The sequence below is a fragment of the Camellia sinensis genome, chromosome 9 (genome assembly GCF_055761805.1).
Source record: "Camellia sinensis isolate YWXY chromosome 9, ASM5576180v1, whole genome shotgun sequence".
NCBI lineage: Eukaryota > Viridiplantae > Streptophyta > Magnoliopsida > Ericales > Theaceae > Camellia > Camellia sinensis.
The window spans coordinates 163,057,759-163,201,937 of NC_138969.1; the positions used below are offsets into that span (position 1 = coordinate 163,057,759).

At 36.4% G+C, this 144,179-nt stretch overlaps 4 protein-coding genes, 1 long non-coding RNA gene and 1 pseudogene across 11 annotated transcripts; 2 read left to right on the plus strand and 4 right to left on the minus strand.

The window, feature by feature from the left end:
- Nucleotides 1–18,319: 18,319 nt before the first annotated feature.
- Nucleotides 18,320–19,793, plus strand: LOC145799869 (uncharacterized). Its single transcript, XM_082889506.1, has 4 exons — nt 18,320–18,608; nt 18,931–19,059; nt 19,153–19,329; nt 19,510–19,793. Exons 1-4 carry the CDS (start codon nt 18,320–18,322, stop codon nt 19,791–19,793), a joined length of 879 nt encoding a protein of 292 aa, XP_082745632.1.
- Nucleotides 19,794–24,017: 4,224 nt separating this feature from the next.
- Nucleotides 24,018–26,699, minus strand: LOC145799336 (uncharacterized). Its single transcript, XR_014341251.1, has 2 exons — nt 26,048–26,699; nt 24,018–25,132 (listed from the first exon to the last, which is right to left on the minus strand). It is a non-coding gene; the product is annotated as an uncharacterized LOC145799336 (long non-coding RNA).
- Nucleotides 26,700–52,235: 25,536 nt separating this feature from the next.
- On the minus strand, nt 52,236–93,217 carry LOC114279059 (putative disease resistance protein At4g19050). The gene is made up of 3 exons (XM_082887903.1): nt 93,105–93,217; nt 52,990–57,055; nt 52,236–52,803 (listed from the first exon to the last, which is right to left on the minus strand). The coding sequence occupies exon 2, from the start codon at nt 57,036–57,038 to the stop codon at nt 53,373–53,375; it is 3,666 nt and encodes a 1,221-aa protein (XP_082744029.1). The 5' UTR covers nt 57,039–57,055; nt 93,105–93,217; the 3' UTR covers nt 52,236–52,803; nt 52,990–53,372.
- On the minus strand, nt 88,025–88,908 carry LOC145799870 (cytochrome P450 78A5 pseudogene; annotated as a pseudogene).
- Nucleotides 93,218–103,052: 9,835 nt separating the features above from the next.
- Nucleotides 103,053–107,029, plus strand: LOC114258709 (cullin-1). 7 transcript variants are annotated; one of them, XR_014340528.1, is made up of 10 exons: nt 103,056–103,245; nt 103,332–103,375; nt 103,470–103,619; nt 103,708–103,763; nt 104,969–105,056; nt 105,358–105,989; nt 106,116–106,172; nt 106,295–106,366; nt 106,639–106,694; nt 106,783–107,029. XR_014340528.1 is itself a non-coding variant. In XM_082887904.1 (5 exons), the coding sequence occupies exons 1-5, from the start codon at nt 103,164–103,166 to the stop codon at nt 104,305–104,307; spliced, it is 366 nt and encodes a 121-aa protein (XP_082744030.1). In that variant the 5' UTR covers nt 103,053–103,163; the 3' UTR covers nt 104,308–104,429. The 7 variants fall into 7 exon arrangements, 1 of the variants encoding a protein (XP_082744030.1); XR_014340530.1 differs by having other exon boundaries at nt 105,358–105,450; XR_014340527.1 differs by having other exon boundaries at nt 103,057–103,245; nt 104,969–105,075; nt 105,395–105,989.
- Nucleotides 107,030–119,689: 12,660 nt separating this feature from the next.
- Nucleotides 119,690–120,953, minus strand: LOC145799871 (putative bifunctional methylthioribulose-1-phosphate dehydratase/enolase-phosphatase E1). The gene is made up of 4 exons (XM_082889507.1): nt 120,852–120,953; nt 120,625–120,720; nt 119,978–120,097; nt 119,690–119,710 (listed from the first exon to the last, which is right to left on the minus strand). The coding sequence occupies exons 1-4, from the start codon at nt 120,903–120,905 to the stop codon at nt 119,690–119,692; spliced, it is 291 nt and encodes a 96-aa protein (XP_082745633.1). The 5' UTR covers nt 120,906–120,953.
- Nucleotides 120,954–144,179: the final 23,226 nt, after the last annotated feature.

Below are 144,179 nucleotides of genomic sequence, written 5' to 3' on the forward strand. Positions count from 1 at the left end.
TGGGAAAATATTTTTCATAAAAAGCCTCTTTGAATTGAGCCCATGTCATGGAATTATTGCCCTCTCAAACTAGCATCCACCACTGCCTTGCTTCCTCTTAAAGAGTAAAGGTAGCTAATAAAACCTTTTGTACCACTAAATAAGGAAAACTTCAAACAACTTTTCTATTTCCAGAATCCAAGCCTTGGCTTTCAACGGATCAAGACCTCCTTGGAAAGTTGGCGGCTTCATTTTATTAAACTTCTGTGTTAGGGCTATAATATCATCATTTTTGATCGGTTCAGGTTGTGCTAGAGGTGAAGGAGGAGGTGGGACTTGCTCTCTTTGCCTTAGAGATTCAGTCAACAATTCTACTATTCTTTCCAGTCTGTCTATTCTAGCATCTGACGACTCCGATTCATCTACAGTTCTTGCATTCTCCATTTGTCTATATAAAACAGGAAATAATAAACACAGGGAAGATAGTTTTCACATTCATATCATTTAGGCATTATCAAGTCCACACACACACTCACACATGTAAGACAATGCCCTAATTTCTTATCTAGGACATCCTCTAGCTCATTTGGACACATGTGTGTGGTATAACTCATGCTCTGATACCACTCTGTCACGACCTAATCGCTGCCCCCACGAGATTAGCGATGTAACCGACCAGTAATTCGAGATTACCAAAGGCTTACTTAACAGTAAATAGTATTAGGGGTTGACAAAAGCCAATGATATTACATTACATCGTCCAATGAGCTGTGAAACTAAAATCAATAAACAAACTTTTACATGCATCACCGTATAATCACCCAATACTATATCATACACGTGTACCAAAATCATATACAACACCTAGAAAATTATTCCTTAATTAAAATTCATAAAACAAAAGATCTTAACTATAAGTCATTTGATCACTTTACAAAAAGGGTGAACTCATAAGCACCCAAAAGCCCTGGAGTTGGTTCAAAAGAAACCTCGAAGCAAGGTACAACAGTTGGCTTTACAAAACAGAAGGTAGGTTGATGCCCTTAAGTCCTTTCTTGAGCTTGATCACCTACATAATAAATATAAATTGTGAGCTAAAGCCCAGTGAATAACAAATGTGTAAAGAGGTTATGAATGATGTTCGTTTAGACATTAAGGTCAAGCAGTTACAATAACAAGTTCATTCACATAGCAATATCATGTTCATTAAATAAAAGCATAGCAATCATAAGGATCCACGTGCACATGTAGCGGTCTTTAAGATCATATAACTCAATAGCTTGTACACATTCGACCATGGTATTATTACCCTCAGGCGAGGGCCACATGAATATAGGCCAGGGTATTGTTACCCCCAGACGAGGGCCACATGAACATAACCATGGTATTGTTACCCCCGGGTAAGGGCCACGTGAACATATTACATGAGGTGGAATACTCATTCATTCAATAAATCATATCGCTTTAGAAACGGTTCTTACCATTAACAGTCAGAATTTACAACATTGTTACTCACAGTTAGTTCCATGGAGCACGTGGCTAGGATATGGCGTCTAATCTATATCAACACATACAAGCACAAGGGGTTAATATACGGTCTCACTGGTTCGATTACTCATTACTTAGTCGTTACGTCTCTTCTTTTCGTTCCTTAATTTCCTTCATATTTATAAGATGCGAATGCACATGAAAGCCATGTGAGAACCATCTAAACGGAGGCCCAAAAGTCAGAAACATAAATAGAAAAACAAACTGACCCTGCCTTGTTGGCCGCACGTGCGGTGGCCTGGCTGCTCGTGCAGTGGCCTTGGCCGCACGAGCGGTGGTTAAGCAGAATGCAATTTTGGGCAGAGGAGCCCGACCGCTCGTGCAGTGGCCCAAGCCACTTGAGCTGTCTGGGTGAAAAATAGTTCAAAAATTCTGCTGAAAAATGGAACTTTCCTTCTTTCAAAACCAAGTTCAATTTTATGTAAATCAAGGCCCAAAATGCAACAAAACAACTTGAACTCAGCATATCAAAGTTCAATATAAAACATAATCCAAATCAAACTTAAGTTGTCAAGGGAAAGATCAATTACAAAAATGAAAAACATGAAAATCATAGAACATGGGGGTTAGGTTTCAATCCATGGAGTTTTCTCCACATTTCTCATAAATCATGCAAAAAGTAAGTGATTAAACATTAAGAATGCCATGTGGATTCACATCTTGGGTTAGCTTCTATATTTTTCTCCTTTAAGGTTCTTACGAACAATTTACAGCACTTTTGTTCTTGATTGACCATAAATTCCCCTTTAAGATTCTTACCTTAAATTGTTGATTTGGTGAAGATTGCTCAATTCCCCTTATTTTCCTTCTTGCCCTAGAGTTCTCCTCCTTTCTCTTCCTTTTGTTCTAGACCTCTCTCTACAAATATCCATCTCTATCTACTACCTCTTATTTGATGAGTAAGGTTAGGCCTTGTTTGGTTCTTCTTAATTCTCTTCCTAATTCTAAGTTTAATTTTTTTTAATAACTCCATTCTCATCACAAACCACTTCACTTAACACTAACTTGAAACATACTACTATGAATCAAGTTCTATTTGCCTATTTTTAACTTTAATCCTATGGTTTACTGATTCAGACAGGCTTATTCCCAGTTACATCTATCTGGTCCCACTAATTCAATACAATGAACACATGACACATAGAACACATGACATATATAACACATGGCACATAATGTTGCATATAAACACATAATTAAGGCAAATCATATGATTAACAATTAATTAAGGAGATAGGTCTTACAGCTGGATTCTAATCAAGGAAATGAATCAACTCTTTTGATGTCTACAGAGGAAAGTGAATGCTATGAACCCATTGAGCCTAATGAGCCTATTGAGCAAAGGAAGAGTAAGAGGGCTAGGACTGAGAAGTCATTTGGCCTTGATTTCATTATTTACCTTGTAGAAGGAACTATGAAAGATTATTGTTAGCAAACAATAATATTTTTGAATATGGATTCAGATCCATTAATCTTTGAGGAGGCTATGAAGTCTCAAGATGTTGTTTTCTAGAAAGAAGAAATAAACGATGAGATGGATTCTATCATGGTAACAATACATGGATACTTGCTAATTTGTACATCCAAACCATTTGGTTGTAAATGGATTTTCAAAAGGAAAATGAAAGCTGATGGCACAATTGACAAGTTCAAAGCAAGATTAGTTGCTAAGGGTTTTACTCAAAAGGAGGGTATCGATTATTTTGATACATATGCTCCGGCGGCTAGAATCGCCACCATTCGAGTGTTGATTGCCTTAGCTTCAATCTACAAGCTTGAAATTCATCAAATGGATGTTAAGACTTGTTACAACCCAAATTCGCCCCTATAGGTTTAGTGTCGTAACCGCCAGTAATCCTTGGATTACCAAAGGCCTCTTAACAAAATGACATATAGTAAGGGGTTGCAGAAGCAAACATAGAAAATATACAATGTCCATAGAGCTGTAAAGACATACATGAAACAACCATCTTCAAAAGGAACTTATATATACACGTTTGACCCCATAAATACATTAGTCTTACGTCACCCATTACACAGATAAAGCCAAAAAAGGAACTTAGCCCAACGTACAGAAAAGCAAAACAAAACAAAAACATCTGTGGCAAGGATTACAAAACTAGACATCTCAAAAGGGAACCTCCCCGAAAGGACAGTGGCTGGCTAACCCAAAACTCCAGGAAGCAACATAGGCTTGGTCGCGCACCTGCTCACCTACATATATAATATAAATAGTGAGCGAAAGCCTAATGAACAATAATAGAGTAAAGGGTTTTGATGAATGATGATGTCCATAACATAATCAAAAATTAGAGTTCATATCAGAAACAGATTTATATTCATATTCTGGCTCAAGTCAATAACAGAAATCAGAATACATACTTAATCTTACATCCGTTAGCGCTAACAGATCACATATAGAGCATCGAAGATCATTCTTGTCAGTTCCATAAAGGAACCTCTGGCCAGGTACGGATAACTTGTCAGTTCCATAAAGGAACCTCCAGACCGGGTACGGATAACTTATTAGTTCCATAAAGGAACCTCTGGTTGGGTACAGATAACTTGTCAGTTTCATAAAGAAACCTCCGGACCAGGAACAGATAACTTATTTGAGCCTCAAATGTATATCAAAATTGGACAATCATTCATAGTACAAACATAACATTTCATAGAAGAGATATTATTCCATATGCAGAAAATAAGTGAAGTTGAACATAGCTTTACTAAGTTATTACTCACAGATGGCTCCACTTGCAGAACAGACAAATCAGATAACTTGTGGTGCGTGACCTAAGACCTTCAATTGAGCTCTAGGTTGTCCTATCTTTGAGACTTCAAGTCAATTTCCTCTAGATGGCTAGCAATTCCCTTGTTTGACTTCAATTCTCTTGGTCCTTCTCTCTCTCTCTCTCTCTCTCTCTCTCTCTCTCTCTCTCTCCATACGTTGGAGCCAAAAGATGAGGAATGAGAGTGTGTAAAAGGTTCCAAGGTTTATATTAGCCGTATATAGGCTCCACTAGTGGGCTTAATTAACCTTAATTAACTTAGACTAAGCAAGGGTATTAATTAATCTAAATCGATTCGTTCCAAATTGAACTTCAATTGAACCTACCATAATGTTCTAAAAATTTCAAATAACACATATACCAAGTCAATTTTGAATTCGGTTACTGATAAGGTCTTCAATTCGTAAATTGAAACAGAAACACAAACAGATATTTCTACATTAAACAGATATAAACACAAATAATGCAATGCATAATTAATTAACCTAGGATTTCATCTTAATTCCTTATTAGACGTATTAAATTATGGATTAACGTTAATCAGAGGTCAGGGTTATTACAGTCTTCCCCTCTTGAAGAGTTTGGTCCTCCAAACTCGAATTACCTTTATTTTGTAAGAATACCAAATCCAACGGAAACAAGTCAGGGTACCTTTTCATCATGTCTTCTTCTGTCTCCCAAGTTGCATAGGTTCCTCCATGATTCTGCCAATCAACCTTCACTAACGGAATTTCCTTGTTTCTCAATCTTTTGATTCGGTGATTCACAATTTGCATTGGCTTCTCCTCGTATGTATAATCATCTTTGAGAAGCACATGAGTCGATTTTATCACATGTAGTGGATCTCTCAAATAATCCCGAAGCACAGAGACATGAAAAACATTATACATATATTCCATGGCTAGTGGTAAGACTACCCAATATGTCACCGGGTTAATTTTCTCAAGGGTCTCATACGGTCCAACATATCTCGGTGCTAACTTTCCTTTCAGTCCAAACCGAGTTTGGCCCTTCATCGGAGTTACTTTGATAAACACGTTATCCCCGACTTCATATTCCCTGTCTGTTTTTTGGACATCAGCATAACTCTTTTGGCGGTTTTGTGCAGTTTTCAATCTTTGTTGAATCAATTTCACATTTTCAGTCGTTTCTTGCACCAATTCCGACCCCAACAAAGGTCTATCACCTACCTCAGCCCAACATATTGGAGATTAGCATTTTCTACCATACAAAGCTTCATAAGGAGCCATATCGATACTTGAATGGTAGCTGTTATTATACACAAACTCGGACAATGGTAACTAGGTTTCCCAATTCCCCTAGAAGTCCAATAGACACATTCGTAACATATCTTCCAAAGTTTGATTTGTTTGTTCAGTTTGGCCGTCTGTCTGCAGGTGATAGGCATTACTCAATCGCAATTCAATTCCCAAAGCTTGTTATAAACTCTGCCAGAATCTTAATGTAAACTTAGAATCTCTGTCAGATACTATAGATACCGGTACACTATGTAATCTCATAATTTCATTCACATACATGTTAGCTAACTTGTCCGCATTATAAATAGTTTTAACAAGTAGAAAATGGGCAAACTTAGTTAAACAGTCGACAATTACCCAAATAGAATCCATACCTCAAGAAGAGCGAGGCAGTCCAACAATGAAGTCCATCGTGTCATGTTCCCATTTCCATTCTGGTATTGGAAGTGGCTAAAGTAATCCAACGGGTCGTTGATGTTCAACTTTGACCTGTTGGCAATGCAAGCATCAGGCCACAAAATCAGTGATGCTTTTATTCATTCCAGGCCATCAGAAGTTTTGTTTCAAGTCATGGTACATCTTGATATTCCCCGGATGCATAGCAAACTTTGAATTGTGAGCTTTGGTCATAACTCACTTCCTCAAGTCCAGACAATCCAGCACATAACGTTGATTCTAAAACTTCAACACATTGCTCTCAAACACAAACCCTGGTCTCGGTTTTGAGTCAAGTTCATCTACAATCTTTTTCAAGAACTTATCTTCAAGTTGCTTCTCTTTGATTTCTTCAATGATTGCAGGTTGAGCATAAATGGCAGCTAAGATCCCGCCCTGTTCACGTATCACAATCTCAATCTCATTCTTCTCCAGGTCACATAACAATTCCTTCTGGCTAGTGAGCAAACATGACAAATTCCCAATGGATTTTCGACTTAATGCATCTACAACGGTATTTGCCTTCTCTGGATGATACAAAATTTGTAAATCATAGTCTTTGATCAATTCTAGCCATCTTCTCTGTCTCGTGTTCAGTTCTTTTTGGGTAAAGAAGTATTTTAAACTTTTGTGATCAGTATACACCTCACAAGTTACACCATACAAATAGTGTCGCCAAATTTTCATGGCAAACACCACAACTGCTAGTTCAAGGTCATGTGTCAGATAGTTCTTTTCATGTTGTCGGAGTTATCGAGAAGCATAAGCAATCACCTTACCATTTTGCATTAGTACACAACCCAAACCTTTGTAGGATGCATCACTATAAATCTAAAACCCATCAGTACCATTAAGTGGAGTCAAAATCGGTGTCGTTACTAATCTGGTCTTCAACTCTTTTAAGCAGACTCTCTTTGATCGTTCCAATCAAATGATACATTTTTTTTGGGTTAACTGGGTCCATGGCATAGCAAGTTTTGAAAAGTCTTTCACAAATCTTCTGTAATAACCTGCAAGTCCCAGAAAACTTCTGACTTCTGACACATTTGTCGGTTTAGGCCAATCCACAATACCTTCAATTTTTTGTGGATCCACCGATATGCCATCCCCGTTGATTACATGTCATAGAAATGCTACGCTGTCAAGCCAAAACTCACACTTAGAAAATTTTGCATATAATTTTTTTTCTCTCAGAATCATTAAAGTAGTTCTCAGATGATTCTCATGTTCTTCCTTGCTTTTAGAATAAATTAGTATGTCGTCAATGAATACAACAATAAACTCATCAAGAAATTGTTTGAACACCCTATTCATTAAGTCCATGAAAGCTGAAGGTGCATTTGTTACTCCAAATGGCATGACTAAAAATTCTTAATGCCCGTATCTAGTTCGAAAAGCGGTTTTCTCAATGTCTTCTGCTTTCACCTTTAACTGGTGGTATTCATATCTCAGGTCTATCTTAGAGAACACTTGTGCTCCCTGGAGTTGGTCAAACAGATCATCTATTCGGGGCAATGGATATTTGTTCTTCACAGTTATTTTGTTCAACTCACGGTAGTCAATACACAGCCTCAAAGACCCGTCTTTCTTTTTGACAAACAACACTGGAGCTCTCCAAGGTGAGGTACTCAGGCGGATGAATTTCTTGTCTAAGAGTTCTTGGAATTGGACTTTTAACTCTTTCAATTCAAAAGTCGACATTCTATAAGAAGTCTTGGAGATAGGTTGTGTTCCAGGTACTACATCAATAGTAAACTCAATTTCCCTATCAATTAAGTCCTCGGGTAGGTCATTAGGAAACACATCAGGAAATTCACAAACCACGGAAATAGTTTCCATACTTGCATTATCTAAAGACTCAGTCGTTACATAACATAAGTAGCCCCGACACCCTTTTCTTAACAATTTCTTGGCTTTCATAAATGAAATCAAGTATGGCGAAGGAACCACCCTATTTCCAGTAAAAACAAACGCAGGCAAACCAAGTGGTCTAAATATGATGGTTTTATTCACACAATCAATGGTAGCACAATATTTCATTAACTAATCCATACCAAGTATGTAGTCAAAATGATTAATACCCAATGGTAACAAGTCAACATACAATGTCACATCTCCAATCACAACATCACATGTCCGATAAACATAAGCACATATCATAGAACCTCCAAATGGTGTAGATGCAAACAGTAAACAGCTCATAGGTTCTAACGGGCTAGTTAATTTTTGAGAAAAAGCATGCAATACAAATGAATGTGTGGAACCAGAATTTATCAACACATAGGCATTCTGAGCACAAATAGAGATTATACCTGACACCACAGATTCGGTGTTTTGTACATCTCCAGGCACTAATTCAAACACTATCCCTTGTCTTAGCGTTTCAGTCTCGGTATTACCTCTGACATTAGTTCTTGCATTGGTCCTCATTGTAGAAGCAGATCCGACTGAACTTGTGGCAGGGCGGTTAGCATTCTTAATCCTGGATCATGTGGTCAGTCTTGCCACATTGAAAACACTCACTGGAGGCATGGTAACACGGGCCTTTATGCTTCCTTCCGCAATCGGGACAATTTGGAGTAGAGCCACTACTCTGGCTAAAGCTGCTAGAGGATCCTATATTCTGCCTTTTTGGAAATGATCGACCCTTCTTGAAATTGAATCTGGGCCGTTTACCCTTTCATTCAGCTGTTGGAGCTGGAGCTTGTTTCTTAGCTACCAAAATGGCCTTTGCTATCAATGCTCTATCAAGGACTGCTACATATATCGGCAATTTTAAGACGCCAACGCGATCAAACACTTCCAAGTCCAAACCGCCTTCGAATTTTTCTACCTTCTTGTAATCGGTGTCCACTATGTGTGGGGAAAAACGAGCTAATTCAGTAAACTTGGCCTCATATTCGGCCTCTGGGATTCTGTCTTGTTTGAGTTCTTGGAATTCTAACACTTTCCAATCTCTGAAGCATTGGGAAAAATACTTGTTATAGAAAATCTCATTAAACTGAGCCCACATCATGTTCCCATTGTTAGTTCGGATCAGTAACCATCATCTCTGGGCTTCATCTTTTGACGTGTAGGTGGCCAGAAGAACTTTCTGAATCTCAGAACAAGGAAATACTTCAAATAGTTTCTCCATTTTGAGTAACCATGTCTCTGCTTTCAATAGTTCAATACCACCCAAGAAAGTCGGCGGTTTCATCTTCATGAACTTTTGAGTTTAATTTATAAGATCATTGTTATCCGGCTCAACTTGGACCGACAGAGGCAAGGGAGGTAAAAGTTGTTGCCTCTGTTGTTGAGTCATTGCTTCAGTTAACGCTGCAAGCATTTGTTCCATGCGGCTCACTCGAGCCTCAGATGATTCAACTGTTCCATCACTTCTTGTGTTTTCCATTTGCTATAGGTAAACAAATCATTACAAACATAGGAAAATAGTCCTTTTCGCATCATTCAGATCATTTGTTTTAATGTCATGTGGTTATGGTCAGATTCAGTTTTCACTTTCAATGAACACACACTCACACATGTGGATGGAATGCCCATACTTCTTACTAGGACATCCTCAGCTCGTATGGACTCGTGTGTGCAGTAGAACACGTGCTCTGATACCACTTTGTCACGACCCAAACCCACCCCTATAGGTTTAGCGTCGTAACCAACTAGTAATCCTTGGATTACCAAAGGCCTCTTAACAGAATGACATATAGTAAGGGGCTATGAAAGCAAACATAGAAAATATACAATGTCTATAAAGCTGTAAAGACATACATGAAACAGATATCTTCAAAAGGAACTTATATATACACGTGTGACTCCATAAATACATTAGTCTTACATCATCCATTACACAGATAAAGCCAAAAAAGGACTTAGCCCAACGTACAGAAAAGAAAAACAAAACAAAAACATCTGTGGCAAGGATTACAAAACTAGACATCTCAAAAGAGAACCTCCCCGGGAGGCACAGTGGCTGGCTGACCCAAAACTCCAGGCAATAACTTAAGCCTGGTTACACGCCTGCTCACCTACATACATAATATAAATAGTGAGCAAAAGCCCAATGAATAATAACAGAGTAAAGGGTTTTGATGAATGATGATGTCCATAACATAATCAAAAATCAAAGTTCATATCAGAAACATATTTATATTTATATTCTTGTTCAAGTCAATAATAGAAATCAGAATACATACTAAATCTTACATCCGTTAGCGCTAACAGATCACATACGGAGCATTGAAGACCATACTTGTCAGTTCCATAAAGGAACCTCTGGTCGAGTATGGATAACTTGTCAATTCCATAAAGGAGCCTTCGACTAGGTACAAATAACTTGTTAGTTCCATAAAGGAACCTCCGGACCGGGAACAGATACCTTACTTGAGCCCCGAATACTTATCAAATTGGACAATTATTCATAGTACAAACATAACATTTCATAGAAGAGATCTTATTCCATATACAGAAAATAAGTAAAGTTAAACATAACTTTACTAAGTTATTACTCACATGTGGCTCCACTTGCAGAACAGACAAATCAGATAACTTGCGGCGCGTGACCTAAGACCTTCAATTGAGCTCTAGGTTGTTCTATCTTTGAGCCTTCAAGTTAATTTCCTCCAGATGGCTAGCAATTCCCTTGTTTGATTTCAATTCTCTTGGTCTCTCTCTCTCTCTATCTCTCTCTCTCTCCTTCTTCATATGTTGGAGCCAAAAGATGAGGAATGAGAGTGTGTAAAAGGTTCTAAGGTTTATATTAGCCTTATATAGGCTCCACTAGTGGGCATAATTGACCTTAATTAACTTAGGCTAGGCAAGGGTATTAATTAATCTAAATCGATTTGTTCCGAATCGAACTTCAATTGAACCTACCATAATATTCTAAAAATTCCAAATAACACATATACCAAGTCAATTTCACATTCGATTGCCGATAAAGCCTTTAATTCATAAATCGAAACAGAAACACAAACAAATATTTTTACACTAGACATATATAAACACAAATAATGCAATACACAATTAATTAACCCAGGATTTTATCTTAATTACTTATTAGGCATATTAAATTATGGATTAATGTTAATAAGAGGTCAGGGTTGTTACAAGACCGCTTTCCTGAACAGAGAGTTAGATGAAGAAATCTACATGCAACAACCGGGAGGATTTGTTGTACAGGGTCAAGAACACAAAATGTGTAAACTCGTGAAGTCTTTATATGGACTGAAACAAGCTCCAAAATAGTGGCATTAAAAATTTGACAAAGTAATACTGTCAAATGGGTTTAGGATACATGATTCTGATAAGTGTGTGGACAGTAAGTTTAGTGGCAATAGAGGTGTAATCATATGCCTATATGTAGATGACATGCTTATTTTGGGTACTGACAATGATGTCATTGAAACTACTAAAAGTTTCTTGTTGTCTAGCTTTAGTATGAAAGACCTGGGCTTGGCTAATGTAATTCTAGGTATTAAGATCAAACGAGAGGACAATAATTTGATTCTTACCCAGTCGAAGTATATTGAGAAAATTCTTAAGAAATTTAATCAATATAGTTGTACACCCATGTCTACACCTTTTGATTCAAATTTGAAATTATATCCTAATACTGGAAGAGCTATTGATCAGCTAAAATACTCAAGAGTGATAGGTAGCCTGATGTATGCATGACATGCACTAGACCTGATATTGCATTTGCAATGGAAAAACTTAGTAGATACACTAGTAAACTCAGTAGTGTACATTGGCATGCTGTTAATTGAGTACTTAGGTACTTGAGGAAAACGATAGACTATGGAATAGTCTATAATGGCTATCCAGCAGTGCTGGAAGGATTCACGAATGCTAGTTGGATAACTGACCCTGAAGATCACTCGTCCACGAGTGGTTGGATTTTTACTCTTGGAGGATGAGCTATCTCTTGGGATTCTAAGAAGCAAACATGCATAACAGACTGAACCATGGTGTCAGAGTTTGTAGCATTGGCTTCTTGTAACAAAGAAGCAGAGTGGCTAAGGAATCTCTTGTTAGAAATTAAGATATGGCCAAAACCTATGCCACCAATATCTTTGCATTGTGATAGTGAAGCAACTCTATCACGAGCCTATAGCCATGTCTATAATGGAAAGTCCAGGCATATAGAACTGAGACATAGCTGTGTCAGGCAATTAATCACAGAAGGTGTGATTACCATTAGTTATGTAAAGTCAAGTGAAAACTTGGCTGACCCCTTAACAAAAGGACTTGCAAGGGATTTGGTGTGGAAAACATCAAAGGGGATGGGTCTTAAGCCCACTTAACATAATCACTACTAATGGAAACTCGACTCAACACTTGAAGAAACATCAAGTCTTGAGTTCAATGAGCCCAAGTACACCATATGTCGTGATTGCAAGCACTTAGTTTTATTTCATTTTCATCCCAAGGTTGAAGTGCTTGGTACCTGTAATGTGAACAGAAGAGGATGAATTAGCAAACTCTTAATAAGCTTACAACTGGGTTGTTAGGGTACTATAAATTACAAGGGTACTCTTAGGAAACTTACCTATGTGAGTGTAGGAGGTGGTGCCGCTTCCTATGAGCCCAAGGGCTTGACTCTAGAGCACTCATGAAACATTATATAAACACAAGGCCAATCCACATGTTGGTTTGTTTGAATACTTAAGGTAACTTGTACTGTGCGTGAGACATGTCCGATTAGTCATATAAGATCACTAGTTCAAAGACAAGTCTACTATGCCATCTTGACTAACTTTGAGGTGTCTTTACTAAGTGAATTATTCAAATCGTAAGATATCTTCACCTATGCATAAGGCTGCCAAGTGAACCAAGAGTCATCATCTGGTATTTTGAAAATGGTGGGGGAATGTTAGGAAATTTTCAAAATGGGTTTTCAAAATTTATTGTTTAGTTTTTGGGTGATTTCAAAACCTTCCTTGTTTTTTTTTAAAAAAGCTTGAAATAAGCTTGGGGACTTTGTCCCACATCGGAAAAAGAGGAAAACATGGAGCACTTAATAAAGTGTTACATGGAATATTCCTTTGAATATGGAATTGTGAGATGGATGCTAATGTATATGCACTCACACCACAAGGATGGTGCTTTGCACCATCCGCAAACGCACATGCATGCGTGCGTAACGTGGGCAGTGGGCTGTGTGGCGTTTGATGGCGCACTTTGCACTTAGCACGGACGCAAGGCGCTATGAGGGCACTTTCCTATTTGCATCGGATAGGTTGAAGCAATGACGTGGATCCAACGTAGCATGGGTGACGTGGAATACTGTTAGCTCTGAGTGGCAATGATGTGGCGTCCATTGGCAATGAGTCAACCAACCTATCGAACAGTTGCGTATCCGATCTGGAGCGGTTTGATCATAGCCGTTGATTGGGGATGCGCGCAATCGTACGAATGAGATGGCATCCGATTGTGATCAGGTATGATCAGTCAAGGCGTCTATTCGGTGTGAGAATGATCTGCACCATAGATCGTCGATCCAATGATCAAATCTTATAGGATGTGATCAAGGGATATGACTATTCGATCAGCTGCATCAAGGCCTATAAATAGGTTATGAAATCAGCCATTTTAATCCATCCAAAAAAATCCAAAAAGCATTCCTGCAATTCTCTCTCTCTCTCTCTCTCTCTTGATTTAGAGCTTTCGATCAAGAGTTTTTGAAGTAAATTTCTGTTTTCCTTACTGGTAATCAAATTCTGCAGACTTGATTATCAGTATCTTGGTTTTCTTGATTATATCAAGAGTATTATGATTTACTGTCGTCAGTGCAGAAGCCAGTAGACTTGATCCTTAGATCATGCTTCATTGTATCTTACAGGCGAATTTGCTGTAACCCTTTGCATACCTTCTGGTGAGTGCAAATATTGTCTTTAGGAAAGCAACTTAGTAATGCGATTTGAAGCACCAAATTTATGTTCTATATAGACAAGATTATCACCAAGGTTTGAAGACTCGAAGACCACCAACTGAAGAATTCAAGACAAATTGTTCTAACAGGTTTTGCTCATCCACAACAGCTTTAGAGTAAATAATCAAAACTATGGATAATCTTCACCTAATAAAAGTGGCTGAATGAAATTATCTGCAATGGTAGGTTTTCTGATGATTTACTTACCCAAACATATAGGGAAATCCAATGGTGTGCGCTTTAGAGGTGCATGCCATAGCTATCCTATCAAAAAATTTAGAATTTTATCACAAAGTTTCGTAACAATAACTACAAAATGTGTAATCTCGTCATAAATTCGTATAACAAAATATCTAAAATTTTGTGGTTGATGTTACAAAAGTTTGTGGTTTGATTATGACTAATTTGTGGCGAGATTACGTATTTTGTAATTAATATTACAAAATTTTGTATTAAAATTACATATTTTGTAATAGGGTGCATTTGTAGTAGGGTGCACACTATAACATTTCCCAAACATATATTTAAAAAAGATAAGGTAAATTACACTAACCTCCCTTAAATTTGAATAAAATATAGCAAGTCTCATAGTTTTGATATAATTAAACTAATTCCTATTTAATAAGGTTAAATAGATCAAAACTAATACAAATAATGTGTAAACACTATGAAAAATGACAATATCATTTTTTTTTCCATTTATATGACTAATGAATTAAGTATTAACGAAAAATGAGTTAAATTCTATGTAAATTAAAACAATAAAGGATCCTAATATAATTATGCCAAAACTTTAGGGCTAGCTATATTTTCTTCAAACTCTAAAGGAAGTCAGTGTAATTTACCTAACAAAAAATAATTTATAGTGGAGATTCATTATACAAAAATTGAATCTAAATTTTATATCACATTTAAAGTATTAATTTATTTTCGTTAAGTAAAATCGACCAAAAAAAAAAAAAAAGAAGAAGATATTTTAGTCATTAAATTCAATATAAACGTATATAAATGTCTAATATATATATATATATATATATATTTTGTTGTTGATTTTTATAACTTAAATACTATTTTTTATATTAATTTTAGGAAGACTTATTTATAAGTTCTTTTTCAGACACTTATATTAGGCTAAGTCTTGTGTAATTTCTTATAGAGTCTCAAGTCCTATTTAGATAGGAATGTATTTCACAAAATCCTGCATAAACGTAACGGGACGTAACACTTACATAAACGTAATGTAACGTGACACCTACATAAACGTAACGTAACGTGACACCTATCTAAACGTAACGTGACACCTACATAAACGTAACGTAACGTGTCACGTTACGTTTCGAAAATTTAATGAGTTTTTATTTTTTTAAATTGAATGTGAAAATGTTGTTGGTTTATGTTGGTATCACGTTACGTTTCATATAAATATGATCTATGGTAACATTCAATTCGTTTATGTAGATATGATTTATGGTAACATTCGATTTCCTATATAGGAAATTGAATGTTGCCATAGATCATAGGTGTCATGTTATGTTTATGTAGATGTCACGTTATGTACAGGTGTCACGTTACGTTTATGTAGGTGTCACGTTACGTTATGTTTATATATATATGATTTATGGTAACATTCAATTTCCTATATATGATTTTACTATTATTTATGATATTAACAACTAATATTGAGGGTAAATGTGTCAACAAACTTCCCACAGGACTTATGGGAACATAAGTTTTTTAGTAGGACCATATGTAGCATAAACCTCCCTAATAGGACTTATAAATAATTTTCCCTTAATTTTACTTAATGAAAATAGAAAAATTGTTTAACTTGAAAACAAATTTAAAAAAAAATAAAAATAAAATTGAGGTTTGAATTAACAAAATTAAAATTTTAATATTTTTTGTAATTTTTCCAAAAATTTATACAAAATAGTCTCATTTATATTAATTAATTAGAAGCCAAAATTTTCATCATTATAACATAAACATGTTTTTTGGAAAAAATTACATAAAAAACCCCAAAGTTTAACCCTCATAGCAGATTAAACCCTACAATTTTAATTTTTTTTCATATCAAACCCTACATTTTTAAATTGATAACAATTCAAACAATCCATCCATACTCGGTTATCTTATTTAACAGAGAGAAATATCTGGTAATGCACGTGGCCCTATTTATATCACTCATTCAAGTTAATGGAAAATTTATCATTAAACTGGACCACACCAAATCAGAACTCTACTTTATTAAGCATCAACCCTACCAAAACCAAAAATCATTCATCTATAATGCAGCTTACCACACTTGATTAATTACACTCACCTCTCTCATCATCTTTTTCCATTCAACTATCAGCACCACTGTTAGACACCTGTTTGGATCCCTTCATCCAAAAAGTACTGCCGTCCTACAGTGTGTGAGATTTTGTGTGTATTGATTTGGGTATTTTGATGTTTGACTTTTTGATTGAACCCAGAGATAACTGGCTAGAGTTTAAAGAGTATTGTTGGCAGATGGGGTGTTTTGGAAAGATGGTTAAAAATTAATTTTTTGATTTTTTTAATGTATAAAAAAAAGGGTTTTTTACTGGCCGGTCTTACTTTTTATAGTTATTCCCTTCTTAGTCCTGAATATTGATGTTGTGCACCAATAGGTCCTGAAGTCTTTTTTTTGTACCTGTTTTACCCTTGTTTTGTTTCCCCCTATTTTGGCACGTTTCTATTTGATTTTTGCCATCAAAATACTATAATATGAGTTTGGGTTTGGTTTTGGGTTTGGGTTTGGGTTTGTGATTTGGATTTCTGTGGAACTTCGCGATTTGTTAATGCATTATTGTGAAGCTTCGTGATTTGTGAATTCGCGCTTGGTGTATATTTGGATTTTGCGATTTGTGATCTCATGGAGGAAGCTCGATTTGTGATTTGTTTTTTATAAATCTGTGAATCTTCGTGTTTTGTAATTTCGCGTTTGGTGTATAGTTAGATTTTGTGGTTTGCGATTTTGTGGATGGAGCTCAACTGGTATGTTTGATTTTGATTTCAATTTCGATGTTTTGGTGTTTTTTAGTTTGAGTTTGTGATTTTGATTTTGTTTATGATATTGTTGTTATTCTGTTGTTTCTGCGATTGAATTTGTATTTTTATCGTGATATTGAAAGCTTTGAGATATGTATATGTAACGAATATTAGATTTTTTTTTTTTTGGTTACGAAATTGTTTTGGTTGAACACAAGTGTTGGTTTGTGATTTTCTACAGTGATAATTTTATCACTGAGTAGTTTGGGGGTATCATTGGATTAACTTTTTCAACACTGATAAATTTATCAGTGAGTATAGGAATAGGAGATGAAAAAGTTGCATAATATAATGGTAAGATTCAAATCGAGCTACCATGCCCAATAAGTGTAAGTCTTATTCACTGTTCATGCTCTTGGTCTTAGGTAGTGTTAATTGTTAAATTTATAACTGTTGGTTTTTGGATGTGTTTGAGTTGGTTGATAATTCTATCACTGTATTAGATTTTGCTTTAGGTTGTTTGAGTTGTTTGTTAAAATATAATTGTTATTTGTTGCAAGATTTATAGTGATGAAAAATTCTTTGTTTCTTATGTGCAAATTTAGAGGTGTGACATTGGTTATTAAGTATAATGATGGATTTAAGTTCAAGGATTTAGTATACAAAATGTGTGCAAAGTGGAGTGAGTTAGTTGGTAGTTTTTTCGAATATATCGTATTCAATGCCCGTACATTCTTATTATGGTCTACAAAGTGAAGAGGATTTGGAGGTTATGGTTAGACTCGCACTTTCTTGTGATATTCATCGTATTGATGTTTTTGTTAAGTGTTGTTCTTTGGGTGAAGGTTATATGATTTTGTGATGGTGAAGCTGGTAGTAGTAGTAGTAGTAGTGTTGTTTGTAAAACTGATTTTTTGCCTTCATTTTATTTAAATCAACGGAAACTTTTGCTCTCCAATAGGTGGGTTAATTGTATAAAAGGAGTGGGTCAAAGGTTTGCTCAAGGAGATGTTGAATTTCGAGATGCGTTGTGAAAGTATTCTATTCATTTCGATTTTGATTTTGTTAAGAATGACAAGGATCGTGTCACTATTCATTGTAAGAGAAGGGCTGATTTGGGATGTTTATGGAGCGTGCATGCTAGAGTGGAAAATTCTAGTAAAGCTTTTGTTATTAAACAATTTGATGATGTTCATACGTGTAGATCTTCTTTTCGTACAATTAAACATACTAGGATGACTTCGAGTATGATTGGTGGGCTAATTTCAAGTGAGGTTCATAATAAGGCTTTGACATCGATTAGTGAGGTGGTTTGTGATTTCCAGGACTATTATTGAACAGAAGTTTCTTATCGGCGAGCTTGGATGAGTGTTGAAAAACCAAGGGATGTTATTTTTGTTGACTATTCATCTTCATTTGACGATCTTCGTTGGTATGTTGATACCGCTAATGATTGTAATCCGGGGAGTGTTTTTGATATGGAATTTGATATTAATAGTAAAGGAAGACATTTCAAATGCTTGTTTTTCGCTTTTGAGGCATGTATTCATGGTTTCAAGTATTGTCGGCCTGTGTTGATGCTTGATGAAACTTTCTTGAAAGGAAGACACAAAGGTTGTTTATTGGCTACTACGGAAAAAGACAGTAACCAAGGTATATTCTGTGTCTATTTGTTATTATTATAAAACAATGATAATTTTATCATTTTTGTTATTGGAGAGTGTTGATTATTGAGTATGGTCAATCAATTAGTGATAAATTTATGTTGTATACTTTTGTTAAATTTTTATATTTATACAGTGGTAAATTTATTATGCATTGATTCTATATGTTGTATGTTTTTATTGAATTGTTGTAGTAATACAGTGATAAAGTTATCTATGGTTGGTGCTATATGTTATATACTTTGCGTTTTGCTTTTGTTTTGTAATCTTTTTTATTTGTTACAAATAATGTGTATATATTTTGTTTGTAGGTTTATATCCATTATGTTTTGCCATTGTTGATAGTGAACGTTATGACAATTGGCATTGGTTATTGTCAAAGTTATTTGCTATTTTGACTCTGGGAAGGGATATTACGTTTGTTACTGATCAACATGCAGGTTTGCTGAAAGCTTTAGCTAAGGTCATTTCGTTTTCTTCTCATTCTTTTTGTCCAATGCATTTGAAAACAAACTTGAAGACTTATTTGTCAGTGAAGAGTCGCGAATCTAAAGAGTATTTGCTCACTCCTTTTAGTAGATGTGCAAATGCTCCTACTATTGAGTTGTTTAATGAGCTATTTGAAGAATTTAAGGGTCGTTGTGGTCGTAATGTTCAGAAGTTTCTTGAGAATTTGCCTAATGAGTGTTGGTGTAACGCTTATTTTCAAGGCAAGAGGTATGGTGAAATGTGCACATATGCTGCAGAATCTTTTAATTCATAGATTAGGGATAAGCATCATTTGTTTTCAACTAATCTTGTTGATGCTATACGGGTGAAACTAATGGGGCAATTTTCAAAAAGGTGAGAAATTGGAAATAAGTGGAATCGTATTGTTTGTCCTTTTGCAGAGAAAAAGTTGGAAGAAGCTTTTAATGATACAAAGGCATGGATAGTTAAGAAGTGTAGCGATGATATTCATGAAATCCAATTGGATCATTCAATTATGGTTGATATTGGGAAACAGTCTTGTTCTTGTCGATTGTTGGAAATTGATTCTTTTTCTTGCAAACATGGTTTTTATGCTATAAAGAGGAGTGAGAAGGATCTGAATTGTTTTCTTGATGATTACTACCATGTTCGTAGTTATTGTAATTCTTATTTACATTCTATCTATCTAGTTCCTAGTATGTGAAAGCCAAATGTAGTTCTTGATGATGACGTTGTTTTACCTCCTCTTTGTAAGAAACTAGTTGGATGTCCAAGAACATAGAGAATACCTTCGAAGGACGGATCAAGAGAATTAGGTGCAGTAGGTGTGGAAAGATGGGAACTCATAATCAAAAAACATGTAAAGAAGCTTGCTTTAGTGTATTGATTTTAATTGAATTACTTTTGTTGAGAGTTGAGAGGTGTTACTTGCATTGAATGTTTGAGTATTTTTTGAAAGATACATCATTTCGGTAGTTGCATTGGATGATTGAGGAATTTTTTGAACGGAAATTATATTTTTTGTTGATATTTTTACAAGATTAAGTTTCACAGATATATATGCTTTGATTTTGGTTAAATGTAGTTGATATTTTTGGTGTTTTATACAGTGGTAAATTTATCCTTGGTTGGTTTGAATGAGTTGGTGGATTATGTTTTTTTAAGAGTGATAAATTTACCATTGTCTGAAGGAAACAATCAAGCATTAATGGGGTTGCTGAATTTTGTTATTTTTAAGAATGATAAATTTATAACTGACTGTATGGAAAGAGTTGATGGTTTATTACATTTATGTCAATGGTTGATAAATTTATCACTGTCATATCCAACCAAATGTTCTTTTTTACAGTGATAAATTTATCAGTGGCTTAAACTCAAGAAAAATCAATGGTAGGTAGCTTGGGACTAAGTTTCCCAATCTGTGCTACATTACTGCCACTATGCAATTAACTATCAGTGGGATCCTTGAAGCAAAATATTTCGAGTTTGCAATTCATTTTCAGATTAAATTGTTCAAAATTTCAGTCTAAGAAATGCTTTAGATGCAACGGTTTATCATCAGGTCTTGAATAAGATCATTTTTCTTCATAAATAAGTGGTTCTTGGAGTCAAATGTTAAAATGTATGTACGGTTTATTTTTTTGGATTTACTGTTAGAACTTTATCTCCACTCCATATACCCAGAATGACATGTTCTTACATTCATTCCCAAACTTGAAAATATCTACAAATTGCAACAGTGTTTTAATTCTCAATTTGGACAATGTAATAGTGTTTGTGTTTTAATTTTCGATTTAGATAAATTATTTATTATTTTTTATATTGTTTTGTTTACTTGAATTAGGAAAAAAGAATGAGAGAGAGAGAGAGAGAGAGAGAGAGAGAGTTGCTGATTTTTGTTAGTTTGAACAGTGATAAATTTATCAGTGTAAAAAAAATGTCATGTTAGTAAATGAAGGGATCCAAACTTGTTATTAAGCATAAAGTAAGACTGATATCAAAGCCATATAGCTAAAAAAGACTGAATTTTCATTTAGTGTATTGTCTGTAATTTTAACATTGTAACAACCAAGCATTATAATATTCATTGAAGTAAAATACGAACCAAAATGATCAAAATATAGATAATACAGTAACAACCAAACAAGTCAAATGTATGAAGTATTCACATTCTAACAACTAAATGAATCAATGTTTCCTTTTTATTACACTGTAACAAACAAACAAGCAAAATGTTTTCTTTTCTTCCAGATCTGTTGATTAGTGTAACAAACAAACAAGCAAAATGTTTTCTTTTCTTTCAGATTTGTTGATTATTGCGGAGGCAAGTCATCAATGTTTTCATCAACTATTTATTATTGAGCAGTTTGTTGGTCAGTCAAGAAGATAGTTAATATATCGGCTCTCAATTGATTGCATTTTTCTTTGGAAAAAGTAGACATTATGTTGTTGCTGGAAACATATTGCCTCATGATATAGCAAATAATGATTCCACAATCAAGCCTGCAAACATATTTTGAAAACAAAATATTATAATTTGGTTTCGTTGCATTTTTTTTTTTTTTTTGTAGGAGTGTTTTGTTATTGATCAACTTACGAAGTGTCTTCTTATTGTGGGCTGTTGATAACTCTCTCTGAATTAGGAAAATTAAGCAAATCTATCATTGTTATAACAATTTTTATCACTGAATTAGGCAAAGTAAGGAAATTCGTCATTGTATAGCAAATGTTATCACTCAATTAAGAAAATTAAGCAAATCTATCATTCTTATTGCAAATTTTATCACTAAATTAGGCAAAGTAAGCAAATCTGTCATTGTATAGCAAATTTTATCACTGAATTAGCAAAAGTAAACAAATCCATCATTGTATGGCAAATGAACATGAAGATATGATTATTATGAAGTTGAATATCACTAATAAATTAATACTGTATGATACACATTGAAAATAGTTTCAAGTTGAATTTTATCACTTAATTATAGTTATGAAAGAAGAAGGGAATCAAATACATCATTATAACAAATTTTATCACTCAATTAAGAAAATTAAGCAAATCTATCATTCTTATAGCAAATTTTCTCACTGAATTGGGCAAAATAAACAAATCTGTTATTGTATAGCAAATGAACATGAAGATGTGATTATTATGAAGTTGAATATCACTTAATTATAGTTATAAAAGAAGAACGGAAGATGAATACGACTCACGTTTGATTCGCATGTTTATTGAAGAATAAGGAAAGCAAATCCATCATTATAACAACTTTTATCACTCAATTAGGAAAATTAAGCAAATCTATCATTCTTATAGCAAATTTTCTCATTGATTTGGGCAAAGTAAGCAAATCTGGCATTGTATAGCAAATTTTATCACTAGATTAGCAAAAGTAAGCAAATCTATCATTGTATAGGAAATGGATATGAAGATGTGATTATTATGAAGTTGAATATCACTCATAAATTAATACTGTATGGTACAAATTGAAAATAACTTCAAGTCGAATTGTATCACTCAATTATAGTTATGAGAGAAGAAGGGAGGCAAATCTATCATTATAACAAATTTTATCACTCAATTAGGAAAATTAAGCAAATCTATTATTCTTATAGCAAATTTTATCACTGAATTGGGCAAAGTAAGCAAATCTGTCATTGTATATCAAATTTTATCACTGAATTAGCAAAAGTAAGCAAATCCATCATTGTATAGAAAATGAACATAAAGATGTGATTATTATGAAGTTGAATATCACTCATAAATTAATACTGTATAATACACATTGAAAATAACTTCAAGTCAAATTTTATTTATAGTTATGAAAGAATAAGGGAAGCAAATCTATACTTATGAAATAAGAAGATAAGCAAATCCATCATTATAACAAATTTTATCACTCAATTAGGAAAATTAATCAAACTTATCATTCTTATAGCAAATTTTCTCACTGAATTGAAAATAACTTCAAGTCAAATTTTATCATTCTTGCCTGCGGTGAAGTCCACCAATTCATTGATGTGCAGTAGAGGAAAGTCATCCTTCGGACTGGCTCTGTTCAGATCCCTGAAGTCCACATGCCATCTTTCTTCGGCACTGGGACAATGTTGGCCAACCAAGTTAGATACTCAGATACTTGCAAGAACCCTGCGTCTATCTGTTTGGTGACCTCCTTAATCTTTAAAGCCCAATTCGGGCGTATTCTCTGCAACTTCTGTTTGATGGGTCGGGCTTCGGGGTCAAGAGGGATCCGATGCTGTACAATCTCAAGATCGATTCTAGGCATGTCTTTGTAGGACCACGCAAAAACATCTTTGTAATCTTTTAATAAAGCGACTAAGCGCTCATGCTCCTCCAAAGACAACGTGGACCCGATCTGGACTAGATGCGGATCCTTCTCAGTACCCACATTAATAGTAATGATTTCATCAGCAAGGGGTTTTGCAAACCTCTCCTCTTCCTGATTAATCAAAATTTTCAAAACCAGAGGAATTCCTTCCTCATCGTTTTCATCAAAATTTTGAAAATCGTGATCAATGCAATAAATAAGAGGCACAGAAAAATATTCAGAATCTGCAATGGCATTCTCATTCACAAGGTCAAGTTGATCCAGTTTCTCGGTTACAACTGACTCAAAGGAAAAAGAAAAGGACGACCCAGACAAAACCCTGGCATCCGAGTTATCACCCCCAGGAATATCGGACTGAGACCCAGAAGCACCGGAATCTGATTCTGACTCCACAGACTCTGTGGAATCAGATTCTGGTTCATTACCCGACTCAGAACTACTAGACAGGTAACCCTTCTCCAGCTGCCAAACGAGGGATGGTGTGTCAGATGCATCCAAGATGTTGCTAGAAGTGTCACACCCCAAATCCGGGTATGACCGGCCGTGGCCCACAGGGACTTAGCCCAAGGCACACGTAAGCCTAAACACGAATCCAATCACATTGAACAACTGAACAATAGTCCAATAATAAATAACCAAAACTCAATCCAGACATGCCACAATTATAAACGGCAAAATCAACCGTAATCAAAAGCCATCCAAACTTATGGGATATAAACAACCCACATATCAAAAATAATCCTAAATGAACTTCGATAAGAATAAATATAAATATGCACAAACTTGACATAACACTCTAAACTAAATGAATGCCCTAGAGGTCCATGCAATTGAGTCCCCGCTACGCCATGAGTCCACTCTAAGTCCTTCTAACACCTGGAAATGGTAAACAACTAAGTCAGCTGATAGCTCAGTGAGTAGCAACATGGATAGTAAATACAGTTTTGAAAACAGGGTTCAATTCCAAAATAAGATATATATCACAGAAACTAGATTGACATACAGTTTGGGAAATACAATCTGTTTAAAAAAGAAGGTTCCACAATTCAACACTTAAAATACTCATGTCTCGCAAGAACATGATAAACGACATTTTTCACTTAAAACAGATTATAACATGAACACCAATAATTTTCTGGGTACCAATAAAAACAAATAATCTGCCACACAATTCTCAAGGCTATAAGCCCCGTTGGATCCAATATCGAACTAAGAGTCATCCTCAGGGTGGCACCTGGGCCTTTTCTCAAAGACGATCCGATTGAAGGTCACCTAGTTGTTTTTAAAGGTCTGTTCCTTACAATCGTTGAGCACTAGAGTCATCACGGCCCAACCCGGATCTGTTCCCTAGTGGCCAGAGTCACCACACACAGTGGAATAATTTCCCTGGACTAAATACACACATGGTCCCAATAATCAATACACATCAGTTTCGCAAAACATGGTAGTTCATCATTATAAACATGAGACCAAAACAAATAGTTTACAGTATGCCAAGTTCACACATGTTTCAGAAATAATTTGATTCAATTGATAATATAATAATTTATCAAAACAGTTTAATTATGAAACAACAATTTAATTTTTCCAACAGTTCAGGGTAGGGGAACATTTATAAAAATATGTAGCATGAAACTACTCACCTGAAACGCAATAATATAATCCTCGAATAGAGTGTAAAAGTCCAACTAGTGGCCTGAACCAAGTATAAAAACTACGCGTCACAACTAATTTAAAAATACTAAAAAAAATAGGAACTAAGTAACCTCAAACTAAAACGCACTAACACGGCTCAACCCAACTCACCGTTACTCTTAAATATTACCTAAGTTCATATTCTTCAAGGTCTAAAATCACCCAAGACATAGATTCCGATCGAAACTTAACTAAAAATAACTTTAAGATGAAACAGTGTTTTAAACAAGTTTTCCCAATCTATTCACTAACTTTGAAAATTACAAAACCCACTCCACGCTATTCGAAAAATTCCAATAACCTCCAGATATAATCTAATATATCCTAAGTTTCAAACCCAACTGGTTTCACTTGATTTGCTTATCAGAATAATTTTCTACAATTTATTATATCCAAACAGGTTGTTTTCTGCAGCACTTTAAAGAAATTGACGGTTCTCTTAATATACACGAGAAATCAATGCAAGGCCAAAAACGTATGAAACTAGACTCGTAACCGGTTCTAATGACACTAATTTGATAATTTTTGGATTTATACCCAAAGAGAACAACAATCCCGAATTTACTGTTTCGGACTGGTTTGCTGGACAGATTTGAATACCTCAATTTATATGGATTTCGACTCCCAAAAATTATGAAAAAATTCAGATATGCAATTCAATGTGTAATTGATCTACTGTAAAAATTTCAGATTAAAATTCATCCGTTTGATATGGTTTCTTGATTTTTAAAGTTAGCGATTATGTGCAGAATTTTTGGACTAAGATTCACACCGATTCTTTATACATGAATTTAACTCCTTAGATTTCTTAACAGCATATATATATACACAAAATACATACACCTACAATCTCTCCATCAATGAATTAAATAACAATATTATTAGGATAAAGAACAAAGAAAGAAGAGAAGAAAACCTAGGAAGCCACACAGCACAACACACCCAAAGCTCTCCTTCTTGGCTACAACAATAATCTTGATGATTGAAAAACCCCTCTCTTTTCTTCATAAACCCACGGCTGCTAGGGCTGCTAGTGTTGTGGAAAACAATTATAACAAGAGTTAGGGTTTGTGTTTATTTTATTTTATACTAGTTGTGGGCACACTTAGGTCAAATAGATAGATAAATATACAAAATACATATATAAGTTACATGCAATTCAAATGGTAAAAGTCTAACTTATTAATTTTGTGGTCTAGAGTTCAAGTCACACCCTCTTCTCTATTTTTTTTTTTTTAATAATAAATCTTGCTTCTCAATCAATGACTTTCACCATAAATTTATTTTAGGTTTAAAATTAATTAAAAGATCCTCTAATAATATTTAATTTGCACTTAAAGATTCATAATAAAATATTTGAGATTTGTAAAATTATTATTTAATTATTTACTTAATTTTTATATTCGGGTTCTCACATTCTCCCCCACTAAAAAAAAGTTTCGTCCTCGAAACTAACCTGAGTAAATCATGAGAATAGATGTGGGTACTTCTCGTGCATCTCGTCCTCGCATTCCCAAGTCGCCTCTTCAACTAGATGATTACGCCACAGTACCTTAACCAATTTAATGACCTTTGTACGCAACATTTTCTCTTTTGAATCCAAAATCTGAACAGGTATCTCCTCATACGAAAAAATCATTTCTAATCTGAAGCGACTCATAATCTATCACATGCGACGGACTGTGCACATATTTCCTCAGCATAGACACGTGAAACACATTATGCACTCCTGCCAACCTAGGGGGTTAAACAACACGGTACACAACCTCACTAACCTTCTCTAATACCTCAAATGGTCCAATGTATCTAGAACTCAACTTTCCTTCCTTTCCAAACCTGATGACTCCTTTCCATGGTGATACTTTCAAGAATACCATATCCCCCACATGAAACTCTAAATCTCTCCTACGATGATCAACATAACTTTTTTGTTTACTCTGAGCAGTCAATAATCTCTCTCTAATGGTGATAATTTTTTGTGTAGCATCCTCCACCAAATTAAGTCCTAACATTTGCCTCTTACCAACCTCATACCAGCACAAATGAGACCTACACTTCCTCACATACAAAGCCTCATAAGGCATTACTCCCAAACTAGAATGATAACTATTATTATACGCAAACTCCATGAGCGGCAAATAATCATCCCAATTACCTCTCCACTCCAAAGCATAAGCCCTTAACATATCCTCAATGATTTGAATAGTCCTCTCCAATACCCCATCTGTCTAAGGGTGATAAGCTGAACTAAAATTTAACCAAATACCCATAACTGACTGTAACGCACCCCAAAACTTAGACACAAAACGAGGGTCCCGATCTGACACTATTGACACAGGTGCACCATGCAATCTAACAATCTCCTTCACATAAAACTGTGCAAATCGAGCTAGAGAATAGTTCATCCGAACTGCAATAAAATGTGCTGACTTGGTTAATCTATCAACAACAACCCAAACTGCATCGTGATTACTACTAGTACAAGGTAAACCACACACAAAGTCCATGGTATCATGATCCCACTTCCACTCTGGTATAGGTAAGGGTTGTAGTTTCCCCGCAGGTTTCTAATATTCTACTTTAACTTGTTAACACACCAAACACTGAGCCACAAATTCTGCAATATCTCCCTTTATACCATTCCACCAAAAATGTTCATAAAGATCCCGATACATCTTAGTACTTCCAAGATGAATGCCATAACTATAACTAGAACTATGTGCCTCTGCCATAATCTCCTTCCTCAAATCACAACCAACAGAAACACAAATTTGGCTACGGAATCTAAGCAACCCGTCATCACTAACCACAAAGTCTACATTCTTACCCTCTGCCATCTCTCCTTTAATACGCTCACACTGGTGGTCAATCTCCTGTGCTAAACGAATCCGTTCTCTAAAGGTTGGCTGAACTGTCAATTGACTACAATAAGCCCTATCACCAGGCGTAACAATCTCAAGCCTCAAACGTCTCATGCCTTCCACAAAACAACTCTTAATACACAAAGCAGCTGTATCTCCAATTGCGACCTTCTTACTCAAGGCATCCGCCACTACATTTCCTTCCCTGGATGATACAAAACATTTATATCGAAATCTTTTAGTAACTCAAGCCATCTTCTTTGCCTCAAATTTAGTTCCTTCTGTGTGAAAATATACTTCAAACTCTTATGATCAGTGTAAATCTCATATGACTCTCCATAAAAATAATGTCGCTAGATCTTAAGAGCGAAAATCATTGTTGCTAGCTCCAAGTCGTGCGTAGGATAATTTCTCTCATGTACTTTCAACTGTTGTGACGTATAAGTAATCTCCTTCCTATGCTGCCTGGGCACACATCCTAAACCTTGTCGTGAAGCATCACTATAAATCACAAAACCACCACCATCAGTACATAAGGCAAGGATTGGAGCTAATATCAACCTTTGTTTAAACTCTTAGAAGCTACACTCACAATCATCATTCCACTCAAACTTTACCTCTTTCCTAGTGAGGTTTATAAATGGCAAAGCAATACAGCAGAATCCTTCCACAAACTGTCTATAATATCCAGCAAGCCCTAGAAAGCTACGTACCTCTGTCACAGAAATAGGTCGCGGCCAATCAATAATTGCTATCACCTTCGTGCTATCCATAGATACCCCATCTTTACTCACTACATAGCTCAAAAAGGATACACTGCTCAACCAGAATTCACACTTCTTAAATTTTGCATACAGTCTCTTCTCCCTAAGGATCTAAAATACTACCCTCAAATACTGCTCACGCTCCTCTTTACTCCTCGAATAAATTAGGATATCATCAATAAAAACTACCACAAATTTTATCCAGTTGGGGTTTAAATACTCAGTTCATTAAATCCATGAATGTGGCTGGTGCATTTGTGAGACCAAAAGGTATCACCAAGAACTCATAATGCTTATAACGGGTTCTAAAAGCAGTCTTAGGAACATCCTCATCCTTTACTTTCAACTGGTGATAGCCTAACCTCAAGTCAATCTTAGAGAATACTTGAACTCCCTACAATTGGTCAAATAGGTCAACAATACGTGGCAAAGGATACATATTCTTCACTGTGACTTTGTTCGGTTCTCAACAATCAATACACAACCTCATAGACCCATCATTCTTCTTCACAAACAACACATGTGCTCCCCAAGTTGAAACACTAGGCTTAATAAAACATTTCTCTAACAACTTCTATAACTAAGTTTGAAACTCCCTCAACTCCAATGGTGCCATTGTATAGGGGACTTTAGAAATAAGTGTTGTGTTGGGACCAAGTTAATGAAAAATTCTACCTCGCGATCTAGAGGAAGTCCAGGTAGATCCTTTGAAAAAACATCAACACAATCACTCACTACAGGCAACTCCTCTAACTTCTATTCTGACAGTTCAATACTCACCACACAAGCTAAATAATCATTACACCCTTTACTTAACATTCGATTAGCCTAAAAGGAAGAAGTAAAACAGATAGAAGACCCTTTCCTATCCCCCTGGAAAAAAAACTCAAGTTGTCCCAGCATAGCAAAAACTACTCCCATTCTAAAACAATCAATAGAAGCATAATGCTTCGTCAACAAATCCATCTCCAAAATCACATCAAAATCCTTCATATCTAAAGAAATCAAATCCACTAGAAAAATCCTACCATCCATCTTTATCTGACAAGATCTACAGACATCTCTCAACACTACTGTTTCTCCTAATGGATTACACACGGTAATACAAACATCAAAGGCTCACAAAGAATCAAAAATCCGTGTAAATATCTAGGTACCAATGCTTAACCTCAAACTGAAATCAAGAAAGATTCAACACAAGTTTAAACAAAACTAACTTAACCAAACACTACTAAGGACTATAAGGACTCGGACCTCGTCTAAATGATGAAATGCAAGATATGTAACTCGATAAATCTACAGCTCTGATACCACAATTCATTCTTCTTAATATACACGAGCAATCAATGCAAGGCCAAAAACGTATGAAACTAGACTCGTAACCGGTTCTAATGACACTAATTTGATAATTTTTGGATTTATACCCAAAGAGAACAACAATCCCGAATTTACTGTTTCGGACTGGTTTGCTGGACAGATTTGAATACCTCAATTTATATGGATTTCGACTCCCAAAAATTATGAAAAAATTCAGATATGCAATTCAATGTGTAATTGATCTACTGTAAAAATTTCAGATTAAAATTCATCCGTTTGATATGGTTTCTTGATTTTTAAAGTTAGCGATTATGTGCAGAATTTTTGGACTAAGATTCACACCGATTCTTTATACATGAATTTAACTCCTTAGATTTCTTAACAGCATATATATATATACACAAAATACATACACCTACAATCTCTCCATCAATGAATTAAATAACAATATTATTAGGATAAAGAACAAAGAAAGAAGAGAAGAAAACCTAGGAAGCCACACAGCACAACACACCCAAAGCTCTCCTTCTTGGCTACAACAATAATCTTGATGATTGAAAAACCCCTCTCTTTTCTTCATAAACCCACGGCTGCTAGGGCTGCTAGTGTTGTGGAAAACAATTATAACAAGAGTTAGGGTTTGTGTTTATTTTATTTTGTACTAGTTGTGGGCACACTTAGGTCAAATAGATAGATAAATATACAAAATACATATATAAGTTACATGCAATTCAAATGGTAAAAGTCTAACTTATTAATTTTGTGGTCTAGAGTTCAAGTCACACCCTCTTCTCTATTTTTTTTTTTTTTTAATAATAAATCTTGCTTCTCAATCAATGACTTTCACCATAAATTTATTTTAGGTTTAAAATTAATTAAAAGATCCTCTAATAATATTTAATTTGCACTTAAAGATTCATAATAAAATATTTGAGATTTGTAAAATTATTATTTAATTATTTACTTAATTTTTATATTCGGGTTCTCACATTCCTTCTTTTTTAAACAGATTGTATTTCCCAAACTGTATGCCAATCTAGTTTCTGTGATATATATCTTATTTTGGAATTGAACCCTGTTTTCAAAACTGTATTTACTATCCATGTTGCTACTCACTGAGCTATCAGCTGACTTAGTTGTTTACCATTTCCAGGTGTTAGAAGGACTTAGAGTGGACTCATGGCGTAGTGGGGACTCAATTGCATGGACCTCTAGGGCATTCATTTAGTTTAGAGTGTTATGTCAAGTTTGTGCATATTTATATTTATTCTTATCGAAGTTCATTTAGGATTATTTTTGATATGTGGGTTGTTTATATCCCATAAGTTTGGATGGCTTTTGATTACGGTTGATTTTGCCGTTTATAATTGTGGCATGTCTGGATTGAGTTTTGGTTATTTATTATTGGACTATTGTTCAGTTGTTCAATGTGATTGGATTCGTGTTTAGGCTTACGTGTGCCTTGGGCTAAGTCCCTGTGGGCCACGGCCGGTCATGCCCGGATTTGGGGTGTGACAAGAAGGGTTTACACTCAGTTTGTCCCCGATCATGGAAATGGTCAGGTTATCCCCCAAGCTCTCTGAGTCAATCGGAGGATCCGAAAGGAAACATGCCAGTGCTACTCCTACTTCAAGCTCGTTGCTGTTGGAATCATTTTATATTGTATATCAAATTTTATCACTGCATTAGCAAAAGTAAGCAAATCCATCATTGTATAGAAAATGAACATGAAGATGTGATTATTATGAACTTGAATATCAATCATAAATTAATACTGTATGATACACATTGAAAATAGCTTCAAGTCGAATTTTATAACTCAATTATAGTTATGAAAGAAGAAGGGAATCAAATCCATCATTATAACAAATTTTATCACTCAATTAAGAAAATTAAGCAAATCTATCATTCTTATAGCAAATGTTCTCACTAAATTGGGCAAAATAAGCAAATTTGTTATTGTATAGCAAATGAACATGAAGATGTGATTATTATGAAGTTGAATATCACTTAATATAATTATAAAAGAAGAACGGAAGATGAATATGACTCACGTTTGATTCGCATGTTTGTTGAAGACGAACTAAATAGGGAATATAGATCGAAATGGTGGAAGATTTGCTGGGGATCTGTTCAGAATCAGAATATAGATCGAAACAGAGGTGATTTCTTTGGAAACGATGAGAGATTCAGGGAAAATCTCTTCGTTTGTTTTGATTTCCAAATTGCAAATTGCCTCAGAATGGTTTCCAAATCATCTCAGAATAGTTTCTAAATCAGAACAATTGAGAAGGAGCGTGTGTGTCACGCGCACAGGGGAGAGCTCGTGATATCTTCTTTGCTTCACACATGTGGTGTGACATTGAGGGGGTAAAATTGGAAACTAAAATAGGGCAGGACTTGGTGGGTATTAATTTGTTTCAATGGGACCGGCTGGTAAGTCCTCCTAAAAAAAATATGAGAGATGATGTGATTTAAAATGAGTTAAAAGTTAATTTTTAACTTTGAACTGTGTTGTCAAATTGACCCGTAAAACTTGCTTTTGATTTGTTGGGGGTGATGGAGGAACAGACACGTGGAGAGAGAGTGTGAGTGTTATGTGTGATTTTGGCCTCTTAACAGAGTGGACGGAAAATAAACGGATTGTTTGAATTGTTATCAATTTAAAAATGTAGGGTTTAATCCATTATCAGGGATAAACCCTAAGGTTTTTTTATGTAATTTTTCTTATTTTTTGTATAGAAAAATGATATATTTATAATTTTCAAAATAATAATAATAAAAAATAAAAACCCAAAAGATTATTCATGATTATGCTATGAAGTCAACGTCGACTTCTTAGCCCAATGATTCCCTGGTGGAACTCTCGAAATTAACAATTATAAAGCCAGCTATTTTCGTTATTAATCTGGGAGGACAACTTACGCTAGTGTTCTAGGTATTGTGTGAATCTAGTTCATATGGTTCTAATTAAATTAATTTTATATTTGAGTTTTTTATATTGTATGAATTTAATTCAATTAATAATAGTTTTTTCGAAATTGAATTTTGATGTCTTAATGAGAGTATTTGACTTAGTTGTTGTGTTGCAGGGTGATGATTTATGGATAAGATATCAATATGTTATAATAGTTGGATTTAATTTCTATCAAGTTTTATTAAAAATAAGTCTTAATAAAATTGTCGTTAAAATTATTTTTTTGTGACGATTTTTTACATATATCGTTAAAAATTGACAATTAGTGACTTTTTTTTTGTCACCGTTTTTATAAAAGGGATTTTTTTTAGGGTCCATAGTATTAAGATTTTATAGTATAAAAGACATTCAATATTTTCATAATGTCTAAGTTCCCTTAACATCGATCTAGAAAATTTCTCGACTTTCCAAAGAATATCTCTGGATTCAAACTAGAGAAAATTGAAATTTCTTTGGTTTTGTTCACAGAGAATTGAAATTTTTCTGCCTCTGTCTACGAATTTCTCTGTGTTTGTTCACAATTTTAAACCAAAGAAAATTGTTTTAAGCAAAAACTAGAAAAAATTGTTTTAACCAAACCAGAGAAATTTTAGCACAAATTTCTCTGTGTTTGTTCACAATTTTAAATCAGAGAAAATTGTTTTAAAGAAACTAGAAAAATTTTAGCACAATGATTTTAAACCAGAAAAAATTATTCTAACCAAACTAGAGAAATTCTAATCAAACCAAATTTCTTTGTGTTTGTTCACAATTTTAAATCAGAGAAAATTGTTTTAACCAAACCAAAAAAAATTTCCCTGATGAGAGAAAGAGAGAGAGAGAGAGAGGAGAAGATGAGAGAGAATGAGAAAATAGGTGTTCTCAGAATTGACCACAGCTTGCTTCTTAGCAATCTGAATTACAAAATTCAATCCAGGGAAAATTACCCAAATAAGCAAAATTCAATCACCCAAATAAGCAACAACAACAAATTCACAAAATTACAAACAATGATCACAACTAGAGAAAATTCACACAGTTCCCACATCCAGAGAAAATTCACACAGTTCAGAGAAAATTCAATATGATTTGCTCACTATTTTTTCTCTAGAGACATCAGAATTCCCTTCGAATTTCTCTGAGTGTGTTTATGTGTTTATGTTTAGAATTTCTTCGGACATTTTCACTTAAATTTCTTTAGACACATCACAATTCCACAGTGTTTGAGAAAATTCGCATAGTGACCATAGCCAGAGAAAATTTATACAATGACAACAATTAGAGAAAATTCATAATGTTACAAACAGTGACCATAACCAAAGAAAATTCACACAGTAGAGAAAATTCATACAGCCATAAAAAATTTATACAGCCAGAGAAAATTCATAAAATTACTAGCAATGATCACAACCAAAGAAAATTCATACGATTCCCACATCCAGAGAAAATTCACAAATTCACACAGTCCAGAGAAAATTCAATTTAATTTGCTCACTATTTTCTCTATGTTTTGACCAAGGAGCGTGAAACACACCTTAACAAACAAGTTTCATCATCCTCTTCACAATCTCCTTTTCCACCTCAATAATGGTAAGATCTCTACCATCATCATCATCATCACTATTTTCTCTGGTGCCCTTCTATTTGATAGGGCATAGTTTCGAGAAACCGAACTAGTTGGTGTAGCAGTAGGGCCCAGAGAAGTTGAAAATGGCTTTGGGGAGAACTTTTCATTGCAATTCCCCATTAAAGAAGCTGATGATTTGAAGCCAATGCATGAAGAACTCGAACTTCTTGAGGAACAAATCTCCAATAGTATCGCAATGAGATCAAGCCGTCAAACGGAACGAAAAGCCAGAAGAACAAAAGTAGCAGAGAAGCTTGGGACACTCCTGACAATGACAATGAAGTTGAAGGTAAATTAGTTATTCATCTAAGGATCTTAGAGTATAAAAAGAAATATTATAGACCTTTGTTTATTATTAAAACTTGGAGATGGATGTTAGACTAAATTTCTCTTTTATAAATTGTTGTTAAAACTTATAATTAGTGACGTTTTTCTGTTACAAAATTTTCAAACTGTCACTTAAAGTTCAAACTTTAGTGACGCTTTTTTGTGACGATTTTTTTAAAACTTATAATTAGTGACATTTTTTTAAGACAATTTTCAAACTGTCGTTGAAAATTAACAATTAGTGATGCTTTTTTTTTTTAGTTTTTGCTGAAAAACGTCATTAATTCTTGTAAGACTCGTTGGATAATAAATCTATCCATTAAGATCTATCTGTAACTTCTCATGATTTATTTCTGTGTATAATTAACAATAATTGTTAGGCTTGGTAATTAATTAGGCCAGTTGTTGGGCTTGATAATTGGTTAGGTAGGTTTTGTTTTCGTTGACTAACCTATTGATTGAGATTAAAATAAATAAATAAACCCTAATTGGTTAGAGCAAGATATTTCTCCATCATCAATTGATGAACCACGGAGCAATAAACCTATCTGGCTGAAGTTAAGTGAACAAAAGGAGCCTGGGGGTGGACCATAGCCATACAACGAGTCTCATTTTAATAATTTGAGCCAGTCATATAGAGGTTCCCTTGTATACATCATTTAAAAATAAAAACAAAAATTATTAGACTAATTTGATAATTGTAATCACATAATTTTATCATAATTGTCTTCAATAAAACTGACAATGTATTGTCAAAATCACACTTGTCTTTTTTTTTTTTTTAAAGTCAAATTCGAGAAAAATATATAATTATAATTATTATTATTATTTACGAATAATTTAAACATAGGAACTTATAAAACAAATTCCTTAAATAATTGAAGTAATATCCGCAATAGGCCACAACCTAATTCTAAACCTCTAATATTCTATTTGGTTTGCTGGGATGAGATGCAATGGTTCTTTGGCTTCCCTATAAAATGATCATTCATTTCAATATAATGGTAACTGATAATTTTATTTCCAATGTATTTTTTATTATTATTTTTTTTTAGTGAACCCAACATAACAATAAACATTTGAATGATCGTTTCCTTCAACTTCATTTTAGTGAACCAAACATTACTTAAGAATCTCACCCCAAATACTACCCGTGGTCTTTCCCATAGAAATTGTGGTTGTTTCGACAAATGCTTTTATTTATTTATTTATTTTTTTTTATCAATAGAAATTTCTATTGAGGTAGGGAAAGCCAAACGACACTTGCAAAGGAATCCATTCCAACAAATAAAAGCTTTCACCAAACAAAGACAAAATCCTCAAAAGAAAGCACCAAAGAAAAGTTATGAATATATCTAGATGCAAAGCCCATACTGCGAAGCAAAAGTCGATCATAAGAATTCAACAATAAGACAAGTCAGAGATAAATACATAAGTTACGTCCATAGAGAGAGTAAGCAGCAATCACACACCAATGATGGAAACCCAGCCATCCAACCAAATACCAAAAAACAAAACAAACAAACAAACACACATACACACACACACACACACAAAAAAAAAAAGGAAGAAGACCTTCAATCCCCAGGCAATGGAGAGGTGGCGGTGGAAACGGCTATCGGAGGCAGATTTGGTGGAGATGAGGAAGTGTAGAAGGGGTGGAAGCAGAGCTAGTGACGGTGGGGTTGTGGATATAGCGATTTCGATTTTGACCTGACTCCTGTCGTATCCTGGACTCGGGTTTAATGGTTTCATATTGTTGTTCACATCTTACTTCCCTCGTATCTCTTTAAATTTGGCTATTGGATTGTTGTGTTGCATTTGGGACAGGTTAGTTGCTTAGTTTGCAAACTCTAGTTGCCCAGAATTTTGTTCCTCCATTCGAGCGGCACTTCTTCTGCTCGAATGGGCTTTGTGAACTCTTAATACTTTTGCAGGTCTGCAGAATTACTGAAATAGTGTATTCTACGCTCGAGCGGTGTTTCTTGCGGTCGAAGCAGGCTTAGCTCGAGAGGCCATTTTTGTGCTCAAGCGTTGGTCTGTTGTCTGCAAAACTACTAGGAGTGTGCATTCTGTGCTCGAGTGCCACTTCTTGCGCTCGAGCGGACTGTGCGTATATCAGTTCACAACAACCTCCTTCTACATCACGTTTTCTTCTATTTTTTTTCTAAAACCCTAGATCTAGAGCCTCTCTATCTAAATCTCACATTCTCTCTATATTTTCACCTAGATCCGTTGGTTTCTCTACCCTAGCATCTTTGAAAAAAAAGGTAGAGCATCTCAAGAGCTCCATTTTGATCCGAACAAAAGTCGATTTTGGCGTCTTTAAAGTTTTCTCCTTGCTTTCCTCGTCTTCTAACTTGAGGTTGGGACTTTCTACACTCTCCTATGAATTTTAACTTAGTTATTCGTTGATTGTGTAAATAATATTGGGATGTAGAGGATTTTAAACAAACCTAGGATTTCGATTTGAAATCAAAAAAGAGGTTTTCAAATGAAGCATTGAGAATGGTTGTGGGTGTAGATATGAGGATGTGTTGGGTTAAATTTGTTGATTTTGACACAAGGGTTGGATTTTGAAGGAAATAGGAGTTTTTCCCTAAAATGTCTCAGTTAATTATTTTATATAAATAATTGAAATTAGTATTGAAAATGTGAAATTGGATAGATGTTCATATAAATGGTGGAGTTAGATGCTTGTTATCTCTCACCTATGAGAATTTGGATAGTTTATCTGTTTTGGAGATTGTATATCTGTTTAAAAATATCTGTTTTGGGCTACCGGTGGAAGATAGCTATGATTTTTGTAGAAATTGCATGAGGATTAAGTGAATTGAAACTAATCTTTTATCGATTGTCATTGAATATGACTGTGTTTTTAATACATTGTATATGTATGATGTTTGAGAGGAGAAAGGAGATGTACTCCATGTTTGGGAGAAGAAAGGAGATGGACTCAATTGAATTAAGTTAGCCTGTGTGTCTAGGGTGAAAGTCCCAAAAACTGCGCGTGTATACATGGGTGTCGATTCCAGTGGACGAAATTTTCATAAAATGGCAAATTTGAATTGTTTGTTTAATGATTGTATTGGTTAGAGAAAAGCTGAGTTATAGCCTCAGTTGGGTTGTCTAGATAATAATAAATTTGACGCATGGATTGAGGCGAAATGAATTGTCATGAAATGAATTGAGATAAAATGGCTTGAGACACGAAACTTGGCATATGATGATCTTGTGACAATACGAATAATTTTATCATGGGCATTGTATATGCATATCATACTTATATCTTTGTTAAGATTCATATATTGTGCTAGATTATCTCTGATGGGCTTTGGCTCACCCTACTTAGGAAAAACACTTTTAGGTGCTGGTGATGTGCCTCCGCCAAGGACTTAGTTTAGGAGGATTGTAGAGCTGAAGGCTCAATTTCTGCTTATTTTGTATTTACTTTTTAGAAGCCTAGGGCATTATTTGTATTAAGCTTATGACTCATTTTATTGGAACCAAGCACGGTCATGGTAAGATGTAAGTCATTAGGGCATATGAATATCTATTTAGCTTTCATTTCTTATTACCTCTTGTAACACATGCAGTAGATTCAAGATAAACGATTTATGAATGTATATCGCATGTGTCACCTTTTGTATGTTAACTATGATTAATGAAAGCTTCTTATTTTATATATATCACATTGTACTAGTGTTTGGAGTTAGTTTATTGTAATTATTTTGGGGGCGTTACAACTTGGCATCAAAGTGTATCGGGTTTGAATACTTTAGATACATGGGAAGTGGCTAGTACCACAATGGGTTTGTCTCGCTTGATAGAGATTTTAGTATGTACAGTGTGCTTACATGGTAACATGCTTATGTGATTATATGAATATGAGATTTAATTCCTAAGATATTGATTGGGTCTACGGGTTTCTAGAAGTCTTGTTAGAAGAGCACTTGATCACTATTGTTTCTAACCGGAACTCTGGCAACGCCGCGGGACGGTCATTATCTAGGAAGGAAATTTGTATGTGCTTACGTAATTATGTGCTTAGGTCGAGTGAATTGTTGTTGTCCACTGCTTTAGGACGCAAGTGGATTAGCTTCGACATATTTGTAAATGTGCTAATCTATTTTGTTACCTTCATTAGAATGTTAGGACGTATACGTGGTAGTGGTAGTGGTAGGTGTGGTAGACGTGGTAAGCCTAGGAGGCATGAGTTGCCTTTACCGGATGAAATTCCGGCATAGGAAGAAGGGGTTGGTCAAGCCAATGTGGCCGAACCAATTGGTCAATAGGCTATGGGCGCCTTAGCCCGCGAAATGGCCGGAGCATTGCGAGAGTCTATGGACATTCTCAAGGCTAAGAGTCAAGTCCAGGCCCAAGTAACTGAGGAAGAGTCGTCCTTCTTGAAGCAGGAGTTTTTTCGGTCGAATTCGGATGAGTTTTTAGGTGATCCTAAGGAGCCACTAAAGGCAAATGAGTGGCTAGAGCATATAGTGAAAACGTTCGAGATGCTTGGCATCGAGGATGACCAGTTGCGAGTGATCTTAGCATCTTTCCAGTTGAAGGGAGATGCAGGTCAGTGGTGGAGGTATGTGCATGGGCGCATTGGGGCAACTTGGGAGGCTTTTGTCAGTGCCTTCCAGGACAAGTTTCTACTTTCCACTGTTAGGGAGAAGTTGAGATTAGTTCTCCAAGCTCAAATAGTTGAGCATACCTGTGGCCGAGTTTGAGGCCACATTTACTAGCTTATTGAGGTTTGCACCAGAACTCGTGGCGACAAAGAAGCGCTGTTGTTTGGTGTTTGAGAAGAGGTTGAGGACCAGACTAATGTTCAAAGTGATCGGGTCGATGATTAGAGATTACAAACGTCTTGTGGAGGCAGCGGCTCATCTTGAGACTGTAATGCAGATGGAGGAGAAGATGAGGGTCTCTAGGAGGAGTCAAGATATTCAGGAGGATAATAAGAGGCAAAGGGGTCCTACCCTACAACAGTCCTAGGGAACTTAATCAAGGTCCACTTTTCCAGTACCGAGTTTGGGTTCTGGGAGGGGTGGTCAGGGAGACTTGTTTCAAATGTAGTCAATTGGTCCACAAGTCTCTAGCTTGTCCGCAGAGAGGAGGAGGGCAATGGTCTGCATCGTCTTCGACTCATTCTTAGAGCCAGAGTTAAGGGAGAGGGTAGTTACTCACTTGTTATCAGTGTGGGCAAGCAGGGCACATGAAGAGATTTTGCCCTCAATTGGGTGCCACACTCGATTGTCTAGTTCAAGATAAACACAGAGCCACCAGCCTACACAGTCAGCACAGGCCTCGAGGGCCAATCAGGGAGCCTCTTTGGCTCCATCAGTGCATCAGGCTTATGCTCCGAGGGGTGAGCAAGTTGAGCAAAGACCTACAAGGCGTGTGTATGCTGTTATCGGGCCAGATCTTGTACCAACGCCTTCAGTAGTGAGAGGTAGCTTCTTGTTTTACAATTCAGTTACTAATATGTTAATTGATACGGATGCATCACATTCATTTATTTCGTTTGCATTTGCATTGGTTTTGGATTAAAGTTGGCTTAGTTAACATCTCCTATCTATGTAGAATCACCTATTGGTGATAAGGTTATTTTGAAGCAGGGGTGTTAGGGTTGTGACATAGAGGTTGCCGGTCACCAACTTCCTTTTGCATTTGTGTTGATTGATATGTCTAGTTTTGACGTTATATTGGGAATGGACTGGTTGTCATCTTATCGGGCTGTTATAGCCTGCTACCGTCAAAGGTTACGGTATGTACCTTAAGCGATGATTGCTTTTATTTCTTAGGGGATCGGGTAGATAGAGTCTTATCACCGATGTATGATCTGCGTGGACGGAGTGATCTTAGTTGCCTTCTTGCCAACTTCTTGAGTATTGAGTGTGATGAAGTCCGAGTTGAGTTGCCAAGGATAGTTTGTGAATACCTAGACGTTTTTCTGGAGGATCTTACTAGTTTACCACCTCACTGAGAGATCGAGTTCTCTATTGATTTAGTGCCTAGCACGAAACCGATTTCTATGGCACCATATAGATTTGCACCTGCCGAGTTGAGTGAGTTGAAGATTCTACTCCAAAAATTGTTAGACAAAGATTTTATCTGCCCCAATACTTCGCCTTGGGGAGCACTGACTCTTTTTGCCAAAAAAAAAGATGGTGCATTGCGACTTTGTATAGATTACCAGAAGTTGAACCGAGTAACTGTTAAGAACAAGTATCCAATGCCTCATACAGATAATTTGTTTGATCAGTTGAAGGGGTCTTGTTGCTTTTCTAAGATAAACCTGAGATTGGGTTATCACTAGTTGAGAGTAAAAGAGGAGGATATTCCGAAGATAGCATTTTGTATGCGGTATGACCATTACGAGTTTCTAGTGATGTCCTTTGGGCTAACCAATGCACCAACTGTATTTATGGATTTGATGAACCGGATCTTCTGTGAGTTCCTAAACCGTTTCGTGGTCGTCTTTGTGGACGACGTCTTGATTTACTCATCCTTTGAGGAGGAGCACGAGGAACACTTGCGAGTGGTACTTGAGTTGCTTAGAGCCCACAAACTGTATGCTAAGTTTGGGAAGTGTGAGTTCTGGTTAAAAGAAGTTAAGTTCTTAGGCCATGTGGTATCCGGGGAAGGGGTGACTGTAGATTCATCCAAGATAGAGGCAGTGCAAGATTGGAAACCACTTAAGAATGCTTTCGAGATCCATAGTTTCTTGGAGTTGGCTAGGTACTATCATAGATTTGTGAAGGATTTAGCCTCACCATTGACTAGACTGACGAGGAAATGGATCAAGTTTGTGTGGAGTGAGACTTGTGAGAAGTCTTTTCAAGTACTTAAGGTTAGACTTACTACTGCTCCAGTTTTGATTATTCCATAGAGAGGTTTGGGTTATTTAGTGTATTGTGATGCCTCACGGGAGGGCTTAGGTTGTGTCTCGATGCAAGAGGGGAATATAGTACCCTATGGTTCGCGATAGTTGAAAACACAGGAGAGGAACTACCCTACTCAGGTGAATAGAGTTCATAGAAGATTACAATTTCGAGTTACATTATCATCCGAGGAAGGCCAATGTTGTGGTCGATGCCTTGAGTAAGAAACCTATTAGTAGTGTAGCTTGTATTGCCATCCAAGAATGGGAGATGTTGGGTGCTATTTGGGAGTTTGAGTTGCATCTTGGCGAGTCTGTTGAATCTGCAGCCTTGTTTTCGGTAGTTGCACAACTTACACTTGTGAACCGAGTGATAGAAGCACAGAAGGGTGACCTTAAGATAGAATCCCTCCGGGAGAAGATTTCTAGTGGGAAGGTAGAAAGAGACTTGAGCGTGTACTCCAACTCGAGTGTTAGATATCTTGACCGTCTCTTTGTGCCAGAGTCTTTTTGGGAGAAAGTACTCCGAGATTTTCACCATTCATACCTTGTGGTGCATCCGGGAGGCACAAAGATGTATCACGACCTTTGTCGCCAATTTTGGTGGAAGGGAATGAAGAAGGATGTGGCCGCGTTTGTGTCAAGGTGCCTTACTTGTCAGTAAGTGAAGGTCGAGCATCAAAGGCCAGCGAGTTTGTTGCAACGCTTGCCTATAGCCTAGTGGAAGTGGAAACATGTCACGATAGATTTTGTTGTGGGCCTTCCGAGGACTCAACGGGGTAATGATGCCATTTGGGTGGTAGTTGACCGGTTGACTAAGTCGGCGCACTTTATACCTATACGTGTGAGTGAATCGGTAAATTATCTTTCCGACCTTTATATTAGGAACATAGTGAGATTGCATGGAGTTCCAGTGACGATTGTGTTTGATAGAGATCCGCATTTTATGGCTCGGCTATGGCAGAGCCTATAGAGTGCCGTAGGCACAAGATTGATTTTTAGCACTACGTATCATCCTCAGATTGACGGGCAGTCCAAGCGTACTATTCAGATCATTGAGGATATACTTTGGGGTTGTGTCCTTGACTTTAAAGGTTCGTGGGAAAGGCATTTGCCCTTAGTGAAATTTGCCTATAATAATAGCTTTCAGTCGAGTATTAGCATGACACTATTTGAGGCCCTGTATAGCTGATCGTGTAGATCTCCTGTGTATTGGGCGGAGGTGGGTGATGCACCAATGTTGGGTCCGGAGTTAATCCGGGAAACGACAGAGAAAGTTACACTTATCCGTAAGAGGTTGGTTACTGCCCAGAGTCGTCAAAAAAGTTATGCCGACCGTAGGAGGAGACCTTTGTCTTTCGAAGTGGGAGACCATGTATTCTTGAAGATATCACCTAGAAAAAGTTTGATGAGATTTGGGAGGAGTGAGAAGTTGTCCCCTTAATTCATTAGGCCTTTTGAGATCCTTGAGCGGATTGGAGAGGAAGCTTATCGTTTGGCCTTGTTGCCACAGCTTTACAGGGTTCATGATGTGTTTCATATTAGCATGCTTCAAAAGTATGAACCAGACCTATCGCACTTGTTAGACTGAACCGACTTAGAGGTAGATGAGAATGTCTCGTATGAGAAGAGACCGATGAGGGTCCTGGATACTCAAGACCAAGTGTTGGGAGGCAAGATAATTCCTTTGGTCAAGGTATTGTGGAAACATCATGGGGTTGACAAAGCAACTTGGGAACGTGAGTTGGAAGTTCGTGAGAAGTATCTGGACTTAATTGTTGATGTTTGAACACGTATTGGAATTTTGATTATGTTAATGAAAAATGAAAGTATTATATATGGTTTGAGAATGTGAAAACATTGTATATGTTGTATATGTTTTGGAAACATGAGTTTAATGTGAACAATGCATATGTTTTAGAAAATGTGAATTGTATATTCAATACTAATAAATTGTTCATCTTGTTGATGAGAATGGATGATCGAGGAATGGGTCATGATGATAGAAATGATTGATGATCATTATTGTAATTGGTTGAAGCATAACTTTAAAACTTGATTTGAAATTTCATGGACAAAATTCCTTAAGGGGGGGAGGTTATAGCGATTCCGGTTTTGACCCGACTCCTGTCGTATCTCGGACTCAAGTTTCATGGTTTCATATTGTTGTTCACATCTTGCTTCCCTCGTATCTCCTTAAATTTGTCTATTGGATTGTTGTGGTTGCGTTTGGGACAGGTTGGTGGCTTAGTTTCCAAACTCTAGTTGCCCAGAATTTTGCTCCTCCAATCGAGTGGCACTTCTTACGCTCGAGCGGCCTTGTCAACGCTCAGTGCTTTTGCAGATCTGCAAAACTACTAGGAGAGTGTATTCTACACTCGAGTGGTGTTTCTTGAGCTCGAGCGAGCTCAGCTCGAGCAACCATTCTTGTGCTCGAGCGTTGGTCTGTTGTCTGCAAAACTACTAGGAGTGTGCATTCTACGCTAGAGCGTCACTTCTTGCACTCAAGCTGAACAACTTATTGTGTCTGACGCTCGAGCATCACTTCTTGCGCTCGAGCAGACTGTGCGTATATCAGTTCGCAACAACCTCCTTCTACATCACTTTTTCATCTCTTTTCCTTCCAAAACCCTAGATCTAGAGCCTCTCTCTAGAACTCACCTTCTCTCTATATTTTCACCTAGATCCGTTGGTTTCTCTATCCTAGTGTCTTTGAAAAAAAAGGTAGAGCATCTTAAGAGCTCCATTTTGATCTGAACAAAAGTCGATTTCGTTTCAAGTTTTCTCCTTACTTTGTTCGTCTTCTAACTTAAGGTAGGGCCTTTTCTACACTCCCCTATGAATTTTAACTTAGTTATTCATTGATTGTATAAATAATGTTGGGATGTGGAGGATTTTAAACAAACCTAGGATTTCGATTTGAAATCAAAATAGAGGTTTTCAAATGAAGGCATTGAGAATGGTTGCGGGTGTAAATATGAGGATGTATTGGGCTAAATTTGTTGATTTTGACAAAGGGGTTGGATTTGGAAGGAAATGAGAGTTTTGCCCTAAAATGTCTTAGTTAATTATTTTGTATAAATAATTGAAATTAGTATTGGAAATGTGAAATTGGATAGATGTTCATATAAATGGCGGAGTTTGATGCTTTTTATCTCTCACCTATGGGAATTTGGATAGTTTATCTATTTTGGAGATTGTATATCTGTTTAGAAATATCTGTTTTGGGCTACCGATGGAGGATATCTATAATTGTTGTAGAAATTGCATGAGGATTAGGTGAATTGAAACTAATTTTTTACCGGTTGTCATTGAATATGACTGTGTTTTTAATACATTGCATATGTATGATGTTTAGGAGGAGAAATGAGATGTACTCCATATTTGGGAGAAGAAATGAGATGGACTCCATTGAATTAAGTTGGCCTATGTGTCTAAGGTGAAAGTCCTGAAAACTGCGCGTGTATACATGGCTACCGATTCCAGCGGACGAAATTTTCATAAAATGGAAAATTTGACGTGTTTGTGTAATGATTGTATTCGTTAGAGAACCACAGAGTTGTAGCCTCAGTTGAATTGTCTGGATAACAATGGACTGGACTCATGGATTGAGGTGAAATGAATTGTCATGAAATGAATTGACATAAAAATGGCTTGAGACACGAAACTTGGCATATGATGATCTTGTGACAATATGAATAATTTTATCATGGGCATTGTATATGCATATCATACTTATATATTTGTTAAGATTCATATATTATGCTAGATTATCTCTATTGGGCTTTGGCTCACCCTACTGGGGGAAAATATTTTCAGGTGCTGGTGATATGTCTCTACTAAGGATTTAGCTTGGGAGAACTGTGGAGCTGAAGGTTCAATTCCTGCTTATTTTGTATTTACTTTTTACAAGCTTAGGGCTTTATTTGTATTGAGCTTATGACTCATTTTATTGTAACCAAGCACGATCTTGGTAAGATGTAAGCCATTAGGGCATATGAATATTTATTTAGCTTTTGTTTCTTATTACCTCTCGTAATACATGTTGTAGATTCAGGATGAACGATTTATGAATGTATATCGCATGTGTCACCATTTGTATATTAATTCTGATTAACGAGAGCTTCTTATTTTATATATATATCACATTGTACTAGTGTTTGGAGTTAGTTTATTGTAATTATTTTAGGGGGCGTTACAGTGGAGGTGGAGAGGTGGTAGGTCTGGTAAGTGGTGGCAGATCTGGTAACGATGTCGGAGAGAGGTAAAGAAGGCAGATTCAGTGAACAAAACACCTCACAAGGATCGAGAGGGTTGGAAAGACAAAACTTCTAAGGTTATTTAAGTAGAAAAATAAAGAAAAATGAAGAAGAAAAGGGGATAGAAAGAGAAGAGAGGAGGCTGAAGGCCGAAACCCCCTCCCCCTAGGCGGCGCTCCTAAAGACCTAGAAGAAGAAAAGGTTTCAACAAACGCTTGATATGGGACTTTGGGCGAAGTGTTTTTTGTCCTATAAGGTCACTGGATTCTATATCTCAAAATAAGGTAATGCTAAAAGGGTGTTTACCATATGCAAAATATGAAATTTGTGAGTTTGATTAGCATAAATGTCACAACTCAATTCCATGTAAGTCATAACAAAAAAAAAAAAAAAGAGTTATAACCAAACATCACATAAGGTATAACCAAACAATTTTAGATTGATAACCAAAATAATGTCTTCACCAACTCCACACATATGTCATAATTAACATCACAGTAGATCATAACTAAAGAGACAAAAGTCGTAACCAAGAGGATATTTGTATATATATTCTGTATATATTAGGGTATTTGTTTCCTTTTTTAGTTCTAGGGTTAGCTTGCTATATAAACCAATGTATTCTTCTGTTTTATATACAATTGAATATACAGTTTCATTAAGAAAACTTACATGGTATCAGAGCAAGGTCTAAAACCCTAGCCTCCCAGAAGTCTTTTCTGGTTCGTTTGAGTTCTTTGGTTCTATTTTTTTGAATTTGTGCAACCCATCTGAGCTTGAATTGCAACATATCAAGTTGCGAATCATCTGAGTTCGAATCGCACTCCCCAGATCACAATTCTTTGGTTCGTCTGCTTCAGTCGTCTCTTCGGTTCATCTGGTCGTTCAATTGGCTTCAGTCATTTGGTTCAACCCTCTCTGGTTCATTGTTTATCCTAGACTTCACAACATATCTCTCTTTCTCTTATCCATCGTTGGTTGCCTTCGACGTGGTAGGGTTCGTCATCTGTTCGTGATTACTGATCTTCAATCACTGGTTCCATTCGTAGTTCATCGTCTGCGCAGTCGCCTCTCACGGCGAAGGGTTTGACCAAAGTGACTTGCCTCTTCTCTCTGTTCAACCCATCAGGATCTCCATTTCACTATTTTGGAACTTGATTCAGGTTTGGTCGTATCTGACCCACTATGTATATTTGTCCCATTTGGTACTGTTTGTTTAGGTGTTTGGAAGTGCCTCTCTTATTATATTTTGACCCTGTTTTGGAGTTACTTCTTTATTATATTTTGACCATAGTTTGTATCTCTAGTTTTGGTTGGACCCATTTGACTTCCAATATTATGAGTGTATTCGTAAACAAGAAGGGGCCATTGGCATCAAATGAGTGTGCCTTCTACCATCAGAGGGGCCATTAGAAGTATTAATGTCCCAAGAAGGGATGTTTGTCTGGCTCGTCTTCTCAACAGTCTCGGACCCAGTTTTACCCTTCTTCTCCGAGTAATTTTCAGGCTCCCAGTGGTTCTACTGTATCTGCTCCAGCTCCGAATCCTAACTTGGTTTCCTTGAGTGCTCAGATTAGTCAACTTCAGCATACACTGTCTACCTCTCAGCCATCCCCATCTGCCTCCATTGTTTCCTCTCTTCATTCAGATTTGCTTGGGACTTCTTCAGGTATCTCTTTGTCTATCTCAATTTTTGACTCTGGTGCCTCTCATCATATGACTCCCCATCTCTTTCTACTTCAAAATTGTACTCTCTCTCCCTCTCCTATTACTGTTAATGCTTGGGTTTGGTTTGCCTTTTATATTTGTTGGGTCTATCTTACCATCTGCTATGTCTGTTATATCTGTTGGGTCTACCTTACCGTCTGCCATGCCTGTTGTCTCCATTCCATCTGTCCTTTATGTTCCTCAGTTATTTGTCAATTTATTATCTATTAGTCAACTTGATGCCTCCGGTTTTGATGTTATCTTTTCTTTTTTTATCTGTTCTGTGCAAGATCGGATGTCCAAGCAGCAGATTGGGACGAACTGTAGAGTCGGAGACCTCCATGTGGTAGAGAGCTTGCATCTGCATATGACAACCTCTCTAACTGCTTTTTTCTCTTTTCAATTAGATTCTCTGTACTGTCTTTTCTACTTGAGGCATTTTAGATTAGGACACTTGTCTGCTGACCGCTTACAATCTTTAGCTCAGTCAGGTCTATTGGGTAAAGTTTCTCCTAGTGAACTTACTGAATGTCGAGGAGTGTAAACTTGCCAAAATGATAGCCTTACCTTTTCGTAAAAGTACTTCTATATCTGATACACCGTTTTCTTTAGTTCATACTAATGTTTAGGGCCCTTCTCCTGTTCTCACCAAAAGGAGTTCTGCATACTATGTGCCATTTGTTGATGATTGCACCCGTTACACTTGGGTTTATCTTATGACGCATAAGTCTGATTTCTATCAGATATACCGTACCTTTCAGTCTATGATTACTACTCAGTTTGGGTTTACCATTAAAGTGTTACAGTCTGACTTGGGTGGGGAATATTTTTAAAATGAGTTCTGTGAGTATTTGGCCAATTTGGGTACCATTCACTAAACTTCCTGTACAGATATGCCTGCCCCAAATGGTCGAGCTAAGCATAAACACTGTCAACTCCTTGAGACAGCTAGGTCTTCTTTTATCTCTGCCTCAATTCCGACTCCATTTTGGAGTGAGGCAGTTCTTACTACTGTTTTTCTTCTCAACCACATGCCTACTCCCCTTCTTTCTGGTTAGTCTCCTTATGAGGCTTTGTTCTCCTAAACTTCTAATTATTCCCTCCTTCGTGTGTTTAGGTCTGCTTGTTTTGTCTTTCTTTCCCTCAAAGATGGACCAAACTTAGTGCCTAGTCTATCCTATGTGTATTTTTAAGTTATAGTCCTACTCAGAAAGGCTATCAATGTTACGACCCTGCTTCCCGTCGTCTTTATGTCTCATGTCATGTTTCTTTTCTCGATCGTCTACCTTACTTTCAGTTTCCTCCTATCATTGCTTCGATTTTCAAAGAGGATTTGGTTCACATTAATCCATTTCCTTCTAAGGTCCCTCTTGATGAGTACATCTCTACTGTTCCCTATGAACGTGTTCCCTCTTCTCCTCCTACCACCCCTCCTGCTGAGTCTTTCTCTACTGAACCCCATGAATCTGCTCCCTCTTCTCTTTTTTCTCCCCAACCTGTTCATTCTCCTCCTCCGTTGTTAGTTTATTCTCGTCGCCAGACTCTCCCTCCCCCAGTTGTCTCTGCCCCTACTACTGATCCTCATGCTTCTGACGACCCTAATCCTACTGTACACTGATAGCTTACTCAAAAGCATCATCCTCCAAACAAGTTGGGTTGGTCTAATACATGTTTTTTTGTTTCCTATCGTACTTTTTTGTCTACTATTCATTCTTTTTCAAAACCTCAGTCTTACTAGGAGGCCTGTCAGGATCCCACTTGGGTTCGAGCTATAGATGATGAGTTGTTTGCCTTACAGAAAACTAACACTTGAGCGTTGGTTCCATTGCCTGCTGGCAAGAATCTAGTTGGTTGCAAATGGGTTTATAAAGTCAATACTCATTCTGATGGTTCTCTCGAGTGATACAAAGCTCGCCTGGTTGCCAAGAGTTTCTCGCAGGAGTATGGTATTGATTATGAGAAGACCTTTGCGCCTATTGCCAAATGACTACTATTCATACCTTGATTTCTGTTGCCGCTATTCGACATTGGCCTCTCTATCAGATGGACGTTAAGAATGCTTTCTTAATGGTCATCTCACTGAGGAGGTTTACATGCGTCCATCCCCTGGCCTTCCCCATTCCTGTGGGCAGGTTTGTCGTCTTCGGCGTGCTTTGTATGGTTTAAAGCAATCTCCTCGTGCTTGGTATGATCGCTTTCAGCCCATTGTTACTGAGCTTGGGTTTCATCCTTCTGCTTCTGACTTTGCTTTGTTTCTAAGACATACCTCGACTGATTTTGTTGCTCTCTTACTATATATGGATGATATGATGATCACTGCTCTGACTTGTCTGCTATCTCTGAAGTCAAGCAGCATCTCTTCCGCACCTTTAAAATGAAGGATCTAGGTCCATTGCGGTATTTTCTTGGTATTGAGGTTGCTTCTTCTTCAAAGGGCTATTTTTTGTCTCAGGCTAAGTATGCTAACGAGGTCATTCACCGTGTTAATCTTACTGATACTAAGGTTTCTAATACACCGAGCTTAATGTGAAGCTCAACTCTACCGATGGTATCCCTCTGGATGATCCCACTTTATATCGCGAGCTTGTGGGTTGCTTAGTCTATTTGATGGTTACTTGTCGTAATCTTGCTTATGTTATTCATGTGATTAGCCAGTTTGTTTCCGCTCCTTGCTCCATCCATTGGGCTACATTAGTTTAGATTCATTGCTACCTCCATGGTACTATCTTTCAGGGTTTACTTTTGTCCTCTACTTTCTCTTTGGATTTGATGGCCTATGATAATTCTTACTAGGTTGGTGATGTTACTGATCGCAAGTCCACATCTGGTTTCTGTATGTTTCTTGGCGATTCCTTGATTTCTTGGAAAAGAAACAAACTATTGTTGCTTGCTCTACTACTGAAGCTGAGTACTGTGTTATGACTCATGCTACTGCTGAGATCGTTTGCCTTTGTTGTCTCTTATCTGATTTGGGTGTCCCTCAGTCTTCTCTGATCTCCCTCTACTGTGACAACTGTAGTGCTATTCAGATTGTCCACAACACTGTCTTCCATGAGCGGACGAAGCACATTGAGGTTGATTGTCACTTTGTCTATCACCATCTGCAATCTGGCTCTATCTCGCTTCTTTTCGTCTCTTTGGCTTTGCAACTTGCTGACTTCTTTACCAAGACTCACACCACTGCTCGGTTTCAGTTTCTTCTTGGCAAACTCTCAATGTTTTCTGCTAAAACACCTTGAGTTTGAGTAAGGCTGTGAGAATATTATGTTTCATGTATATGTGGTAATTTATATATTATGTATATATTCGGGTATTTGTTTCCTTTTTGAGTTCTAGGGTTAGCTTGCTATATAAACCAATGTATTCTTCTGTTTTATATACAATTGAATATACAGTTTCATTAAGAAAACTTACAGTGTAACCATAGAATTTCCCCTCAATATATATATTTCCCCAACATCATGCGTTTGCATTCGCCCAATCTAATTATGAGACAAAAAAATAAAAACCTTTTTTTAAGAACAGAAAATCTCAAAACAACTTTAAACTGGGAAAGTGAAAACACCATTGAGAGAGAAAATACAAATCAGAAATTGTCGCCATGGTTGAAATCCCAGTACTCAAAAACATATATATACATATATATATATATATATATATATATATATGAGATAACTACTTTCATCATATGAATTTTGAGTTGCATATTGATGCACCAGCTCTGGTTAGGACCAGATCATTCATGTCCAACATCATGGTCCAGCATTTATTTTGTTCTGAAAGGCAATGGTTCGATGCTTGGACCTGCAATACTTCCACACACAATGTCACTCTCTCACGTCAACCAGCACTACTTGGTCCTCCTGCACATAACTCATCTGAATCGAATAAGGTTTGACAATGAATATAAAGATTTTAAGAGATAAAATTTCAAAACCCCTAGTTCATAATTGCAATAATAATGTTACTGCTACATCATTCTGTATGTTCAAAATTTTCCTTATCCCAATTGTTAATGGAAAATGTTTCACAAACAGAATTTTCATAAAGAAAATTTATGGAGAAAATTCAACTACACAGTCCCCTCCTGTTCCTAACTTATTTCTCTCTTATCTTTGTTGTGCAAACTTCAAAGAAGCAATTAACAAACCCCATCAACAGCTTAAGTTAACTGTGTTTCTTGGTGCTTTCGCTAGCTAGAATACACATGCATATATGCATCCACTAGGCAGACGTAAATGTATAAATATATCAAACTGATGTACTCTCTGCATCTAAAATTTTCGTGCATTACGTTGACAACTCATAGACAATCTTGTAAGAAATACACAAAGGAGAGGCAGTTGAATAAAGAATGTGGCATAAATGCAAAAGTAACGACACAACACAACACAAAATGTTGCAACTTAAAATCTGCAATTACTGCATTACCCTGGAGCTTAATATCACAAACCAAAACATCTATATAAATCAAAACAGAAGGAAGGAAAAAGAAAACACTTCTTTCAATATTAGTCCAATAATGTTCCCAAAAAATTAACTGCACTGCGTGGCAGATGACATCCTACAAATTGAAATGCATCAAGGATTTAGTGGACATGGATGGAAAAGAGAGAACAAACATGCAACAAATACAAAAGGAAGTGAATTATAAGTAACCACTTCAGGTGAGATGTTGAAAGCAAAAGGGTCAATGTTGCAAGGAATTTGTCCCATGTCAACCTAATTTCCTCGCCCCATGTCAGTTTTGTCTAAGGAAAGAGTTAACAGCCCTCATTCATGCCACCGGGGAATCACTACAATTTGGGCATTCCATGACAACAAAATCTAATAGAGTTGGCTGCTATTTACCGAAACTGTAATTTCGGCAATTCCTTCAGGTGCAGTGCCTTCATATGGCAAACAGTCTCTGAAAGATTTCATTTGGGGAATCTCAAGATTGTCTACCAACTGGAATGGTAACATCTGTTTTTTTTTAACAAAAACACAACTATATTAAAAAGTGAAGTTCAGTACAAAAGATTCAAAACGAAACAAATGAGGGCCACATCTATCTCTGGATGCAAAAACAAAGGGGGATTGTGATGCATTTGTTCATTAGACAAAACAAAAACTAAAATGATGGAATTCATGTAGAAGCTGTAGGCAAACCTGTAGAAGAACTTGGTGCTCATGATTCATCGTTTGCTGCCTTCGTAAATCATGCATGGTTCGACTAGAATCAGATTCAACTACAAATATTTGTAGTTTGCACTCAACGCTATCTATAATCCAGTGCGCCGAGCCTATACTCAACCATGTTATTATCAGTGATTCCAATGGGACATGCAAAGGCTGTCGAAAACAAGGCCTGATGGTCCCGAAACACTCCCCTTAACAAAGGGACAATATTTATGAGTATGGAATAACCCTCAAGGGTCAAACATCTAAGTTCCCTCTTTGCTTGGAAGATTCAAGTGTCAATACTCTTAAAAATCAGTGCAGCAGAGTATCCAGGAAATCTATAAACTTCTAGAGACAATTAGACATTTTCTTCACTCCTGTAGATTTGGACATCCCCAAACTGTTCGAGTTAGCAGAGATGGCAATGAACACCCAATGCTCTTCAATTTTGGCAGTTCCCACAGATACAATGTATCTAAATTTGGCAATTTGGGTTCTGTTGATGATCCTTCAAACACAGCGTTCAATTCATCACAAAACTTAATTTGAAGAACCTGCAGGTTTTTTGGCAGCTGGGAAGAAGAGAAAACAATAGACAACTTTGGACAACAATCAACATACAGCTGCTTAAGGTTTTCAAAGGTGTCACTTTGCCAGTTCCCAGGGTATATGTGCTTCAAATTGACAGAATTGGAAACCCATAAGACCTCTAAACCTTCCAGTTGCATTATCTCTTCTACCTCCTTTTCATGAAAGACACTCTCCATTTCTCTGCTTCTGTCTATAAAACAGCTTTTCAGTACCTTACAGTTGGAGGCACCTAAATCAGATAACCATCTTTCAAACGCATTATCAATTAAGAATAAGCAGTTAGCACGACTGAGAACATCCTCAATACCCTTGGGGGAATGGTGGAAACCTCGAATTTCCAATGACCGTTGCTCTTCAAAATCAGATAAATGTCTGGCTTTGAAGTAGATATCTCTGAATATAAAATCATCTCTGTAGAAAGATAGAACTCCTTTTCCATCTTGCTCCTCGAAGGGATGAACAGAGAAGTGGAATTGCTTGAAGCTTGTTTTCCACAATGACGGGTTGTTTTCCAGAAGTTGAAGAAACTGGGAACCAGTTACAGATACAGGAGGCTTGTTATTATCCCCAACCGTTTCAGCTGGAAAACTGGAGATATCCCAGCCATACTCATATAGTTCCTTCATATTGCTTCTGCCAATTCCTTGAGTATCCTTCATGCTTGGCAGATCAAGGCGATCAAGATGAGTCAATTCAGAGATCCCATAGGGGAGTTTATCAAGAGTGGCCCCAAGCAGATTGAGCATTTCCAGTTGCAGAAACTCCTTTATGCCTGGACAATCTCTAAGCAGAAGCTGACGGAGGTTGCTAAAGTTGTCAAGGGATGGCAGATCATCAACTGCAGTTTCAGACAGATCTAGGACCTCAAGCTTTGTCAACTCTTTCAAATCAGGCACAGTTGTCAAGTCTGGACAACCCTTTAGATAAAGCTCATGGAGGGTTTTGAGGTTTGACATGGATGGTAACTGTTGAAGCAAGGTTTCAGAGAGGTCAAGAATCCGGAGGCAACTCATATTGTTCAAGAAATCAGCTCCAGTCTCTCTCAAAAGTCTAATACCACATAAATTTAGCTCCTCAAGTTTTGATAGAGACTCTAGTGGTGGAAGCACTCTCAAGCGAGTACATTTTTTCAGTAGGAGGTGGCGGAGGTTGCTAAGATTTGAAAGTGATGGCAACCATTTGATCTTAGTCTCAGAAAGGTCGAGCTTCCAAAGGCGAGGCATCTGCTCAAAGGATTTATCTTGTAGTACTGTCAAAGCACTACAACCAGAAAGATCAAGCACCTCAAGTTTTGTAAGGGAATTCAAGTCAGGCAACTCCTCCAAGTTTGAGCAACATGACAATAATAGCCGACGCAGGTTATGGAGATGGGAAAGAGATGGCAGAGTTTTGACCTGCGCTTTTGAAAAATCAAGTGTTTCAAGGTCTTTAAGAAATTCTATGCATTCGAGCTTACTTAGGCTAGTACAACCGTTTAAATACAAATGATGAGGATTGCTAATGTTAGAAGGTAGATGATCAACGGCAGTTCTCGATAGATCAAGGATCTTAAGGTCAGTTAGATTTGCTAGAGATTGATCATGGAACTCCTTAAAATTGCAGGCATCTGAGAGATCAATAATTTGGAGAGTAGCTACCGACCTAATGCTAGGATGTCTATCCACCCCTAAACATCCACTTAGCAAGAGATGAGTGAGCTTTTTCAGACTAAAAATCAATGGAAGGCTCTTAATATTTGTTTTGGAAAAATTAATCATTTGAAGTTCCTTATTAGATGAAAAGCTTTTGTCTTGTATACTACTCAAAGACGTAGAACCAGAAAGATCTATCACCACAAGATTAATCAAGCGTCTCAGAGATCTTAGTTCTTTCAAATAAGAACACCCTCCAAGGATGAGCCAGCTTAGTTCACTAAGTTCATAAAAAGAATAAGGTAATGATTCGATTTGTAGGGCAGATAGATTGAGACTCCGAAGGCTTGGTGTGCCCCTAAAGAAATCATCTGGGATCCTACAAAAGGAGCTAGGACCAGATATCTCAAGAGCAGTTAATCTTCTAAGTTCTAATACGTAATCAATTTCCTCCAGAAAATGACAGTTCCTAAGTACAAGCACGTTAAGCTTGTCCATGTTAGACAAGAACCGTGGCAGTGATTTGAATGTGGGGTTGAAGATCACGAGAACTTGGAGGTCCTGCCAGGACTGTAGCAAATAATCTGGGATTTCGCTGCCAATACGATTCCCATCAAGCAATAGTGTTGAGAGTTTCCGTCCTTTCTTACCACTGAAAAGTGATCTTATTATACCACCCACCTGTGTGATTCTACCAAGGCCTTCCCATTCGCCGTACCTGAACACACTTGACAGCCCCAAATTAGCTGTCCAACCAAATCCACCTCTGTTGCAATCTTGCAAATTAATTGCTGCTCCTTCGATGACAACATAATCAGGTTCCACAGTTTTGACGATGTGAAAATCTATAAGTTCCTTTAAAACATGATATCCCTTATTGTAAGCCTTCTCAATACAATCCACTTGACCAAGATATCCTTCCATCATCCAATAAGCTACCAGCTCATTGTAATGGACGCATCCACTGTCTCGAAAAAAGTGCCTGTCAGGCCGACAACAATCAATTAGAATACCACCTGGAAGTATGTTAAAACCGCAACGTAGTAACAGTGCTATGTCGAAGCGTTCTCCATAAGCAACTTCCTCCAAAGCAATTTCCAGCTTCTGCAATCCAGAATCACATTGCCCAATATAACTTAAGGCCTTTCCCATCACAACAATCTCTGCAGGTAAGCCTGTACTCCTTTGCACACATTCTTCAACCAGTGGTTCAATACCTGAAAGCTCAAAAACTTTTGTGCCAGCTCTTTTTTGTAACAAGAACTTTGACTCTTTCTTCGACAAGGGTTCTACCTCGATCACTGATCTCATAGAGTCCATAATATCGCTGTTGGGATGATTATTTGTGGTGATTAAAACCTTATATGAACTTTGCTGGCTGAGATTCAACAGGGTTTCCAGTTTGGGCATAATGTCTTTTTCTTTCATCTTTTTTCCCTCATCATCCAAAATAATAAGAAAATGCTTTTGTGCCAGTGCTTCAGATATCTTTTGTCGCAAGTCCTGCTCCATTTCCTCCTCCTCCTCCTCCTCTTCCCCCTCATAGTCATCATCTTCAAACTCTTCTGCAGTGGAAAGTAGATACAGTTGCTGAGCAAAACTTTGGCAAAGAGCCATACTGTCATATTCTCTGTTCAGAAATAACCAGAGAGTGAAATCAAATAAGCCTCTCTCGGTTGCACGATCAGTTAATTCTCTGGCCATCCATGTTTTTCCAACTCCAGGTTGCCCAACAAGAACGACAGTTTTAGCTCTGCCATGGCTTAATAGTTGAAGAATGTACTCAATCTTTCCTTCCACAGTTCTAAGGGCCATTGTTGATGCAAGAAAACCTGCCAAATAAGATTGTAATATCAAGTTAATTTTAGAATTATGGAAAAATGCAGAATTCTCTGACATGTCCCTCCAAGATTGAAAATGGTCCTGACAAATATTCAGGGAAATGGGGATAAAAATCTACTAGTGTATGTTGGTGTAATGCTTGATCCCCAAAGAAATTTGAAATATTTGAAGTTTTGTTTCTCACAATTAGTTGTTGAAAAAGTGTTGAAAGAGATGATGTGTCAGGTGAAGGATTGGTTGACTTGTTTATGTGAGTATTATACTTCACATGATTCAATAAGTGTGCAAGTGGCTAATGTGAGTGAAGCACCTGGGATGATGGTAGATGATGATTGCGATGATCCACATGCACTTATTGCTTCTCAATTTTAGTTCTTATTTAGAGTAGGAACATTCTAGTGTGTGCAAGTCTTAAGGTGGATAAGTACTCTAGAAATTTGATACATTGGGATAATGGAAGGGCAATTCTTCATAGGATTGAGTGTGGTCCCATGTAGCATGCAATGTATTGGCAATGCCAATTTCTACCGTTGCTTCTGAGTAAACCTTTAGTATGGAAAGACGTATATTTGATCCATCATTAGCTCCAATGATAGTAGAGGTTCTTATACTTGCACATAACTGGCTTCAAAGCACTATCCCTATTTCTCTTTGCAACACAATAGAAGAGGTTGAGCAATTTGAAGAATATGACTCAGATAATACTCAATATAGTGTATAGTTACATTAGTTTGCATAAAATTTGAATAAACTTTTATTTTTGATATTTAATTTTGTTAGAATTTGCCATCACCTACCACCAATTTACCATCACCTACCACCACCTACTCCTCACCTACTACACTCACCCTCTCCTATATAATGAGCCACTCACCATTTGTAATATATATCAATCAATATATCAATCATAATATATACACAATTTATGCTCTCTCTCTATCAGTTTATTTTTACATGGTATCAGAGCAGGTGTAGAACCTAATATTTTTCACTTCCCCGGCGGGCGGCAACCTCGCCTTAGCCGCCCGCCGGGCCTCAACCTATTCAGCTTATTTTTCTACACATACCTTCCCATCACTGCCTAAATCCTTCTCTTCCTCGCCGGCCGGATTCCTGCTAAAAATGGATGTTCGCCGGCGAAATGACAAGCCATCACCCAAATCAGCCGGCGAACCTCTGAACCTCTGTCGCCTCCTGCAGCAATCCTTCTGTTGTCGCGTCGCCTTCTATTTCAGATCTGTGTTGCCTTCATCCCCCACCATCAGATGGCGTAGATCCGCTTTTTTAACTAAGGGAAAGCCTTCACCTTTAAATACATGACCCAGATGGCCACCACAAGCTGCACATGTAATTTCAATCCTCATTGCGGTTTATGGCTCCAGGAAGACTTTCAACCGGAGTTGAATTTAGTTGTTGCCTTGTAGAGAGGAGTTCCACATCCAGCACAGGTATAGACTCCCTCAGCAAAGAGCTTGCCCTCCCCTCTTCGTCTGATTTCTGCACAGCCCAGAAGCAGCCCACTTTTGCACCAATCCATACCTTTTTTTTTTCTTCTAAAGCCCCTGAGTTTGTCCCCTTGGTCTTGGACTCTCTCTCTCTCTCTCTCCTATCATACACAGATCCATACATTATTTTTATTATCACTTCCTCTCACTCTCTCATAAAATAATACCCCCACTTTACCTTTATTTATTTTATTTTATCTTCACTTTTTCTTTATCTGCAGCTGCTCCACAGGGCACATGCTTATATTATTATTATTATTATTATTATTATTATTCTTACACACAAAAAAAAAAAAAAAAAAAAAAATCAATTCCAACCCATTACAGGTTTTCACCAACCATGGGCCACGCAACCCACGTGAATCAATACGATAAAATAAAATCAAATCAAATAAAAACAAGGCTTAGCAGGCTGAACTTTCTCAGGAGCATGATTACATTTGTTATTATTATTATTATTATTACTTTTGTTCTCCTAGCTTGTAATTTTCTTATTATTGTGGAAAAACAAGATGATTTGTTATTTTTGTCATTTTATTCATATCAGGGGATCAACCCCGATCACACTTTTTACATAAAAAAAAAAAAAAAAAACAACAACAACAACAACAACACAAATCGAAACAGTGGGATTTTTCTTCTCTACTCTGCCGCCGGTCTCTTCTTCTTGCCTCCGTCTTGGGCGGTCCTTGACGGTGTTGCCTCCGTGCTTCCTCGACCACCAAGCAAGTTGCCTCCTCCCTGCTCCTCCACTACAGCATATGGCGGACCTCCAAATCGGAACATCACGGTGGCCTTCCGCTTCAGCTCCTTATTTTCTGCTTTCAGCACACTTATCTCTGCTCGCGCATCCTTATACATGCGTTGGAGCAGAGCCAGTTGGGCGTTTAAATGCTGCACCTCATTTGTCCTACTCTGCAGCCGGTTCGACAAATTTGTGACCGCCGTCATGGTTTCCACACATGACTTCAGAGTATACTGATTGGCCTCAATATCAGTTTGCACCGCCATTTTTTGCTCCACCGACCGCATCGGAAAGTTCAATGGAGCAAAACCAGAGGTGTTTGGTTGAGGTTCACTGGCCACCGCACCAGTTATTTCTCTTGTGGACTCGTTCAGTTCTGGAAAGAGCGTAAGCAGACCACGGGACGAAGAGGCCATATTCTGGGTAGCTAAACGGGAAGACGAGGCCATGTTATGGGTTGCTGAGTGTTTCAGAGAAGGGTTGGTTACAGAATGGCAACAGAGTGTTCCAGAATCTCTTTCTCAGAAACGGAAGAGTTTTTTCAAAGGATTTTCAGAGGTTTCAGACTGGTTTGATTTCCACATGTTCTCTCAGCCTCCGCATTGATTTATATAGAACATGACGAAGAGGCCGACACGCGCACTGTCGATCACGTGCATCGCCGCGTGTCTGGCGCGCCTTTTGATGGCTCGTCTTTTGATGAATTGGGCACGCCTTTTGATGGCACGCCTTTTTATGGATTGGGCACGCCTTTTGATGGCACGCCTTTTTGAAAGATTGGGCACCCCTTTTGAGGGTGCGACTTTTAAGGGTCCGACAAGACTCTGTAAACTGTCCCGACATTGATTCCGGTTAGTTTTTACAAGGGTCCAGCAAGACTCCGTAAACTGTCACAACATTGTCTGCTACAACGGTCCGACATGACCCCATAAACTGTTTTCTACAACGGTCCGACATGACCCCATAAACTGTCTTCTACATCGGTCTGACACCGCCATCCAGTGTCCTCTACACCGTTATGACATCACCATACAGTGTCCTCTACAACGTTATGACACCACCATCCAGTGTCTTCACCAATGGTCTGACACGACCATACAGTGTCACCTATCCTTTTTTATTTCTATGTATTTTCTTGTTTTGTTCCTCTCTTCAAACTCAAGTTGGTTAGTTTCTATCCTCCTTGAGTTTGCGGGGGGCTGTTAGAATTTACCATCACCTACCACCAATTTACCATCACCTACCACCACCTACTCCTCACCTACTACACTCACCCTCTCCTATATAATGAGCCACTCACCATTTGTAATATATATCAATCAATATATCAATCATAATATATACACAATTTATGCTCTTTCTCTATCAGTTTATTTTTACAAATTTTATTTATTTTTTACAATTCTGGACCAAACTCAAGCTCAACGCCAAGTTCAAGTACTATTAGCATCTAGCACGGCTTGGTAAAGAAAATATATTCAAATGTTTTAGCCTTTTCTTCTATTTTCTATCATCAGCTTTGATATATTTGTATTTCAACACTACCGATTTCAGGTTGAGAAAATTCTCTACTACGCGGCCTCCTGGTTGGCTGGTTTACAGCATGTTGCACTACTTTTTAGTTTTTATGACTTTTTTTATTTGATGACTATATTTAGTAGATAATTTAGATTACTGTAATATTATAGCACTAGCATATGTGCTTGGTGTGGTGTTTGGAATATATATTGAATTGTAGAGCAGTGACAAGTGTGCTTGATTGGTTTGTTTTTGGTATATTGGGTTGCTGTGGTGTTTAGTTTGTTCTTTATTATTTTAGACTCTTAAGATTTTTTTAAATCATTGATGAACATGAATAAATGAAATGTATTAAGCCAGCTATTTTGTTTTTGAATCTTCTTGTTGATTATGAATGAATTGTTAGCATATCATATTAGAAAGTGTTAGCATATTATATTAGCCGAAAGTTACACTAGGGTCTGTAATCATTTTATGCCCTCAGGGATCATCTTGTAATTGCCTTTCTTGTAAACCCTAATCTTCATTTATAAATAGGGGGTGATATTCTATCATACCCCAAGCTGGTTACCCAAGCTTCATGGTATCAGAGCTACACCTCTAGGGTTAGGGTTCAAAACGTACCTAGTTGGATCATCTGCTGGGTCGATCTTCAGTCACCGTCGTCACTCTGCTTCGTCTTCATCAGCCGATTGGATCATCTGCTTCGTCTTCGTCTTCGTCTTCGTCTCAGCTCCTCAGCTCGTCGATCTCCTCCAGCCGTTCGTCGCTCGTCTTCATCGCCCTCGTCGTCCTCTGTCGTCTTCGTCACTCGTCGTCCTCAGCCTCTGTCTCACTGTGGTATGATCTCACACCCTTGGTATATATAAATATATATATATATATCCTGATATATATATAAATATAGCCTGATATATATATTTATATATAAATACATGTATACATAAATAAATCAATATAAAAAAAAACAAAAAAAAAACAAAAACAAAAACAAAACAAAACAAAACAAAACAAAAATGGTTTCTTAATTTTGTTATGTCTTTATAGTGGTCATTGTGCCTGTTATCTCACTACCACCTTCCGGGTTTGTGATTGCCACTAGTTTTGTTGCGGGTTCGGTAGTATTGTATCCATGACAGATTCTCAAACACCAAAGAGTGAGAGTCCCATTCTACCTACTACCATGACTGAGAACCCCAACCCTAGTCTGAAAATCACCACCTCTCTATTTAATGGTCAGAACTACCTAGCATGGTCTCAAAGTTTGACTATGTTTTTGAAAAGCAGAGGGAAGATGGGGTATGTTGATGGCAGGATACAGGCACCTAGTACCACTGACTCAGGCTATGACCAATGGGAGATTACCAACTCTTTGATTATGAGTTGGCTTATCCATTCGATGGTTCTAGAACTTGGTGAGGGCTACTTGTCTATGGAGACTGCCCAGGACGTTTAGGAGGCTGTGGCTGTTACCTATTCCCGCAAAGGAAAATTTTCACAGGCATTTGAGTTGCGCCGCTCTATTGAGAGCTCACTTCAGGGGGAGCAGACTGTTCTTCAGTACTTCACTTTCCTCACCAACGGCTGGAAATGCCTTGACCACCTAGAAGACTATAAGCCCGTTTGCCCTACTGATTCTGTCGGGTACAAGAAGTTCATCGCACGGGAACGGGTCTTTAAATTTTTGGCCGGCCTAAATGTGGAGTATGACCCAGTTAGGGGTCGAGTTCTGAGTATGGACACTCTTCCTTCACTTCAGGAGGCATTTGCCTATGTACAAAATGAGGAGAGTCGCCGGTCTGCTATGATGTCCCCTGTCTCTACTGACCGTTCCGCATTACTGTCTACTCCTCGAGATGGCCTCAGCCTGCCTCCTCCGTCTGCTGCTAAGGAGTCTGTATTATGTGATTATTGCAAGAAGCCGCGGCATACTCGTGAGACGTGTTGGAAGCTTCATGGGACTCCATCCGGGGGTCAAGGTGATCGGTCTGGTTCTCGAGGAGGTCAGTCAGGCCAATCTAGAGGACGTGGTTCCTATTCTCGGGCTCATCAGTCTAGTGCCGTTGATACCCTTGATTCTAATTCTACTTCTGTTACCCAAGCTTCTGATACTGAGCTGGAGGATGCTTTGCGCCAATTGTTGGACCGCCGATCTTCTACTGCTCTCAGTACCGCTTCCTCGTCCTTTGCCCGCTCAGGTAACTTAGCATCTTCTCTTTGTGCTTTCCTGTGTCATACATCTTTGCCTTGGATTATTGATTCTGGTGCCTCAGATCATATGTCTGGCTCCTCTGATCTTTTCTCTGTCTATAAGCCCTCTTCAGGTCAGGACAAAGTTAGGATTGCCGATGGTACTGTTTCTTCCATTTCTGAAAAAGGTTTAGTCCAAGTCACTCCTACCATACATCTATCTTCTGTTCTCCATGTTCCCAAGTTTTTTGTTAATCTGTTATCCTTAAGTCGTCTTACCCAAGATTTGAATTGTAGTGTGACGTTTTTTCCTAATCATTGTCTTTTTCAGGACGATTGGCAGTGGTAGTGCAGAAAATGGTCTCTACTTCCTAGATCAACCAGACAAACTTGCTTATTCTTCTACCACGTCTTCTACTACCCTCGCTGATTTATGGCTGTGGCATCGGCGTCTTGGGCATCCCTCATTTCATTTACTTAAGCATTTATTTCCTTCTAGTTTCGCAAATCATCATGTGTCTGACTTTCTTTGTGAGTCTTGTCAACTTGGAAAACAACATAGAGCTTCTTTTGCTCCCAGTTTGAATAAAAGCTTCGTTCCTTTTTCATTAATACATTCTGATGTTTGGGGTCCCTCTCGTGTTCTGTCTGTGAAAGGTCATCGCTGGTTTGTTATATTTATTGATGATTTTTCTCGTGCTACTTGGGTGTATCTCATGAAAGATAAGAGTGAGGTTTTCTCTGTGTTTCGCACTTTTCATAAGATGATTTGTACTCAGTTTGGGGCCACTATCAAAATATTTCGTTCTGATAATGGCGGGGAATACATAGATTCTGGGTTAGGACAATATTTCTCTACTCATGGCATTATCCATCAGACCTCTTGCACCAATACCCCTTAACAAAATGGGGTGGCCGAACGCAAGAATCGGCATCTTCTTGACATGGCTCGGTGCATGTGTTTTTTTATGAATGTGCCTCGGCCCTATTGGGGCGACGCTGTTCTCACCGCTACCCATCTTATTAATCGTCTCCCTACCCAGGTCTTGGACAAACAGGCTCCGCTTCACGTCCTCCTCGGTTCTCCGTCCTTGTTTTCTATTCCTCTCAAAATATTTGGTTGTGTCTGTTTTGTCCATAATCACTCTCCCTCTCGTGGTAAGTTGGACCCTCGCTCCCTCAAGTGTGTTTTCCTTGGTTACTTTCATACTCAAAAGGGGTATAAATGTTACCACCCTTCTTCTCGTAAGTGGTTTGTGTCCATGGATGTAACTTTCTTTGAGTCCCAGTCCTATTTCTTGTCCTCTCCGGTGTCACCGTCCTCATTTCCGGGGGAGCCTTGGTGTGAAGTGAGTCCTGTGCCTCCTATGATGGAACCAGTTGTTCTTGTACCACCCTCTACTACTGTGCTTCCTATGGTAGAACCAGTTGTTCTTGCACCCCCCCTCTTCTACTGGGACTATAGAACCCACTGTCACCAAGAATAAGGACGGGCATGTTTATGTCCGGGACATAGACAGAAAACAAGTTAACTGGATACACGGGACCGTTTCTGCTACTCCACTGCCATCTCCTGCTTCTGATGAGAGTCTAGGTAACTTTGAATCTCTTGAGTCCATTGATCTTGATGTTCCTATTGCCAAGAGGAAGGGTGTGAGATCTTGTACTCAACATCCTATCTCACAGTTTGTATCATACTCTCATTTGTCATCCTCATATAGAGCGTTTGTGTCCAATATTTCCTCTGTTAGCATTCCTAACCATTTTCAGGATGCTCTTGCTACCTCTGAGTGGAAACTAGCCATGATTGAGGAAATAAAAGCACTTAGGAAGAATGGCACTTGGGAATTGACTGAGTTACCTACGGGCAAACGACCTGTGGGATGTAAATGGGTATATACTGTGAAACACAAAGCAGATGGGTCTATTGAGCGTTACAAGGCAAGACTTGTGGCAAAAGGGTTTACTCAGACATATGGCATTGATTATCAGGAGACCTTCGCACCCGTGGCTAAAATGAATTTAGTCAGAGTACTTCTCTCTCTAGCAGCTAATCTAGATTGGCCGCTTTATCAGTTTGATGTCAAGAATGCTTTTCTCCATGGTGACCTCGAAGAAGAAGTATATATGGACATTCCTCCGGGTTTTGAGGATCATCAAACAGAAGGCAAAGTATGCAAACTTCGGAAGTCATTATATGGTCTCAAACAGTCTCCAAGGGCTTGGTTTGAGAGATTCACTCAGGCTATGTTTAAATATGGCTTCAAACAAAGTCAGGCAGAACACACATTGTTTGTGAAACATTCCTCACGCGGTAAGACTACAGCACTTATTGTTTATGTAGATGACATAGTTCTTACAGGCAATGATAGTGGGGAAATACCTCTGTTGAAGAAATATTTAGCTAAAGAGTTTGAAATCAAAGACTTGGGAAGCTTGAAGTATTTTCTGGGAATTGAAGTTGCTCGCTCTAAGGATGGGATATTTATCTCACAGAGAAAATATGTGCTTGACCTGTTGAAGGAAACTGGGATGCTTAGCTGCAAGGCATGTGCCACCCCACTGGAACCCAATCAAAAATTGAGGGATGATGAAGGAGGAGAAGTTGTGGATAGGGGGAGCTATCAACAATTAGTGGGTAAGCTCATTTACCTATCTCACTCCCGTCCTGATATTGTTGTTACTGTCAGTGTAGTTAGTCAGTTTATGCATGCTCCTCATCAAATTCACTTTGAGGCTGTCATGAGAATCTTGAGGTATTTGAAGTCTGCTCCTGGTAAGGGTCTGTATTTTTCAAAGTATGATCATCTTCGTGTAGAAGCCTATACAGATGCTGACTGGGCTGGGTCAGTAACTGATAGGAGATCAACTTCAGGGTATTGCACATTTGTTGGCGGCAACCTAGTTACTTGGAGGAGTAAGAAACAGAATGAGGTTGCCAGGTCAAGTGCAGAAGCTGAGTTTAGAGCTATGGCACAAGGTGTGTGTGAACTTTTATGGATCAAATTATTGTTGCGTGATCTAGGTATTGATCAGACGGACTCCATGCGGTTATACTGTGATAATAAGGCCGCCATCAACATCGCTCACAATCCAGTTCAACATGACAGGACAAAACATGTTGAGATTGATCGCCACTTTATTAAGGAGAAACTCACTAGTGGTACCATTTGTACTCCTTTTGTCCAGTCTGGTGAACAACTTGCTGACATTCTCACCAAGGGGATTAGGAATAAACCATTTCATGACATATTAGGCAAGCTGGGCATGAGAGATATCTTCGCACCAGCTTGAGGGGGAGTGTTAGCATATTATATTAGAAAGTGTTAGCATATTATATTAGCCGAAAGTTACACTAGGGTCTGTAATCATTTTATGCCCTCAGGGATCATCTTGTAATTGCCTTTCTTGTAAACCCTAATCTTCATTTATAAATAGGGGGTGATATTCTATCATACCCCAAGCTGGTTACCCAAGCTTCATGAATAATGGAAATGGATTGAATCTTTCTGAATCATTATGGAACCTGCACAGGCTAATACAACTTCAGTGAAATTAAAAATCTACTAGTTTAGACATTTTTACTAATAGGGAGAAACAATCAGTTTGTCAGTAGTTTTTACATTTTGTGAGAAGGCCAAATAAGCATTGTTGTGGGTCCACAATTCCTTTTCTGCAAGCAAATTGGAGATGATATTTTCTTACGATTATTTTCTTAGCTTAGATTGTTATATTGCTTTCATCGGCAGTTTTGTCACCAAGAGCCTCACCTATGGGAGGTGCTAAATTTGACTTTGGAAAGGGAATGTTTCTTTAGCCCCGTTTGGACTGCTTAATCTTTTCTTGAGTTATTATGTATTTTTTAGATTTTAGATGAAGAAATATGAAATATTAAAATAAAAGAACAAGAACACAAAGGATTAATATGGTGCCAACGTCCACACCAAAAGTCACTGTAAACTACATCCATGATTCATTCTTTGATAATCTTGATTACATGATGGCCCTCATATGTATAGGGTAAGAGATACAATCATATCCCTTAATTATAGGGATTGACATAAATTAAGTAGGGGATTGGATTCTCTCCAATTCGGAATACAACTGGAGAGGTCTCATTGGGCCTAAATGAGTCCATTTCGGGTATTATCTCAGTGATTCAAACCATTCATTTTATAGGGTCCACTAAGTAGAACATTTATGTAAAAAATTAAGAGAAGACAAACTACATTATAATAACCTTCATTTTGCATTAGTCATATTTATAAGAATTTACATGATTTTGGTTTGTTAAGCTTACATCTTGTAAACTTTGATATTTTGTCTAAGTATGGGATCTTGTCTTGTTTTGATACTATTGTATTTTTGCCTATGTATAAGATCCTTGTTTTGTTCCATGCTTGTGTGCTGAATCTAGGCTATCTACCTTTGCTACCTCACACCTAGGTCACACCTTTGAATCTCTTACACCTAGGCCATTAAGCGACAACACCTAAGACCATCTTGGAACCATCTTGGCTGACCTCTACCTATGCCCTCGCACCTTCAACGAGGTGTGCATCACCTAGGCATTCGAGACCTTTGATCCTTGAACCTTCTTGCCGAGTTGTGCACCTTAGCCAATACCTAATAACCCTTGTTCCATGTCTAGTATAACCTAGGCCGAGGTGTGTCACACCTAGGCCAAGTATTACCCCTCCTAGCCAAAGTCAGGAATACTTTACTTGTCTAATGCCTACGTTTTGATCCAAGATCTTCTCCTTGTCAGAATACCCATGCCACCTTACTTCTTGTATACACTTTGACCTACTCTTGTCCTTTCATTCAGACACCTTTTTGAGGAGATTTGACCAGATGATGCCTCGTGTCCCAGTAGTGGGTATTAGTCTGTTAGAAGTTGAGAAACCCATGTCATTGCCATATCTTTGTCTTGAAGAGAAAGAAGCTCTAGGAAGAAGAAGAAGAAGAAGAAGAAGAAGTTCTTAGAAGAAGCTAGACTTTCCAATCTTGATTTTCATATCTTGAACCATTTGATTTGTGTTTTGAAGTTAGATTCTTGATCTACTTTTATTGTTCTTTATGTTGATATGATCACATTGCATAATCTAGCATGATTCATGAGTCATCCATTGATTTAAAGTTTTGTTTTAGAAAGAAAAAGTGATGTTCTTGTGGTCTTTAAGAATAACTATGTTTTGATCCAAAAGTTTATACCAAATTCTATGTTCTCGTGCTTGTTTTCCATGAAATCTTCAAGTATGGGTACTCAGGTCCATATTTTTGAACTTATATCATGAAATCCCAAATTTTGAATAAGAAGTTATGATTTTTTAGCATTCATGTTTTTTATGCTCTTCAAGAGGAAACCCATATTTCCAAACTTCATGATTTCCCTAAATGTGGTCACCGAGACCCACTCTGGTCCAGCTTTCACACATAGGCCAAGCATTGCATCTCACCTTGGCCTACCTTGCATGATCACTGCACCTTGGTCTACCTTGCATGAACACTTAGGCCGACCATAGCACACCTTTGCCGACACCTTGTAACATTCCGAGCGGGAAGCCACATCTCGACCAGGGAGACCACACCTCGGCCAAGAGGTGTGGAACCTCAGTCATGACCTCCTAAGTTCACCCAACTAGGCCATTTTGGCCCAGCTCATCTTTGTGCATCCATTCCTAGACTTGGTTTGTACCCAACATGCTTTCCAAGAAGAAAAACATTGATTTAACTTCTAGATCATGTTTTGCTTTGTTTTGACTTGCCTTTGGAAAGAAATGCCGAGATCTATTTCACTAATTGAAGCTTGTTTGAGAGTACATTGCATAACCATTCTTGAGCATCCCTTCTTGTCTTCTTGAAGTGCAGTTAATGAGATTTACCATGTATTTGTAGGTCTTGGATCTTTGCCTTAATCCCTACGTTCAAAGAGCTATTGTGAGTCGTATTTTTAATAAAGTTATGTTATAATGTTTTAGATAAAAGCTGTACTTTGTTTTGGAGAAATATTTGATCAAGTATGAATGATTATCCCTTAGTTTTTGTATTAAGTATTATGCTAGTTTTTATGACATTCTTGAAAGGTCCTTTTCTGCTAGGGGACTTTAATACAACTAGTACCTTTGTTTGAGATAACTCCTTTGCCACCGACGAGTGGGCTTGTCTAATCGATTCCGGGTTGGTTATTCCTTCGTTTTGTCAATGAATGTCATCCTTTGTATTATGTAGATGTTCGTAAACATCCCTTGAAGTTTTGAAAGCCTTTGATTGATGAACTTGGTTCATCATTTGATTTGTTACAAGCTATGATATGCAATGTTTTGATAAAATCTCGAATATCATTCATTTAAACCTTTATTACTTATATCATTCACTGAGTTTTCAGCTCACCCTCTCCCTTATATATATGGAGGTGATGAGCAACAAGGCGATGTCCTTAAGACTTTATTTGGAAGATGTTTTGATTCACACTTTTGTAGTCATCTTGAAGGTCATGCTTCTAGCTTTATAAAACTTTTTTTTCCGTATGCGTTGGCTCGAGAAGCATTTTGATCAAGATGTAACATATAGATGTTTATTTACAAGCTTTGTTTTATTTCTTTGTATCCAACTTGTAAGACCATGTTAATGTGTATGTCATCTCATTTAATGTATAAGCGTGAGAGAGAGATTTTCGTAACTCCTTTATTCTAATCTTAGCAAAACTGCAATGACTCTGTGGATGTAACTCTTGAATTTGGGTGAACTACATAAATCTCTTTTATTGCTTTGTAAGTTTGTTCTTCTACTCCTCTAATCTAGAATTTTTGTGTGCATGAATTATTTTCTTAGGTCCTGGAGATTGGTTTTGATTGTATATATCATAACAAGTGCTATTAAAATATTAGTTCTTAGAGCAAGAACAATGATGGAAGAAGGAAAACGAAGAGAAAAAAATTCAGTAGTTCAAACTTTAAATTGTAGAAGATGCAAATAGAGGACTATCTGATAAGAGTATTGAGGAGGAAGACTCATCTCAGCATCAGCAGCTCAAGTCATCTCAGCATCAGCAGCTCAAGGCACGAATGCAGCCAACATTCACCTCAGCTCACACATGTGTTAATAGATATGGTTATGGAAGTAAAGTGAGTTAGTTATATTGTTAGACAGTTAGGTTGTTAACTAGTTAGTTAGCTCTGTAACAAACTCAGTTATAATACACTGAGTATAAATATCTGTAACCTCTCATCAATTGATAAGCAAGAAAGATATTTTTCATCAAATCTTGTTATGCAATTATTCATCCACCAATTCTTCCATCTCATCTGGCACATCCAAGTCCACAGCTTATTCTGCAGTTCAGTCTTCATCACCTTCATCTGGTTCAGAATTTTCTTCACCTAGTTCTTCAACCCTATGGTTTGTGGATTTTGCTGCAACTAGTCACATTACCAATGATCATAGCAATTTTCATCTTTATCAGCCCTATGAAGGGACTGATCAGGTTACAGTTGGCAATGCCCAGACATTACCTATTCACCATGTTGTTAAGGGTATTTTACCAACTCCACACACTTCTTTCCATCTTCAAGATATGCTTCATGTGCCACAAATTTCATCAAATCTATTATCTGTGCATAAGTTGGCTCAAGATAATAATTGTTTTGTGACTTTTGATGCTAATTCTTTTATCATTCAGGACAATCTTACCAAACAGGTGCTCCATAGAGGCCCTCATATGCATGGCTTATATCACTTCACTTCTTCATCCACTACTCCTTGCTCACAAGCTTATCACACCTCTTCTCAGTCAAAGGTGTCTTTGGATACTTGGCATCGAAGATTGGGCCATCCTTCTACACTAAAGTTTCATCACATCACTAAACATTTACCTGTTAGTTTTTCAAATAAATGTGATGTTTTGTCTTGTACTCCTTGCAATGTAGCTAAGATTCACAAGCTTCTTTTTAAGCTTTCTACATCAACTGTTTCACAACCTTTCTCTCTTGTACACAGTGATGTTTGGGGACCATTTCATGCTTCCAAAAATGGCTATCAATACTATCTTTTGTTTGTAGATGAATTCACTAGGTTTACATGGATTTTTCCTTTATTTGTTAAAAGTGAAGTGTACTCTACATTTGTTCATTTCAAGAATTATGCTGAAAACCAATTAATCTTTCACTCAAAATTTTACGCACAAATAATGGTAGTGAATTTGTGAATCATAAAATGGCTGATTATCTTGCATCTCATGGTATCCTTCATCAGCTTAGTTGTCCATATACTCCTGAACAGAATGGTATTGCCGAACAAAAACACCAACATATTACTCAAACTGCCATTGCTCTGTTGTCTCAGTCTTCTGTCCCTCTTGAGTACTGGTTTGAGGCCATGGCTACTTCTGTCTTTCTTATTAACCGAATGCCTAGCCTATCTCTAGGTCATTCCTCTCCTTATCAGTTATTGTTTCAATCTATTCCAGATTACACTTTTCTCAAAGTCTTTGGTTGTCAATGTTTCCCTTGGCTTAGGCCTTACAATTCCAACAAACTTCAACCTAGATCCACTCTTTGTGTCTTCTTGGGTTATCATCCTTCACTAAAGGTTACAGATGCTTGGATCCCACTACAGGCAAAATATTTCTCTCTAGACATGTCTTATTCAATGAGAGTTCTTTTATTTTTGCTCATACTGCTGTAGTCCCTCCTACTTTACCTACTATTTCTTCTTTCTTTTGGTCCTCTATTCCCTCTACTGTTCAGTTTGCTCCTCCATCCAGCTCTGCTGTGTCTCAGTTTCTTGCAGCTCCTATAGCTCCTCAATCTACAATTGCTCCTTTTCCCTCTGCTATACAGCCTACTGCACAGCCTAATGTTCAGTCTTCTACTCAACCCACTGCAGCTGCTCAGTCATCTGTTTCTCCTGAGCCCACTGCAGCTGCTCAGTCCTCTGCTATACAGCCTAATGCAGCTGCTCCCACTTCTAGATCTCTCTTTATTACTATTCAATCTATTTCTATTGATCTTCCTGTCTCTTCTCACTCTCTTTCTAATGTTCATCTTATGCTCACCAGATAAAAAACAAAGGCTCTTCTCACTCACACTCCTGATCTTTCTCACACATAACCTGCCACTACTAAGCTGGCTCTTCACTCTCCTATTTGGTTTCAGGCTATGACTGAAGAAATTCAGGCCCTCCATCATCAAGGCACCTGGTCTTTAGTGCCTCTTCCTTCTCAAAAGTCTTCTATTGGCTGTAAATGGGTTTTTCGTATAAAAAAGAACTCCGATGGCTCTATTGCTCGCTATAAAGCTCGGCTTGTTGCCAAGGGCTATCATCAACAGGAAGGTATTGACTACCATGAGACCTTCAGTGCAGTGGCAAAACAACCTACAATTCGTGTGCTTTTGTGTCTAGCTCTTCATCACCAGTGGCCTATTAAGCAATTGGACATCTCCAATGCCTTCTTACATGGTACCTTGAAAGAAGAAGTGTTTATGGATCAACATCAAGGTTTTATAGACCCTCAGTTTCCTTCTCATGTCTGTAAGCTCCACAAGGCTCTTTATGGCCTCAAGCAGGCTCCTAGAGCATGGTATTCTACTTTCTCTAAGTTCTTGCTTGGCCAAGGCTTTCTTCTTAGTCATTCAGATTCATCTCTGTTTGTCAAGACTACTTCATCTTCTATTGTCATCATCCTTGTCTATGTTGATGATATCTTGCTCACTGGCAATGATTCTACTCTCATCAATGCTCTTCTTGTTCAAATGCATGAAGTTTTTTCCATGAAAGAGCTGGGTCTTGTCTCCTATTTCTTAGGCATCTCAGTTCAGTCTCATTTCCATGGATTTTTTCTTTCACAACAAAAGTATGCTGGTGAACTCTCACCAGACTTGACATAGCTTTGGCAGTGAATCATGCATGTCAGCATATGCACTCTCCCTTTGTTGCTCACTTTGCTGTGGTCAAACGGATTGTTCGTTATGTTAAAGGCTCTTCATCTCAAGGACTTTCCTTCTCACCTGGTCCTTTTGTACTTCATGCTTACACTGACTCAAATTGGGCTAGTGACTGTGTGGATCGTAGATCAACTTCAGGTTTTTGTGTGTTCCTTGGTCCAAATCTAATGTCCTGGTCTGCTAAAAAATGGGCCACTGTCTCTAGATCCTCAACTGAAGCTGAATATAGAGCCATGGCTCACAAGGCTGCTGAGTTATGTTGGCCTCAACAGCTTCTCAAAGAATTGTCCATCTCTTGTTCATCCTCCCCTGTTCTTTGGTGTGACAGTGTCTCGGCTATGGCATTGACTTCAAACCCTATCTTTCATGCCCGTTCAAAACATATTGAAATAGATTGTCATTTCATTCATGAAAGAGTTGCTTCTAAACAGATTTCTCTTTCTTATATTCCTTCAGTTGATCAGATTGCTGACATTTTCACTAAGCCGCTGTCTTCTTCTCGGTTTCATTATCTTAAAGACAAACTAATGGTGCTTCCCAGCCCCATTAGTTTGCGGGGGAATGATAAGAGTATTGAGGAGGAAGACTCATCTCAGCATCAGCAGCTCAAGTCATCTCAGCATCAGCAGCTCAAGCCATACTCTCAGCATTAGCAGCTCAAGGCACGAATGCAGCCAACATTCACCTCAGCTCACACATGTGTTAATAGATATGGTTATGGAAGTAAAGTGAGTTAGTTATATTGTTAGACAGTTAGGTTGTTAACTAGTTAGTTAGCTTTGTAACAAACTCAGTTATAATACACTGAGTATAAATATCTGTAGCCTCTCATCATTTGATAAGCAAGAAAGATATTTTTCATCAAATCTTGTTACTATCTTTATTAAAAGGATCTTTATCTTCCTCTCGCAAGATAAGATCAAAGAGTAGGAGTTACTCGACTGAAAAGCTTTAGGTATGCTAAAGCTATCCCCTTTTGCATCAGTTGCATTCAACATTCGTAATGGGAAGACAACTGAAACTTTGATGGCTACGCTATCACGGATGTATGAGAAGCCCTCAGCCACAAATAGAGTCCATTTTCAACTTGAAGATTGAATCGTCGCAATTCAACATATTCACGATTTCAATGCACTGATCACTCAGATGGAATCAGTCAAAATCTCGTTTGGTGAAGAAGTTAAAGCCTTGTCACTTGAGATTTGGAATTCATTGGTTATAGCAATTACACCAGTTCGGATAAATTAAGCATGGATCATGTAATAGGCTTAGTTCTGAGTGAAAAAGATAGTGGTGAAAGTTATGGCTTGGTGTTGGCTACAGATGATAGAAGCAAGAAGTCCAACAAGGCTGGCAACAAAAAGAGAAGCACAAGTAAATTGAGAAATGGTTGATCTCCAACTCAACCAAAGTTTACAAGCAAGTAGTGTTCGGGTTGTGGTAAGATTGGTCACACAAAGCGAGATTGCAAAGGCAAAAAATATGACAATAACCAAGGTGGGAAAGAATTTGTGAATATTTCTTGTGAAGATTTTCTTTTCTGTTCTTTTTTTCTTTTTCTTTTCTTTTTTTCTGTTTTTGGCTGTATTCCATCAATCAACAAAGAATGTTTACTGATTTTTATTTTTATTTTTATTTTATTTTTTTTCCCCTCTTCCATTGTATTGGTCTTGTTTTTCCTACCTCCTATAAAAATAAAATAAAAAAAAGTTCTCTCTCTTAATGCAGTTTGTTGCTTTTGGTATTCCATAAATCAACAAAGAATGCTTATTAATTTTTTTTTTTTTTCTTTTTCCAATGTATTTCTATTTTTTTCCTGACTCCATCAGTTTGATTTTAGCCTCCTTAGAAGAATGAGAGTCCAACCAAAATAAGTCCTGACCAGTAGAGATTGGCACGCAATATCAAGTTAAAATTGATACGTATTTGTATTCTTAACATAAGTAGTTGGTATTGTTATTTGTATTCTTAACATAAGTTGTTGATATATTTCTTACTTCGATGAGTTGTCATAACGAATGTGTTCTACACCTTGCACAAAAAAATGGATACATAGTTCCTCTTTGATTTATTATTGCAAATTGCATTTGCTCAATATTATAGTAGGCGTGAATATAATATTGTTGTTCGTTGCAAAGTCGTGGCTTCATATTTTAATATGATAGTCGCATGTAAATAGATATTGTACTGTCGAATCACAATAAGCTTATGCTTCTAACAGTTTGAATTAGTAGTCTTGCTTCCCAGTCCAGAAAGCTGGAGGTAAAAGGCATGGTGGGGTTCTTATTCAATTATGTGTAGGCATTTACGATCCTTTATCTAAAAATGAAAAGATATAGACATTTTTTTACAGCATTTTCTTGTTAAACTTTTTGTTGAACTTGTTAGTAAATGCTTTGAAATGAAAGGCCAAAAGAACAAGCAAATAGCTTTTTTTAAAGTCTTTTGAGTGTGTTTCTTTTTATACTTATAGGGAGTATATTAATTATTATTATTATTATGATGATTCCCCTCTTTTTGTTTGAATGAGTGCAGTCATGATTTACATTTGGGCTGGTCATTTGGTTTCTCTTTTTTATTTTATTTTATTTTTAGTAAAGCTTCAATAATCAAAATATCAAAGTGAAACTAAGATAAATCATAGCATCAAAATTATAACTTTTCCTGTTTTTGCAATTACTTTTGTACATTTCATCAGTGTTGTTGGTTTAAGTATTGTCACTAAAGTACGATATTAATTTGTACTGCTTTTATGTTTTAATAGCTTTTTACGTTGAACTATTTTGTTATGAAGATTGATAATGAAATGGTTTTGGTTTAGCTATATCATATGTGAAGTGACAAATACTCACACATGACAAAAGTATAAACTAACAACCCCCATACCTAATAATTGAATAAATGGTGCTGAGTTAAGTGAACTCAATAAACACACTTTCTATCTTGATTTCTCATGAAGATACCAATTTCTCAAGTATTTAGTTTGGTTATGTTTACCTATCTAACATTTTTATTACTTAAATTGTAGCTTTTAATTATATGATATTTTACCAAAGTATTTTTTAAGTGAAAAGTACAGGTAAAATATTTTTCTCCCTTTTCCGTGCATCACACATGACACTGCTTGTGTATATATATGGCATACATGTAGGACATGTGTAGAAAATTATGTTAAATAAATGACATGAGCATAAACAGTTATGCAAATCATAATGTGTGTATATATTTGGCAAGAAAGATTATTACCACATGGCTCTTCCAAGCGTCCAATTTTTTAGGTGGCTTGCCTAGTAGGGAAGGGTAGAATGACCACAAAAAAAAAAAAAAAGGGCTAATGAGGGTTGGTATTATTGATAATAAGGAGGCATGTTTGTGTTGTTTTTGTGGGAGGGAGGTTGAGTCATTGGATCATCTACCGTTAAGGTGCTTTGTAGTGTGGAAGGTGTGGTCAAAGTTAGTGAATTGGTGGGGTATGGTGTGGGTTGCTCCTAACTCAGTTTGTCTTGTTCTTGATTGGTGGCAGAGCTGGAAGTTTAAGAAGCTTAAGAAAGCTGTTCGAAAAGCGATCCCTCTGGCTATTTTGTGGTCTGTATGGAAGCTTAGAAATAATTATGTCTTTAGAGTTCAGCCAAGGTGGGAAGAGGAGATTGAGAAAATTAAGGTAAGAGTAGTAATGTGGGCAAAGATGAAATTTGATGCAAAGACTCTGTACGTAAATGATATGTTTTGTCTGAGACCATATATGGAGTACTCGTGATCTGATATTCTTTTAATGGGAGTTTTTCTATGATTTTTAGTGAAGGGTGGTGATCCTGTGTTCTGTGTTTTTGGGTGCTAGGACTGGTCTCTTGTTTCTGTTTCTGTTTCTTCACTATTGGAGTTGTATGCTCTGTTGGCTCCGGCTCAATGCATGATGGTGGAGTAGGTGGAGCGGCTTTCCTACTCACCTACAACTCACCCTTCTATTAGAAGTGATGGGTGGGAGACAACAATGGGAAACAAGCTTTGGTGGAGGGACCACCATTGATGAGTATTATTCCCTTCTTCTTGCCAATAAAAGGAGAGGAAGAGGAAGAGGAAGAGGTAGATATAGCGATACACAGAGTATGTACCAGAAGAGAGTGAGAAATGAGAGAAAGAGAGAGTTGTGAGTTGAGAGAGAAAAATTGTCTCCTCCATTTTTTGTATTTCCCTCTATTTTTAGTGAATTCTGATTTCTCCACCCGTAGACATAGGCATTGGGTCGAACCATGTAAATATTTGTGTCCCCTGTGTGTATGATTGATCTTTGGGTATCCAAAACTCTAACAAGTGGTATCAGAGCTGGAAAACATCATAAAGTTGCTTTCCAATCATCATCCAGAAGACAATCAGAGTTGTTGAGCAGTGTATACTTTAATGTATTTGGTCCGATAGAAGTGAAATCTTTGGGTGATAGAAAATACTTCCTGACGTTTATTGATGATGTATCACGGAAGGTATGGGTACATTTTCTGAAAACCAAAGATGAGGTGTTCCAGCATTTTTAGATATTCCATGCTATGGTGGAAAGGGAGATCGGTAAGAAGCAGAAGTGTCTCCAAACAGATAATGGAGACGAGTACATATCAAAAGAGTTTGAAGCTTACTGTGCTACTTGTGGCATCCGGCATAAGAAGACTGTTCCTAGAACCCTACAAGACAACAGTGAAGCTGAGAGGATGAACCGGACCATTGTGGAAAAGGTCAAATATATGCTCAAAATGGTAAAGCTGCCAAAGCCATTTTGGGGAGAAGTTGTGCGTGTTGTTTGCTATATGATCAACAGATTGCTATCCATTCCACTAAATTTTGAGATTCCAGAAAAAGTGTTGCCTGGAAGGGAGGTTTCTTACTCTCACTTGAGAGTGTTCTGGTGTAAAGCATTTGCACATGTATCCAAAGAGCATAGGCAGAAGATGGATGATAAAGCAATTCCATGCATCTTTATTAGCTATGGAGATGAAGAATTCGGACACAGATTGTGGGATCTGAAAAATAAGGTCATTCAAAACCAAGATGTGGTGTTCAAGAAGGCCAGACCTTAAAAAACTTTAGGCAACCAGCTAAACCCAAAGTTAATGATGTTTCGGAAATTGTTCCGAATCCTGCACCATCACAGCATGCCACTGATGAAAAAGAGTTACTGTAGCATGTAGCCAATGATGTATAGTTGCAGGATGAATTTCCAAAAGAAGAACATTTAGAAGAAGAGGGTGTTGAGTAGGGGGAGCCACAACCCTCTAAGAGAAGAGATTGTTGGTCCATAGGTGAGAAAATCAACAAGAGAGCCTAAGCCGTCATCAAAATATCCTGCTATAAAGTATCTTTTGCTTACTGATGAGGGGGAGCCAGAAAGTTTTCAAAAAGTATAAAATCATAAGGAGAAGAGTAGTTGGCAACAAGCTATGCAAGAAGAGATGAATTCCTTGCAGAAAAATCAGACTTATGATTTGGTAAAACTTACCCATGGTCGGAGAGCACTTAAAGCTGAAGAAAGATGGCAGCGGAAAGCTAGTCAAGTATAAGACTCGATTGGTTGTCAAAGGCTTTGGCCAAAAGAAATGTATTGATTTTGATGAAATATTATCGCCAATTGTAAAGATGTCATCCATTCGAGTAGGTTTGAGACTAGTGGCCAGTTTAAATCTGGAACTTGAACAGATGGATGTAAAGACAGTATTTCTCCATGATAATCTGGAGAAAGAAATTTACATGGAGCAGCCAGAAGGTTTTGAAGTGAAAGGGAAAGAAAATTTGGTCTGCAAATTGAAAAAGAGTCTCCACGGCATTAAACAAACGCCAAGACAATGATACAAGAAGTTTGACTCATTCATGGTGGGCCATGAGTACAAGATAACTGCTGCAGACCAATGTGTATATGTGAGGAAATTTCCCGATGGAAACTTCATCATACTTTTGCTCTATGTCGATGACATGCTGATTGTTGGCCAGGACGCTGTAGTAATCAGGTCACTGAAGAAGGAGTTATCACAGTCCTTTGGCATGAAAGACCTAGGCCTTGCACAACAAATTTTGGGCATGAAAATTATACGTGACAGGAAAGTCAAGAAGTTGTGATTGTCACGGGAGAAGTACATTGAACGAGTGTTGAAAAGTTCAACATGGAACATGCCAAGCCAATCAATACTCTGCTAGCTAATCATTTCAAGCTGAGTAAGAGCTCTTGTCCCTCCTCTACAAAAGAAAGAGAAGAGATGGAGGCAATTCCCTACTCATTTGCAGTAGGGAATCTGATGTATGCAATAATGTCCACCCGACCAGATATTGTTCATGTTGTTGGAGTGATGAGCAGATTCCTTTCCAATCTAGGGAAAGAGCATTGGGTAGCAGTCAAGAGGGTTATGAGGTACCTCAAGGGTACATAAAAAATGTGCTTGTGTTTTGGAGGTGCTAAACCAGTCTTGGAAGGCTATACGGATTCAAATATGGCAGGAGATCTTGATGGTAAAAAATCTGCATCATGATTTCTGTTCACTTTTGTAGGGGAGCTGTGTCTTGGCAGTCTAAGCTGCAGAAGTGCGTTGCTTTATCCACCACTGAGGCAGAGTATATTACCGCAGTGAAAGTTGAGAAAGAGATGTTGTGGTTAAAGCGGTTTCTTCAAGAACTGAGACTAAAGCAAGAAAAGTTTACAGTATAGCCAAAGTGCCATAAACCTGAGCAAGAATTCTATGTACCATTCCTGCACAAAACACATTAATGTTCGGTATCATTGGATACGCGACGTGATGGAGAAGTAGTTATTGGAACTAGTCAAAATCCACACAGATAAGAATCTAGCTGACATGCTTACGAAGGTGGTCTTCAGAGATAAACTCGAAATTTGCGGAGTTATTGCTAGAATGGACTTCAAGTGAGAAGTCGGTTATGCATATGAGCGTGGAGGGAGAGAATTGTTGGCTCCAACTCAATGCATGATGGTGGAATAGGTGGAGTGGTTTTCCTACTCACCTACAACTCACCCTTCCATTATAGGGGATGGGTGAGAGACAACAATGGGAAACAAGCTTTGGTGGAGGGACCACCATTGATGAGTATTATTCCCTTCTTGCGTATAAAAGGGGAGGCAGAGGAAGAGGTAGATATAGCAATACACATAGTGTGTACCAGAAGAGAGTGAGAAAAGAGAGAAAGAGAGTTCTGAGTTGAGAGAGAAAAATTGTCTCCTCCATTTTTTGTATTTCCCTCTGTTTTTAGTGAATTCTGATTTCTCATTCCGTGGACGTAGGCATTGGCTGAACCACGTAAATATTTGTATCTGTGTGTATGTGATTGATCATTGGGTATCCATAACTCTAACATGTTCTTCACTGGTTCTCTGGTTTTGTTTCTGTTCTTTGTTTTATGTTTTGTTTTTCTGTTGGTTGAAACCTTGCCAACCACTTTCTTGTGGGTTTGGTGCTTGCGTATGATTTGTTTGCTTTCATATGCCAACCTAGTTGGGATTTGTTAGTGTAGCTATGATGCAATTTGCACTCTAACCTTTTACTTTGTTGACGTAATTTGTTTTGGGTACGTACTTCTCGTTTACATCAATAAAGTTTTTCTTTTTTTGCTAATAGAAAAATAAATAAATAAATAAAATTACTAGGAGATGGTTGGGATAGCATTGGGACTTTCGGGATGGAAGGAAAGGCATGCAGATGAAGATGCAGTGTAAACCAATGAATCAAAAGTGAGAACATAGTGAGATCAACCACTCTGTTCTTCATCAGACAGCCAAATGATTTGAATGTGGGTTTTGAGGAGATGGTTTTCAGGGTTGATGGTGCACTACTATTTGTAGGAAAGATTGGGTTTCTCTTCAGATAATCATGAGAGAAACCTGATACCGTTCCAACTAGATTTGGATACAAGGAGAGAGGGGGAAAAAATTGGGACCAAATCAATTATAAAAAATTACAAAAGTGTGAAATATGGATCTGGTATGGACTTAATTTACAAAACCTAGGGACCTCAACTTGGAAGCATCTCTTGTCAAGACCCAAACTACTATGAACTTCACCTGAAGGACTTAATACCTAATTTTCCCTAAACATAATAGTAATTAAATTAGAGGGAAAAAAAATAATATAAAATTAAATAGTGATTCCAAATAGATGAAATTTCATCTATTGTTTTGCAATTAAAAGATTTGTAGAAACTGAAGCTATATAAAAATCTTAAATTAATTGCACTACAAAAATATAACTTAAATAAATGTATATCATAACATATATGACAGTTTTTTTTTTTTTCTTTTTCTTTTTCTTTTTCTGTTTTTAATATAAAATTTAGATTTTTGAAAATTACTCTTATGTAAAATGAAAAAAAAAATAAGTAAAAATTTCACACTCCTTTTAGATTTGAAAGTGTAAAATTTTTTCACTTCTAAAATTTTATACTTTTCTGAAATGCTTTGTCATGGTTTCCTTCTCTCCACATTTATATATATATATATATATATAGTGTGTGTGTGAATTTTCTGATAAGTGTGAAAATTGTAAATGTGAATATTTCTACTTTTAACTAATAAATATTATGAATTTTTGAAAAGTATGAAAATTAGTGTGAATATTCATACATTTTAAAAAAATATTCATACTTTCAATGAATTCATATTCATACATTTTTATTTTGTAACCATTAATAACCATAATTGGTGAGATTTTATTTTGCAACTATATAAACAAGCATAAGTGGATTTGGATTTTGGTAACCATAATTAATGGGATTTGATTTGATAACTATAAGTAATGCAATATCAACTTAAGGTTTCTTTTTTTTTTTTTCTTCTTTTTTTTTTTTTTTGGCATAGGACTTTTGGGTTAATAGAAAGTCAATAGGGGTATAATTGCGATTTTTTTATTAAAAACCTTACTATTATAGCATAGCAGAAGATGAAATTAACTTGACTTATGACACAACTAGCATATTCTGAGAAATAAAAATATAATTAAGCCCATAATTTAACTAAATTTTATAAAATGTTATTTTGAAAAAGAATTATTTTTCTTCCGTACATTGCACTGGTCAGCTGCAAGTTTTGAAAGTATGAGACTATATAGAGTGGAAGTGCCATGTAAGAGAGATGGGAGTTGGGGGTGGTTTCAACTAGGGGTGGCCACTGGCAATTGCCCAATAACTCGTAAAACCCAACTCAATATTTTCAAGGTTTTAGAAAAATACTATAAAGTACGGACATGGACATTGGTGATTTCAAAAAAATAGAGATACGGATACGGACATGGCGGAGGACATGACAATTTTTTTGTTTTGTTTTTTATATATATGTATTTGCTCTATAGATTAATATTATGTTACCAAACAATTAAGATTAATAAAAACTAACATCAATTCAATATATATATAAACCCCTACATTTAAATAAATTAATAGATAATCCATCCAAAAAAAAGATATAACTAACGATAAGAACTAAGATGACGAAGGAAAAAATTCAGCATCTAACAATATATGTATATATATATATATATATATATATTACTTTCTTAATGTTACACTTAAACCCCAAAAGACATTTACAAAAATTAAAAATATACCCCCTCTGTGTCCTCTGATGTGTCCAGATTTGGACACCTTGTAGTGACCCCTGCAAAAAAGAAAAGTAAAACTGAAGGAACACGTCATTTGGTATGTCCCATACGTGTCCCAGGTGTCCCCATGTTTGACACTGCTACAACACCTATTTTCATAGGATAAAGATTTAGCGTATGGGCCGGGCTGGGTTGAGATTTTGAGCCTATTTTATTTTCTAATTGGGATTCGGATAGAAAGTTTTAACCCAACTCAGCCCATTTATAAAATATTAATTTTAAGGATTGGTTTAGAAATAAGCTATTTTAGTAACTTCTTAATTTTTGAGCTAAAAGAGGAGATGAAAAAAATTATGTATGTTTATTTTGAATTTTTACGGAAAAATATGCAAAACTTAGAGAGAAAAAAGAATATTTGACTCTTTTGTATAATTTTTTGACTTTTTACCTTTTTTTTGTGAATTTTTAACATTTTAACTATTATCGGGAGTTCCCAAACCAAGCCTTATATTATTTAGTTTATAATTAAATTTTGTTAATATTTTAAATTCAAATTATTAAGAAAGGGTCTAAATAATCCAATAACCCTTCGAGACAAAATAATAATAATAATTTATAGTCTCAATCTATTGGGTTAAGAAGGCAAATTTGGATTTTAAAAGTTTTTTAGAGCCCAGTTAAGAATGATGAAATTAAGCCTCATGTCGGGTTAGAGCCTAAACAGAATTTTGAATGACACATACTCTTACTATTTGTGCAAGCCCAACCTGATATCTGTCTATCCCTAATTGTGATGTGCCAACTTATTATTTACTTAAGGGTTGTTTAGGATGTTCTAAATAAGTGTATTTTTTGAATTTTTAGACTAAAAAATTGAGAAAAAAATATAATTGTTTAGATTAACTTTTTATGAAAAAAATGTGTATTAAAAAATTATATAAATTAGTGTGTGAGGGAAAATTAAGATTGGGAGTTGTGCAACCGTAATTCTTGACTTTTAGTGAATAGTGATAACTTTTTAACTTTTTGAGTAACTTTTTTAGTAATTTTTTGACTTTTTTTCAACTTGCGAAACTTAACCTTAGTTAAATTTGTGGGATTTAGTATTTTTGTTAGGAATTAGAAATTAACCAATAAGTCTTACTTTTCCTAAAGAAAAAACTAATTAAGGAGTGCCTCTAAATGCAACCCAATTGTTTGGTTGGACACCCCAATTTTTTCATTTTTTTAATACCATTTTACCCATTAGCTAAATGACCAAAATGCCCAAAGCCTTAACTCTAGCTCATCACTCAACTCCAGCGAAGCTTCCAACTCCGGCCGCGTCTTCATAGCTATGGCCACTCCTTCTCAACCACTTCCGCCAAACACAATTTCTAGTCCCAAGTACTTGAACGAGATGAGATTGGATGCAGAAATCTTAACCCAGTTCAGATTGAAACATTAACAAATCTCAAGAACTTCAGTTTCAGGGACAACTCAAAAATTTTCAAACCTAATAGAATTGCTGAGTGATGGACACGAAGACAAAAAGCTTTCGACGTGTTTAGCATTGATGTTTTCGTATTGCACAGAAAAGGACTTGAGGGAATTGAAATTCGAAATACAGAAAAATGGGTATGGATATTGACCTCGTTTTGAACTCACTATCTCCAAATCGAACTCATGAACGCATTTCCTGATCGCGAAGTCAACCCAGCGAGCGAAATCGCTACCAGATCCGACATTAATGGCGTTTAAGCAAATCCTGAATCTATTGAGTGACGTAGATTTGAGGGATTCGAAGATTTTGTTCAAGCAATTCTGGAATTTGTTGGGTACCAATCGAAGGAATTCTGGAACTTGTTCTATAGAACCCAAATCCAGATTTGTTGTAAAGGTCCAGAGGGAATGGTTCTAGAGCAAAGAAGAAGAACGGGTGGGTGGCGGAGGGAGGGGGAGCGACGGGGTTGTGAAGAAAGCAAAGGAGAGAGGCCGACGGTCAATGTGGTTGCAGAGATGTGCCGGGTAGGGACGAAGGGAAAAGAGGGGATTATGGGCACCGGAGAGGGGCGTCGGAGGGTAGAAGAGGCTCCGGTGAAGAGGGTTGACGAAGGTGGAGAGGCGGCGAAAATGGCTCTGGCGACAATGGTAGCGTCGGCGGCGGGTGAATGAGGTGGGTAAAGTTGGGAATAAATGGGGTGTTCAACAAGAAAAATTAAAAAATTTAAAATTTGATTTGGAGAGTTTAAAAAATGAGGTGCCCAACCTAGGGCTGAGCAAGGAATCCGTGAAATCCGTAATCCGATCCAGTCCAGTCCAATCCAGTAGGTTTGGATTGATTTTTTGAATCCGTGGTTCGGTTCCGGATTGAAAAATTAAAAATCCGTAGTTCACGGATTGGTTCCGGATTGAATCCCACGGTTCCGGATTGGAACCGATCCGGACCGTATACAAATAGTCTATATTTTTATTATACACCCTCCTGCATAGTATCTTCTCTTATTTCATATAAAATTTAAATCCAAACCTAAACTTGCATAGTATCTTCTTTTATTACTTTTGTTTGCTAGTTTTTAGTGTTAATTTGTAATGGTCTAAATACTTATGGTAGAACTAGTTTCTTTATGGTTGTTTAAATTCTAGAACAGTTTGTCGCTATTATGAAAAGACATATTGCTATTGTGAAACTAATATGATGCTATATTTATATTTTTATAAAAATAAAGTGTTATATATATATTTTTGTTATTTAATTATATAAATCCGTGGTCCTGAACCGATCCAATCCGTATTTAAATGGATTGGTTCGGATTGGTTCCACGATTTAAACGGATTGGATTGGTTCCAATTTTTCAGGATCCGTAGATAATGGATTGGTTCTGGTTTTACTATAATCCGGTCCAATCCGGACCATGCTCACCCCTAGCCCAACCTATTTTTTGGAATGTATTTAGAAGCTCTCCTAATTAAGTCATATCAATTTTTTTTTTAGGACAATTCAAACCCCGTTTGGAAACAAGTTAATTTAGTAACTTTTTGACTATTCGGCTAAAATATGAGTTAAACAAAACTAGTATGTTTGAGATGACTTTTTGATTTTTTACGAAAAGATGTGCAAAATGAGTTAAAAAAAACTAGTATGTTTGAGATGACTTTTTGACTTTTTACGAAAAGATGTGCAAAAAGTAGAGAGAAAAGAGTATCTTTGACTTTTTGGTATGGGTTATTGGCTTTTTGGCTAATTTAAGTTTTTGACTTTTTAGCTAAAATGGAGGGTTCCCAAACGAGGCCTCAGTCTCACTTTAAATAAAATGTTTCAAAATAGTTCAAAGAGTGATTTTATTTACACTACAAAAATTCTTTGTTACACTCAATTTCTTATTACAAAACACAAAACCATCATACCCTCATTTTTACATCCAAATCTAACATCCATACTCACCCCTACCAGCGACCTCCCTTATAATTGCCATAGCCACCATCTCTAACTCTACATCCAGACCCACCACCACTGTAAAAGAGGCTTTGGTGAAGAGGGGTGATGAAGTTAGAGAGGGGCGGCGAAAATGGCTCCACCACAATAGTGGCCTCGATGGTAGATGATTAAGGTGGGTAAAGTTGGGATTAAATGGGGTGTTCAACAAAAAATTTAGAAATTTAAAATTTTATTTGGAGTGTTTAAAGAAACGAGGTGCCCAAACTATTTATTGGGGTGCATTTAGAAGCTCCCCTAATTAAGTCCTATCAACTTTTTTTAAGGACCATTCAGTCTTAATTTAAATAAATTGTTTCAAAATAGTTCAAAGAGTGATTCTACTTACACTACAAAAATTTCTTATTACACTCAATTTCTCATTACACAACACACAAAAATTCAATTCTTCCTTTACAATCACCATAATACCCATCATACCCTCATTTTTACATCCAAACCTAACATCCATACTCAACCTCACCGGAGACCTCCCTTACAACTGCCACAACCACCATCTCTGACTCTAACATCTAGACCCACCCCCATCGGCGACCTTCACACAACTCTCACCCCTTCTTTACGCCATCCTTCGTCGCCGATCCTTCTCATTACTATCGTTCCTTTTCCTTCTCCCATCGACTCTCTCTATGGCCCCATTGAAACCTACCATCCCATTGAGTTTTGAAACCCCAAACCCATCATGAACCAAACTCACCTTTTCCACCATTGGGGAAGAGAGAGAGAGGATGAAAGAAAACCCCTAAAAATGAATTGGGCCCCTTCAATGTTGCTCAAACAAGCCTCTTTTCGCCGTTATCGCTTCTCACCTCCTCCATCTTCTCTTTTTTCTTTTACCTTGGATCTCGTACACAGTGTTGGATTTTAGAGACGAATTGGGTCATGGTAATGAGGGTTTTGAGCAATAGTGCCGAACTAGTTTATGGCGGCGACAGTTGTGGTAATGGTGAAGGCTAAGAATGCGCAACGGATGAAAGTGAGGAGCGTGGTTGGGTCGTGATGGTGTAAGGGTTGAAGGCGAAGTCGCCAACAGTAAGAGTCAATAGATGCGGTGATGGTGACTAGTAGAGATAGTGGAAAAAGATGGGTGTGCTGATAAATTAGGGTTAGGGTTTTGAGGGTATTTTTGGTAATTTTAAAAAAGGATAAAAGTGTAATAAGAATTTTTTTTTTTTTTTTTTTTTTTTAAATTTGGGTGTAATATTTTTGTTATGTAAGTAGAATTACTCTAGTTCAAAACCTCATTAATACTATACTTCCTTCCACTTTTACCCTTTCTCATGCATATTAATTATAGTGCTACTCACAATTTAATAATCAACTTTAGTAAAAAATCATAAATATATTTTTAAAATTATATACAAGATCATTCACTCTATTTGGTTTTGAAATTTTTAAAGTACTTTTTAAGTTTTCAATTCGTATTTTTTTTGCTGAATTTTTGTAATATTTTATTCAATTTTTTTAGATGCACCTAATTTAGATATACTTAAAAAGAAAAATATTTGTGAAAAAATCTTTAAAAAATTCAATAAATACAAAAACAAAATTGAATTTTGTATTTTTTAGTATTTGTATATTTTTTTTTAAATCACAAATTATATACTTTTTAGAGAAAATTGGCAACAAACCCAATCTGAGGATTGTTTGAGACGTTAGGTTCCATCGGTATTTCTTTTGTTTTGTTTTTTTTTTTTTTAAGTACACCCTTTGTGAAATATTGTAGTGAGAAATATGTTTTGTTGTTTTGGAGGACATTTTTCTTTTAGTTTTGCTTTTTAACCTATTTGTTTAAATCTTTTTTATTTGTTCAATTTTTTGGAACCTATATGTTCAAATTTGTATCTATTTGTCAAGATTATTTTTAATATTTTTTGAATCTATCTGTTGAAATTCACGAAGCCTATTTTTTCCTATCTGTTGAAATTCACCAAACAACCTATCTATTGAAATTCACCAAACCTATTTTTTCTTATATGTTGAAATCCACTAAGCCTATTTTCCCTATCTGTTGAAATTCACCAAGCTTGTTTTTCTTATCCGTTGAAATTCACCAGGTCTATTTCCTCTATTTGTAGAATTTCTACTCATCTTTTTATTCTCAGACCTCTTGAAATTGTGTTCTTCAATGATCTTCCCAACAAACACATTAGCTTTATCAGCAAGCTCTCTATATCTCTTCCTCACTTCTTGCAAATCCAAACCACCCTGAAGAGAAAAATAATCACTCCAATTGAACATCCCAAGCAACTCATACCCTTTACTCATCAAACCCTTAAGCTCAGACCTAAGCCCACATCCCCTATCTATTGAAATTCACTAACTTTATTTTTTTTTATCTGATGAAATTCACCAAACAACCTATTTATTGAAATTCACCAAGCCTGTTTTTTCCTATCTATTGAAATTCACCAAACTTATTTTCCCTATCTGTTGAAATTCACTAAGCATATTTCCCATATCTGTTGAATTTTTACTCTTTTTTCATTCGCAGACCTCATGAATCTATGTTCTTCAATGATCTTCCCAACAAATACATTCACTCAACAATCCCTCAAGCTTAGACCCATCACAGCCATTGAAGTCATAAGACTTCTCAAACACAACCATCATCACATTGTTTAACGATCCGAAATCCAATACTCGCTTGATTTCAATCGCTTCATTCTTCTCTATCAAACCCTTGATTTGGTTTACCATTTTGATTCCCATTTTTTGTTAAAAATCTTCAAACAAGGGATTCTCTTCGAGCTGAACAAATAAGTCACTAATATTCTCCTCAGGTTTCTATAGTACTTGTCGTAAAGAGCGAAACTCATTGCTCAGTGGAAGATAAGCTCGTAAGGCGATTCTTTCACAAGCTGAGTGAACACAATCGAAAACACCATTAATGGTACGGCGAGCTCCTGCGGTGGATTTTGTCCTCCAAAGCCTATTCAGTCTATTCATAGAGTTTCGTCTAGATCTTAATCATTGAAACCCTAAACTTGGCCTCAAATTTTAATATCGTTTTGAGGTCGGAGTATCAAGTTCCCTCGACTTCTTGACGGCATTGTCGATGGTAACATAGGACAGACAATCAACCATATTGAGAATGAGGCTGGAGCAATCGACGATCGCCGCCAGAACGGCGTAAGAGTGAAAGTGAACAGACTTTGCAGCAGTGAAAACCCAGATAAAAAGGACGGAAAAGAGGAGAGTTGTGGTGATTGAGAGAGAAAAAGATAGAGAAGTTGAACAGGCAGAGAGAAGGGGTTTATTTATGGATTGAGGCTATCTCTAGAAACACATAATTGCCTCTTGTAGAGAGAAAAATGGAAAATATGGGTAATTTGGTCATTTCATAAAAGCATATCTTTATGGACTTAGAGCTCGTTTGAGGAGTGGGTTGGCTTTTTGACTTTTTGGCCTTTTGGTTATTTTGGTCTGGGGTTAAAAAGCCTCGTTTGAGATAGGCTTTTTGTCTTTTTTGACTTTTGTGAGAGAAAAAATGAAATGATTATGAGTTGGATGTGATATTTTGTCATATTTGGTTAAAATAACTTATTTTGCTTTATATGGCTATTTTAGTCCAAATGTTCTTCCCAAACAAGCTCTTGATAGTTTAGCTTGTGGACTTTTGAGCAACGTTCTTACAAATTATAATAATATTTGGCTTTAACAATCACCTCATTAAAGAAAAATTAGAAAAAAAATATAAAAAAAATTGTTAATCATGTGATTTAATTTTGATGATGTCTAAAATATTATTTGATAAATTACATTTTTTAATACACATTTTTTTTACAATCATTTGACACAAAATATGAAAATAGATTTCGGTTGCATCATATATATTAACTATGCATGTTTAAATTTCGTAGAAGTTACTGTGCATAAATAGTAAGGCCAAGTTTGGCTATCCTAAATAAGTACACACTTTTTATCTTTTTATCTTTTTTTCATCACATCATCTCTCTACTTTTCTGCACATCTTTTCGTAAAAAGAAAAAAAGTATACTTATTTAGGTCATCCCAAACAACCCCTAATTTTACTATTCACATTTTGAAATTAAATCAATTAGTCACTATTAATTTTTTGACAAATTTGATACTAGTGGGTTGTTTTCTTTTGACAAATTTGATACACCCATGTGGTGGTGAGTTGTCTTCATTAGAGTGTATCCAAAAATCTCTACAATAGCTACAAAAATTATAAAAGGGGTATATATTTTCAGATATCATATAAATGTTATTTAAAGAGATTTTACTATACACACAAATATTTTAATAGATTTTCTTAGAAAAATTACTATGTAAGTCACTGTGCATTCAAATATTTTAATAAAGCTACTGTGCGAGTTTTGAAAATTTGCAATTACTATTCATCGAAAGCGACCTATTTTCAAACGAAGGAAAAGTCGTGTGATGAATGCGCATCTTGTGCTATGTCTCCTCGTCATCTGAATTCAGCTTGTCACAGCAGCGTCCCTTTCCCAATGAGTAGAATTTTGGGTATAAATAGAAGTGTTTTGGTTGGAGAAAAATAAGAAATGAAGAAGAGAAAAAATTTTGTGATATTGAACTATTCTCAAATATTGAATTGTGCCTTATTGAGTTGTATTTTTCGTGAGGAAAATTTATTGAGAATTTTTGTGAGTGATTTTTTGGAGATAAAATCACTTAGGTTAGGTGAAACTAGACACCAGATTCAAAACTAATCGAAGTGATTGGATTCAATTACTTGTTGTAAAGATTCACTAGCCCCGTGAAGCTAGTGGTGTAATTACTATTTGAAGAATAGTAGTGAAATTTTCGAAAAGGATACTTGGGGAGTGGACGTAGGCCCGGCGTGCCGAAGTACTATAAATTGCTGAATTTGCTTTGTTTTCTCTTTGCTCATTTTATTTCATTGCTCTATTTTATATTGTTGAGCATATTTATTTATTTATTACTTGGGTTGATATTTTTAATTTAACAATTTATTTAGAGACCCAATTCAATCTCCTTCTTGGGTTGCGGATAACAAAAGGAAAAATTACTCATAAATCCCATGTGGGGAAATGTTAGTCCATTAGTCCTACATGTTTTTTTATAAACCAAATAGTCCTTTTTATTTATAGTATGTATTATTGATTTGATTTAGTAATTTTTGAGTTTACTTGTTTGCCCCTTATTGTGATTATGTTTTTGATTTTTTTTTTGGATTGAGTGCATGTGGATAAGGTATGATTTAACATTTCTATTTTTTTAAAGGATTTTGTGGAGTATTATTCATGTTACCTACTTGGTGTTACATTATTGATGTTAAATCATTTGCGTTTTCTTGAGGAGGTGTGTGGGTTGTAACGTTCACATTTACCTACATAATATCAGCCTAGAGCCACATTGCTATACCATTAAGCCTCCCACTAGCAACCTATAACATTAGCACCAAACACTAACCACATAACATAATATCGACATAGTCCGACAACCCCAACAATTAACAGCCACTACCCCTTACTACTAGCAAACCCCACCAACACTTTCAGGCATATATCCTCCCACTAGCCCTTAACATTACAAAATACACACCCAATCATACAAACATTAGTTACAACACCATGCATCTGTTACATTACATACATGCACAACATCACATTTGCAATCATTGGAAACCCTCAAACTCGTGAAAACATTACAACATTAACCAACAAAACCATGTGCCTGTCACATTACAAACATGCACAACATCACATTTGCAATCAATGGTAAACCCCAAACTTGTGATGTGAACAAGATCACCTAAATCCCCATATGATGCACCAATTAAACAAAACCCCATTTCGAGCATCAACCTTGATGTCGTATTGTTCCACAAACATCGAAGACACCCATACTTGTTGTCATCGCACTAACGCACGATCAACGATGCCGTCTACGAATTAATTTTAAATTGCTGACATTACATCCTCAATGTTAATCTCACTCCAAGATGTCCCAGTGCCTACGCCGCTTCGCCTCTGTAAATTTGATAGAAGGGTGTTTCCATGATTTTCTAGGGTTTTTTTGGGGGGGTTTTTGTAATGTTATTAGGGGAATAACGAATTCTGGGTGTAACGTTCCCAAATCCAGCGTTCAACTCACACAAATTGAAGATCAACACTGCAACATCGTCAAGGAAACGTTGACGTTTCCATTTTTGAGCTTCCGTTTTGTTCGCGGTGGAGGGAAAAGGAAAAAAATGCTATAGTATACTTTTGGGCTTTTTTGTAACTACAACATCACCTAAACACCCAATATACTTCTCCAAACTGCCAACTCATGTGTTACATTCGTGGGCTCAAGTATAGTTAACATTGACATGAGACGAATTAGTTTACAAAATAAATTGCATGATTAAATGGTTCAAACTATCTAAACTTAAGATTTATTGGTGTTATAACAAAATAAAACTTTATACAGTGTTTAATTCAAAGTAGGATTGAATTATCCTTTAAAAAAAAGAGAGACACTATAATAACCCTCTCTCAAATGGTGTGTACCGCACGTTATAATTAAAGAAGAAAATGATATAATTTTATATTTTATGTATGACTAAAAAAAATTCATAACCAAGCAACACATGACACATAATCTGAATTTTATAACTAAAATAACGTCATAACTAAATAAAAAAATTATTCATAACTAAAAAGAAAAATAGCATAACTTAAGGTGCATATAGTAGATGATGTGTATAATAGAATTTCTCATAAAAACTGACTAATGTTATTTTCGCAGCTTATTTTCGATCTATCTTTAATAATAAAAAAAATATATTTGCAAAGAAAACCCAGAATGGATGAGGGTAGACGTGAAACCCAGGGTTATGAGAGAAAATAGGAATCAAAATCAAGATCTGAAACTATAACCGGGCAATCTGACGTATCTCTACAGAAAGAGTTGGAAACATCATCGGCAAGTTTGAATGATTGTTTGTCTCACAAATTTCAATATGCATTTTTTGGTATAAAAGTCAAGATAAATTATATATGGAATCACACAATTCTCAGAGAAGCTTGACAAAGCCAAGAACAATACGAGAGAGAGAGAGAGAGAGAGAGAGAGAGAGAGAGAGAACCTGAGTATTGAGAAATGGTGAGAATGAATTGATGACCGGAATGCGACTTGAGTTGTTACTCTTTCCACGACAGAGCACAGCAACTCAATACCAAAGTCGTGTATTCAATTTTCATCTCCAGTTTCTATATGTACACTGGACCAGGCTCCTTCACCATTAGTTTCTCATTAGTTGAAAACAACAATTCCTGACTTTTTGATTATTTTAGTTTGATTAAAAAAAAATTCCATTGAGATGATCTTTTGATTTTGATTTTGATTTTTTTATAATTTTGAGAGAAAAAAGTGAAATAATTATTATTTAAATTTGATATTTTATTTCATTAATTTTTTAACTTATTTTATTTCTTAGTAAGCTAATTTAGTCACAACCATCTTGCGAGACGGAGCCTAAATGTGCAGTGTAATTACTGTTTAGCCTCCAAAATATATATTTTTAGTTCAGGATAATTACCAAAAAAAAAAAAAAAATCAAAATTTAACTCTGTTAATAAAATAAAATTTAAAATTTTACTTTTATCAATTTAAAAATTAATCTGTTGACTTGTTCACAATCTAAATCATAAGGTTATTTTTTTTTAAGTAAAATTCCGAAAAAAGATATGTTAGTCATTAAATTCAATATAGATGTATATAAAATGTTTAAAATGTCATTTTCGTTGAGTTTAATAACTGAAATATTATTTTTTCTGTCGATTTTTGTAAACACCCTATTTTGAGCGGCCTTAAGACTTGGGTGCCTTCTTTCAAACACCCGATGATGAAAATTAGAATGTGCTATTTTAGGAATTTCTTAACAGAAAAGTTGAGTTTAAGTTTTGATTCCAAAATTACACTCATTTTGGCTAAATTATTTTAGACCTATTCATAAATATTTTTTCGAATTTTTTTGTTATCTAAGAAATTTAGCTACTTGGGAAAAATTGACTCCCATACCACCTGGCAAGTCACATGATTTTGAGATATCACATGACTAGTCACATGTTTTTGGAAATACTACATGACTAGCCATGTGTTTTAGGTGCTTTGGAATTCTATAAAACTAGCCTATCACCCGTGCTATGCACGGAATAATTATAGATATTTATATTTGTTTTAGATTTTTTTAATATATAAATTATGTTTTTAAAAATTTTTTATAAAAAAAATTTAATAATCTCACCGCTAACCATAGTGTATGGGAGTTGAAAATGTGCAGTAACTATGCATGAGTTATATCTATAATTATTTGTATGAGGGGATTTTAATGTTGATCAGAAAATTTTGACCAAATTAATAAATGCTGGGAGTATTTTTTTTTTAAATAAAAAATTTAAAAAATTAAGATTGGGAGATTGGAGCTCTCACAGGGTTTGGGAGTTAGAAACCCCTTTTTCTTTAATATATACTAGCATATCACCCGTGCTATGCACGGATTATGTTTACAATTATCTATATATGTGAATTATGATTTTTAAATCTTTTTTTTAAATGTCTTTTTTTTCCTTTTTTATATTATATTAAAATTTAATATTTTGATAATAATCATATATGTTGGATTTTTCAAGAAATTAAATGTCTTTTTTTTATATTATATTATATTATATTGAAGTTTAATATTTTAATAATAATCATATGTGTTGGACTTTTCAATAAATTTTTTTTATGCTTGTTCTTAATGCATTAAAGTGTTATTATGAGGGATAATAATCATATGTGTTGGGACTTTTTAAGGAATTTATATGTGTTGGATTTCAAAGAATTTTTTTTATGCTTGTTCTTAATGCATTAAAGTGTTATTATGAGGGTAAGACTTGAGAGTTGAGAAAAGTTAATAAATGCCAAGATTTTTTTTTTAAATAAAAAAATCAGAAAATTTAGATTGGGAGATTGGAGCTCCCACAAAGTTTGGGGTTAAAAACCCCCTTTTACTTAATATATAGTATAGATAATAATAATATATATTTGGAAGAGAAAATTTTGTTTCAAAAAAATTTTGAAAGTGAAAATTTTGTTTCAAGAGAAAAAAAAGGAGAAAATTTTGGAAAAGAAAATTTGTTTCAAAAGTATTGAGAAGAGAAAATTTTGGTTAATTTTTTTTTTTTTTTTTTTTATTTCAAAGAAATCTTGAGGGAGAGAAATTGATGTTAAAAGCTTTGAGTTATTTTGAGAGCAAGTGAGCCTTTTCAACCAAAGCTTTCAATCAACCATTCTATTCACTGATATATACCACCCAAAAATTCCTTTAAACCTTAAACTTGAAACTGCTTGTTGAGATCTCAAAGTGTACTCCATAATCGTGAGGGTGTTATGAAGAAAATTTGATAATCAAAAAATTCATCGTTTCCTCCAAATGTGAGTTTTTGCACTTTTCTCATTTATTTTCTTTTTATTTCTCTTATCTTTAAATATATAATATAACATGGTAGAAATGGTTGGCTGAGCCACCTGATGTAGTTTCTTTATTTCTTACATTTTGTTTCTTACTTTACATATGTGATTTAGCTTGTTAGAAATGATCGGTTGAGCCACCTGATTAGTTTCTTTATTTTGAATTTTGTTTATTATTTTACATGTGATTTAGCTTGTTAGAAATGGTCGGCTGAACCACCTATCTTTAGATGTTATAAATAAATTAGTTATATGATTTGTTAGATACAACTTGTTGTAATAATTTTAAACCCCACTTCTTTTATTTTATAATAATTCCCACCCCATGTCTTTTATTCGCTGTTGTAAATATTCAGTGTTGTAATAATTCTCAATCCTAGTCGCATTTTTATGTCTATATTGCATTAAAATTTTGTATATAGTATTATGCATATTTTACTAATTTTCTTTTGTAGTTTTTCACTAGACGCTAGTAAATACAGGTTAGCATTTATAGGTTTAGTATCCCGCCTGTATATAATTTTCTTATTATGTTTAGTATCCTACTATGCAGCTACTTGTTTAACTGATAAATCTCTATGATGGCCAGTTTATGGAGGTTGTGTAGTTTAATATGGAATAGTATTGATTTCTTATGCATGTGGGCTCAATTTCATTGTGAGTTACACATATCTCAAATTTTTTTAAAAATTCATGAAATCAAAATGTTCCAAAATGAACAATACAGTCTATACTTGTTTGCTTCACATAGTAATTTTTAGATTTGTTAAAAAAATTGAAACATGAACATATATTGTCTATAAAATTCATATCATGATTTGGTAGAGGACGAGTTTTGATCGGGTGAGCGAGGGTGCTCAATTAATGACATTCTTCCCTCATACCTAAAATTCTGAACCAAGACATCTTTAGTAACGACAAACAGTAAGCCCTGGCACGAGTCACGGGTTTTTTTAATTTTCCTAAAAGATTAGGTGACAACTCTAAGATTTGGTGATGCAGTCCATTTCTCACAATGATTTTGCAATAAAATGGATTTTCTATAAAGTTGCCGGATTTGGACTCTTATCAATGTTTCACATTGCACTTGTGAGACTATATCAAAACGATTGAGAGTCCGAACTGTTTAGCGAGTGGGAACCCTTGAGCATGCCACAGTTTTACTTAATGAAAATAGACAAATGATTTAGATTGAAAACAAATTAAAAGTTTAGAGTTTAAATTAATAAATTAATAACTGAAAGTTTATTTTGTTATAAGGGTCGAATTTTAGAATTTTTTTTTTGTTGTAATTTTTCCTTTTAGTTCTTAATGTTTAAATTGTATCAATTTAATTATTAGGTTGCGTTTGAAGTATGGATTTGGATAAGAATTTGAAAAAAAAAATTAAAGAAAAAGAATATGAAATATGCATAAAATATAATTATATTTCACATGTACTTTTACTTTTCTTTTGTAAATTTATATTTTAATGTATTAAACTGTATTTCAATTTGATGACCCCAAGTGACAATTGTCAGTAAAAATAAGTCCTCCACGTGTTTTTCCTCCGCATCCGTAAGTTAGACCTAAACTTGCATGTTATATCTAAGGAGAATTATAACCAGTGCTGGAGGTAGAAAATCAAATTAAAGGGGGTACTTATTAATTATATTATTGAAAAATTTTATAAAAATATTTAACGCAAGTTTTTACGATTGATTTTGAGGAACATCAAAAAAAAAAAAATTTGTTATTTATAACTAGTGTATCATGGACAATATAAAAAAATATGGATATAAGTCTTAAAATAAATTATATAATGATAAAAAAAATTTATACAAAATTTGATTAAAAATTCAATACAATGGTAATACCACGTCATCATTAGTATGTGATATCACCAAAATAGTAAATAAACATATAGAGAGTGAACCTTACATGTCAGATGTAACTAACAATGCAATAAATTTCATATCTTTATAGTGAGATTAGTTATACTTGTATGTCAATAATAATGACGTTACCGTTACATTAAAAAATTTTCATAAAATTTTCATAGATGATATGGTTTATAATAGTGTCTTCATTTTCATTCAAAACAACCATTATTGTTCTCATAATTTTTAAAATGTCATTGACATTTCACTCTAATAATATTTTAGTAATTTTTTTTTATTTAAAATATTTTCTTTATATTTGCAACAAAACAACAACAATAATAACGCCTAATTAGTACACATTAATTTGTGTTTGGAAGGAGAAAAATTGAGTACACACCTAACCTTTGACATAATATATAAAGTGGTGGTCCCAAGACTTGAACCGATAACCTTAAGGTTATTAGGCTAAGTCTTAACCATTAAATCAATAATCACTCTCTTTCTTTATATTTACAAAAAAAATAAAAAAATAAAAAATTCCAAAATTTAGGGGGGGCACGTGACCCCCTCATCCCTTGCTGCCTCCGCCAGTGATTATAACACAATAAGACAGAGAAAACAAATTATAAAAACAGGTAAAGTGTAAATGATTTTGTGATAAATGTAAACTTGTATCAAATATATTCATCCCTAACAATTTTCTACTAACCAGGGACTAAAATGTACACATGCATTAGAGGAGTAGAATACAAGGGAAACTGATCATCTACTTTCCATTTCCTTATACCTAATAATTACCATAAGCAATGGAAACCTTGTAAACCTCTGCTTGTACGACATATTAATCAAAAAGCTTATTTCCAAAACAAATTAGAAAATAAAACTTAAACGGTCTTCATTGTCAAATCAAACCACCCCAGAAAAAGAAAACAATGGACCCAAAAAAAATGAGAAGACAAAGACATGTTTTAAACTAGATTAGGCAACATAAAAACATGGAGTGAGCAACATACCTTTGATTTCTTTGATCTGTCATCCTTCCATTTCTTTAAGCTAATTATATTCTTAAACCAATCTCCAGAACCCATTACTGATTAAATTGCAAAGTGGATTGTAGAAAATTAGTGAGCAAAGTTGTTATACAGGTTTTGAGAATAACAATTAACAAACAAATCTGTATCATGCAATGATCAAGAAGGCAATGGCAAGATTAATATATGAAAATTGAACACAAAAGACAACAATCAAACAGAAACAAACATCCAACCAAAATAAAACCAGAATCTGTAAACTACAATCAGAATTCACCATTCATCAAATGAAAACTTGAGCTTGGCTATCACTTTACAAGCCATAAAAACAATAATTAGTATCAAATGGATGAATTCCTTAAGTAAAGACCACTAGCTACCCACAATATTTATCACTCTAGGTCTCAATAGCACATTTTTCTTTTTCTCTCACTTTCTTGGTCTTTCTTTTTATCTATATATCATGTTATTACGAATCATGACAAAGCCCTAAGAAATCAAACCACAAAAACCAAACCCATTTCACAAATCAACACGAAATCAAACTGAATCAAGCATACAAAACCCTAGAGCAACAGTCAGAAAGGGGAAAATAGAGAGAGAGAGAGAGAGAGAGAGAGAGAGAGTCTGTGATCTACGATAGTGGCGGTGTGCGTCATACGATGAGCGACGGTGGTTTGCGGTGAGGTGAGGTGGGGTGAGGTTTGGTTGTGAAGGAGAATCAGAGAGAGAACAATCTGTTTTGCTTAAACAGAGAATAGGCGGGCGCCATTTCCATCTAAAATTTTCACACCTTTGGCGACTAAAAATAAATTTGGTTGCCAATTAATTTTATAAATCCCTCCACAATTTGAAATGGGTCCCTCCAAATATTTAGTTCTTTGGTGACAAAAATATTTTTTAGTTGTTGAAAGTAAATTTTTGGTTGCCAAAGATAAAAAATAAATTTGTGTTTTTCATTCGGCGACCAAATAATTTAAGTAGCCAAAACTAACTCTATAGCGACTAAAATATTTTTTAGTTACTAAAAATAAATATTTATCGACCAAATTTTTGGTCACCAAAGATAAAAATAAATTTTTGTCTTTCATTTGGTGAGTAAATAATTTTAGTAGCCAAAACTAACTCTACAGTGACAAAAATATTTTTTAGTCGCTGAAAATAAATTTTTGGCTGCCAAAAGTTTGGTCGCCGAAGATAAAAAGTAACTTTTTGTTTTTCATTTGGCGACTAAATAATTTTATTAACCAAAACTAACTATACAACGATTAAAATATTTTGCTATAAGCAATATCATCTCTTTAATATTTTCTATCAAATAAAAATTAAATAGATTTTATAATAATTTGTGCTATAAATGATGTGTTTTTATTTTCTAATATTAGGAATTTTGATCTTTAATTTTTTGTGCTAAAATTACTAACTTGCATCACCATCCTGCATCAAGCTATTACACACTATTATAGAATTTTGATTTGTTCCTATTAATAATGATTTTTAATTTCTTATGCTTAAATTTAGCTCATAAATTCTTATTATCTTAATATTAATCATGATTTTTTTTAAATAAAAAATTATAATTAATAAGTACTCCATCTAACTTAATTTCCTACCTCCGCTACTGGCCGCTGCAACATCAAGCCCACCTCCAATGGAAGTGAACAAAGCCAAGAAGCTAGCAGTGGAGGCTCCACTAGCTCCAATCCCCAGCCCAAGAAGATCAAGCATGGTCAACTTGTTCCCATAGAACGACGGTGGACCCACCATCAAATTAGTCAAATCGGCGGCGGCTCGATTAGTGTGGAGCCCTAGCCCAGCTGCTACTGATGAGTTGCTCTCTAATATCACCACCACAAGGCTTACAGTCAGATGTGTCGGCAAAGACCGCCAGTGGTGTCGGCGATGGTGGCAAGGACATATAGAGTGGCTTGAGGAATTGAGATCGATGACCCACAGATAAGGAAGAGAGAGCTCCTTTAGATAAACAAATTCAATTTAGGAGAAAAAAATGGGAAAAGAAGAATATATATATATATATATATGGGGTTATTGGCAACTAAAATATTTTTTAGTCGCTAAAATATTTTATAAATCCCTTCAAAATTTGAAATGTCTTGCTCCAAATATTTTAGTTATTTGGCGACTAAAAATTGTTTTAGTCGCTGAAAATAAATATTTGGTGACCAAACTTTTGGTCGTTAAAGATAAAAATTAAATTTTTGTTTTTCATTCGGCGACTAAATAATTTTAGTAGCCAAAACTAACTATACAATGACAGAAATATTTTTCAGTCGCTGAAAATAAATATTTGTCGACCAAAAGATAAAAAGTAAATTTTTGTTTTTCATTTGGCGACTAAATAATTTTAATAGCCAAAACTAACTATATAACAACTAAAATATTTTTAGTTGCTGAAAATAAATAGTTGGCAACCAAACTTTTGGTCACCAAAGATAAAAAGTAAAATTTTGTTTTTCATTTGGTGACTAAATAATTTTAGTAGCCAAAACTAACTACACAACGACTAAAATATTTTTCAGTCGCTGAAAATAAATATTTGGAGACCAAACTTTTTGGTCCCCAAAAATAAAAAATTAATTTTTGTTTTTCATTCGGCGACTAAATAATTTTAGAAGCCAAAACTAACTATATAGCAACTAAAATATTTTTTTAGTTGCCAATTGTGGCAAGTTTAGTGACTAAATTTTTTTAGTCGCCAATAATCAATGTACCCCGACTAAAAAAAATTAGTAGCTAAATATTATACTTTTGCCGACTAATATAATTTTTGGTAGCCAATTCCACAACTTTTGGCGACCAAAATATTTTTAGTCGGCAAAAGTGGTCACCAAAAGTGTATTTTCTTATAATGATCACCAAAAATGTATTTTCTTGTAGTCACTACAAGAAAATTGGCATACAATAACGTTTATACAACATCGTTTCAAAAAAACGCCAGTTTTTAGTGTTTTCCGTATTTTACATTAAAAACAAAAAGAAAAAAGAAAAGTCACTTAACAGATCTCACTCTCTCACACTCGTATCTCCGTCATGGTCTGTCTCTCTCATTCTTACACTCATATCTCACTCTCATAGACATCACTCCCTCTTACTCTCTCATACACCGCTCCTCTCTATTGTAATCGAACATCGATCTACATTCCTCGGTCAAACATCGATCTCTGTCGCTCTAGGGCTTTGCTCTAGCTGTTCTTCATCGAACTCGAACTTGATCTCGATCTGTTCTTCATCTCAGATCAGATCATTATCATTCTTCAATTCTCTTCTTCTCTCTTCGATCTCTTTGCAAATCTCTCTCTCTAAACTCTGTTTGGATCTATCTGTGTTCGATCATGGAGATGGAACGTGTGATCGAGTTTCCACACGCGGACATGGATCGTCGTCCCAGAAAGAGACCGCGTTTGGGTTGGGTTGTTGCTCCTCAGGCCCTTAAGGTATCAAATCAGTTCTCTAGATCTCTAATTTCATAAATTTTTTTCTTTCTCTTTTTTGGTTCTATTTTTTGCTAGATTTGGTTGAAATTAGATACGTGGTAGATCAGGCATGAGAAAAGGTTTATGCTTTTATAAATCTGAAAATTTCATAGTAGATCGGGTTGGGAAAAAGGTTTATTATTATTATTATTTTTTCTTATGTATAATCGATTTTTATGTATGATCTGTAAATTTCTGTCTTCCTTGGTGGAGATGCGAAGTTACTTGAGCTATAAAAGCTTGCTCGCTGTCTTTACTTGAGCATATATCTTCAAGATTGTTCGAATCCCTCTGATCTAAATCGATCTAGGGCTCAAGGTAAGGGTTTTCTGACTTGGATTCGCTAAGTTCACTCAAGATCTGTAAAATCTCATGGTTAAAACAACGATTTGGAGTATATTTATGTTGATGTTTGTAAATTCACTTGCATTTTTTCCCCAATCTAGCTTTTTTGGCATTTTTCAAATCTTTTTTTTTGCTTATGTTTTTGCTGATTCCACTTGTTCGTTTTTTTTTTTTTTTGGTTCTTATGTTTGAATTCTGAATTTTTTAAAGTCCTATAGGGAATTGAATATTTGAGAGAGGGCTTACATCTCTTTTCTTTTGTTCTAAACTTGGCGGGTTTGTAAATATGTAATTTTTTAACTTCTAATTTCAATTTGATACTTGTCAATATGATATGCTGAAATGAATGACATGTAAATTTCAGTCATTTGATTCCATATACATTCATTGTTATTTTGCCAGCAAATTTTAAGGCTGAGCAAGTAGGTAACTTTGATTCACAATTGAATTTAAATTTTTAATTTTTCCTCAATTTCTTCTTAGGATATGGAATTGGTATGAACAAAGGCAGATACCAAAATTTTCAACTCTTTAGTTTTTATGTAATTGATTGATTGGTTGATGATGTGGGTTTTGTGTTTCTTCCTTTGTTTGTTTGGTTCTTGATTGATCAAATCTGTGTCAATAGTCTTGAGATATTTGGCATTAAAAGTCAGCTTAATGTGTGCAAGAAGTAAATGAGATGTGGGCAGGCTTGGGCTATTATAGGTTTGGGCGGTTTCTTGTTGGAGAATCTACAATTCCTTTACCCAAATCTGCCAATAAATAATCATATATCATTGTTTGGTTGTTTGTTTGTTGTGGCCTAGGATTATAATTGCTCTTGGTTGGACTGTTGGAGTATGAATAATAGAAAAATGGTAGGAATGAATAGTAAAAGAGTAACAATCAGTCATAGAATTCGACTATAGAATTAATAATTGTTAATGAATAATGTGATTTTTCCTTTAAAATTTTGATGGCTAATTATATTATTGCATTTCAAAGTGTTAACTACTATTTCTCCACAGGCAGAGAATGCTATTGTCTCACAAGAGCAGGTAATTTTTTCATTGCCTATACATTCGGTATCTAACGTAGTTGAAGTTGGAAAGCACAGAAACTGATGTTGCATTCTCTTATTTAGGTTTCTGTCAGAAACTGATGTTGCAAACCACTCTATTTCACAAGGTTTGTTTTGGAGAGTTGTGTTTCATGGTTCGGGTCCTTTGCTGATAATTATACATTTATATTTATAAAGTCAACTTTATTGGTTCTTCCGTAGGCCCTGAAAGAGGCTTTTGAGGTTTTCTGCAACAAACAAGTTTTTGGCTGCTCTAGTGCAGAGTTGCTGGCTTCATTCTGTGATAATATTCTCAAGAAGGGTGGGAATCAAAAATTGAATGATGAAGCCATTGAGGACACATTAGATAAGGTGGCCTTCCTGTTTCTTTAATATCTGTTTCTGTTGCGTCTATTGACTTGTCACGGTAATTTCTAACATGTTCATTTTATTCCTGCAGGTGGTAAAGTTGCTTGCTTATGTTAGTGATAAAGACCTTTATGCCGAATTCTACAGGTAAGCTGTTTGCTTCCTTCATATGTTTCAATTCTTTCTTGTAAAGGGATTTTTTAGGTCCCTTTACAACTACTACTACTACTACTACTACTACTACTACTACTACTACTACTACTACTACTACTTTCAGGGATTTTTTAGATCCCTACTACCACCACCACTACTTGAAAAGAAATAAGATTTTTTCCCCTCATTTGACTTAAGGTTGCTTCAATCCCTTTCGTGATGTTAATGTCATTGGTTCAATGGAAAGGAAAGTGGTCTTTCTCACTTCCTCTTCCCCCACAGTTCTTCTAGTGCTTTCTCGTCTAAGGGTGATATTTCTAAGCATCTCTTTATTGCTTCGACTACTTGGTTAAAAATTGCTGCACAAGGTTGTTACCAATGATATGATCTATTGATGGGTGTGTATATATATAATTATTTGACTTTAGATTTTGAATGTTTCATATGTTGATAATGAATGTCTAGTTGTTTAGTTTCTCTTACACGAGTTTTCTTTGTTACCAGTTTGAGGTATTGTCTTCCCTTCATCCAACTCTAGCAGTTTGTGGGTTTCCTACAGAAGAGGCATGCATTCTAATTGCAGAAACTGGTACATGTATATTGCTATATCATTTTTGTTCTGCAATCTGTGTTTTATGGCTTGTTTACATCTATGTGAAATTTTTAAGATGAGACATAATTCAATTCTTGACTAAAGTTGAACAAGAAAGGACTCAATGATTTAAAGAAAGTATACATACTTGCCTAGACGGAATCATATATCAGGATTTACACTTACCTGTAAAGCTTATGTGTTTACTGTCCATTTAGTGTGTCTCGTCTAATTTGAAGTGCATATAACAGTGATAAAAATTGCACTATTAATGAATTCAATCTTTACTCTAGAACACTAGATTTAGCTTGACTAACATTGGTCATATGGTTTTTTTTTTTGGGTTAAAATATTGAACTATTTGTTTCAGTTGGGAAGGGGGGTGTTTTCTTTTCTGTTATCAAATCGCCATGATTTTTAACTTTATTTCCATGTTTGATGATTATTTATAGATCATCTAATTGTGATTATACTTTTGTTGCTTGTTATGGGACAGAATATAACCTCTGCCGTTTGTTTTTTTTTTGGATTCTCAAGGAATCTAAATAGAGATATTCTTTTAATGCTATCCTATGTAAGTGAAGTATATATCAATTATGTTGTACAGAAATGTTTGACCGAGGAATGTATGCTGGCCTGGTTGGTTGGTTGGTTGGTTTAGAGGAGGAGAAAAGTGAGTTTGCTGTTGGAATAAGGTCAGCCTTGGTGGGAAGGGTGAGCCATTTACTAGTACATCTTTCACTGAAATCTATATTATTTGTCATCAAAACTTCAACTTTTGGTAGTACACTAAAAATGTAGTTTCTGTCTTTCTTTTCCTTTTTTCTCTGTCAAGCTATATACCAAAAGAACCATTGAAATGGTTTTCACTGACAGTAACAGCAATGGGGTTATTTTTGTATATGGATGTACTTTCATTTCAAAAATCTCTATAACTGTCCATGATTTCGTAGTGATGTCATTCCCAAAGTAATGTGTGCTGACCAATTTGGATAGGGACTTGTTGCATTAATTTATGCTGGTACTGGTATAGTTGAAGGAAGTAATTCATCTTTAGAATGGGAGGAACTGGAGCTGAAGACATCTCAGGTTTGTGAATGTCTTTGTTTGGATGCATATATGTGGATCTGTGGGTACCCATTTGTGTCAAAATGCACTTGTCTTCATGCTTCCAAACATGCTTGTAGAATTGCCATTTTATTTATCTGTTTTCTATGTTTGTTTAAATATGGATCGTATAGTACTATATTAAGGGCATATCACTTTGCATCATCAAAAATGCTTTTAGGAAATACCAAGCGATGCTAAAGGCCTTTTTCCATGTTTTTTTGGGTGCAATTTACCAAGTTGATGAAACTTGAGGTGCCTCTTTTGATACCAAGAAAGGGTGATGTCACAATTATTATTATTATTATTATTATTATTATTATTATTATCACGCGAGGGATTATCATATCTAACTTCCTCCCTTCCTCTCTCTCTTGGTGAAATGTGTTGAGGTTTTTAAGGAATTTTATCGAACAAAAACAAAACATAGAAAGCTTTCTTGGATTTACTCATTGGGTACTTGCAACATAATTGCCAAGTTTGCGCCAAAAACTATAGAGTTGATTGTGGGAACTTGTTAGGTAAATTCCTATTTATATTGTACTTTGATTTGTACAAATCAGGGATTTGAACTTGCTCATAATGTATGAAAGGTTGTTTGTTTGATAAATGAAATTGAAAGGTTCTGTTGTGTTTTACATGTGTAGTTGGGCAATCATTGCATCAAAATTCAAGGATAAATCAACCAGGCAATGTAGAAGAAGGTTAATTATTTTATAAAAACACGATTTTTTTTTTCAATTTATGATCTTCTTTGTCTTCCAATAATTCTTTAATTTTCTGTTTTTTAGTCTAACCCCAATGTTGATGTGACATACCATTGCAGATGGTACACTTACTTGAATTCTGATTTCAAGAAAGGGGGTGGTCTCTAGAGGAAGACTTGCTCTTATGCGAGGTAAAATTGATGCTTTCTGAACTCAAAAGTCGCGATATATCAATACTGACAAGCTGGTTTTTCCTTTCTATTACTATTATTGATATATTTTCTTTTGAACTATATATGTAACACAATCTTTGTTCAATCATTAATTTCCTTAAATTTTCTTTGAGTTAATTTGTTTTGTTGTCTCCAATGGTCCAACAGATAATACCAAGTGTATTTCAAAATTAGATAATTATTTCTCCATTATTGTCTGTGGGAATTTGATATCTTAAGATCCACTGCAGGCTCGAAAAGTATTTGGTAACAGATGGACTAAAATAGCCAAAGTGGTCTCAGGGAGGTATATAAAGTTGTAATGTTTTATTTCTTGCTTGGCATTGGAAAAGTTTGTGGTAATTACAAATTAATTTCTTCATATATGCTTACAGAATTGATAATGCTGTGAAGAATTGATTTTCCAGTGTGTAAGAAGAGGGCAAAATATGAAGCCTTAGTGAAAGAGAATAATAACACTTCATACATCAATCCAAACAACAAAAATGTTATCTTTCGAGAAGTTGTAGCATTAAATTTCCAAGGATATAAATTAGAATTTTTATGGTCTTCAATTTGGCATTGTAATTCAACTTTGAGCCAATCTATGTTCTTTTATATTAATTATTAGTCAATTCTTAATCTCTGTTCCTAGTTAAATTTACATAAATTCTTAGTTAATTTTCATTCTCTATTCTTAGTTAAATTCTCAATTAATTGGGTTGTGTTCTTAAAAAAAAAAAGGGCTCTTTTTGGGAAAAAAATGTCACTAAATGATGTCATCATGACATCACATCTAAGGCAATTATTAAAAATGAAGAAAGGTGGCGTTTTTGAAAAACGCCACTAAATGATGTCATCATTACGTCATACGTTAATTGTGACGGAAGTGGAAGTGGCTGTTAAAGATTTTGCGACGTTTTAAAAAACGCCATCTAATGTTTTTAGAGACGCTTTTAAAACGCTGTTAAGCTATTGCGGCGACCGTATCTACGATGAAAATGTTAAACGTCGCAAAAACCTATTGTGGCGGTTTTCAAGCCTATAGCGGCATTTTTGAAACGCCGCTAAAAGTCAAGTTTCTTGTAGTGAGTGACATTGGATCCTAGCATAACTCTGTTACTAGTACTATTAAAAGCGAACACAAATAGTGGCATTTTGTTGAAAATGCAAATGCATTATTTTGTTAGATGCTAGTTGTTGAAAATTGTGCATTTTGTTGAAAACTGATAAAGGATGACTGTTATATTGGTTTATTATGGGAAAAATACCAATTGGTCTTACTTTTGAGACTTATTACCAATGAAGTCCTATTGATAAATTTATCTTTAGTCTCTTGTTTTTATGAATAAATTTATCAGTCTATTTATTTTTACAAATAAATTTATAGTGATAAATTTATCTGTCTCTTGTTTTTATAGTGATAAATTTATCAGTTAGAATCTGTAGGTAAATAAATCTAGTTAATAAGATTGATTGGTAAGTGTCCATTATTTTATTATTTTTATTATTTTTTAACCTCTAATTCTTTGGCTTTTCTTCGGTTCACATGTAAGGTGGATTGGGATAATAGAGTTTGAAATCTGTTAGTAAACTTAATATGTGTAGGATTTTGGCTACTTAATTGTATGGAACTAGGATTCTCATCGGTAGACTATTATAAATAGTTATGTGGAGTATAGAGTTTCCTTGAGAGTGATTGAGAGAGCAGTTAGGGGATAAAATAGAGATGTAAGGGGTAAGAGAAAAAATATCATGGGCACCGAGGTGAGCAAGCACTCAATTATTCTTGAGCATGGATTCAGATAGTGGTATGGGTTTTGAGTGTTTTGGTCATCTCAAATATATTCTCTATTTTAGTTATAGTGGAAGTGCTCTCTCATATGGATGTAGACAGTTTGGACCAAACCACGTAAATCTATGTGTGATTATTTTCTTCTCTTTGGTGTGTGCGTGGGTGTGCTTTCATTTGCGTTGGTGGGATGTAGTACAAATCCCATCAATATACGTACCTTATTACATATTTTTGTGGTAAATGTCATTTTTTTAGTAAGAGTTAAGACAATTTGTGGTTCAAAATAAAATTATGTTTTTTGTGGTAGTGTTACGTATTCTTGTCGTAATGTTACATATCTTTTTATCCAAATATCTTCTAACCACAAAATAAATCAAAATACCACAAGATATGTAACATTATCACAAAACTGCGTAACTTATTGTCGTAATGTCTACCAAAAAAATATATAACTAAGGGTTTATACCATAGGATTTTCTCTTTTTATTGATATATTTTTAATACAACATATCCACCGACTAATAATATTACATCAATTAATTTATTCATTTCATTTTAATACATTTTTTTATTAAATTAAAGACATTAAAGTTTTTTTTTGATTCAGCTTGCTTGTTTTCGTTTTTTAGAAAACACTTTTATGAAAATTCTACTTTTTTTATTTTTCGTGTTTTTTTGTTTTTACTGACTTTTTTTTAATATTTTAAGCAATTTTTTTTACTTTTTAGACACACCTAATATAAATAAACCTAAAAAGTAAAAAAATTGTAAAAAAAAATCTTTTAAAAATTCACTAAACACCAAAAATACAAAAAAAATACAAGAATTCAGTACAAGAATTCAGTACATTTTTTTTGTATTTTTATGTATTTATTAATTTTTTAAAATATTTTTTCACAAATTTTTTACTTTTTAAATACATCTAACTACGGTTTATCTAAAAAAGTAAAAAAAATGTTTAAAATTTAAAAAATATTCACTAAAAACAAAAAGAATACGAAAACTAAAAAACTTAGCCTGCGTTTGGTTGTATTTTGTAAATGTGATTTGAGAGTATGAGTTATATTTTGAGTTTGTGTGTTGTAGAATTATGATTTGAGTGTAGAAAATTTATTTGGTAAAGAGTTTTGAAAATAGTTTTGGAAAAGAGATTTGATTTGAGTGGGAATTGTTGATGTGACATTTGACATGTGATACAAAAATTTACAACTCATAACTAAACATACAACTCAAAATTATTTTAAAGCATATGAAAAATTTAAAAATTTTCAGAAAATATTTTTCCCGATTATATAAATCAATTGCAAAAAAAAAAAAAAAAAAAATCACTGTTTCGGACAGCCGGCTAGTCAACCGGCCGGACGACCGACCGGACGTCCCGTTCCCTCAAACGCCCCCTCTGCAACAAACAGAATGTTTTGACATATAGACAGAGCTTCCGGCAGAGTTTTGAAAAATTAATTCCAAAACTCTTACCAAACATCATGCTCAAACTCAAGTGTTGAAAACTATTTTCAGAGCACAAACAAACAGAGCCTTAGTTTTCAAAAAACTTAATCCAGAAAACTCAAACCAAACACACGTTTTTGATTTTTATTTTTTATAATAAGTTGCCACACCCACGCCCATGTTATTTGTATGTTTGATTTGTATTTAAACATTAATATTCATTAACCAATCAATAAAAAAAATTAATAAAATTATGAAAAACTAGTAATACCTACTTGATTATAAAGTCTAAATGAGTATGGGCCCAATTTAAAAGTGTTTTGTAAGTGAAGTTCTTAAAAAGTTGTGTTTGTTTGGGTGATTTAGGAAGAGTTTGAAATGGAAATGGAAAAAGTGTGTGAAACTAAGTGAAATATATGTATATTTTATTCTCATTTCACTTGCCTTTTCTCTTTTCTATGCCAAATCCACTTCCAAATCTCCTAATCAAACACAACATAAGTTTCAAAACATAAGTTTATAAATTTTGAAAGTATATACTATCTTTTTTTCTTTTGAATTAACCATTAGCTCTATCAGTTTTAAGTCGTTACTTACCCCAGCACAAAGAAACAAAGAAAATAGTGACGATCATTCAAAACAAGAATGAACATTTGAAGCATTGTGAAGTAGGGACTACATTTGTACAGTATGGCCATGTTTGTTTGGGCAGACTGGATTAGGTTGGATTAGTATTCTCATGACTAATAGTCTTAGGACTACGAATCCTTTGCATTATGTATCCTATCTTAAGTTTGGATTGAGTTAGGATTATAAGGAGGACTAACAGTCCAGAATTTGGCTCAGTCTTTCAATTTATATCACATCCCGCTCTGTGGGATTGAATAGTCCATCATATGTGAGATACCATATCCAGATAGATTGTTAGTCCATACTTTAATTGTTTAACCAAACTGTTGCGGATCGTGGGCACACCAGGGGACACTCACAAGCAAAAACACAAGAGTTTTAACGTGGTTCGGCAAACCGGCCTACGTCCACGGGAGCGATGTTGTTATATATCAACAAATGGAGGAGATTACACACTCTCAACTCACTGTCTCTCTATATAACACACTCACTCACACTCTCTGACAAACAGAAAATAGCTCTCACTAGCTCTCTCTGTTTTGTGCCTTTCTCTCAGCAATGTGTTTTGCCATTTGCCCTGTCTACAACTCACCATCACCATTCCATTTTATACACCTTGGAGTAGGTGGGAGTGCCATTGGGTAGCCTCCATGCTTGACTTCGGCAGCCTCCTTCTTTGACATGGTTGGTAGCCTACTTCCTTGTTGACCAACCAAGGTGTGTTCACAAGACAATTTCCCCTTCACATGGGGTGAATTCAACAAATCACCCCCTCAACCCATGTGAGGTGATCCACTGCACACACTGCTGCTAATCTTGTCACGCCCAAATTCAACAAAGTCTGCATCTCTTCACTGAGATGCTTGCACCCCCTTGCCTGGAGTGCCCGGCACCCCCTCACTGGGGTGCCATGCAAAGCTTACTTTGCAACTCTTTGAGACGGCATCTCTCCCTTCCATCCAGTCTTGGAGAGATCCCAATATGTCTCTAATTCAAGAGCAAAAGAAACTTTCTTTCCTGGGACATGCTTTGCTGTCTTGGTCTCTTTGCTCTGAGCTGTCGTTAAAATTGGCCACAATGGCTCCGTCTTGTGCACCTCCGAACTGCCTCCATGCGTTCTTGTACACTTTGGTTGCCATGTCTGCTGGGCCCTATGTCTCTTCTGTGCATGTCTTGTACGTCTTGCCCGGTAAGTGACAGTAGCTCCGTCTGTCACAACCTTCTCCACAAGCCTGTACAGATTCCCCTCCAGTCGTCCATGTAGCATCACCGTATCTCCATGGATGACTTTGAGATTTCCTTTGCTAGATGTGAAGCTATAACCTTTCATGTCTAGCATACTTAAGGAAATTAGATTCTTCTTCAGTCTTGGCACGTGTCGGACTCCATCCAACGTGAAAATTTTTCCATCTTCCATTCTCAGCCGTACTGTTCCCATGCCAACAATCTTACTCACAGTGTTGTTAGCCACTCGAACAATACCTCCATCCTTGGCTTGGTAGGTAGAAAAAAGTTTCTTATCCATGCATATATGATATGTGCTTCCGGAATCTAAGATCCAGTCAGGTTTCGTCATACTCGACGAAACTGTAAATGCATACTCATCCTTAGCATTTACTGCAGCAGCGACATTTGATGAGCTAGCCTGTTCCTTTTGTGCTTTGTCCTCCTTGAGCTTTGCACAGTCTTTTATGAGGTGATCCTCCTGATCACAGTAATAACACTTTCTTCTGAAGCCTGACCTTGATTGCGAACGTCCTCTTGATTTGGATCTACCCCGTCTATCATTGGACCTACCTCTGCCTTGCTCATTTTCTGAGGCAACCATGGCATTTCCTTCTGGGTGTTTGCTACTGCTACCTTCCTGTTTCTTCATCGACTCATGAGAAATGAGCGTAGCAATCACCTCATCCAGTCCAAGAGCATCCTTCCCGTACAATAGAGTTGTCCTGAGATGCTCATATGATGCAGGTAGAGAGACCAGCAAGATCATAGCCCTATCTTCCTCCTGGGTCTTGTCTCCAATGGTGTCCAATTCCATTGTGATCCTATTGAACTCGTCCAGATGTTCTGTGAGGTTCGCACCTTCTGGCATTCTAAGTGTATATAGCTGCCTCTTTAGAGATAACCGGTTTGTCAACGATTTTGACTTGTACCTCATCTCTAACTTTGCCCATAGCTCCGCCGGATCTACTTCACTGATGACTTCCCGGAGTGTGTTGTTCCCGAGATACAACTGAATTGTACTGTTTGCCAATTCCCTCAACTCCTCCCACTTGTCATCCTTTATGTCTTCCGGTTTGTTGGACTTTTTGAGAAGAGCTTTCACCAGACCTTCTCGTGTTAAAATGTTTTTCACCCTTTGCTGCCACAGGGTAAAGTCATTACTACCATTAAAAGGCTCAATCATGAAACTTGCGCCTTTTCCTGCCATTGTAAATTTCTTCCCTTTTTAAAGAAATTTCGATGTAAGAATCTGACCGTACGGATGGGTCCGGAATATTTCAAATAGTTGGAACGCACTATTGGGTCGCCAAAAACGGACTCCGAATGGCCTAGATCTAGCCAGAACAGTTTCAACGGTTCAGATTTGCTGAATCTGGTGCGCCTGAGAAGCACCAGATAATTCCTCCGGATTGGCAGGTCAACGGCTCGGTCAACGGCGCAGGAGCGCGGTCAACGGCGGCTCAGTGGCGCGGCTTGGCTGGCGGCTTGGCTCCGGCACGGCTCGGCCTGGTCAGCGGCGCGGTCAACGGCTCGACGGCTCGGCTCGGCTCGGCTCAGGATGACGTCAGCCTGACGTCAGTTTCACGCGCGCCCTCACTCGTCTTCTTCCTTCGTCGGCGCGTGGGGCGCGTGTGTGCGAGTGGTCTTCACTCGCGATATTCAGGGGGCGCGTGGAGGCGCGTTACACCTCCGATTGGCCTGTGGTTTGAAGTTTTGGACTCCTCTCCTCCTGGCCTTCCTCCTGGTATGCTCAAAAGTGGATTTCGACCACTTCGAAATCTGGACACTTTCGGAAAAAACTCGATTTTTCTCCACCCGGGCTCTGATACCAATTGTTGCGGATCGTGGGCACACCAGGGGACACTCACAAGCAAAAACACAAGAGTTTTAACGTGGTTCGGCAAACCGGCCTACGTCCACGGGAGCGATGTTGTTATATATCAACAAATGGAGGAGATTACACACTCTCAACTCACTGTCTCTCTATATAACACACTCACTCACACTCTCTGACAAACAGAAAATAGCTCTCACTAGCTCTCTCTGTTTTGTGCCTTTCTCTCAGCAATGTGTTTTGCCATTTGCCCTGTCTACAACTCACCATCACCATTCCATTTTATACACCTTGGAGTAGGTGGGAGTGCCATTGGGTAGCCTCCATGCTTGACTTCGGCAGCCTCCTTCTTTGACATGGTTGGTAGCCTACTTCCTTGTTGACCAACCAAGGTGTGTTCACAAGACAATTTCCCCTTCACATGGGGTGAATTCAACACAAATATCGGATTAATAATTTTATTGGTCTATTAGTTAAATCCCAAGCTCATGTCCACCCAAACAAACATGACACATATATATATATATAAGAATCAACATAAGGTTGATTCTTGAAAACAAAATTTGTCCTCTCCTCGATTCCTTTACCGCATAATTCGCACTAACCTACCATTACAAATCTTGTATAATTTGGTGGAAGAATAGTATTAGGAACACATGTATTAAATACAGAGAATGAGATACATATATCTCATATGAGATGAGATACTTTCAATATGTTGAAATTCATTAAAGTTTACAATTTCCATATACTTTCAATTTGTTGAAATTCATTAAAGTTTACAATTTCTTGTTTGTATTCTTTAGTCACCGTGAGCTCCTCTTTATTATAAAAATAAAAATAAAAAATAAAATAAAAATCGCTGTATTTCGCTGTATCTAGTTCATTCTTTTTTCTTTTTTTTTGTTCTGTAATTTATTGTATATTTCATTCTTTAATAATAATAATAATAATAATAATAATAATAATAATAATAATAATAATAATAATTGTTTTGTCATTTCTATTTAATTCATTTTAAATATATATATATATATATATTGTATTTTTATGAAAAAAATACCAACAATGAAATCATTTGGTAACACATTCTTATTTCTTAATATTCTATGATCAAGATAATTGGTTGAATCGTGTAAAATCATTGCATAGAAGTTCATTGATATTTGATCGGTATCAAAATATTACACATTTAATTCATTAATATACATTTTATTAATCTATTTATTTATAGGGTAAATTACAAATACACATTTTGAGATTTGCTTAAAATAAGAATTGTCCTATATAGTTTGAACAATTACAAATACCTCATTGTTTGAATTTTTTATTTAACATAATTAATTAAAAAAGTGAAATTTCTAACTGTTCACCTATATAATAATAAAATTATCTAAATTATTAATTGAAATAAAATTTTAACATTATTAAAAACTGTTAATTAAATTGATAATTTATTAATAAAATGACATATTTGTTATGAAATTAGAAACTTTAAGGGCATAATGTAATTTTCAAAAATCACAAGGAATAATTTATAATTTAAGTAAATTTCAAGAGTGTGTTTATAATTTATCTTAATTTATATTATTTTATAATTTTATGTATTCGTACATATTTTATATATTTGTACATAAATTATTATAAATAATATTATTAAAAGTTTTTATAAATACTAAATAAATAATAACAATAAAAAATTACGGAGGTGGCGGACAAAGCCCCCGTCCCCTCCATTCTTTCCTTTCTTTTATATATTATTTATTTATTTGTTTTGCTTTGCAGGTTGGCATCAATCACCCACTCCACTTGATTTGATGATGAATCGGCACATGGACGATGACATTGCATTATTGACGCATTGGAATATTTTAAGAGTTTGGTGATAATAATTGAAGTATTTAATCGAATTGATTGGTAAGTACTATTTTTTTATTTATTTTTATTTTTTAACCTCTAATTCTTTGGCTTTTCTTGGGTTCACATGTAAGGTTGATTTTTAAAAACAAAATTTGTCCTCACCTCGATTCCTTTACCGCATGATTCACACTAACCTACCATTACAAACCTTGTCTAATTTGGTGGAAGAATAGTATTAGGAACACAGGTATCAAATACAGAGAATGGAATACATATATCTAACATGAGATGAGATACTTTCAATCTGTTGAAATTCATTAAAGATTACAATTTCTTGTTTGTCTTCTTTACTTACTGTGAGCTCTTTTTTACTAAAAAAAAAAAATCGCTGTATTTAGTTGGGAGATTTGGAAAGGAAAAGTTAAAAGATATGCGAAACTAACACTCTGTTTAATTAGGAAATTTGGGAAGGAATTTTGAAAGGAAAAAAAAAAAATATATGTGAAACTAGATGAAATATAAGTATATTTTATTCACATTTTACATATATTCTCCCTTTTCCTTTCCAAATTCATTTCCAAATGCCCCAACTTCAAATTCATTTCAAAAAATATAAGTATTTTTATTTCATATTTTACTTACCTTTTTCTTTTTTCTTTCCAAACCCCTTACTAAATCCCCCAATTTAGGAAATATAAAGTTCTGGCAAGCAAAGATTTAAGAGATTTTTATTCTCTTCAACTTCACACATTCTCTTGTTTCAGAAGTTAGAAATCAGAAAATATCTCACACATGGACAACACTATGTCCTGGAACGCTGACAATCCAATCTTCCTTCCTTTGCTAAATTTTTTGCAAACACATACCAAAGTGGATGACAAACTCATCCATACCAGAAAGCATTGCATGAAATCATTTGGTAACACATATTCTTATTTCTTAATAATATTCTATGTTCAAGACAATTGGCTGAATCGTGTAAAACCATTGCATAGAAGTTTATTGATATTTGATCGGTATTAAAATATTATACATTTAACTCATTAATATACATTTTATTAATCTATTTATATATATATTATTTTATAATTTTATGTGATTTTATGTATTCGTACATATTTTATATATTTGTACATAAATTATTATAAATAATATTATTAAAAGTTTTTATAAATACTAAATAAATAATAACAATAAAAAATTACGGAGGTGGCGGACAAAGCCACCGTCCCCTCCATTCTTTCATTTCTTTTATATATTATTTATTTATTTGTTTTGCTTTGCAGGTTGGCATCAATCACCCACTCCACTTGATTTGATGATGAATTGGCACATGGAGGATGACATTGCATTATTGACGCATTGGGATATTTCAAGAGTTTGGTGATAATAATTGAAGTATTTAATCATGAACGCACTACAAGAATTAATACTTTTGGCAACAAAGAAATTGGTCGCTAAAAGTCTATTTTTGGTCGAGAAAAATTATCCGGGACCAATTTTTTTGGTCGCTACTTTGGTCGTCAATTAAGGGTCGGCAAAAGTAATTCGCGACCAAAATTTTGGTTGGTCGGTAAAAGTTGAATTTGCCGACTAAATTTTTAGTCGCTAAATGTTTAATTACCGCGACTAATTCATTTTGTCGCTAAAACACTTTGGTCGCGAAAAGTGATATTTTCCCGACCAAATATCTTAGTCGCCAATTGACACATTTCGCGACAAAAAAATTTGGTCGCCAATTATCACATTCAACGACCAAAAAGTTTGGTCGCCAAATGTGACATTCCACGACCAAAAAATTTGGTCGCCATTTGTTACTTTTCACGACCAAAACTTTTGGTCGGCAAAAGTGAGTTTCCACGACCAAGAGCTGTTTTGGTCGGCAATAGATGTATTTTTTGCCACCAAAACTCTTGGTCGGCAATTGTCATTTTTTGCGAAAAAAAATTATTTATTTGTTGCGACTAATAAATTGGTCCCCAAAGCAGGAAAACAATACATCTGTAATTCCTAATACTTCATTCAATCCATAATAAACCTATACTTTTAAAGCATCATTCAAATTAAACTTTCATTCACAAGTCACATCCATCTAGCATAACAATTTGAAACATAACTATTTGCTATCCATGCGCAGCTATCAACAAATAAAACTACTAATATTTGTTATCCATACACATCCATCCAAAAATATTTAATCCTCCCAAAAATGCTGATACTGCTAAGTAGTCTTGTACAATTTAGCTTCGTGAACTTGTTAAGAAATATGTTGGGGAGGGTGCTCGTCTGGTTCGTGAACAGACATGATTGATTCTGGCCTTGAACCCTTTGTTAAAGTTACTCTCTACCCAAACCATGAAAAAAATCAATATCTTTATTATTGTTCAAAAAGAAAATAACTTAAACAGGGTAAGAACATACTGAAGAAACAGCCCTATTTCCAGCCCGTTGATCACCATTACCATTAGAGCTAGATTTCCCAACTTTTGATCCACTTTTCAATGATGGCCCCATCGATATTGTTTTAGCCACTTCAAATGTTTCTCCATATTGCACCAATATTTTTGCAATACAATAGTTTCATTTTACTTATCAAAATACGAAAACAATTAATTTTTCAAAATTTGGGAACATCCCATTCAAATGAATGCTCCTATCTGCATTCTTTTCCTAATTCTTGCATCTACAAGTTGTATACATGTTGTGATTTCAGAATGGAATGCGAGTTAACTTCATCACAACTTGCAAATGCAAAAGTCATCAATACCAAATTAAACGCACAGTAAATCAGCCTATAAATATAATGATAATATTATAGGGACCTAAATTTTCTGCCTGCTAACACTTTTCAATCCATGGCAGGAAAAAGGGATGTAAAGAAGGGGGGGAAACATAGAAAGAAGGCGGTGTTGTTGTTTGAGACCATATTATATTTTTTAAGGTTACAAGAAGAGAAATATTTTAAGAACACTAAATCATTTGATTAGTATCAAAAATGTGATTAAAAGCCAGTATTTAAATGATATTCAAGAAAATATAGGAACTGAAATGAAGTTCTTTGCAACTGATCAATATTGTTCATATCTTCCCCTAGATAAAACAAACCTGGGTTTTAGCACTGATCCAAGAATCCCCCCATATATATATGCCATGGTTCCGAACCAGCACAACTGTTGTTTTTGGATAAGCTTCAATCTATACCACAATGGGAAAAGCTCAATCAGTCTGAAGCAATATTCACTCAGAACAACAATATAGAATCAGAAATTCTCTACATCATTTTAATGGTCCAGAGGTTCATGTTTGAAGTCATTTTTTCACCTCTTAGTTTAGACTACAATTCTGTGCTTCAAAATTAGAAAGGAAGTCTAGCGAATACTGGCATACATATACAACAAGAAAACAACCAAAAGATTTCACTGCATAATGTTTTCTGGACACTAGCAAATGAACACAGGAAAGAGCAATCATGACATTTTGAAGTTTCTTCACTGCAACAGAACAGTTTTGGTAAGAAGGAAACAACAAGAATTGGCAACATGCATTAAAAGCATAACATAAAGGGATCATAGAAGCAATAGTTTGATACAAACCCCTTGGGTAGAACTCACCCTTGAAAAAATATAAATGTAAATAATAGCTAATTATAAATAGTACATTTATATAATAGTGGTAATTGACTTTTTTAGTATATTTATATATATTGTATAATCAAAGTTTTAATTGTAACTTTAGTCTCATACGCAAGTATGAATTTATAAATTTTTTGGCTCGTTAAGGCTCGTGAACAGGCTCGAGCTCAAGCTCGAGTCCAGCCTAAGCCAACTCGGCTTGAGCTCGGTACGTTAAGTTTTTATTAAGCTCAAGCTCAAACTCGTTAAAATCTTAATAAACAAGCCCAAACATACTAAAGCTTGGCTTGGCTCGGCTCAGCTCGGTTCAGCTCATTTTGCAGCCCTTGCCGATATGGGATCGTAGCATACCACAACACTCTACAGTCAACGTCCATGGCAGCCCACTCTATCAATACTAACCTAGTGGTAGCCTTTTCCCTTCTGGTAGCTTCACTCAACTATCAGTATTCAACACCTTTTTAGGTGTCTTAATCCAGCCTATAGGTCGCCCCCTCCACGGTTTGAACCGCAAAGCCGCACCCATTCGATCCCACACTCACATAGGTGCGTCCGATCCCATACTTGACGTGGTGGCTGGCCCTGATACCAAATGATGCGTACCCCTTGGGTAGAACTCACCCTTGAAAATCGGCTTGCAAAGGGAGGGTGCCCAAGAGGCTTATATGCATATGGCCAAGGCCTATGTTAAACAATTTAAAAAAATGATTCTTATTATCAATTGTTTGCACTTCATTTTTCAATATGTAGAATTGTTTAATATTTCGCAATAAACTACCAAAGCAATAAAATTCTTAAAAATTATGTAAACAAACCAACACTTGAAAAGAAGCCGATATAATTGTTAGATACATGCACATTTACACAATCGTTTGTTATTGTTCATAGTTTCTAGTCTGCACATATATCAAAAATTCAACAAAGCTAAGTAAGCAAAGCGAGCTTTTTAAAGAAGCTGATAGTATTCTGAGATACAAAGTTACAAACCCATGCAATCACATGTCATTCTTGTTCAGATCTAAGTCCATCAATCAAATTGAAACCCATATAGATATCTTTTTCTTTTCTTTTCTTTTCTTTTCTTTACTCAACATCATGCAAAATCCGCATTTCAACTCAAAAAGTAATGCATTCTCTAAGTTAAATGAATAAACAGAACATACAGCTTCAGTAAGAGAATCTGTCAGCTCCCACTCATGAGCGGTGTTTTCTATTATTGGGACAACAAGCTCATCATAATAACCATGCCATTGAATTCCTTTTATCATTTCCATATGAGTAATCTGTAATCAAACAAAAAATGCACAATAATGAGATGGAAGACCCAATCAAGACCAAACAAAAGTCAATTTTCAACAAGTTGATGGAACAATCTATTAACGCTGGCTGTTGTCAAAATAGCCTCGATTATTATTTGGTAATGAGATAATTCCCCAACCACAGTTATCAGAATAACTCTCTTGCAATGAAAAAAGATGCCCATTTCTAAAACCCAAAAGTTAATATATATTACAGGGAGAAATTTCTTTTCCATTTTCCATAAAACTCTTGTAGATGCTCTAAATTTTTGGGGAGAAATGTTCCCAGGAGTGGTACAAATTGAATTTTTTTCTTTTTTTAGTGGCACATAAATCCCATCTTAGGTGCAGGAATCCCCTACAGGGGTTGACATTTCTACTCTAGAACCTGGATTCCTTGATTAAGAGCAATAATCAAGTTAGATTGGGGATTACATATGAAAAAATAGATTGTGGAAAAGTTATTGGAATTGTTTATACTCAAGTACAAGAGCTAAAGTTCAAAAATTTACTCGAAACTCCTTTGCTAAAGGATTTATCATTGTCACGAGACAAGATTCCATTCCATGACTGTGAATAACAGCACCAGCATTACGCATATCGTATGCCTGCAAAACAAAGCAAAGGTGTTATTTTACTTGGCAAAAGAAAATCACAAAAAGGAAACAAAAAACATAAATGAACCTAGATTTATTGAATGGCTACACCCCCTGAAACATCAAAACTCTGTTTCCCACACCTTGGGCATTGAGGGCTTGGCAGACACCGGCCTAGTCAACGGAACCTGATTCATCTCCCACAGCGTCGCCGCCAAGTTCCTCGCAGACACCGGCCTCGACCTCCCACCACCGCTCTACGACGGTGCGTACTTGGCTGAATCCAAAGCTGCCGCCGTCGTCCTCCAAGACGGAACCGGAGTGCTCGATATGGATCCCCGAGGCTTACCCACCAAAATGGCCCGCTTGAATCTGTAATTCTGCAACACAAAGGACGAAGACGAAGACGAAGAGCAACCCCTCTTTCGGATCTTGCAGGATCCAGGAATCAAACCCTCCACAACCCGATTCTGCCTTGGCATTATCAATTTCAATTTATCACACACACTCTCTCTCTCTCTCTCTGATCTACGAAGAAGAAAGGATTTGCATTTAAAAATTCAAACCCTACAAATTTATGATATGGGTTTTGAAAGTGTATGTATATGCTTTTTCATAGCTGGAGCTGGTGGATGGAGTGGGTTGGGGTAATCAGTAGTAGGAGAGCGATGCAAACAAAAGGAAATGAGAGAGAGAGAGAGAGCATGTGAAGGTGAATGCGTGGAACAAAACGACCTCGTTTTAAAAATGGTGACCAATTTTGTTTGTCGCAAAAAAAATTCAATTCCCGCCTCTATAAAAATCAAATTTGCCTCCCAAACTTTTGGCGACCAAAAGATCATATTAGTCGCAGAAAAGGTACCTTCGCCGACTAATTTTTTTAGTCGCCAAATCTCAATCAACGGCGACTAAAATGTTAGTCGCTAAAAGTACAAATTTGGCGACTAATTTTTTTTGGTTGCTAAAAATAAGTTTTTGGCGACCAAATTTTTGGTCGCCAAAAAATATGTGACCTTCCGCGACCAAATTTGTAGTTGGTCGGCAAAAGCATACCACTTTCTGCGACCAACTCATTTTTTGGTCGCCAAAATATAACCTTCTGCGACCAATAATATTTGGTCGCCAAAAATAAACATCATTCGCGACTAATTAATATTTGGTCGCCAAATGTCATTTTTTTGTGACCAAAAATTTTTTTGGTCGGCAAAAGTGGTCGCAAAATGTGTAAATTCTTGTAGTGATGATTGTTTAGTCTAATGGGTTGCTGAAGCTTATCTGACTTGGTTCAAGACGTCCAAGTTCCATTTTTAAAACCCCTTTTTGATTATTTTCAATATAAACATTACACTCCACCACCTTACCAAAATTCCTATTTTGAAGAGAGAGTGTTGCAAATTCTTCGAAATATGGAATCCAGTACACAATTGTTGCGCTCTCAAATCCCACCTCAAGAAAATTCAGATTATAAGGACAAAGTGTTAACATTTCTTCAAAGCAACTTAGATTCCACCAATGTGTTGCTGCATATCCAGGGTCAATCGATTGCTAAAATGGAAGCCCATTTAGAGTAAATAGCTAATATTCTCGATAGGGAAGAAAAGACTGTCTCCCATTTTCCAATATAATTTTTTTTAGGATAGTCTATGGCTCATTTTGATTTTGATGACAGTGATATGGATGAGCCGTTGTCTACCCGTTTGAGAGAATCACATTTTTATTCTATTGAGGATGATCCACTCTCAACCCCATCTTTTTTACCTTGTGTGAAAATACCGTATCAAGCGTCAGAGCCTTTGCCTTCAATTGATACTGAAGAGTTCTTAGATAGGGTCGAGACTATCTCCATAGATACTCCTTTACCTGTTTATCTAGTGCCTGAGAAAATAATTAGTGAGTTGAGTGGATTTGATAGTGATTTGGACTGGGACTTCGTGATTGGCAACGAACTTTCGATCTCTATTCCTAGGGTTTGTTTACATGATTTGTTTTTCAAAAATACATACCATAGGTTTGCATATATTACTTTTGTTTTGTTGAAGGATGAATTTTTAACTCACTTTTATCTACTTTTGGATGGGCTAAATAATTTTTGCTGGGATAACCCATGTCTCATAAACCATAAGAAGCGGAAAAAGTAGAATTGTTGTACTCAGGTAAAATAGATTATTTTATTTTATCTTATTTTATTTTGTGTTTTTTTAGTATGGTATGTCGAAGCAAATTAGAGGAGTATACCTTTGAAGGGAACCGTTGAGTAGGACCAAAGAAATTTGGTTTGAGACATGTTTCTTAAAGGAAGATGAATTTTCAATCCTAAAACATTTTGGAATCTGATGATAACAGACCAATTTTTATTTTATTGTGTTTTATTTTTGTCTATTTATTTATTTATTTATTTATATCATGTATAAAGAAAAAAAAATTGTTTTATTAACAAAAAAATACAAAAAAAAAAAAAAACTGTATATTTGTGTTTATTGTCTAACCTTATTGCAAGTATAGCTTCATTCAAGTTGGCAGACATCTTTCTCCTACATCTCCATGATATATATATTTTTTATTTTGCTATGTTTTTCTCTCCTTATATTGCTCTTGTTAGTCCTTTGTGGTATGTACCATTGAGGACACTGTCAATTAAGTTGGGGGAAAGGGTTTGGTTTGTGTTTCTTTTGTGTATTTATTTTTATTTTTATTTTTATTTTCGGTTGTGTTTTGAAAAAAAAAAATTTGTGTTTTGTGGCATTATGTTGTGTTTAAAAAAAATTTTCATGCGATTAATTGTTAATTTTGTTACCTTAACATTTTAATTATATCTTAGTTTATTATACTATCTTTTGATTAAAAATAATTTTCTATCTCATCTCGGATGATCTGCACATACACATAGCCGCTTAAATATATTTGAATTAATTTTTGGACTTACACTTGAACATCTTTATGACTAATGTGGAAACTTTTTAACCCTTGTGAGGTTAGAGCCATTCTTTTGTTGGAGTGTCATTAAATTTACTCTTAACTATTCATTTGGAAGCGCACTACTTCTTTGTTCAATCTCATAGTTTTCATTTTGGTTGAATGTTGAGGAATCATTTTGCATTTACACTCACTAAAAATCATGAAAGTTTAAAAATTGTGCCAAACTTTGGGAAATGATTGAGGCCATTTTTTCCTTTTATTATTTGAGCTTTAACATCTCTTTCTCTACACTAAAAAAATCCTTAGAAACCAATTTGAGACTACATTCCAAACCTTTCACTCAATAAACCCGTGGTTATAACTGGCCATTGTCTTCAGGAGCAGAAGAATGGAGGAATCAATAAGGAAGAGAATAGAGAAGAAGAAAGAAAAAACAATTCAAAAAAAAAAAGAAAAAGAAAAAAAGGAAGAGAGAATTAAGATTATGGAATGAGTCTATACTGGTACATATTGTTAAAGAAAGAGAATGTCGAAAACATGAAATAATAATTTTGGCTGTTCTCTTACACTAAAAAATGAGAGGATGATTTTTACCCATTTTCTTACCTATCCCTAACCCTGTTTGACTAACCCAATAAAAGTCCTATTTGATCCCAGAGTTGGTAAAATTTAGATACAAAAATGATGGATAGACGTGTTAGTGTAATTTTTGCATTCTTTTGAAAAGAACGTGTTTTTTTTTATGCTAGCATCTTTCACCATTTATATAAGAAATATTTTAATTGGTTTATATTAATTCTACTCGCATATGTTGAGAGTACAAAAATTTACACCATATCTAGTGATTCATTTGTTAGTGCAATGTCTGTGAGATTTGAGTCGAAGCATGCTTCTGATAGAACTAAAGTCTTCTTTCATTAAGAGCTTAAATAATATTTTTGTTGGTGAGAGAGTAATTTGTGTAGCACAAATTGGGCCGAGTTAGGTGGAAGTGGACTTAAGACTTGGGTTGTGTTGTCACACCGAACTACACAGTAGAGATAGCTAGATTTGGGCCACGCATGGAACAAACCGGTCAAATGAGTTTGACTGGACTAGTAATGCCCATATTCTTAGACCAAGCTACGTTTTAGGCTTTGACCGCACAGTATGGGAAGGCAGTCGAATAGAATGGCCAATTAAGCTTGAACTGAGCTAGGAAAAGAGCTGCGTAATGTTAGTATGGCGGTGCACCATGTTAGGCTTGCATGGCCGCAGACAGAGCAAAGTTAGTTTGGTTGCTAGACTGGAAGCTATACAAAGAGTTGTGCCATCTCACTTGACGTGCAGTGAGACAGGTGTTAAAGTGTAAGCATTATCCTTTAGGCATGTGATTCTTGGAAGGACACTACAAAGGAGAGTTAGAGTCCTACTACGATTGTGCCAAGTGGAACTTACAAAAGCTCAAACCAAACTCTAATCCTAGGTATTGCAATTATTATTCCTGAATTCACAGAACTTTAGTATCCTTAGCCTATTTTCTAACTTAGGCATCGAAGGGGTTTCGGTACACACCCACCAGCTAGCTCACGTTTATGATTTTAGATGTTACGATGACGTTCGAAAGAGTGCAAGCTCGATCAATAGGATTATACAAGTGACGATTATTTTATGCTTATACAATTGGTGTTGTCTGTGGGAACTTTTCCTAGAACAAACCTTTTGACCAAGTTTTCCTTTGACAAGCGTTAATGGTGCACAATGAAGATTTTTCACTTTTTGCCATTGATGGCCAGATGTTGGAAGCTAACAGGAGGTGTGAGGATTTTCCTCTAGCTCTGCCTATGGCAGATTTGGGCCCTTAACAATGGAATCCTCACAGGGGCGTGTACGAAAAATGAGGCTTGAGCCCTCGCCACTCCTAAAGCCCAGATGGACAACGACGATAGACTGATACCCAGATTCTGGAAGATTGTATGAGGGGACAAAACGAATTAATCAGGACGATGTCAGCAGACATGGAAACTTTGAAGCGCCAAGTGAAGGGCAAAGGCATTGTTAGAATGGAAATCCACGAAGGACGAACACGATCTCATTGTTCTAGAGATCAGGATGGACATGCCACGCCCACACATTTTGGGAGTAGAAGCCTTATGACAAGCGACTTCCAATTGAGGACTTCCATAATTCATTACTCTAGTTTGAGAAGATGAGGTCTGAAAGATTATACATTGAGGGAAGCATCTATCGACCCTCACGCACTCATCAAACATCTCCTCGATACACGAAATTGCCTAGATTAAAAGACTTGCGGATTGTCCTTAAGGAGAAGGCACGAATGAGAGAAGATGCCTAGGCACAAGACCTCTAAAGGGTGTCTACTTTGCGGAGATTGGCTTCTAGGACACATGGAAGCAGTAAGGTTGAAATGCCAATGACGTATCTTGTTTATGAGCCGGCGAATAGGGTGTTGGTAAGACCACAGAGTTCGCTGTTCCTACCAGCGATAGAGAACGTGCCTTTGCTTGCAGGCTTTAACCAGCCTAAGTTCATGATCTACGATGGGAAGTTAGATCCTTACATGCATTTTAGCCACTTTCGACAAGTCATCGTTATTCACAGAAGGAATGATGTCTTGATATGCATCATGTTTCCATCAGACCTTAGAGACCTAGGCTTGACTTGGTTTGAGAGATTGCCTAAAGGAAGCATTGTCTCATGGATGCAACTTGCAGAGGTGTTTGTTACTAGGTTCAAAACAAACACCAAAACGTTTGTGGAGGTTAATCAGTTGCTCACCATTACATGGATGAGAAGGAAAGACTAAAGTCATACAATAACAGGTACTAGAAGACATTCAACCAAATTGGCGAATGCCTCACTAACCTAGTCATTTCCCAATACAAGCACAGACTGCCAGCTGGGCACATATTGAGGGATTCAATGACCATGACAACGCCTTTTACCATGGAAGCTTCGATGGAAAGAGTGCACCAACATATCACGGTGGAGGAAGATGTTGCCCGCATAAAGGCAAGGTCCAACACAACAACGACGTCAAACAGAAAAGCTTTGACCAAGGTTAACACGGTTGGTAAGAATGGAAAACCAAACTACGATAACCACAATGATCCTCTCAAAAATAGTGAAGAGAGAAAGGCAAGGAAGTTGAAGGTTCACATTGCTATCACTACAGTATTTAAGAAACCTATTTGCCGCATCCTTAACGATATTCGCGATGAACCCTTTGTTTGGCGGCCTGCCAAATTGGGAAAGGCGCAGAGGGGTTATGATGAAAGGTACAAGCGCACCTATCACGATGAAGTTAGGTACCGAATTGAGGATTGCACGCCATTAAGGCATCATTTGGAAGAAATGGTGGCAGCAGTCCACCTGGACTAATACATTGAAGGAGGAGCTTGGCTAACCCCTCAAGATAAGAAAATGCCTAACGAAATGCCCTTGGACGGCCCACTTCAAGGTATGATTAATGTGATCCATGTGATCACTGATCCCCAGAGAGTTTGCGAGCTCAAATGGATGATAAAGAAAGTGGAACACATGATGGAGTTACATAGTGTTCAGTTGACTTTGAAGAAAGGCAAGACAGAGGAGAGAAATGTGATTTCTTTTTCTGACAAAGACATAGCAAAGTTGCAGAACGCCATAACGATACACTAGTGGTCACTTTGTGCGTCAAGAATTTTTACATCAAGAGGATCTTGATTGATCAAGGGAGTTCATGGCAAATCATGTATTACGAAACCTTTAAGCAATTGGAGTTGGATGACAAAGAATTAGCGTCAGCCACATCTCCTTTGGTGGATTTCAATTCAATGCCCAAATGGCTGATCGACAAGATTATTTTGTCAGTCAAAGTAGGCTCGATGGCCAAACAAGTGGAGTTCTATGTTTTGAAACTCCTCGCTATGTACAACATCATTCTGGGGAGAGCATGGTTGCACACCATGCGAGCTGTGGCATCAGCCTACCATCAGGTAATGCGGTTCCCAAGTGAAGCTGGGTGTAGACACCTATTTTGATCGCCCATAAGACTTGGACACTTTCTTTTGATTACCCAATGATGAAAATAAGAGTGTGTTTCTCACAAAATTCTCAATAACAAAGATGGAATTTGTGCTTCATTTCCAAGTGTTTAAGTTCCATTCTAAACTCTTTTTCAAAACATTCTTTCCGCGCTTTGGTTCAAATATTTTTATAGTGTTCGAAGGCTCACTTTTAAACATCAAAATGAAACTTTTTCTGAGGAAATTGAGCAAAGAGTAGTGTGGAAATATGAGGAAGTGATGAGAATTCTGTCAAAAAATCCTGTTTTGAGCAAAAATAGTCAGCCATAACCAATTTTTTTGGCCAATCGACCAATTAATTTGCCGGCCAGCTAAGTTTTTGGCTGGCCATGCCCAGGAGCAGGGCAATTTTGGAAGAATTCTTGATGAAAGCATGTGGGTCATGCCCATTTTAGATCTTTCTTGTTAGATTAATACACGAGGTTTACACCTACCCCCTCTATGATCATCCTTTGGCCTCCATTGTCAAATGGGTGTTTGTCTCATTCCCAAAAGAGAGCAATCATCCTTGTCACCCATGGTCTCTTGTCTCCCACCATTTTCCTTGATTGAGCCTACCATCATTGTTGATATAGAGGATGAGGATGTATGTATCAAAGGAGGGAATTGAATTGAGAGAAAAAAAAGAAAAAAAAGGAGAGAGAGAGAGAGAGAGAGAGAGAGAGAGAGATTTAGAGAGAAAAAAGAGTGAAATTTATGTTTTTGAGCCAAAATTTTCATACACACTGATATACAATCTTTCCATATATCAAACCAAGCCTAAATATTCTGATATAGTCATAATCAAGTAGCCTTGATCGCAAGAGAGTGGGTGTTCCTTGAAAGAAAGAAAAACGGAGAGTTGTATAAGTCCCCCCCTCCACACACACACTGTTAAATAGCCCAAAAACACCATTCCAACTAGATTTCAAATTTTCAACTTGAGAATTAATAACACACTTTCTACACTTGAGGGTAATCAAAAGTAAGTTTAGAAATCAAATCTTTCCTTGGAAGGTAAATTTTGCACACTTTCCATTTTCATTTACTTTCTTGCTCCCCTTCTTCTTCTTCTTCTTCTTCTTCTTCTTCTTCTTCTTCTTCTTCTTGTATTTCTTTTCTTGCTTCAATTCCATGTTATAAACATGTAATAAGCTAACTGGAAGTGGTTAGTTGAGCCACTTGCATATTTTTCGTTTGTTTTTCTAGTGTTTGAACAAAACAGAGCTTACGGCCTGGCCTTATTGGCCAACCGACCAATTTATTGGTTGCATGGCTAACTTTTTGGCCGGCCAGCCAGTTTCCTCTTAGACAGAACCCAGCAGCCTCTCGGCGATGCGCAAAACAGTCTCCAACAATCTCCAAGTCCTCCTACATCTTCTGTTTTTATTGTTTTTCTTTTAATTAGAGAGTGTTTGTGAGGATTTAATTTTGTTGTAATGTTTTTTTCTCTCCCCCTCTATTCAGATTTGTAATATTCAAAGATGTAATGATTCCGCGCCCCATTTCTTTCTATCCCGTTCTTTATTTTGTTTTCCATATTCTATAAATATGCATGTCATTTTTCTTGTCATCATATCTATGCCTTGCATTCATGTCTTATGTCTTAAGATTCGGCTAAATTTGCATCTATGAGTTTAATTGCTTATTATGTGATTTTATGTGCTACCTCATGTTCTTGAGATGATTCACATGTCATATATTAGAAGTTGAGTCTTTAGTTGCATTTCATGAGTAAATTGCATTAGGACCTTGTATATAGGATCATGCATGTTTGCTAATTTTGTTTTTGTGCCTATTTGCGAGACGTCGGTAAATATATAAGTTTTTGTGCTTTAGCATTCCGCCCGTGTGTGATTTTCTTACTATGTTTAGCATCCCACCATGCGGCTATGTGCTTATTTGATATAACTCTATGCATGCTAATGGGTGAAGGTTGTGTTATTTAATTTGGAATAAAATTGCTTTTCATGATTGCACTATTCAAAACATTTTCAAGATAATGAAATGAATCTGTTCCAAAATGGACGACACAGTATATTTGTTTACTTCACATAGTAACTTTTAGGATTTATTAATAACCGGAATATAAACATTTGAAGTTAATAAAAATCATATTATGGCTTAGTAGAGGCCAATCTTTTGATCGGGTGAGCGAGAGTGCTCAATTAATGACCTTCCCCCTTCATATCTAAGGTTCTGAGCCAAGCATCCTTGGTTACGATGAATACTGGCCTTGGCACGAGTCATGGGCTTCCTAATTCTCCTAAAATATTAGGTGGCGAGTTTGAGATCTGATGACGCAGTCCATTTCTGACAAATATTTTTGCAATAAAATGGATTTTCTATAAAAGTTGCGAAATGTGGACTCTCATCTACATTTCATATTACACTCATGAGACTAGATCGAAGATACCAAGGGTCTGAACTATTAACGCACGCGGGTACCCCCCGGGCGGTGTTACAGTTTCTGGAAACTCTGCTGGGGACACTAAGAAACCTTGACTCGGACTCTATGATATGATTTTTATTTTCAATTATATTTTCATTGCATTTCATGCATTGGTGCGCCTAAGTCCCGCGCTCATCACGTGTTATCCTGGACAACTATTTGACTTCGGACGGATAGATGGACATGGGCTCTATATGATGGGAGCACAAGCCTTGGAATCGGGATCACCACATACCGCTTGATCCACCAGATTGGGTAGGTATATCAGTGTCTTTCTGAGGCACCCTTTTTGACCAAAGACTGACCTAGTGTGTAACACCCTCAAAATAATACATAAGCCACTCATTCAATAGATCTATAAACATGATAGATAAGTACATTTCCATTCATCAGAGTTAATATTACAAAAGGTATTTCATGTAATTCCAAATGTTTACAACAGAATAAGTGGCCTACGGGTTTACATCTTTCCAAGTTGTTACTTGGTTTAACAAAAGAAGAGTTTTAACTCTATACATGAAAAGCCCTCGGCTTAGATTTACATTAAAAACAAAATATAAACAACAAAACGGAGTCTTCAACTCCTAAACCTCCCAAGCTAAGACCTTGGAGGCGGCATATCACCTGTACCTGAAAAATGGTGTCCCAAGTAGGGTGAGCCAATGCCTAGTAGAGATATGCTAAACAACATATGAGAATTAACTAAAACATTAGCATTCGATAAATGTTTAACACTTATGAACAATTTTAAACCTTTTCCATAATCAATCAACATTGATATCTACATTTCAATTCACTTCCAGTTATTACCCAAGTCAATTCATTGACATAATTCGTTATCATTTAAACAATTCAAAATGAGACTACAACTCATTTAACAACACTTCAATCATAAACATCTTTCATACACTTCCATATCCTTGCCATTTTACGGAACTACGTCTGAGGGAACCAGCACCCAAATATATATAAGATTTCGGGACTTTCACCTTGGACACTCCGGCCAACTTAATTATCCATGGAGTCTATCCCCTATCTCCTCCCACATAATGGAGTACATCCCCTATCTCCTCCCAAACAAGATACATATACAATGTATTTAACACGTCGTCATATACAATGACCAATTAAATCACATATTCAATGTTAATATCCAACCGTCATATTCAATGACATATTCTAATTGATTAGTTTCAATTTACCTAATCAACATGCAATTTCTACAACAATCATGACTATCCACCACCGATAGCCCAAAATAGATATATCTAAACAGATAAATAAATTTCTCAACAGATAATATATCACATTTTCCATAGGTGAGTGATTTATCAATCCAACTACACCATTTAATCATAATTTCCCCCAATTTCATAATTTCCAAACCAATTTCATATTTCCACAATGATTTCACTATTTAAACAAATAGTTCATATAAAGCAAATTAGGGCCTTCTGCCTCCTTCTCTCAAACATTGCACCCAAGGCTAAATTTTCCCCATTATACACAAACAACCCTATTCTCAAGGTCTCACATACATATAGAACCCAAAATAGGAAAGCCCTCTTTTACAAATATCAAAACCCTAACCTCAACTTTACCCAAATCTTCCACAAACCCACCATTTTATACAAAATGACTAATACTTAGGTTAAAACCCATATAGGAGAGTAGAATATCCCTACCGCAAGTGTAGAAGCTCAAAGAAGAAGTGGAGAAACCTCAACAATGCCCAAACTTGATTTTACTCGGATCAAATGGAAGATCTTTAGAAGCTCCAACTTTTTAATTAAGCCACAAGGGTTGGAAATCAATAGATCAAGGCCAGAATGTAAAGAGAGAGAGGGTATTTTAGAGAGAGAAGATCTCAACTTAGGGTTTTGGAAAGTTTTAGAGAGAGAAATGACAGAAAAGTGATTTAAAAAGTCACTTTCGCGATCTGATATACGTACAGTTCGCTCGAGCGGACAAAAATTCGACCCGTTCGAGCGCAACAAAGGCCGCTCGAGCGCCAAGACACAACAGCAAGGCACTACCCGCTCGAGCGTAATGAGACTTGTTTGAGCGTAGAATACACTCGTCCAGTGTTTCACAGACTTCAGACAATCGCTCGAGCGCAAAAAGGGCCGCTCGAGCTCAGACTCGCCCGAGAGTAAGAAACTCCGCTCGAGCGTGAAAAACACTTCTGCAGTATTTTTGCAGACGCACAAAATACTGAGTGATTGCAAACCCCGCTTGAGTGCAAGAAGACCCGCTCGAGCGGAAGGCTAAAATTCTAGGCAACAAGGTTCTAGACCAACTACCAACGAACATGTTGAAAACACGCCCAAGTGTAACAAGCCCGCGGGGGACCTCGCTACAGCTCGGACTCGCCTTTTCGTAGTCACGGTTCTAAGTCTGAACCAAAGAGTCCAAATCTGGCAAATCGTTTTGAGAAACAGATTTTTGAAAAAGTAGTGCCAAACATGGACTGCTTTGACAGATACAGAGTCGCCACCTAAATATTTTATTTTGGGAAATTTAGGAAACCCTGACTCGGTGCCAAAAGGCCACGTGTCCGTCATCACCAAAGTTGCCTCGGCTCGGGAACTTGGGTACGATTGGGGAAGGTCACTTCGTGAGCACCCCCGCTCGCCCGGTCATAGACCGGCCTCTACTAACCATGATATCAATTTTTGAAAACATTGTGAGTTCTTATACCGGTTATTAGCCTAGGTTACTATGTGATGCGCACAGCATACAAGTATAGACCGGGTCGCCCGAATTGGAACAAAACATTTCATGCTTGTTTTTGAAAATGGTTTGCTACCCGCAGGTAGGCTTGAAACATTTGATGATTTATTCCAATTCAGATAACCCAACCTTCACCCACAGGCATTCAGGCAGTTATAACATATAAGCATATAGCCTCATGGTAAGCATGCTACTCATGGCAGCACTCACACGCATGCAAGAATGCTAAAGCATAAAGCTTACCGAGTACTCCAAGCCAAAATAGAAACTCATTAGAAATCATGCATGAATCCTAAGTATATAGAAATGCCTAATGCAACACATGCAAAATGCAACTATAGCAGGCTCGGCTATTCTAAGATGGTATATGAAATGCTACAACTACCATGTATTCAACTTGGAATTGAAAATACGATGCAGTTAGTATGGTACGCTGAGCCCGGTGCATGCAATACAGATGAATGATGCAAACATGCCGTCATACTGTATGCTAATTTAAAGATGCCCTAATCTAACCATCATAAGCGGATAAATAAAAGGGAGAAAGACGTGGGGTTGGAAGACATACATCACACTCACGCACGCTTATTACAGTTGTGCCCTCGCTCGGAGGGTCCGAATAAATATACAGTCCAAATATTACAGTCCCGAATGAAAGAATATTACAGTCCGAAATATTACAAAATCCTAATTAATTAAAGAATTAACTAAGAAAGCAAATAAAACTGGCGTGCAAGCCAGGGACCGCCTTGCTTCTGATGGATGATGCATGTCCGGGTTGTCTTGCGCGGAAATCCACCGGAATGCCCCAATTAGCCTCTGTTTACACCTGTCCTTGAAATGCGTGCCAAGTCCCAAAAAGTTGCTGATTCCTGATTTTGCTGCAACAGAGAGCAGGAAAGGGGCATAGCAATGTATTTGCACAGATATATGCATGTCTCGATCCTCGTGCCACCAATCACGCATACCGAGGCATGATGGCCGAGGAATCGAAATGCACAACTCAATATAGGATGAATGCACATGAAACTACAGCAAAAACCTAACTCCATCATGGGTAATCCGGAATGTCGGTGACTGGGGAATTGAGACACATTCCGTCACTCGGAATACGAAATATACCTCGTTTCCCGTGCCCGGACTAACTCCTGTTCCGGACACGATGCAATATGCATGATATGCATGAAATGCAACTAAGATGCAATCCTATCACACAAAATGCTATGAAAATGAGGTACCTCGAAAGGCGTGCACACGGGTACGCAAACCGAGGCGATGGCAGAATGCAATGAAATGAGATGCCTCGAAGTGCGTGCACACGGGCACACAAACCGAGGCGATGATAATTACAATGAAAATGAGACGCCTCGAAGTGCGTGTACACGGGCACGCAAACCGAGGCGATGATGGAATACAATGAAAATGAGACGCCTCGAAGTGCGTGCACAAGGGCACGCAAACCGAGGCGATAATAAACGCAATGAAAATGAGACGCCTCGAAGTGCGTGCACACGGGCACGCAAATCGAGGCGATGATAAATGCAATGTAATGACAAATGGGCTTATACTAACATGAGTGAGCCTCAGCCACACTCACATAGGATGCCGTCGGATAAAAATGGAGTGCCTCGAAATGCGTGCACACGGGCACGCAAACCGAGGCGATGATGGAATACAATGTAATGACATGAAAATGACAAATGGGCTTATACCAACATGAGTGAGCCTCAGCCACACTCACATAGGATGCCGTCGGATAAAAATGGAGTGCCTCGAAATGCGTGCACACGGGCACGCAAACCGAGGCAATGATAAAATGCTATGAAATGACATGAAAATGACAAATGGGCTTATACCAACATGAGTGAGCCTCAGCCACACTCACATAGGATGCCGTCGGATAAAAATGAAGTGCCTCAAAATGCGTGCACACGGGCACGCAAACCGAGGCAATGATAAAATGCTATGAAATGACATGAAATGAATGGCAATCGCTCTAATGGAATTTCAGTAGCAAAATATGGGGGAAAACAGTCCCGAAATGAGGTGAAATGATACCAAATGCAAGGAATTGTCCCGAAATGCAACATTAGGCACCCGAAATGGCCTATAGCCATGCAAAACATGCACAATATGGACATGCAATGCAAAGACAGAAGCTAGACAGTCCCAAGAGATGCACTTTCACAGTTATAAACATGGCCAAACAGCAAGCATAGGTGGGGGAAAAATAGCATGCAAGAATAGGGACCAAAAGAGGGGTAATGAAGTAAGTGATATAAGCAAAACCCAAACTGAAAAATTTCCTTCTACAACACTGAAGATGGACCAAAAACATGAACATTTACAGTATATGGTAGACCTCAAATCAGTATACAAACATGGTAGAAGTGTGATGCAAAATGAAGCTCAAAAGGTGCTATAACATGAAGTATACAAAATAATCACCAAACAGAAAAAAAGTGTTAATGAAACATGAAGTATAGGCCAAAATAAGACCACTTTCAGTTCGGACCAAGGTCCAAAAACAGAAGCAAAGGGGGCTGCCAATTTATGCAAAAATGGGGCCAAATAAGGGATATAACTACAAGTGACACATGGAGACACCAAACAATGCTGAGCCCTTCTCCAATGTTGAAGAGGGGCTCAAAATAAGCCTTATATCAGTTTACAACATGATCGAAAATAAATTTCTCATGGGTCAAAAATAGCATGCAAAACTATGACATACAAGAGGATCAATGAAGCAAATGTGTTATGGAGGGCTCAAACAGGGTTGAGCCCTTAATGAAAAGTGAAGATGAGCTCAAAAGATGGCCCTTTTCAGTTAGGGCCGGAGCTTGAAACAAAAAGGAAGTGGGGCTTAGAAATAGATCAAGAAAAAGGGTCAAAAGGGTAAAAGTATTACTTACCCTTGAAGATTCAAAATTTTGTTGCTTCTTGGATGAATTTGCAGCTTCTTAAGCCTTTGAGAAACCTTCCTTGTTGCTGGAAATGAGATGGTGGTGGTAGAGCTTGGTGGTGTAGAAGGAATGATGGTTAGGGACTTAGGGTTTTTTGAAGAATTGAGAAGGAAGAAGATGGAGTTTAGTATGGATGCTTGAAGGAGAGTTTTTCTAACCCCAACAAAGGAGGCCACCAGCTGGTTATAAGGGTCCAAAAGGGGGTGTAAAGGTGGGGGAAAAGGAGAGCAAAACTCCCCCACAAAATATCCCCCGGATACAGATAATATCTGGGGGATATTGCCCCACAGCTGTAAAGTGCACAGTGCAAGGAACACGGCCGGCCTAGTACTTTTGTTGCAGGTGGCCGGCCGGCCACACCCCCTAGCCGGCCGGCTAGGGGTCAAAAGGTTCAATGAGATTTTCTGGCCGGCCAGCTACTGGTGAGGTACCCCTATGTGTGTACAACACAACCATGTGGTTGAAAGTCCAAGAAAGTGGGTCCAAGGGGTTCAACATTAGCTCGGAAAGAGGGGTTCAAAAGGGTCAATGTGAATTACTGGCCGGCCATGAACTTTTAGGGGCCTCTCATGTGTGTACATCACAGATATATGGTTCAAAGTTCGAGAAAAAAGGTCCAAGGGGTTCAACATTAGCCCGGAAGAAAGGGGTCAAAAGGGTCAGGTAACCTTAATGGCCGGCCACAACTTTTAGGGGCCTCTCAGATGTGTAGATCACAGATATGTGGTTGAAAGTTGGCAACATTAGCTCCAAGGTATTCAACATTAGCCCGGAAGTGCGAAAAACGGGCGCCGGAGGGCCTCGGAGGAGATATAACTGGCTGTTGCAACAATTGCTGGCCTCCCACCGTTCAGTGACCTCTCCAGTGATAAAACAGAGGTACCTGCCAAAAATGAACGAAAACCGTTGCAAAACGAACGCTCGGGGACTAAAACACGCAGTTCGGGGTCCCGAAAATGGGCTGTTAAGCACCGAAAATGGCATTCGGCCACGAAGTGGGTTTCTCAGACCCCAGTGTCCCTCAAAAGGGATTAAATAAGATGTATGCCAAAAATCAGAGCAATAGGAGGTGGTTAAGCGGTCCCGAATCGAGGCACACGGCCTGACGGCTCCGAAAACCGGGAACCGGACTCCGAAATGGGCAAAATGACCTACGGCCACCAAATGTAGCCTACGGACATTGAGAGATGGTCTACGGGACCTCTCCCTCCCCTCAGGAAAAGAAACAGAGAAAACCGAGTCTGGTTCGCAAACCGAGACAAGGCACAGAAGAGGGTTCGGAAGTCTGGAGGCAGGGCTCACGGCCACAACTCTGAAACTTCTGAACAAGCACATTATGCAACATCACCAAGCGCTCAATCAGTGACGTCTGAGTCTTAAGGTCGGTCAAAAATGGGGTGTCTACACCAAGACATTCCAACACTCAAATTCAAAGGGCAATAAGAGGGAAAGACATAAACAACAACATTAAACCATAAGACCCGAGTCTGAAACACCGTGAAGGTCAAATTAGAAACCGGGATCGTTATATAGTGCATGTAATATGCTCTAGCAGCATCTAACATTAAGATAGGATGCTACCCTATTCTAGAATGTATGATGCCACTTGTGTGAATAGTGAAACCTCAGATCATTTCAAAGCTAAGACATGATAACCCTACCTCCTATAGAGGTATTTGTTCTCTTTCCTACTATGTGCAATGTATGGGATCTGGGGTTCTCAAATCTAATCAATGGGTCAGGCAAATCATTTTGAGGGGTTGAGTTCAATATGCATAATGATCAGTTGAACCGAAATGCTGTCGAATTTTTGATTGGGAGTTTTGTTTTGTTTTTGCTAGATAGTCGTAGCACTATAGCTTCAGAACGGTCTAATATCCCTCAAGTTTTGTGGACTCGCGCCGGTAAACTTAGTAGAACCACAGATTTGGTTCAAAGACAACCAATGTTACTTTCTCCGCCACTAGTTACAACAAGGAAGGTTAAAACCTCATTGTTAGAACCTCGCCAGCCAAAATTTCTAGGATCTATGGTGGACCCACTTCCAGTAGTCATGGACCCACCTCCAGTAGTGATAGACCCACTTCCAATAGTGACGAAACCACTTCCAATAGTGACGGACCAAACCCCAACAATAACGGACCAACCTCCGCTAGATATAGCAAACATGCTTTTGCCCATTCAACAAAGCATTGATGCTCTTAATAACAAGGTTGCCGCTAGCAGAGAGGCTCTCGCCGAACTGTAACACCCATCTGGGTCATCCACATCTCGTCCACCTCCAGTGGTTCATCCAGATCTAGAACCACCACCACCAATTGCGGAGCTTCATGAACCTAATCTACAAATGAGAGGACTTTTCCCTACAAATATTGATGAAGTTGACCTTGTTATGTTGAAAATATCCAAATTAGAGAAAATGTTCAACAAATCACAAGGGATCAACTCTGTTCCAAACATTGAGGGCTTATAGAAACAATTTTGAGGCTGCCTGAGCGGTTCAAAATGCCGCACATGGATAGATTTGATGGTGTTGGTGACCCTATGGTTCACATTTGCCTCTTCTCGGACATCTTGAAACCGATGTGCCTATTTCGGGCTCAAAAGCTTTTCTTGTTTAGGAGAACTTTATCTGGTATAGCTGCCATCTGGTTTGCCAAGCTGGAGGACTCAATAAAATAGAGTTTGGAGAAGTTAGCCGAGGCTTTTGTCACCCAATATTCTTACATCACCCAGATTGAGGTAACCATTCAGGAATTGGAGGCAACTCGACAAGAGCCCAACGAGAGCTTCATGGCAGTTCTCACTAGGTAGAGGGCAAAGACAACCATGATGACAAGTCGACCCTTGGAAAAAGATCAAGTCTGCATGGTTGTAAAAAATGTGCATAGGGGATTACTACAGAAAATGATAGTTCTCCCACTCTTGAACTTCAAGGACCTCCATGAGATTGGGGTTTAAATTGAGGATGCTATCAAACAAGGGATCATTACAGAAGGAAATGAGCCCATGAGGAAGATGTTCAATCGTAGTTTCAATGCTACTGTCGATGGTAACACAACTACCAATTTCATACCCTCAGAGATCAACATTGTCACCACTTTTATCAAAATGGCCAACCTTTCTGTTGATATTGACCCACAACAAACCATTTCAACCCGACCTCAAAACCGAAGGTTTCACTCTCTCCATATGTCCCTAACCCAAGCCATGGAAATTCTGGTGAAAAAAGGGCACCTCAAGCTCCTTGATCCCCAATCCCTTTCTAATCCACTTCTACGTAGCCATGATCCCGCCAAGTATTGTGTCTTCCACCAACAACACGGTCATGATACTAACTGTTGTTTTCAACTTCATCATTGGATTCAAGATCTTATTGTTAATAAGATCATAACTCCACCCCAAAAAGCCAAGACCACCACCAACCTATTGCCACCCCATGACCAAGTCCCACCACCTTCCTATTTCAACCTTATCCATACTCTACCACCCACCTTTAACCCTAACATATACATCACACCTTTCCATCTACCCAAACTCGAGGTGCTTATTCTAGAGGGCACTAATTTATTCATGATATATGCACCTCAATTCCAGCCAAAACCCTAACAACCCGTGGTGGAAGATGATTTGGAGCTAAAATTAGGAATTATGGAAGATAGTCTCGTGGGCATGCACTCCTCTCTTTATGGTTTTCTTGAGTCGTGGATTGATCAAGAGGCAAAGAAGCACTGGAGAAGTTTTGGGTCTGACATTGGTTGAATCTGTGATAGATTTTGAAACTAGCACAAGACCAATAAATTTGGGAGATATTATGACCATTTCTATGATCAGGGATGGACCACCTGTTGATTGCACATGTTTCATTCCAGACGAGGTAGATGGCAGGCATTCATATTAGCAATTTGGGAATGCTTTCATTTTACTTTCTGAATTGGGTATTGAGTCTAAACCTGATTCCACCAAGTTTGTGGAGCTAGAATTAGGATTGAGTTAGTCTTGTGAGTCAGAGTCTAGTGATTTTGGAGGTCATAACCCAGACATCATTGTCCCGTTTATGTTCATTGTCTTTTCACTTTCTTCTGAGTCTGTTTTGTTTTGACCATTGAGCCATAAGTTCTGAATAAAAATGCAGTAATTTTTGCCTACTTCTCTATGCTTGTAAATCATCACATTGACTAAAGTTTTTGAAACTTTTTTTCCAAAACTTTCATAAAAATGAAGAGGAAGGAATTCCTCGAGATTTGAATATTTTGATCAGCTGAGAGAAAGAGAGGTGTGCTAAGCCCTTAATGGATGAGATCATGTTTGTTAATGTGGGTACTGAGAAGGATCTTGGCTCAGTCCAGATTGGTTCTACATTGTCTTTGGATGAGCATGAGCGACTAGTCGCTTTATTAAAAGATTTCAAAAACAGTTTTGCGTGGTCCTATGAAGACATGCCCAAAATTGATTTTGAGATTGTACAGCATAAGATCCCTCTTGACCTGAGATCCGGCCGCTTAGCTTTAAAACAATGATTCATAATGTTCAAAAGTCAACCAAATTATGAGGTTTTTTATAGCCAGATTGGAAGAAACCCTTGAACTAGGAGCAAAAAGGTCGGATATGATGAAAGAAGGCTTACAAAGACGGGTTGGAAGTAGCCCTTGAACTAGGTTCTGAAATAAAGGTTGTGAAATAATCATAAAAAATTATTATTATTTTAAATATAGAAAAAAAAATATAACAAATCCTTATATAATGTAATGGAGATCATCCATTACGATTTTAGAATAGAGAGGATCACAATCCGGCAAACGCACACCCAAAATAATAATAATAATAATAATAATAATAATAATAATAATAATAAATAAATAAATAAATAAATAACAAAACTAAGACCATTTCAATCCTTAACTAATCTTTTTTTTTATTTGTTTTTTATTTTTTATATCTAATTTGATTTTAAATTTGAATAAAATAGTTGATTTGATATGAACTATTCCAATTGTTTCATCAAATTGTCATCAAAATATTTTTAAGAACTTTCCTCTTATTCCAAATTTAAAAAAAGAGAAATTTGGGTTTAGAAAGTGGGTCTAACCCAGTGAAATTTGGAAAAGAAGATGATGATAAAAGTGTAACAGAAAATGACAAATATGGCTTTATCGTCTTCTTTCCCAAACTAATATGAAAACCTGTTTGTACCCCTTTTGTTAAAAATTGTCACGTGACAATTTTTTCAATTATTGTGCCACATGACAATGGACGATAAAAAGTCAAAGATTTCGTGGGACCCACCACCAAGGTTGAGTAAGTGGTGGATGGAGTTGATTTGTTTTAATTAATTAAATTAGCTAAGTTATTGGGTTAAATTTAGATTTGATAAGGTGAGCCTTAACTATTCCTAATAATTAGAAAGTTGTGGAGGTTTATCTCTTGGGGGCTTATCTCCTACTATTGAGGCTTATCTTTTATCTTGGTGCCTTATCTAAGTTGATAAATGATGAGGCCTATAAGATTTGAAGATCTTCCATATTAGCTACAATCCTACAAAAGTGGAGCCATTTGTCCTAAGATCAAGGCAAATGGATTTTTCTTTAGGACACATGGTAGCTCAAGAGGGTGTGAAGGGTTAACACACTCTACAATCAAGGAGTTAGTTTTCCAAACACTCAACCAAGAGTGTTGCAACACATGTTTTTCAATACATTTATGCTAGTTTCAATAGCCCATTTATCTTCATTACCTTACCTTAGCTTATAGCTTTCGTCTCATAGCATCGTAGCTTAGTTCATTCAGTTTCTTTCATTAGTTATCTTAATTACCAATTGTACTTCATTTCCAATCAATGCAAGTCACAATTTTAGTCTAATTATCTTTGGCATCTATAAATTTGTTAAAAGTCCTCTAAATTGGGTCAAGATCCGAACCAGTGGGGGCTCCTTTTAGCCACCCACAGTCATTTCTCTGTGTTAGAAGTCAGAAAAGTTCAACAATTCCTATACCTTGAACTAGGTTCACAAGTTTTGGCATGCTCGCATTGAATCAACAAATTTTCTTGTGTTCGCACCTGCAGGATTTCTTGAGTGGCAACAAAAATTTCTGAGGAGTGGAAACAAAACCCAAATCCTAACCCTTAATCATTTGCCTACCACTTGCTACCATCCCTTCTCATATTCTCTATGGCCTTTCTGGTTACATATGTCGTTCAACAAACAATAACAAAAATTGACTTTTTGAAGTGGTACTTTTTGAAAGAAAACACATTTTTTATGAACCACAAAAAAAAAAAAAAAGAAAAAAGGAAAAACTAATATAAACGCATTTCGTGAGATGATAAAGCAATCGTCCTTTTACATCTAACCCGCCCAGTGATTTTTCTTGGAAGCAAAACCTTGTACTGGGTTGTCAATATATATATATATATATGTATTCTAAGTTAGAAATCAACATATATGGGTTAAGTTATATATGTTAACATTAGTCCACCCATATGATAAAGGTGAATTCCATACAGTTATTAGGTTAATTTATACATATATATTTGGGTTTGGATAATAGAGTTTGGAAACTATTAGGAAACCTAATATGCGTAGGATTTTGGTTACCTAATTGTATGAAATGAGAATTCTCAAGAGTGGTAGGGGTGTGCACGGGTCGGATTGGGTAGAGTGTACCCTTAATCCATCAGCCGAACCGAATGCATCGGTTTACAAGCTTGATTATTCGTTGTCGACCGATCTAGTTTTTGAAATTGACCGCAGCAACCCACTCGGTTTGATGGTCGGCTCGGTCAATGGTGTGTTAGAAAGACAACTTCCTCCTATAAAACAAGTCTCAGATCAAACATGTCAATAACAAATTCATTCAAAGATTTAAATATGTGATTCAATCAAAATAATGAACAGGTTCAAACAAGAATGAGTTAAGATATATAAATAGAATTAAGACCAATTTCAAAAAAAAAAAGAAAAAAGAAAACTTTTTGTCGTTTAGCACCACTACCACAATCGACCAACTCCGTCATTATCGCCATTGCTCTTGCTCCATTGACTATCACTTTGCCATCGTCACTTGGCTCTATGGCCATTAGGGTTTCTATGAGAAGGAGATTGAATAAGGAAAATAGGGTTTGTAAAAGGTAATGAAAGATTGGGTTTGTGGGTAAGGGAGAATGAAGATAGGGGGTCTCATAGAAAATAAAGAGAGAGAGAGAGAGAGAGAGAGAGAGAGAGAGAGAGAGAGAGTTTGTATTGAAGAAGAGTGTGATAAATCGGTAGAGAGAGAGAGAGTCTGTATTGGTGGAAAAAAACATAACATTGGTTAATGTGAAATAGATAGAATTGAGAAGTTAAAGATGGGAACTAAAAAGACAAGTCTTTGGTTTTGGTGTATTATTGATAAGGTGTAGTAATGAGATACAACAAAAATAAGCCACCTGTAAATAAAATATCATTAATTAGTGATATATATCGTTCAATTTGGATTCACACAGGTTTAAGTACCTAAACCATCAATCAACTACGAATTCGTGAAAATACACATTGTACACCAGACTCCGACTGTTGCTATTTTCGAAATCAACTGCACACATTCAGGTCAATTCAGATCGGTCGAGTTGAACGAGTTGGTTGGATCTATGCATACCTTTAATGAGTAGACTATTATACAAAGTCATATCATGTGGATTATTAGGTGAAAAATCTAAAAATTCCCGAGATATTGATTTGTGATTATATTTCAATTTTTAAACAATAAGTAACAATCCCAATCAAACAATCAAAGACAAATTGACATAACGATTTAACATAGAAAAATCACAATTGGAGCACCTCCAATCACGATAAAAAAAAATCACGGGAAAAAGTCATAAAACAATCCACTAAGAAAACAAAAAGGAATTACACAAGTGTACCCTCAATTACCTACCAAATCCACGTCCAAATTGAACCGACCTGAATGTGCCTCTTCCACCATCATCTTCACCTTGAAATTGTTTTGCCTAATGTTGAATCCACAACGCTGATGTCGAATCCACAATGATGAGCCACTCTGGAATAAACCAAAACTTCAGGCCCAAGTTTCTTAGAATCTATCGAAGAACAACTCTCTCTTTTGTGAACGACACAATAAGAATAACCCTTGATATTTGACAATCTGAAATTCGTTGATCAATTGGTCACCTTCTATACACTAAGGAAACTCATACAAAATAGCCTCCAATAGAAAACACTTTTTCTTTTCTTTCTTTCTGAGATTTTGGATTGCTTCAACCCTAAAAGTAGCAAACTATGCACTTTATAGTAAGCTAAATCGCGAAGACTGCTCGAGCACACATTTCACTGCTCAAGCGATGTGACTAAAGGCAGTGCG

Coding starts and splice junctions, on each gene's coding strand:
- LOC114258709 (XM_082887904.1), top strand. CDS start 103,164: ATGGCTAATTATATTATTGCATTTCAAAGTGTTAACTACTATTTCTCC. Junction 103,246..103,331: donor CTATTGTCTCACAAGAGCAG/GTAATTTTTTCA, acceptor TCTCTTATTTAG/GTTTCTGTCAGAAACTGATG. Junction 103,620..103,707: donor TTGAGGACACATTAGATAAG/GTGGCCTTCCTG, acceptor TTATTCCTGCAG/GTGGTAAAGTTGCTTGCTTA.
- LOC114279059 (XM_082887903.1), bottom strand. CDS start 57,038: ATGGCCCTTAGAACTGTGGAAGGAAAGATTGAGTACATTCTTCAACTA.
- LOC145799871 (XM_082889507.1), bottom strand. CDS start 120,905: ATGAATCAGGTTCCGTTGACTAGGCCGGTGTCTGCCAAGCCCTCAATG. Junction 120,721..120,851: donor CCAAGCCCTCAATGCCCAAG/GTGTGGGAAACA, acceptor TTTGTTTTGCAG/GCATACGATATGCGTAATGC. Junction 119,711..119,977: donor CAGATTCTCTTACTGAAGCT/GTATGTTCTGTT, acceptor ATATATGTGCAG/ACTAGAAACTATGAACAATA.
- LOC145799869 (XM_082889506.1), top strand. CDS start 18,320: ATGAGTGTTGAAAAACCAAGGGATGTTATTTTTGTTGACTATTCATCT. Junction 18,609..18,930: donor GGAAAAAGACAGTAACCAAG/GTATATTCTGTG, acceptor TTTTGTTTGTAG/GTTTATATCCATTATGTTTT. Junction 19,330..19,509: donor GTGTAACGCTTATTTTCAAG/GCAAGAGGTATG, acceptor GTCCTTTTGCAG/AGAAAAAGTTGGAAGAAGCT.